The 142,445-nt window shown below is 39.9% G+C and overlaps 7 protein-coding genes and 1 long non-coding RNA gene across 9 annotated transcripts; 4 read left to right on the plus strand and 4 right to left on the minus strand.

The window, feature by feature from the left end:
* The first annotated feature begins 3,557 nt into the window (after positions 1-3,557).
* Positions 3,558-18,261, plus strand: LOC146672175 (cytohesin-3-like). Its single transcript, XM_085404703.1, has 13 exons — positions 3,558-3,616; positions 4,123-4,196; positions 4,462-4,526; positions 6,355-6,421; positions 8,379-8,497; positions 10,083-10,163; positions 10,292-10,404; positions 10,683-10,831; positions 12,389-12,500; positions 12,605-12,681; positions 12,774-12,845; positions 13,076-13,224; positions 15,831-18,261. The coding sequence occupies exons 1-13, from the start codon at positions 3,577-3,579 to the stop codon at positions 15,913-15,915; spliced, it is 1,203 nt and encodes a 400-aa protein (XP_085260829.1). The 5' UTR covers positions 3,558-3,576; the 3' UTR covers positions 15,916-18,261.
* A 5,077-nt stretch (positions 18,262-23,338) lies between these two features.
* sack1fa (scaffolding CK1 anchoring protein Fa) lies at positions 23,339-41,724 on the minus strand. The gene is made up of 5 exons (XM_085405300.1): positions 41,137-41,724; positions 31,929-32,096; positions 30,114-30,235; positions 24,878-25,665; positions 23,339-24,241 (listed from the first exon to the last, which is right to left on the minus strand). The coding sequence occupies exons 1-5, from the start codon at positions 41,608-41,610 to the stop codon at positions 24,192-24,194; spliced, it is 1,602 nt and encodes a 533-aa protein (XP_085261426.1). The 5' UTR covers positions 41,611-41,724; the 3' UTR covers positions 23,339-24,191.
* A 3,919-nt stretch (positions 41,725-45,643) lies between these two features.
* On the minus strand, positions 45,644-66,386 carry grap2a (GRB2 related adaptor protein 2a). Of its 2 annotated transcripts, XM_085404704.1 has the most exons (8): positions 66,120-66,386; positions 58,968-59,102; positions 58,798-58,889; positions 57,680-57,799; positions 52,768-52,963; positions 49,577-49,666; positions 49,198-49,314; positions 45,653-47,656 (listed from the first exon to the last, which is right to left on the minus strand). In XM_085404704.1, exons 2-8 carry the CDS (start codon positions 59,043-59,045, stop codon positions 47,477-47,479), a joined length of 873 nt encoding a protein of 290 aa, XP_085260830.1. In that variant the 5' UTR covers positions 59,046-59,102; positions 66,120-66,386; the 3' UTR covers positions 45,653-47,476. The 2 variants fall into 2 exon arrangements, with proteins under 2 accessions (XP_085260831.1, XP_085260830.1); XM_085404705.1 differs by lacking the exon at positions 49,198-49,314 and having other exon boundaries at positions 45,644-47,656.
* Positions 66,387-72,479: 6,093 nt separating this feature from the next.
* On the minus strand, positions 72,480-73,380 carry LOC146672178 (uncharacterized). The gene is made up of 2 exons (XM_085405365.1): positions 73,302-73,380; positions 72,480-73,084 (listed from the first exon to the last, which is right to left on the minus strand). The coding sequence occupies exons 1-2, from the start codon at positions 73,378-73,380 to the stop codon at positions 72,480-72,482; spliced, it is 684 nt and encodes a 227-aa protein (XP_085261491.1).
* Positions 73,381-80,179: 6,799 nt separating this feature from the next.
* On the plus strand, positions 80,180-109,846 carry radil2a (Ras association and DIL domains 2a). Its single transcript, XM_085404706.1, has 16 exons — positions 80,180-80,701; positions 81,622-81,966; positions 82,271-82,506; positions 84,744-85,072; positions 87,918-88,610; positions 89,512-89,549; positions 90,552-90,721; positions 90,796-90,908; positions 94,919-95,138; positions 95,353-95,525; positions 98,672-98,816; positions 101,691-101,872; positions 101,972-102,329; positions 105,126-105,259; positions 105,982-106,121; positions 106,705-109,846. The coding sequence occupies exons 1-16, from the start codon at positions 80,574-80,576 to the stop codon at positions 106,805-106,807; spliced, it is 3,507 nt and encodes a 1,168-aa protein (XP_085260832.1). The 5' UTR covers positions 80,180-80,573; the 3' UTR covers positions 106,808-109,846.
* A 196-nt stretch (positions 109,847-110,042) lies between these two features.
* LOC146672180 (uncharacterized) lies at positions 110,043-123,943 on the minus strand. The gene is made up of 6 exons (XM_085404707.1): positions 123,899-123,943; positions 118,725-118,848; positions 116,317-116,467; positions 115,340-115,460; positions 115,142-115,255; positions 110,043-112,394 (listed from the first exon to the last, which is right to left on the minus strand). The coding sequence occupies exons 2-6, from the start codon at positions 118,785-118,787 to the stop codon at positions 112,034-112,036; spliced, it is 810 nt and encodes a 269-aa protein (XP_085260833.1). The 5' UTR covers positions 118,788-118,848; positions 123,899-123,943; the 3' UTR covers positions 110,043-112,033.
* Positions 123,944-129,743: 5,800 nt separating this feature from the next.
* Positions 129,744-131,493, plus strand: LOC146672181 (uncharacterized). Its single transcript, XR_014911621.1, has 5 exons — positions 129,744-129,798; positions 130,065-130,210; positions 130,285-130,366; positions 130,455-130,566; positions 130,641-131,493. It is a non-coding gene; the product is annotated as an uncharacterized LOC146672181 (long non-coding RNA).
* Positions 131,494-133,572: 2,079 nt separating this feature from the next.
* Positions 133,573-140,487, plus strand: LOC146672182 (GRB2-related adapter protein 2-like). The gene is made up of 6 exons (XM_085405301.1): positions 133,573-133,745; positions 135,295-135,407; positions 137,894-137,985; positions 138,338-138,457; positions 139,203-139,395; positions 140,082-140,487. The coding sequence occupies exons 2-6, from the start codon at positions 135,330-135,332 to the stop codon at positions 140,259-140,261; spliced, it is 663 nt and encodes a 220-aa protein (XP_085261427.1). The 5' UTR covers positions 133,573-133,745; positions 135,295-135,329; the 3' UTR covers positions 140,262-140,487.
* The last annotated feature ends 1,958 nt before the right edge of the window (positions 140,488-142,445 follow it).

Below are 142,445 nucleotides of genomic sequence, written 5' to 3' on the forward strand. Positions count from 1 at the left end.
TACTTCTGTAGTGTATGACTATGTCGACATCGTTTTTAAGCCTTTTCACTGTATTTTTCCTACAAGTCAGGGAGCTGCACTGAGGTGCTTGGTTTCTGGTTATGACAGAAGCATCTCTTTCGTAATGACAGTAGAGTGGAAAAGTGGAAAAAGTGACACATATTGTTAAAATTACATTTATTTGACCTCAGCTATCTTCTGCTCATGAATCATTGCATGCAAAAGTTCTCAGAAAGTACTTATTTACACTTAAAAAGGGGGAAAATGTTATCATTTATTATTCAGCAGTTTTACAGCCTAGAGCTTCTTGGTTAAATCAGACTGCAGGTGGCCCAGGAACTATAATACGTTTGACACCCCACAACAGTATGTCCGATCCAGGAGGAGAAGCGCAGTGTTTAAAGCAGTCTAAAGCATGAAGGTCATCTTTATTAGTGTTAGTGTGGAGTTTTATTGATAACATCTTTTTATAATTATTTCCCAGGGTCACCCAATTTCTCCTTGTCTGTCTTTGTTTCCTTGTTTCTTTGGTTTAGTTCCCTTGTTTCTTCTCAGTTATTTTGGTAACTTCCCCCTTTCTCAGTTTACTCAGTTTGCAGATTCTTGTAGATCTGTCCTTCCTCTTCTCATGTCTTAATCTCACTCCTCTAATAAAAAAGAATCCTCAGAGAAACAGTTGACGTCCTGAAACAAAATTACTGAAACATTAACTTTTTAGACCTTCCCGTCAGCGGTTGAATGAAAAATTCAACTTATTTACTGTATATCCTCCAAAAGTATTACTTTTCATAATGAAATAGATTAATTAAATTTACTGTGTAGCATATCTTCTGCCTCGTAATATCTTTATCACTGTTTTTTATTTATCCGAAGTGTCCACAGAGCTCCACTGTTGTCCAACAGCTTGAAGACTGTGTAAAATTGTCCTTTATTACCACAGCCATACACTCCATACACCGTATGGTTGAAGGAAATAAAAGAAGCAACATATCAGCTGCTTAAAGTGCCTGTCTCTTTCTGCTTCCTCCTTTTTCTGCTGAATCAGAATTTCTTTTTTGAAGAACTGAACATTTATAAACTTTTTAGGACTTATGTCAGTCTTTCTTTAAAAATAGAAAACTTGTTGCTGTCGAGGCTGAAGGAGTCCAAAAGTACTGACACACTGAAATATAGCAACAATCTCTGGTGTTTAGAAACGTGACATCCCACTAGGTGGGGCCTCATATTTAAAAATGAAAGAAGTCTGCTCTTTTCAAGTGTTGCCTTCATGCAGATGAAAACGTAGCTGATGCTTCATCTCACTGCTGTGATGTGGCGGCAGAGGAAAGTACATTTTCTCTCCCTCTCCTGTAAAAACATTTTCCCTTTTAGGTTCCTGTGACGCAAATATTTTGCACGTGTAGCACCTTATTAGGCATGAAATTAAAATAAATTAACCTTTTTTAAAGGTTTTTGGGGCATTACCAGAAAGGCTCATAGTCAAACAACGTCGGGTTATGGGTTCAGTACAGGTTACCATGGAGATCTAACAAGGTTAGACAGCGTGTTTCACATACGTGGATACCCATTATGCTCACTTTGCAGTACCTCCCTGTGTGTTTTCTCTCCCTGAACAACTTTCCTGACACAGACCTCTTTGATGTAACATCACACCATTTCACTTCACATTGTGCTGAAAATTTCTGATTGTCATTAACAGTTTTTTTTTTAAAAATATCAGTCTTAGATTTTGCATCTTTAACTGCTACAATTTCCAGATACGGTGGGCAGTGGTTAGCACTGCTGCCTAAGAAGGTTCCTGTTTTGAGTCCTGGCTTTGGCCCTTTTTCATGTTCTTCTCATGTCTGCGTGCGTTCTCTCCACTTAACGGATGGGTAATCCTCTTACTTACTTTATATTTTTCTTGAACATAAAGGGTTTGGAAAAACTGAGCAAGTCCTTGCACTGGTGGAGTGGTGCATTGATAACAACTTGGAACAGAATGTCAACTAAACCAAAGAGATCATCGTTGAAATCCGAAGCCAGCATAGCTGCACACTACATGTTGTCAACAACACCACAGTGGAGGCTGTCGTACAGATAACACATATCCTGTCCTTGTCACAGCAGCATCTGCTCTTTTTGTGCTGATAGAGAAGAAATGACCTACCCTGTGCATATCTGTGATGTCGGGACGGTTAACTGGAAGTCCCTGCAGCGCGTGGTGACGACAGTGATGATCATTGGGTCTTCTCTTTCCACAGGATCTGCAGCGAATCACTAAACATGCCCCCAAACCACCAGCGCTACAAATGACTGGACTGCTCCATGTAGTCAAAACGAAGCTTTACAACAGAGAAATCTAACGTGCAATAGTTATTCTTATACTTTTATGTATATGTGCATTCATCTTCTTCTGCTTATCCAATTAAGGGTGGAGGCTGGAGCCTGTCTTAGCACGAGAGGCAGCGTACACCCTCACCAGTCTGTCACAGGGCTAACACAAAGAAACAGGCAACCATTTACACTCATATTCAAACTTACAGCCAACTGAGACTCTCCAATTAGCCCACATGTAACCTCAGTAAGTGCATGTCTGCATGACTCAAACCCAAAACCATCTTACTGTGAGGCTACAGTACGTTATATGTTATGTGTGTGTGTGTGTGTATATATAACCACTTTGCATATACATATAACAGTATAATACACAGAACCTTTGTTGCACTATTATGAACCAGGCAACATATTTTCATTCACATTTACACTGTCTGGCGTTGCTAGTGGCGTGTTGTGCTATTGGTGCACTTCATAACTCATGTGAAGGCTTTAAAGCTTTTCCAGGACACTCGCGCACATCCAAATGAAAACAGAAAAAAACCCTCATGATTAGGACACATTAGTAACGTCCATGTTGCAGCTGGCTTTCATTTTTTTATTTCTAACACAGTGTGCTTCTGTGAAGGCCGTTTCATTTTTCATTTTTTCTTTCTTTTTTGTTAACTTTAGTTGTAAAAGTGTTGCAGTGCAGAATACATATTTACAATATCCTCTGTATGAAGTGTGGGTGTTTTAAGCGAAAGCTTCAGCCTACATCGTTCCTGTCAGCAATTTGAGTTCCTCAGATTTAAGTCATTTATGCGTTTTTATCAGCATTCCTCAGTCATTTTTGAATAAACAAATATTTTAATAGCTTAAGCATTAGCTGCTGATCCAATATTCATAAACTGGAGTGCTTCTGTGAAAGCAGTGCATTTGAATGTCTTCTCCACCACCTCAGAAAAATCGCCGTTGTTTTAAATTAAAAATGCCTGATTTCATCCTGTTGATGTTATGACATTACCTTTAGTGGTCACAGCTGCAGTGTTTGTGTAATAACGTGTAATAGCGATAAGGTCATGAATGAGCTGTCTGTTGCTCAATGGGCATTTTACCATGTTTCACATCATCAGACAAGTTGTAAGCGGTGCTGTTGGCTGAGCTCTGGAGCGCCTCCAGTGTCGCTGCTGTGTCTCCGAATGGCAGCGCCGGCCCTCTTTTCACTCTGACTGAGTTTGTTTCCTGTGCAGCCGTCAGTCGCTCTGCACCATCAACAACATGGCCATACGCAGAAAAGACAGCTTCCTCTGGGGAAAAGGTATGCCTATTAATCTTTTACTTTCAATCGTTGTCATAAGCTGCCGCTTCTTTAAAACTAAAAGTGGTTTTGATGATGTTTGTGTTGACTATTTGTGTGGTTTAGTTTAGAACTCAAACTGCTTACAACTGCTGCTTTGAATATCATGCTATTTTCATATTACTTTCGATGCACAATAATGTCTTTGCCTAGGAAGGAAACTGAACTTTTTTACAATGTTATAAAAAAAATTACTTGGACTTAAATTCTGCTTTAGTGGCTGCACTGCACTCAAAGTAACCCTTCTTGTTCAAAAGAGGAAGAAAAGCAGCTATTTTAAGCGTGTTGATTGACCACTTCTTTAACCTGTGAAGGGTGAAGGTGTGATATATGAATGTGTGTGAAAATGAGCGCGGGGGGGGGGGGGTTGTCAAGACAGTCCACAGAGTTGCATGGCTAATTAATGCATTATCAAGTGTATTTATCCCCATCCTGAAGTGTAACTGATGCTTTCTGTCACCCAACAGCTCCAATCAAACTCCCACCAGAAGCGAGGAGGCAGGGTGAGGCGCATGAGTTTGAGCTGCTGGATGACATTCAGGTACTGCGGTGAATATTTTCCTCTAAGGTCTTTCATTAAAATGCCTCGTTATTCTGCTGTATGCACCCACTCCTAGCAGCCTCGGCAGAGTTTTTCACAGCGCACAAAAGGCCATTCGTACATAACATTTAATTGAGATATGAAGGATTTGAAGGCTGCTTTATAATAGCCGACAAACTGACCATGAATCATTGAGTCTGCGAGTATCTGTGATGTAACACCAAACCTTGGTCTTTCTCTAACGTCACTGCCTTCTTTCTTGCAGAAACTCAGATTGGAGATCAATCACGTCATGCCTAAAATCCACAGCCCTGAACTGAAGGAGCAGAAGTGAGTATGAGGACAAGCATTCTTATAGCAGCTATTCTCTGAGTCAGCATGGCTTCTTCCTCTTGTTTAAGCGACACTTTGATTCAGCTTAGTCTCCTACACCACACGTAATGCTCAGTCGCACAGCCACCTTTACTCAGATTTGCATTTGACCAAGTCAGAAGCAGGGGCATTTCAGTGTGATGATGCACTGCACAAGCCTGATAAACAAATCGGATTAACTGTTTTAGGTTGTTAGTGTTAGGTTTACCACCAATTAGACCAGGATGCCACTTTTCAGACCAACCATTCCCATATTTAGAATCCCAAAGCCCACTATGTAATCTGTAAATATTCTGTGGCCCAAACATTTAGTTGCATCTCTAAGTGATACTTTTGTCACATCAGGGAAACCCTTTGCTTTTAACTAAGAATATAACCACAATACAACTAGCTGGCAACCAGCTGACAACCATTAGTTTTTCAATCTCACACAAGGATTTTCCATTGGAAAACTGCTCTCAGCTCCTTTTCTCCCAGGGAATATTTTCCTGATGAGCTCATTAGTTGATAATTTCAGGTCATCTTGTATTTATTTGTGATTGATGAGTTATTAGCCAAAAAAAAAGCACAGTTTTATCATCAGATTCAGCTCTTGTTTTAGCTAGCTAGTAGTTCAAGAAACCCAAAAGCTTAAATTGCGACTTCATAAAGAGATTTCGCAAACTGTTGGCTGGTGTAGCTACGTCCATCGTTTACACGATATAAAATGGTTTCATTTTTATTTTTGCTTTTTGTTGGAAATATTTAATTAGAATTTTTTTACAGTGATTAAAACAACCTTTCCCGACTCATATGCAGTACCTAAACCACCCTACAGGGGGCTGTGGTCCACACATTGGGACTCACTAATAATACTGGACCAAAATGAACGTGTATATGCCTTTAATATCACAGACGGAGAGGTATTTTATAACCTATATGCTGGTGGTGGCCTTGAGCAGTCAGGAGGGGCAGGGGCCCTCTGTTTAATTTGCTTGTCAAGCCTTTTCACTTGACACTTGCAATCACTTTCTCCATAAATAGTTCCACAAAGAGCAATTTTTACTGCTTTCCTTTTAAAACAAATCCACACAGTTTAATTCAGGTACTTCACATCTGTGCTACCCTTTATTTTAACCTTTTACCCATTATTTTGCTAAATGTTTCAAAAGTTTTTAGTCATCTTTGGAGGCTGGTAATTAGAGACAATGTGTTTTGGAGGAGACACTGTGATCCGGCACGAACTGAAGCACCAGCTGTAATAAAACAAAGTTAATGAGCACGCTTACAGTCACAGAAATTTGGAGAGAAAAATGTCTTTTGACACTATGGGGAGTCCTTATTTGGAGTTTCTGCTTTTTGCTGTTGCACTTATGAGGCGATAATAGTCTAGTGTGACACTACATTTACACATAGCTGCATTACTGGCATCGCAACCTCAGTTTCTGAGTACTGCTGCACGCACGCCACAAAAACACCGACCACTTATCACAAAGCGCTCATTATCGGAAAGTAGTTTGGAGTGTGATAAATGAATTCACAGAAAAAATTATTTATTTTAACTTGAACATTGATCAGTCACAAAGTTAACTTTTCATTGTCTTTTATACCAATATATGTATTATTTATGTTTAGTAAATCAAAAACTGCTGAAGTAAAGGAAACCAAACATTAATCCAGCAATCTGCTCCTCATATTCAACACGAAAAAACAGACAAACACAGCTCTCAGTTCAAAATAAACAACAAAATGAGCTACAAAACTTTATGATTTATAACATTACAACATTTTTTGTCTTCTGTTGCAGTAAAAATGTTGCGAGGAACAGGAAATTCCTACGTGGGAAAAAGAAATTTAACATGGACTCCAAAAAAGTGAGTTGATATCATATTTGTGTGTACACATTTTCATACATTAAGGAAAGATTTTTAATTTAATCTACAAAGTAAGACAATCCTTTGTAAGACTTTTTTAAAAACTCCATATCTTCCAGTGACAGTGACAGGAGCAAACAAAGAAGCTAGGTGTTGCTATAGATGGATTTATGTAGTCGCCTGTAGTTTATATGGGAGATACCAGTCTGAAGCACGCACTAACTACTCACTGAGCAGAAATAAAACTTGAAAAAGTGTGACACGAGTGCGACACGAGCTGAAAATAAACATCTGTGAACATTTAATTAGCAATCCACTAGTCAGACCAAACCAGTTGCAAGGAGGTTTTCACCAACTAACCCTTAACATCACATGGTCAGTGGTCACATGACTGCAAAAAACATCAGAGCAAGAAAGTCTGTTTAGGGTGGAGGTCCAGACAGATGGATGGGTCAACCAAACATCGGTATATGCTATATTTCTGTTTTAAGTCATCCTCAGTGTTTCTTTTACAAACTAAATTGTAGTAAAAGGGTGTCAGTGCTGTTTCTGTTAAAGTAGCCTCAGATATTGATGTCACTTTTATCATGATGTCATGTAAGAATTATAATGAAGGTCCTGCAACTGTAACCAAGTAGTTATTTTAACCTTTGACTCCAATAACTTTACATTAAAACGCCTAATTTATGTCTTAAAATAAAGACAAGTACCAAGGGTATATGAAGGGGAAGCTATCCACACGGACAAACAATCATTTTTCTTGAAAAGGTCAGTATTTTAACACGAGAGTCTGTGGGGACTGATTTGAAGCCACCTTCAAGTGGCCATTAGAGGAACTAAAGGCACATCTTGGGCTTCATGTACAGGTTTGTCTTTGTGCCTAAGCCTTGACTAGGTTTGTTAACATAATAGTTTCTATTTTTCAGCATTTTTAAACTTTAATCTTTAGCAGCATATCAGTGCCTCATCCAGTAACCCAACCATTGTGGGTGGCACAAGCATTATCCAGTAGGATAAGGGGAGGAGCCAACACCTGTAGGGTCACTGCTCATGAGCTGTATACCTGTAGATTATACATAAATGGTGCTATTTCTTAGTGCATACTTTTATATTTACTTCTGACATGCACAGTGTTGTTTATTTCAAGAGATTAAAGGAAACTTTGTTAGTCACAGTAAAAGTTTTAATTCTACTTTCACTCACTTCAACATCTCTGTATCAGAAGGTCAACAGCAACACGGTGACAGATATCTCCACACACAGCGGATGTCGAGTTGAGAGATGTGTATGTGATGCTCAGAAGTGCAACCAGTGCACAGGCACAGACGCACAACACGAGCAAAAGCGAGAAAAACCACATCCTGTTCCCTGAAGTGGGGCAGAGACGCCACTTCACCACTGCGACCTCCATCTTTTTCTTTTTCTTTTTTTTTGCTTCCTTCCTTTCTGGGTCTTCAGCTCAAAGCTGAGTGTCTGCAGGCCTGAGTGCAGAGCGGGCTCAGGCCTGCAGACAAGTGGGTGGATAACACGCTTATAGTCTTCTTGGGGTTAAGGGTGCTAAGTGGAATTGATTTGGTTAGCAGGAGTATGCACTCAGAATTAAGAGTCATATTTTGAAGAACTGTCTCTAAGTACCTTTTTGAGATGCAGCAATAACAACATGCGGTATTCATTCAACCCTTCACATCTTGTGTGCTGGTGCTTGGTGGCGACCGTGACTTAAAAGGAGAAGAAAAAAACTTTTTTAAAGTGTGATACGACTAGGTTAGAATTAGCAGCACTGACAAGAAGAACTAAAAGCTGTGGCCAAAACTTAACACGAAGCTTCCTGTCGCTTAATTTGCCTTCTCGATGAAAACACACCACAGACATTTAATTCACTGATTAAAAATTTGTCCTCCTAGTTTTCAAATTCATTTCTTACATGTCTGACTTTCCATTTCCCCCCTTGCTTCAGGGTGTCCAGTACCTGGTTGAAAATGGCCTTCTCGAATGGCGGGCAGAGTCTGTGGCAGAGTTTCTTTACAAAGAGGAGGGGCTCAATAAGACCGCCATAGGAAACTTCTTGGGAGAAAGGTGGAGTATTAGTATAAGTTTCCCTGCTCCTTCTTTAAAGTTGTGAGATTTAACTAAAAAAACATTAACGTGTGTGCTGAACTTACTAAGCAATTTAATGAGAAACTGCAGCAGGTTACTTTAGACCAATTTATGTAGGTACGTTAAAAAGCCACCAAGATTCACTTTTCACCAGTTTTCCACCCACATACATGATTGGTTTCAGTTTGCACACTAAACATAAAACCATATATCCACCTCTCACAATGGAGTGTTTTTTTGTTTGGGTTTTTTTGTGGGCTGTAGTGTTAGGGGGTTGGAGGGTATCATCAGGGGGGGGGGGGAGCTGTTTTGAAAGCACCATTTGATGGTTTCAATGTTCCATTAAATATTTTCCAGTGATGTGTGAAAACATTTGTTTGCCCAAAATTTGACATTTTTGTATTGTAGTGCACTCTGTAGACAGACAACCTTTTTCCAAAGGTTGGAACCATTTGTCAAAAACTCCTCTTTAAGATTTTACATAACAAGAGATGGTCCTTTGCATATCTTAAAATGAAATAAATACAACCTCAGATGAACAACAGCATGAGACACATTGCACAGTGTCATTGTTTATTTAACAAATACTGAACCAAAATGCAGAAGCAACGTCTGAAAAACTGAAAAAGTGCACAGCATGATTCAGTATTTTGTAAAACCAATTGTTTATCAGATCACTTTCTGTATGAATTTATCGTTCTCTCACATCAGCGTGAGAGAAACGCAGCCCACTCTTCTTTACACAGTTGTTTCAATTCATTGAAATTCGCAGCATTCGTTTACGCAAAGCTCCTTTAAAGTCTCACCACAGCATTTCAGCCAGGTTGAGCTGTGGGCTTTTGCTGGGCCATTGCGACACCTTGATTCTTTTGTTTTTCAGCCATTCTGTCCTGATTTGCTGCTGTGTTTGGTATCATTGTCCTGTTGACCCAGTTTGGGACGAAGCTTAGACGAGGGACTAATAATAGAATAATTTGGTTTACAGAGGATACATTTAAAGACTGCAAGGTCCCCAAATCATCACCCCTCCTCTACTGTGCCGACAGTTGCTATTAGGTGTTTGTGCTAATATGCTAATAATGTGCATTATTCGGTCATGTCTTGTGGTTTATTCCAATCCAACTTTGCAAATCTAAATGACGCTGCCACGTCCTTTTTACAGAGAAGATGCTTTTTCCAGGCACCCCTTCCAAACAAGCCATACTTGTCATGAACTTTAACCTTTAACCTGCCTTTTTGTATTTCTTTGATCATTGTACCTGACCTTACAAGATGTTCCCTGATAGGAGGATTGTAGCATTGTAGGAACACAAACCTGAATGCTCCAGACTAGCATACTGCTTTTATAGTTTATTATCAGCTTATCAAGTGTAATTCATTAGAAATGCCTGGAAAAGGTGTACTTAGTTTGAAAATGTTCTTATTCACATGACTTCGTGACTTTCATGTATGTTGTGAAACCAGTGTGCTCTGACGGTAAATGTGTATTCTATATTTGAGCCTCATTTTGAGGGTTGTGGTTTTCATTATTCAATTATCTTTCATTGTTTTGGTTGTCACACAGGGAGGAAATGCACCTGAAGATACTGAAAGCGTTTGTTGGTCTGCATGAGTTCTCAGACCTGAATCTGGTGCAAGCACTGAGGTTTGTGAAAGGAAGCTTGGAGTGTTGCAGCAGTTTTACCTTTAGTCTTGCTTTCGTCCTTATTATGAAACCCTCCTCCTTCTTACCAGCCCGTGTGTGTTGTTTTTCTTTTTCTTCCACCTTTGCAGGCAGTTTCTGTGGAGCTTTCGTCTCCCAGGAGAAGCTCAAAAGATTGACAGGATGATGGAGGCGTTTGCAGCTCGCTACTGTGGCTGTAACCCCGGGGTCTTCCAATCCACAGGTACAAGCACAAAGAGGCTGATTCATTTTCCCACACACTCCAATTAAAACACACATTTTTGCTTCTGTAATTACAAAATTCTATACAAGACTCATCACCTGCTAAGAAAAATCTGCTTTTCTTTCTGAAAAATAAACCCAAAGCCAGAGAAACATCTCAGGCCTCCCTGATTAAAGTTAACAGATTATCCAATAAAACTTTTTTTGGCCTAAGCAGCTGTCAGCTGCGTACACTCAAGAAGGTGATGAAGAAAGCTAAACTGTGGTTTTCTGTTACAGACACCTGCTACATCCTCTCTTTCGCCATCATCATGCTCAACACAAGTCTCCACAACCCCAACGTGAAAGACAAACCCACTCTGCAACGATTTGTTTCCATGAACAGAGGCATCAACAACGGCGAGGACCTGCCCACTGAGCTGCTCACGGTCAGCTGGCTTCATTATTTCATGGCTTTGTCAGGCCCTGCTTGTACAGTTAGGTGATAGAAAAACCAAGGCGCTGATTGGTGACAGCATTATAGTTTACTCTAATATCCTTTAAATGTATTGCAGAAGTACTGCAATGCTCCTTGGTCAGGGTGGTCAACTGACTGCAGGGCATTTCTTTCATCTCCTTACGCAGCTTACCCTTACTTCTTTAGTGACACCAATAATCTCTGATGGGTTTCCCCAGTAGTACATCATTCTTGCGCAGTGAAATGCAGTTATACCTTAAATCACCCTTCGTGTTACAGTGTTACCTCGGGGTAAAGTTTATGTTATTTTCAGCACTGACTGGAAGCAAGTTTGAACAGAAAATGTAATAGTTGCCTAAAAGTGGCTAGGCAGTAGATAATTTGAAAGTAAAGTAATGACGCAAATTAATGGTTGATATATTGGTTAAAGAGACAGACTAACTGTTTGTTAAAAGAAAATATAGCACTTGAAATAGCTAGCTAAAATTAATAATATACTTCAGAAATCATTTAAAATTAACAGCAGCAATTTGTTTGCTAATTTTGTGTATACTAAGAAGAAACCACACTCAATTAACATACTTTAAATTATGACCAGTTGAAATGCTAAAAGTATAAATAAACTACATTTATGACAGAATAGCAGATAAAAACTTGGAACAGTTATTAGCAGTGTTATTTAGTTAATAACATGATTAAGTATCACCATCAGTTTAACTAATGTGCTAATTTAATGTTAGTTTTGGAAAAACAGCTAAAGTTAAGCTAACACTGGATTTGTTCAAGCATACTGTAATATTTAAGCAGGTAAAATGCTTGGCTAATAACATGACTAAATAAAATTAGCGACAAAATATGGCTAGTAGTTAAATGTTAGCTAACAGTTGAAGTCATTAGCTAACAGAGCAAAGCTGTTAGCTAAACGTTGCAGATTACTGGTTGAAATTAGTTACTTGAATAGTTAATTACAAATAATTAGTATATAATTTTATTAAATAGATAATAAAAGCAGTGAGTGAATGGTTGAAAAACGCAGTACATTATAGGTTGAAGAAAGCTAGTCCTTCCAGAGTACTTGAGTTTTCTTTAAATACTAAGATACTGTTCTTTTTACTTATTTAATAGACCTAACCATGTATCCCAACATGAAGTAATGTTATTTAAAAAAATCACTGTCATGTAAAAATATCTAAAAATGTTGGTATTGATCAGGCTAAAATAACCTGGTGATTTTATATGAGTTTATCTGGATGTTTAGGAATCAGGAAAAGACCCACATTTGGGGTTATTTCTTGATGGTTATCTATAGATTCAGGGATTTTTTTCGTTGTTTCATTGTCTTGTGTTTTTTTCCCTATTGATATGCTGATATACGTTAGGTTCCTTTGATGCTAATCTGTTAACCTTTAGTAAAAATGTCACATCTGTGTTTCAACATGATTTCTTGTGTACACTGCACTAAATTACGCAAATCAGAATTTTAAAAATGCTTATTCGATGTTTCTGTGCACTTTCAAATTATTTTCAGAAACTGTACACAAGCATCCGTAGTGAGCCGTTCAAAATCCCAGAGGATGATGGGAATGACCTCACACTGACGTTTTTTAATCCAGACCGCGAGGGTTGGCTCCTTAAAATAGGTGAGATGCAGAAACTAACACCACACCATAAACCCGGACTCCAAGACAGGACGTCAGAGCTTCTCTTTGCTCGTGTTTCTAATGTCTTGTTTGCTTCATTGCAGGTGGTCGAGTTAAAACCTGGAAGAGAAGGTGGTTCATTTTGACAGACAGCTGCTTGTACTACTTTGAATACACAACAGTACGTTTATTTTTTTTTTCTGCCGCTACATAAGTCAGACATGATGACAATAAAACATGGCCATGTCAAACATCTTCACTCTCATCCTGCAGGATAAAGATCCAATTGGGATTATTCCTCTGGAGAACCTGTGTGTCAGGGCACTACAAGACTCAAGCAAACCGGTAGAGCATCATTCACTTTCTGCATCACATTGTATGACTGCTGAGTTTCCACACACATATTATTTGCCACCCCAGCCCTCAATGAATCATACAGCAGTTGCTAAATGAATTTCTAGCGCAAGTGCTCAAAACAGTGAGTCAGGAGGCTATCAGAAGATTATTAAAATAAACAAAAGGCATATGCACACAGTAACGGTGCTACATGTGGGTCTGCATGTGTGTTTAAACAGTTCTGCCTGGAGTTATATAATCCTAAAGGACAAAAGATCAAGGCCTGCAAGACGGAGAACAAAGGCAGAGTGGTCCAGGGTAAACACCAGTCGTATAAGCTCAGTGCAGCCAGCGCAGAGGAACGGGACGACTGGATAGATGCAATCAGGTGAGAGCAACTGATGTTGCAGAGGACACGTGGGCGGCCACGTGTGTCAGTGACTCATGTTTATCGAGGCTTAATGTGAAGCACATGATCAGGAAGAGTTCAAACAAGCAACAGTGATCAAACTTATATGACCTACATGTCATCTCAAATCTAAACCTGCAGTTTTATAATGCACTCATTGCCTGGTAACCATACAGAGCAAAGAAATCGTGTTATCTGTAGATAACCAATGGTTTAATAAAATAATAAAGTGTTAGCTAATTAATTTAAATTGCGCTGGGAGTTTTAAAGACTCTTGCGTGTTAGAATAAATATAACTAAACTTTCTACCTCACAGGCTGTTTTGTCAAAGCTACAAAGTAACAAATTGTTATTGTTTCTGACAGATATGCACAGAGTGTGCTTTTCATAGACACCTTGAACCACCAGCTATGGCAAAATTAGATGCTTAATGCAAATGGGTTTGAAACAGTGACAAAATCTGCATAGGAAGGAAAGAGTCTGTGTTTTACATCCTCTTTCAGTTTTCTGGTGACTTTAGTTCTCTGCCACCTCCAGATCCCCTGTTATATTCATATGATGCCATATATGATCCCAAGAGGCCTTTCAAGTCTGATGTCATTGTCTCAATTTAAGATTTATGTTGAGGGATGTTAGTCATGAGTGATGCTGCGTGGTTTGAATTACTCACTTTGAAAAAGTGCTGATCCCAAGCTTAATGGCCATACTGAAATCAGGCTTGGTTTCACATGGTGTGCACTATAGCCTACACCATGAGTTTAGTTAGTAAAAATACATTTCTATTATACATTTCTATAGAAATATGACAAAGTGCTCCATAAGAAAATGCAAAAAGACAAAGACAAAAGGTTGCCTAAATGAAAGGTCAAAAAGATGAGTTTAAGGTGCTTTTTGAGGCTCAGTGGGAGAGACTTCAAGAGTCTGGAGGTAACTGATGCAAAAGCTCCATTTTCTTTAATTTTCAGCCTTTGGTGCTATATAGACACCAGACCTAATGGGGCCTGCTAGGGACATATGTATGTAAAAGTTCACTGATGTTGTGATGCTTGTGCTCACCTATTCAGAGCTCTAAAAGTCTAAACCAGAGTCTTAAAGTGGACTATGAAGTTAATGGGGAGCCCATGCAACTGAATTAGCAATGGTGTGAATACTTAGAGTACTTAGATATGTAACATGAGCATCCAAAGTGATGTCTGAATCAAAAGACATCCTACTAAAGATTCAGCAAAAGTGGGAAGGGGACCTAGAGTTTTCTTTATCTTAGACACAAATCTGCCAGAGCACAAGCAAGACAACTTTTGTCCTCATTTAGTTAGAGAAAATTGTCATCCATCTGACTTTTAATAGTCTAAGCACCTATGCATAATCTGTAACTTAGAGGGAGTGACTATAACAGAAATAGTAAGGGCCCCAGAATAGAACCCTGTGGCACTCCACAGGCTAGAGAAGTGGAAGGACCTGAACTTAGAAGCAGGCACAGAAATGAAGAAAGCCACTCCAAAGCAGGCTTTTATACACCCACTTAGCATCTCAACCTGTCAAGCATAATGTCAGGTCATTATTTTAAAAGTGGGTGGGTGACATGCTTCACACAGTAGTGCTAATAATAATGTATAACAAGGATGTCAACCACATACAGCCCACTTTGATCTTAAGTGAAGTGAAACACTGTCAGTGTAAAGACATTTAAGTACACATTTAATCTCTGAGATATCTTAATACAAGATCAATAAATGTTCAATTTCAACAGCACAGCTCAGTTTTTCTACATGATAAAAATGTAAAATTACATAAAAATTTCTGGTAGCTCACTGCTCAGACTGTTCTGTTTTTATAAAATATAAAGTTTTTTGTCGATTAATGAAAAAATTCTGGTTTTTTTGTTTGTTTTTTTAAAAAAAAACATGTGCCCTTTTTCATATTTTGCAAAACCGTCCAGCAGGCCAGATTTTAGTCTTTGCTGGGCTGATTTTGGCCCCCTGGACTTATGTTTGACATCCCTGTTGTTGGCTGGAAACTGCAAGACATTAAAAACACAAAAGCATTCAATGCAGGAGACGCTTGTACCCAGAAATCACTTGACAGCACTGATGCTAAAGGACTCCCAGTGTAAATTTCTCTGGCCTTGACAAAACATCAGTCCCTGTGCTTGTTAGTGGGTAGTCAGTGAGGGACGACGAGGGTATTCATTACATGAGCTACCATTTGGTTAGTTACACGGCCACAACATGGGATCATTATCAAAATGTATCACGCTAACATTTTTATTGAACATTAGAAGTAGAATAGAGGCTGGTGGGAAAGCTGTAAATATTTAGATTCAAGTGATTAAGGGTTAATGCTAAGTTAGAGTGATTACAGTCATCATCAAGATTGAATATCTGAAAATGTCCATCTCAGTGTTCTTAAGATCATGCATTAAGAAAGGCCTACAAAGAGTTCAATAAAGTCATTTTACAGTCATTCTTTAGTGATTTCCACTCACCAAGGTTCTCAAAACTGAAAAAAATGCTTAAAACTGCTACTTCTACTGTTACTCGAAGGTCTTGGTTTTCAAACTAAATCTGTTAAATGTTGTTTCTCAGGGCGAGCATCACCAAGGACCCTTTCTATGACTTGGTGACACTACGCAAAAGAAAGATCATCAGCAACACTTCCTCAAAGGACTGACACAGCACCATCAGGGATCATGGATGAGTTTGACTGATGAATCATGTTTCATTTTAATGACTGCTCACGAAAGATACAACCAAAACGTCATTGCTCTGTATTTCAAAGAACTGCGCAAATTGGGATGTGATAATTGTAGTGTAAAAAGGAGAAAAGTGAACCGTGGTTTTCACATTACTTCTGCAAAATGAATGCACTGCTGCTCCGACTTCAGGGGCGACAAGTCTGACGGACAAACATCTGCTGCAAAGCTATAACAATCATGAAAGTCTAACCCAGAAGACATACAATGACCACAAAAAGACTCAAACGACTCCAGAGAGCCATAAAACAACTACAAAGAGACAGAAAACGAACTCAAAGAGACATAACAAAGACACAAAAGGAGACTTCAGGGACATAAAACGACTTTAGACACAGAAAATGACCACAAAGATTAAACAGCTTCACACAAAAAAACACAGATAGACTTGAGCAAGACATAAAATGACTAGAAAGAGACACAAAACAACTGCAAAGAGACAGAAAACAACTTCAAAAAGAAACAAAATGTTTTTGAAGTGAAACATATTGACTTCACTGAGACACAAAATGCCAACAAAGTATCAAAATATAAATTGATGCACGCCTTTTAGACATGCACACTTTTCTGTTAATATGAAAGCATCTGAACTTGTCAGCTTATTGAATAAATGTTCACTGTGGTCACTTTGTTGTGAAAGCTGAGATGGCATTTGCTCGGTCAGACCTGGTAGCATTTATGTTACAGATTCAATGCATGCATGAATAAGGTTGGAATTACATGTGCCTTTACTTCATCTTCAGTTCCTTTTTAAAAAATACTTACAAAAGACCAACGTCTGGCACCTTTTCACATCTGATGTCAATGTGTCATAAACCAGCATTTGCAGAGACTAGAGGTCTTGTAGGGTCACTGTTTTTAAGACTACAGCTAGATTCCTAAATTGGATACCTAGAGAAAAACAGGTAGTTGTCAAATCTCAGCACAGAAACTTCATGAGTTTGGTTTAGGACCACAGCTGAATCTACTGATGAAGTGAATTCAGAGATTGAATTTGAGATTGAAAACTCGATTTCTTTTGAAAGTATCTCCCATCATGGTGTCCTTGTGCATGCAGCCACTGGCTGAGATAACAGAGAGAGCACAAGTACTGGTTTTCAATAATGTTTGCATGATTGAACTTCAATACTTGCAGGAGGAAAAAAAAACTTTTATTGGAATATAAGAAACAGAAAGATCGGCTTAACACTGGTCTGACTGAGTTTTATGACCACCTAACATCAAAGGACTGAGATAACAGAAGAACGCCACAACTTTTGAAAACTGTCAGAATTTAATTTAGACTTTAGACATTTGTGTGCAGCCAAAAATGATTATAAAAGTAAAATATCCTTTTTATTGTACACTGGAAAAAATCGGAAAACGTATTCAGGATCAGAACAGGTCTATAAACACTGTAGAGAGCCTTTCTTGATTCATTAGTTCCCAGTTTAACTTGGATTAAACCCGATGAATCCAAGGTCCACTACTGACGATGTGTCCCAAATTTTAAAATGATAAACTAGATTAGATCCCTAATCCCTAAACCTCCCTTATCAGGGACTGTAACATCTAGTCCTTTTTACTGAATCAGATTAAATCTAGAAAGGTTTCCAATGAAAACAGCATTGTCCAAACAAATGAGACTCAAGGTCAAGGTTTGACACAGTTATCGGGATCTGAATTAGGTTTGTGGCTTGCAGCTATTTATAGAAGTCTTTCTTTTGCATTAATTACAAATCTGCAGCATCAGACAGCAGCAGGATTCGTCTGTGAGCATCTAAAACGAGAGAATAAATGGAACCAAATAAAAAATGAAAGAATGCTGTCATTTTAACAGAATAATGCGAACTGAAAAGGAAACAGAACTTTTTTTGTGAACCTAAAGAAATTTTTACAAAAATTAACCACAGAAATGAAGCAACAACACAAATACAATGGCACAGATGTTTCTGTATGTGTACTTGTAAACTCTTAGTCTCCCCGTGGCTGCAGACTATTTGAAGTTACATATATTTATTTGTTCATATTAGAATATTTAAAGTAGATGATTTTACAGACCAATGTAGCAAATAAAATGTACAGGTTATTGTAAATGTGTATCAAACAGTTAAAAAGCACTCGTACTTGTTTCTTGACCCTGATGTGCTATAGTCACACTTTAGCTTGTGTAAAAATGCATTTAGCACTTTTGTAAACCTGTTCCAGCTGTTTTGTAAATGAAAATATGATTTTTTTTGTTATTGTATATTCAAATGAATTTTAAGTTATAGATCTTTGTACAGCATGTTTTAGATCATTTTTTGTATAATTTAATGACTTTATACTTGTGTGGTAATCAAACTACTTTTCATGTATTAAAGTATATCGTATATTAAAATTGTGCAGTTCTTTTTCCAGTAGATGGCGCTACTTTACCACTCCACACCCTTTCTTTTGATCAGGAAGCTCATGCTGAATTATTAACCCCAACAGTGACTCGCTGAATATGTTAACCAGATTATTACTGTGATGATTACTGTGCGAGGTACGACATCATATCATCATATGTTATCTTGTTATTTTCGCTCCTGTTATTATCAGATTAACATGATATGTGATGTGTGGAGGCTTTTCCTGTGAAGATGCAGCATGTCTGATGTTGCGATAGAGTTGTGGTTTCCTGGGAGCAAACATGCAAGAGAGAAAAAAAAAATATATATATATCTTCTCACAGCTTTATTCAAACCTACAGCGTATTGGCTCATTTCTTTGTGCCAAAGAAACGTGTTTCTTTATGCAACTTTGCATCATCTAACCTTTGTGTTTAATTGACTTCTCACAGAAAATAATAGCTGAAAAATTTAAACCTATCTCCCCTCAAAAGTATGTGAACCTACACAGCTCAAACTCAAAGAATGAAGTCAAAATAACTCTGTAGTTTTCTTTGTCAATTTCATGAATATTTCTCTCACAGTAGCCTGATATGGTTTATGTTTATACCACCTTATCTGCCACTCATAAAATGACACATACCAAACCCATATTAGTCAGCATAGTAAACAGTCACATGTTGACTCGTGGTTATTGCAAAATGATCACTCCAGCTAAAAGCACGCTCACTGCTCCGCTGTTTGAAGGGGGCGGACAGATGTGTCCCGATTCGGTCAGACGGTGAGATGTGTGCACTATTTGGAAACAGTTACTTTGAAGCAAACTTACTTATTTCCACTTTCAAAGTGCCATGCCTTCTACTTTAGAGTCTTGGTTTGGATTCTTATCTGTAAGAAACTCACTCAATCAAATTACAAAACGGTCTCACAGGCTGATTGGTGAGCCACAGCTGAACCCAGCATCCTTGCACAGCAGGCAGATGTTTTCACTGTTACACCCTTCACACAGTGAGTTTCACTCTCTTTCTTTCTTCAGGATGCAGGTTTACAGTCACAAAGTGCAGAAGAGCACGGCATGAAAGCAGGTTCCTGGAACCATCACTCGCATGAGTAAACAGCTTTCATGTGTTACTATTATTATCACTACGTTGTATTAGGCTTACCTGCTTATGCCATGCATGTGAGGATGGAGGGCTCCTGTGTGGACGATCCAGTCTATCCACAGGTACAAATAAACTAACGTGAACTTGATCTTTTTTGTTTGTTTGCTTGTTTCAGCCGGTTTGGAGGCTGCAGAATTAATTATTAAATCGAGAAACTTTACTGCTAACATCCATATTTCACGTGTGGCTAATTACACTTACAGTATTTAAATATGGGCAATATCAGTCCCCTATGAGACGTGCACGAGCAAGTCAACACTGAGCTCAGTGTTTAGAGCAGAGGTGTCAAATTCTCCTCTGTTCGCCATCTCAAGGGGTCTGGACCATTAAAACCATTGTAATCTACTTGGCTACCAGTACAGACTAGTATAAAAGAATGTCTCCCACTGAGTTGTGGTTGATTTGTGCCATTTTGAAGCTTCGAACTGAATGTTTTCACAGTTACCATCTGTGTTTTAAAACAGGTGTGATGAACGAGGGTGTGAAACTGCACACGCAACTGCTAACAACTTGTGATTAAAAAATAGTTCGCCGAGGAAATACCCAAGATAATTGCACTTTCTGACTCTTAGAGCAACCACAATTTGCAAAAGTAACTTAATGTTTTTTTCAGTATGACTTGAACTTATCAACTGAGCAGTCATGTCCCCTTGGGCTGCATTCAACACCCTGATGTACAGCTTCAATTGATGTGTATGATAAATGGACTCGAAGCACTAAAAGTGCTTTATACAACTTACACAACCGATAAAGATGTTCAACCCAATATCACGGCAAAACCTTGGTGGACTGGTATGGCTGTTACATGTTTTGCTGTGATACTGGGTTTGGGAGGTTTTGCTTTGTAGTGACTATAAAGGAGTTGAAGCCAGGAGCGGTTGTTTTGTTTTTACATAAACGACTTCATCCTAAATATCAGGATGTCAGCGCCTCTTCACTGTTATGGGGAGTGACTCCAGTCAGGTGAGTGACTTAAATACTGCGTGAATTCTGACTGTTTGGACAGTAAAAAAAACACCAACACAGCCACCGCAGCATCTATCGGTTAGTGAAGTTTTTCTGTGAAAGGTTTGAGCTGAGCATTATCACAAGCAACATCTTGGCATTTTCAAAACAGGATGTCACAAATGAGAGGTGAAACTGAGGACAGTGTACATTTATAAGAACTTGCAGCATGATTTTCTTTTCTTGTTGACCTTAAAAGGAACCAAAACTTCTAAAGTAACCTTCATCTGTCATCCAATAAGCCTTTAAACTAGAAGCGGAGCACATGAGGTCATCAGGAAAGTGGTTACTGAGGTTGTAACCTAAGTAGGAAGTAGAATTATTATTTCCCCGAAGGGGGGAAAATCCCAAAGTGCAGACGCAATATTCAATCGACAACTGTATGATCAGTTCTGTTTGTTAGCAGCTTTCAAGATATCATTTTTAAATTTTGTGTGATTGTAGGTAACAATAAGAGCTCTTTTATGTTGCCCACAATTTATTTTTAATCGTGTTCAAACTTCACACCAATATGCTAGGCCGTGGGGTGTGCAAAATGGCTAAGCATTTGACCTTGAGCTTGACTGTTGGCGCCCAAGGTCAAAGTTGACGATGAATTTTTCTTTTTTCAATAAACCGCATCGACTAATATATCAAATGAAAGGGCATGGCAGGAGCTGTACAACACACTTTTTGTTTTTTCAATATGATGCCCTATTATATATGTATTCTAATTTTTGCCTCATAACTTTTGCACTGTCCACTTCCTGCTGTGACAAAACAAATTTCCCACGTGTGGGACTAATAAAGGTTATCTTATCTTATCTTATCTTATAGTATAGTGATGCCATAAAGTTTTAAAAATTACACACTACATAAATATCTTAAAATCTCAAGTTTTTACAGCTTGCAGAAGCCAATTCTGCTCTAATCATACAGGGAAAATTAATAAAATACACCATTTTAATATGTAATGCCTCAAAGTCATGTTGTTGTAAAAGCTGGCTGATGTTAGCATGTTGTAATTAAAACATCATAAAACTTAAAAGTTTTAGTATACCCCTTGCAGTACTGGGGGGCAAGCAGCAAGCAGTCCTCAAAAAGCCATAAATAAGAATGTGTCTAGCTAAAACAGGTCACATGACTCGCAGCACCATCCTGTGGTACAGAAAGGTATTACAGAAAAGTACAACCCAGCCCTAATTTGGCTTCAGTTGATATCTCTTATATACAATACAGACACGTTTGATTTTTGATTTTGTTAGAGCTAGTTAATCGCTTTATTTAAACACAGAAATTTATAATAAGCACCTTTAAATTCACCTAACCCTCCCCAAATAGGTTAGTGACATATATTGTTGATCAATGGTCATGAGACTTTGCATAATTATGATGAAGAAACTGACCTCACAGCCTTTGTTCAAAGGAAGCTTTGTTCCTTCAGTGGGCTGGTTTCAGTCATTATTTAAATGCACTGTTTCTAAGGTTGGGGAAACCTGCAGTCAGCTGAGACTGAAGAAGGCACTTGCATGAGTGACGAAATGTTTCTCCCACTGAAAACGCTACGTCCAGATGAACAGAATCAACTTTTGGGGGTTAGCGAGATACAACGGGTTTTCACTGTGATGAAGGCGACTGCAGTCTTACCCTTACATCATCATGGTAACTAATGCTAAACTCAGAACCTGGTCCTGAGCAAATTATGTTCAGGGCTTTGGTTTAAACTCTTCTGTAGCTCAACATTTTCACTGATTTTCTCCACTACAATCTCTAACTGGAGTAATTAACTACTGGAGAGAAACAAAGCAGTGTGCAGCAAAGTTACACCAGTGCAAAAAGCACCACATATTTAGAAGAATAGACATTCATTCAGTTGGTCCTAGTGTACCCAAATTCCATTTTCCACTGCTGGAATTATGGCTAATAGATCAGACATTAGAAAATTAATCAGTCTGTATGCAGAGTAGATAAAATCTGATTAATTTCTCTGTGATCTGACCACAAACTAATTTGTAGGTCTCTGTCATTGGCCTCTACGACTGTCAGACATGAATGGACTGATACTTAAATGTATCCAGTTTTCTAGACAGTTTAAATCACCTGCAGCATTAAGTGGTGAAACAAATATGTACGTCCACTCATGGAGACAAAAAGTTACAATTTTCTGCAGCATCACCAACTCTTGACTTGTTTTTAACATCAGAGTGGATTACTTTTCTAGCTTACTCTATCTGATAATATCTCTGACCGAAGTAGGCGGTGCGCAATCGACCCAGATTGTATGGAGGAAGAGTCAAATGATGCATTTTAAATGCTCCTTTACTGTCAGAGCCTGATACAGAAAGAGTTCAAGCTGCTAACCAGTGTGATTTCTCTTAAATCTGACTTGAGTTTTATGTTAAGTTGGGCAATTAAATGCAAAAAAGGCCTGACTTTTTATGTTGAACCTGCTTCATAGTCTAAGCCTCAGTTATTGGCTGAGAGTTATTGACTTTTTTTTTTTTTTTTTTTAAATAAGCACCAAACTGAAAATCTATAGGAACTTGCTTAAGGTCAGAAAGAGGCACCCCTCCCCATCTGTACCCCTCACCACGAAGCAGCACTCAGCTATAGTTCACCAGGAGACATCGTGTTCCTTCTAACTTTGTAAGCAGCATAAGACCTGACCCCCACCTCCTGCTGTGCAGTCAGGCAAAGCTTTGAATATTCGCTGTTGATCTTCATCAAATCTCAGGGCTCAAAAAGCGATCTCCCCTGGTTTACATTTCTGAAAATAACAGGCTATCTGTCTGCATGCTGCTCTTTAACTGACACCAAATCACACAAACACTTTTTTTTCCCTTTTGTTTTTATTCCATTTCTGCAACAGTTCAGATGATTTGTGTCTCAAGTGGTTCTCAAGGATTCTGATAGGTTTGTAGCTTGAACCCATCCGCTGGAACGTTGAAGACAATATAATTACACTGCTAAGCAAGACACAAATAGGCAAAGTTCTTCATGTTACTCGTGCACGGGAGAGACCGGACAGAGCGCCGTCCCTTCGCTTGACCCCAGTCGCTCTCGTCCGTCCAGCATAAATGACAATCAACAATACAAACTCTAACAGATTCACATTTTATTCTCCGACCTGTTTCACCTGCGTATCAAAACAAAATCCCAAAGTGCAGACGCACAGTTCCTCATACATTATTCACAGTCTGTACAACACACTCCCATAAACACTGTTGCCAAGGGTCCTCAGTAAGGTTACACTCGGGTACAACACCACGTCTGATCACTTTTCCTGTCCCCATGGAGACCAGAATACCTAAGAGGTGTTATGTAATCCATCTATGTCACCTGGATCAGTCATCGGCTGCTCTCTCAGTCTTTAGGTTCACGAGTGTAAAACATGAAAACACTTTAGTTGTAAAATAACTTAATACCAAAAAAGTGTAGAAAATACATTTAATAGTGGCAATAAAATCTCCCATGAGCACTTTGGCCGAAAACGTCTCGAGGGAGTTCAGCTGCAGCGTGTCTCTAGTGTTGACCTTCAGCTCAGCCTGAAGCAGCATACGTGTCCAGAGGGACAAACTGCACTCATTTTTCGTGAAGAAACGTCAGCTGGTTGCAGTGAGGCGATACAGAGACTCACCCGCTGCAGCAGGTTTAACAACCAGACCCTAAAGTGTCCGAATATCCTCGTGTTTTTTCTCATGATTGGATGCAGTTCCTCTTCTGATGCCGGCGGCGACTTTTGAACCCTGTTGGTAAATAAAAGGGGAAAAAAATCCTTCAATTTAATTCACAATCACAAACTGCGGTCACACAATAACTGATTCTTGACCATGACGAAACGAAAAACATTAATATTATCGACAGACATCACAGGGCTCCTGCAGGTCCCTGGAATGTCTTTAAAAATGCTAAGGATTCAGAAAGGTTCAAATGTTCTCTTCTTCTGACACTGCAATTTTGAATCTCCTAGTAAGATAAAGTGCTTTGCAAACACTCGGCAAAAGATATTTTCCAAAATGTTTCAAACAAACAAAAAAGGTTTGAAATTAAAAGGGTAAAAACTTTTACGATGTTCTAGTGTCATGTACATCTAGATCTAGATTCAAAATCTAAATATTTAACACCACCGGAAATTTAATTTGAAACTAAAGAGCATCGTTTCAGCTACTTGCCATTTAACGTGGACCAGAAATGAGTTGATTTGATGATAGAGGCTTTAATGTGAGTGTATCAGACAGAAAATCCTGGACTTTCAAAAAGTTTACATGTTAGTTTGTAACTCTACTTTTTAAACATTTTATAGACAAAGCATTCAGGAAATATTTGCCTTGTTGCTCACTCGGACCACTGAATTATAAAATAAAAGATCTGTGATGACGCACCGTCTTCGTCTGCCGTGCTGATGGTCTGCATAGACACGCTCCTCTGAATGAACTTCGACGGCTTCTTGATTTTGGTTTTCAGTGGTCCTGGTTTCTCAATGAACTGAAACGAGTCGTCGGATTCATTTCCCGCAACCCTGTTGGCCACTGAGACTTTACAGTCTGCTGTGATAGTGGGGGAGGGGCTCTGAGGAGTGACCACGCCTTCCTCGATAGTGTCTGTACTGTGATTGGCTCCTCTGCCTTTCAAGAAATGCCTGAAGGAGCTGCGCTTTTTGGGTCCGTCTGCCTGGTTCTTCTGACCTCCTTTTCCATCCTCCTCTGTAGGTGAACCCGGACTCTGTGGGGAGGCTCGGTCCAACTTTTCCTTGTTTGCATTGAGAAAGCCGTTCTGCAGACCGTTCCTCTGGTTCAACCCACCTACTAGCGAGTCCCTCTGAGTCGACAAGTCCTGTAGCGAACCCGTCAGACCCAAACTGTTCCCGAAAACCAGCGAGTACTTGGGATTGTGGTACTTATGCGCAGGAACTTTCAGGTCAATCTGCCTGGAGTCCCCAACCGATACCTGAAAGCGAGATGTAGTGACGGGCAGAGGCCGGATGTGCTGCATCTTTGGCTTCATGACTGGTGTAGGAAGAGGCGGCTTAGTGATGTTGAACTCTCTGTACAGGTCCACCTGCTCAGACACTGCGTACAGCTCTCGGAAGTCGTTATCAAAGAAGTCCACAGTGTGTCCCGACATCACCGTGATCATGTTCCTGTCCAGCCGGGACGAACTCCAAGTGAAGCTGCAGAAAAAAAACAGGAGCGTAAACCAAAGCGGTGATTTAAAGTGGACAAAAAATATGAGATAAAACACCGGGAGACACAACTGCTTGAATTTTATTATTTAAGGCCATTTAAAGAATATATACATATACACACACTCTCCTATTTAGCAGGTTTTGGCTAAATCCAACAAACTCAGAGGTCAAACTGGGCTTTTTAGGGCAACAAGAAGTGCTTCCAAGTCTAGTCAGCAGGTTCAGTAACCATTCATCACAAGCTGCTGAGATTCACTTCAATTCAATTTTATTTAAATAGCTCCAAATCACAACAACAGTTGCCTCACAGTGCTTCAGTATGACCTATCCCATGTCCTTGCTTCCTTTGTAACAGCTACATCACCATTTTCGGGTCTTTCAGATGTAAAAATGTAAACTGTGTAAATTTTGGTTAAGACTGGAAGAAATTTGTGACCATTTGATGAAATCCAATATGGCGGTTATGTCAGGGGTGTTTCCATGTGTCGGCCGTAAGTTTTCACACTTCTTTTCACTGATTAGTTTTTTAAGGCTAACATCAGCATCACCAAATGAGACCACAGAACAAATTTCATGCAAATTAAGTTACTTTTTTTTTTATAGCAACAGGGCCACATCTCCACAACAAGGCATCTCATGGAGCTGTAAACTGATGCCTCAAGCTATGGATGCAGTTATCCAACAAACACTAGATACACTTTAGATCTTACCGTTGGTGCCATATTTTGTGAGACTGCAAAATTGGTGGATAGTGGCAGCACAAAGTCAGGTTATAAGACGATCGATGGGAACTTGTTGAGGCAAACCTTGCACATGGTTCCTCCATGAACACAGCGCCAACTTTGACCCTTTGGTGGCGCTACATTGTTTGAGATGCATGCATTAAATTTGGTGAAAATTAAAGATGTATAAAAATGCCGACTCAATACGGCTGCCTCTGTAGAATCACTTTTGAGCCCTCGGTGTTGACCACATAGCTGCAGCCTGTAACTTTTCTATTTAAACTTGCATTCATAATGAGGCATCACGCATGAGTCAGGACATGACTGTGCTCATTTCACCTGCCACAAATCGGTCCCTCCAGTTTTGACTTTAGTCAGTGAAGGAAGATTCGCCTCATCACTGATGTGGTCAGATGACGTGCATTCAGACTCATTTTGTTTGTTTGCAGCTTTCAGAACAGCGATTTAACAACGAGAATACAGCTGTGTGGATCCTGTCAAACTCGGAGCTCAGAGGTGAAATCGAGCTCTTTTGCAATTCTGAACTTTGCACTAATGGTTGCAGCTGTTTTATCAGCATGTATGTAGTTATGGCAACACAACATCTAAAACTGAACAAATGACATTATTTTGCCTTTATGTAGACTAAACTGTATCTAAGAAGTCTTTCTGGGATGTGCAACAACAATAGATTTTTATGTTTCAGTTCATTTAAAGCATATCAGTGCACTGCATGTGTCTGGCTCTTAATGTGATCTCCATTTCCCAGTGCGGCCATCACTAACATTCGATTTAATGTCCTGGATTTAGATTTTTAAAAAGATAAATGTTAGCTTTTGTCATAGCCCAATCTGCACCAGAAACTTGATTTATTCAACACGTGCAAAAATGCGTGTACTTCCTGTCATTGCTGCAGGTTAAAAGGAATCTTTTTCTTTGTAGATTTGCATTAAAATTACTGTTTATATTGATACCTGACATTTATATTCACTGTTCATACTGATATGACTGCTATACGGAAACGTAGGCTCGATGTTTTTTATGCCGTTAACTGTATTTAGACGTGCACTGATTGTTATATGATCTCCCCCCTTCTGGGTTACATATGTTCACCTCTGCAGAATTCTTTTTATCCTCAGCAGCGATAAAATTTATCTATTTGTTTGTTTGTTTCAAATCTTTAATCGTTCATTTACTTGGTTTAATGTTGTTGTGATTTGACACTGTATGAAAAAAACTTAATTGAACTATTAAACTAATAAATAAGGTTTTATTTTGATCCCAGAATGTGCTGTAAAATGCTTCAGCTTACTACAGCAGTCATGCACTGTATATGCCAAGGGCTTTTAATGTGAAGGATAAGGAGAGAAAGCCCTTTTTTGTGTGGATCTGGCAGCGGTACCATTTGCAATACTGGAAAAAGGTTGCAGAATAGAAAGGAACAGAATAAAACAAAGCAATGTATTACTACAATTAAAAATGAGTGAGGAAGATAAGAGAGGTACATTGAGTACAGACAGAGGCTAAATGCCTTTAATTTGTGGATATTGCAACCAAAAAATAAAACAAAAAAAATAAACTTAATCAACTGTAGAAATCTTTAAAAGCTGGATAATTAATTCACCCGCATCACTGCCTGGTGTAGGATTTCATTTAAATGTCATACTTTCACCTAGTGTAAGTTTTTTTATTGTTTTAATGGTTTCTCTGAAACTACTTAATCATTTTAAAGCACTCAGGAGAAAGCGGTACGATTCCCTTATAATAATCTCCCAGGTCATAAACGTCCGGCTCGGTCACCAACGACATTTACCAAAAAGCGGACCTACAACAATACATTTATCTTTTCCCACACTGAACCAACAGCAGATAAGAAGAGAGTGTGTTTAAAAAGCACTTTAGTCATTTTACAAGATTAATAAGCTTCAGAGTGTGTAAGGAGTTATTTGGAGGTTTAATGGAGTTCCTTTTGTGACGGCTGCTTTTAGAGAAAATGTCTCACACCTAACAGTCACAAACAAGCTGCTCTCATTATGTTGGGTTTACACAAAAGATACAAATAGTCAATCAAATGAAGCACAAATAATGGTTATTTAATAACCATATCAGGATCAGTTAATCTGCTTTGGAGTGAAACTGTGTCAGAGGGACACTGTATTATGTGTAAAAGTGAAACTGTCCAAATGAGTCTCAATTGTGACTCTGAACATGTCACCGTAACATGGAGTCGAATATAGGAGGTCAAGCGGTTCAAAGTTTTGACCAAAAACAAGATACAACTGGACTCGGCACGCTAAGCTGGACTTTTATTTTGAAGGATTTTCCATTTCCCAACGAGAGCATACCTTAATTACATGATTTATCTGTTAGTGTGAATATTTAAATTCATCCCATTCCTTACAGCATATAGAGACATCAGAAAACAAACACCTTGCTGTATATAGTATAATTTAATTTTTGTACAACCACAGTTCCTAAAAAGTTGGGACGCTGTGTAAATAGTAAATAACAACAGAATGCAATCTCATAATCCTATATTTTATTCAAAATAAAACACAGAAAGTATCAAATATTTAAACCATTTAAAGAAAAATCTTGGCTCATATTGAATTTGATGGCAGCAACGTGTCTCAAAAGAGTTGGGACAGGGCCGTGTTTCCCACTGTGTAGCGTCCTCTCTGCTTTTAACAACACTCTGTAAACAACTGAGGAGAGCAGCTGCTGGACTTGTAGAAGAGAAATGTTCTCCCATTCTGGTCTGATATAGGACTCGAGCTGTTCAACAGTCCTCTGTCTTCTTTGTCGTATTTTTAGTTTCATGGTGCTCCCGGACTGCTGGCTGGTCAGTTCACATACTGCATCTATTCTGTGCTATTCTAATAGAAACTCTGCAGTTTAGCTGAAAAAGCATTGTCTGGATCGGAGCATATGTTGATCTGTAGACTATATGCACCTTTCAGTAGCAAATGTAGGTGTGCCGGTAGATTTTCCAGATGTGCAAGCTGCCAGTTCAATAGGCACAAAGGCATGAGATATGAAGATAAAGACAGAGAAGACAGGACGTCTTTGCATGATGGAGCTTTAACCTCCATTTGTGGATGGCACAGTTAATTGTGTTCACAGACAGTGATTTCTGAAAGCTTTTAATGCAGTGCTGATTTTCAGCCTTGTCACTTGCACACAGAGATTTCTCCATATTCTCTGAATCTTTGGAAGATTGTGTACTCTAGATGACGAGACATAGGTTTTCTCAATTTTACACAATTTGCAGATGCAGTTTAATGAAAATTAGTGAACCTCTGCCCATTTTTACCTCAAACATCTTCTCTAAGATGTTTTTAGACCCAATCATGTTATTGACCTGCTCCCAATTAACACAAATACTTGCAAAACATTCCTCCAGCTATTTTCTAAGTACCACTTGTCCAGCCTTTTGTTGCTCCATGACCTTTTGAGACATTTTGCTGCCACTGAATTCAAAATAAGTGCATATTTTTCATGAAATGTCTCAGTTTTCTGTGTTGTGTTATGAATAAAATGTGTTTATGGGACTTGCAACTTATTGTATTCTGTTTTTATTTACATTTTTCTTCTTCTGGGTGCTATAAAATCTTACATAAAATAATAAATTGAAACAGGTTGCTTTATCAACCTTTTCTGCTTCCTTTGAATGCACCTGACCACAAAAAGAAACACTGGTTTGATATTTACCTGTAAGACCCAAACATGACCTTCTCTCCATCCACCAGCATGTATTTGGAGCACAGGGAGCCTGGCAGTTTTCCAAAGGACAGGGCCAGCCCTGCACCTTTTAGCATCCGCACACGTAGATTCTGTAAAAGAAACACCTGTTGGATTACACACTGGCTTACCTGTGTCAAAAATGTCACACAGGTAAGCCTGAGTAAACGGACCCCAGCTATCGGGCATCCGTGGCTTTTTCAAGGATGACTGGCTGATTTACAGAGATGCCAAGTCAAATTTCTGCAGGCACACCCAGAAACATAAAGTCAGCTTTCATAATAAGTAAAGGCTAAAACCCAAACACTTCAGCCACCTCTGTTTACTTAGAGGGAAGCAGGAAAAGAAAAGGACGTAAATGCTGAGTAGACAAACTGGGAGGAGGCTCTCCTGTGGTGTCAACCCTGGCGTGGGGTGAGAGCGTCAAGTTACTGTCCTTGGATCTGTTCTCAGGATCTATGAATGTTCCCTTGTCACTAGTAACAGTAACAGAGCCCGGCACTCTGAAAGGGTCTTTCACAGCCTTATAAACTGATACCACAATGGCCAGCCATTCCACCACTCCGGTTAAACCAGACTGGAGCTGAAAAACTCTGTATACAACAGATAAGACTGGGTATTATGACACGGTGAAGATAGGATGACAGATGACTCACTATTTGCGCTTAATCTAAATCAGCACCTAATGTCACTTCTCAGGTTCTGCACCACAAGAAGCAGCAATTACATGTTAGCTCGTGCTAGCGTCTGCTCAGCAGTCGATTTTCCAGTAATTCCTCAAAAATTATTAATTTGACCCTCCCTGTTTTACACTGGAAGGAAAATACTTCTTTTTATTTTCACACATACTTTCACACAAGTGCTCCAACAAGTCCATTTCCTCACATTTTATTGATTTCCTGCTGTTTATCAGTTTCCTAACCACTACGTCTGCTACTTTTAGCTAACTAGTTAAACGGTTCTTGCGAAACCTTTAATGATCTGTTTTAGTTACTTAGATAATACTTTTTCAGCCTCAATCTTTGACTTTTTTTATGACTGAACAATTTAATCAGTTACTTTAATCCTATTTTTAACCTATTTCAATCATTTACTTAAAATTTTAGCTAACCGCTACATCCGCTACTTTTAGCTAACTAGTGTAACAGTTCGTGCAAATCTTTGCAATCTATTTCAGTTACTTATATAAAATGCGTTTTTTCATCCTTAATCATTGACTATTTTGCTGACTTAACTATTTAATTTGTTAATTTTATCCCTTTTTAAAAACTATTTCAACCATTTACTCAAAATTTTAGCTAACCGTCTACTGTTTATGTTTTATGTTAAGCTGTATCAATTCTTTAAAAGTCCCATTAAAAACTACTCCATCCATTCAATGCTGGATACTTTTCTGAGCAGTAAATTGGCAGGTTTCACAAACGAAATTCCTGTAACTTCCAATGCACTGCTGCAAAGGCAGTTATGAGAAATCAAACATAAAACTACCCTTAGGGTTAAGTGGGAAAATGTAAGGTTTTTGTAGTTGGTTCGGTAAGTGTATTGCCAAGTTTTCCTGGTTCATGTTTTAACTAGATCAAACCTTTGAGGTAATTAACTTGTCAGCGATTTCCCAGAAAGCCTGGCCTATGATTCAGAATAAGTTTTAATCTGGGATAATTCCAGCCGTCATCGGCATTGTTCCAGGACTCAGCAGTGACCTACTGAGCTGTTTTCCCATGTTCATTTCCTCTTTGTTTACTGTGTTAGAGAACCTCCTCTCTCTGCAGCGCTCTGTTTGCTCACCCGCAGATGCATCGCGTTAATCTGCAGCCGAGAGCACATATCCAGAAAGTGGGGCACTCCCCTGGCCTCCAGCACAACGTAAACTGCCACGCCACGCCGTGACGAAGCATCCAGCAGGTCCTGGAGAATCTGCAGGTCCGTGAGGAGGTCCATGACGATGGCCACTACCTGCGAGAAACAGACGAGAGAGGAGCCATCTCACGTTACTCGTGCATATCCATTAACACTTGTGCTCTTTTTCAGTTATTTGAGCAGTCATATTTTTTTTTTAATTTGGAAACAACAATTGCTGAACAAAAGAAGAAGACTTTAACAGCAAGCATACACAATACACAAGTATGTGAATATTATTCAAATATAATAAATAATTCACAAAATATTGAGACTCATTGGATTGAGGCTCTCAAAGTTTTAGTGCCATTTAAAGCAGATAGCATGTGACTGAGGGCATCCCCTAATGTTCGCACCATGTGTGCTCACCGCAAGCTGGTTGAAATGTTTATTTCAAAGCTAGTTTAAAGTTGTTTAACAGTTCATAAGGTGGTCCTGACTTCCATTTATACCAGTTCATTTGCTTACTGTTAAACTTAAGTACATTTTGCATGGAGCTACAGAGGCTATGAGGATGGTTGTGAGCAGTCAGGTTGGCAGTTCAACTCCAGGTCCAGCCCCATCAGCAAAACTATTTCTCTTTTACTTTTGCTTTTTCATCCCACACATCTGAAATTAATTTGGTAGCCTTGGTGTGAACTTTAAAGATATTTAAAAAATGTAAACTCATGAAATGAGTCATGTAAAAATGCAGTCTATCTATACACACTTACACCCACTCTAACTGACAGATCAATAAAGAGCAGACGTCACGGTTATGTCACCGCAGTCGTGTACATAATAACAGAAAATATATGAAATAAAACCCGAAAGACGTTGGGACTAAGTAAAAAAACCAAAACCCATCTTTTTGTGCCTTTAGTCATGGGAACAGAAATGTAAGTTTCATTTTTGTTTGTTAAACAGACAAAAGAATTTCATACCAGACACACACATAAAGGCGAAGTCAGCAATAATGAATGATTAGAAAGGAGGGATCCTTATAGAAGACACCTTGTTACCAACTTTAACAGACAAAACAAATCAGTCATTTTCATTGTTTCTTCATTTATGTATCAGTCAATCAGCAGATATATTAGAATGTGTGATATGACACATTTATTTTTCACTATGACTGAAGATAAGCTCAGCTAAGCCTCTGGATTTAATAGTATCATTGCGGTCACAGCATGACCGAGCTAATTTATATTTGGCTTTAAATCTACACAGAATCTAGGCTGTAGGCTGTGCAACAGGCCGAAACCATTGCCAGCATTTATACTTGTGCACATTATGCTTGCGATGCTAAAATACCCGTTGGTGGTTGAGTTTCTCTATCCGAGCTGCTCAGTTCCCTTCCAGTCAGTTTGAAAAATAGCAGCACAAGAAGGAGTAACCAGAAATGAGTTGAAGGAAATGACTGCACTCACTGCAACAATGCAACGAGTATTTTCCTCTCTAGAAAGATGCACGTCAGGTTACAGCACAAGTGTGTGGTTGCAGCATACCTATGATTTAGATATAAGTCTGAGTTCTGAACCCTGAAGTTACAGAGGAAGCATCCACGGATACACCAAGTCTAAACTTTATGTCCTCATTGATCACTTCATCACACAAATTTAAAGTGTCTTGGGCAACAAACTACATTTATGCTGTGGCATTCAGAGGGTAGGGTCACAATTTGGCTTTAATGACATGAAAGCACTTATCCATCCTGCCTTGTACCAGCATTTAGGGTGCTGACGGTGATGTCATGGTGTGGGAGATATTTTCTTGACTGTCTTAGTAACTGTTCAGCACTCAGTTTTATTGCTGACCGTGTCCATCCCTTTATGACCACAGTGTACCCATCTTCATATGACACAAAGCACCAAATCATCTCAGACTGGTTTCTTGAACATGACAGTGAATTCACTGCCCTCCACAGTCACCAGAGTAGAGCAGCTTCGGCACGTGGTGGAACGGGAGATTCATATCATGGGCGTGCAGCAGACAAATCTGCACTAACTCTATGATGCTTCTCGTGATCTCACCATGGACCAAAACCCATGTTTCCAGCACCTTCTTGAATCTAATAAAGTGAATGGCAAGTGCACAGGTAATTCAGTAAGGAAATAAAAGCTGAAACCACTTCTGTTTTTTTCCTGTAAAACACCTCAGACCAGCCTGATGGGGAAAAGTCACGATTCCTGTGTATTTACTTTTAAATCCGGCTGCGGGATGCACCATTTAAACATTAAAACAACATCTGAATGTTTCCACCACTCCCACTGCCAGTCCGAACAAAGGCACCAGGGCGCTAACCTGTCATTAGTCTTGTGATATGAAGTTTAAACACGCAACCTTCCACCACGGCAGCAGTTCACACTTCTGCATAACTTGTTTTTCTAGGCGATTAAAAGTTTTAGCAAAGACAGTTTGGACAAATGCCAGCAACGGCTACGACTCACAGCACCGCTAATCTGAGCAAGAAATCAGCAGCTACATCTCTAACAGATGCATTTATAACACTTTACAGCATACAGTTTAATTATGTACTGGATTTATTAGACCAATAAGACTGCTGTTTGTACTGAGATGTTTTATAGCCTCTCCTGGTTTTTGTACCCTTAAGAGCAGTTTCAAAAGACCATGTGACTCTTTTTTTCCCCATTTCCTTATTACAGTTTGTTTGGGACTCATCCAGCAAACTGAAACTAGTTCTCCAGGAAGACACGAGTTTGAATAACACAGTAAACCAGGCATGACTCAGTGAAGCTCCCGTCATCAAATTCTCATCCAAACTGCTTACGATGCATTTTATGTTGGAAAAAACATCTATCCAGAAAATGCTTAATCTGAACTATTTCAAGGTTTTCTGGAAATTGAAGCGTTATTTTCATACACGCCCATTTGGTATGGCTAACGGTTATTCCACCTGCCAAGACTGTTTTATTACATTGACCTTCCACGAGCTCTGGCTGATAAACCTGATAACATACACTTATTTTAAAGTAATAAAATAAGTGTATGTAGAAGTTCATTTTCAACAGAGGGTGAAACGAGGCCAAGCACAAGAGAAAGAAGGATTATTTTGAAACGTGACTTATGTAAAGCTACTCTTTTAGACTCCAAGAGTAAAAATATGGAGCTGGAAGTGAGCAGATTAGATCCACTTCAGTTGTAGTGGTTTACAAGTTCACCTAAAAGAGGTTTGGGCTGTTTGTCCACAAACAGCAGGTTTACGATGGCGCTGTTGTGAAATTTGAGTTTTTAAATCAACCACTCCTTTTAGGTGGGTACAGAGATTTGCCAATAGCATTGTGCTTTCAATGAGGGCTTTAAAAATTAATTAAAGGCACCTGTCAGCAGCAGAGAAGTATTTACATGACTCACAGTTCAAAATAACTCTTATTTGTCTTATACCAGCCTTTGGTGCAGACCCCGAGTTGCCCCTCTGCCTGACATAAACTGTTTCCGGTTTAGCCCCTCCTCCATTAAGCAAACTTTGTCTTGATTGGCTGGTGCTCATAAACATAAGGTTTGAACAGCAGGTGGGTGGGACTTCTCTGTAACACACAACCATCATCAGTAAGAACAACTGAAACAGTGTTTAGAGGCCTTGGCACTCAGGGTCCACCTGGAGCATAGTACCTGTGTATATTACAGGAAATAAGGAAAAACACAACAGTTCCCCCCATAGAGAAGTGGTTTAACAACCATTAGAACAGTTTCCAGGGTTTTTTTTTTTCAGGTGTAGCTGCATAAGCAGAGACCAGCCTCACTAACTTCTGATGCAAACAGTTATTTTGTTCTGTAAGAAGCCTGAAATACAACAGAAACAGTTCATAGCTCCAACAGTTACTCCTAGTAGGCGTCCCGGCAAATAAACGTCCTTGGACTTTCTATTACTATTATTGTCATTATTATTTTATATTATTGTTCTGTTTATTTTTATCCTGCTGCTAAACTAATTTCCACTTGTGGGACAATAAAGAAATTGAATTGAATTGAGAACTGGGATAAAGTGATGTCCACAGCTGACATATTTATATTTAAGCGAGATCTTTTCAAATGCCCACAGTTAAAAAACACACCTCACAGTCACTCTGATCCGATTTAGCATCAGTTTTTCAGCCCCGAAAGCCATGTTCATGTTTTATCATGTACAGACATCTAAAAAAAAGAATTTACACACAGTTTATTTAGTAGCTGAAGTGACACTTTAGACATGAGCAAAGATCAATGTAATATTTTTATTGTTACTTTTAACGACCTGGAAACACCTGGAGAGCTCTGTGTGTTTGTTGGCGAGTGCTGCTGCCAGTCTTTGTTCATGGCTGGGCTTCAGCTTGTTTTCTCTGGTATCTATCATCACGTGTGATATAATGGAAAACCTTCCACTGTGGCAAATTAGATCAAACACTTGAGCCCTGTGACGTGAATGGACAACACCTTGTGTAAATGACTTCTCCTGATGGGATTCTGGTGAAGAGCACCTTCTTCATGTGCATGAAAATACGCATGACATCACCTGAATCGAAGAACTCGTTGTTTTCTTTCCCTTTCAGGCGACATTTTCTGCTTTTTCTCTTGAATGCAGTTCGACCGGTAACTGTCACCTCGGCTCTTTCATATGTACATCTCAGCTCTTCTCTTGGATTGTGATAATGATCTCCTGTAGAGTAATGTTATGCATCCAGGATTAACGTGTGCGTGCGTGCACCACTTAAACTGCACAAGGACTCTTTCAAGTATCTGTCAGGCTTTTAGGAGGGGATGAGTTATTTTACCTGAAGGGGAGCAATCTGTGCCTGATTCATTAAGCTGACACGGCGCTGAGCAGACTGCTGTAGATGGATAATAAAGTGGATTATTAACTATTCAAATATGATGAGTTCTGCACATCTTTATTCGTCTTTCCACCCAGCAAATACAGCCTCTGGTGCTGCCTGTCAAAACCAATCGCAAGTGAGCGATTCTCCTCATTAGCTATGATTTTCGCACCTGGGATTTGAGCCAATCAGACGGAGCCGTGCAAAACTCCAAGTGGGCGAGGAGAAAAGTTTTTTTTTTTTTTTAAAAAGAGCAGCTTGTTAAATGCCAACCTTAACCTGGTCTGCAGGATCTTGGGGGAGGCTGCCACTCAGCCGCTCAGCTTTTCCCTTCTGCGTTTTAATGACTCAGCTTGTTAAAACTTGCACAGGACTCTCCCATTCATTTAGCTTTTATCATTTTATTTACCCACGCTGGCTTCGTTAACCCTCACCTCCTTCTACCTTACTAGAAAATTCTCTGAACAAGCGTTACAACAACGCTACTGCAGCGCTACAACTTGCAGATGCCCCTCAAACACGCTGTGTGCAGTTTGCTGGTCATTACATTTTGAGAAAAAGGACGTGAGGATACACTGGCGCAGTGAGTGTGCTGGTTAAAATCAAACAGATCTGAGAAAAGTTTCCGTCCGATTCCTTAACTTCAGTAACTTAATGAAACCATTAAAAAAGTGCGGCCTTCAGAATATGGAATTTGTCAGTGTTACAGCCTCTCACAGAAGTAGGCGGAATTTTGCCACTTTTACAGTTCTCATTAGTTTTTCCATTTGAGCATTTTTGAACCTTCATAACTTCAATCAATGAGATTTTCAAGGCTGAAAAAAACATTTAATCTCTGTTAAAACTTCCAACTAAATCAATTTTAGAAACACCAACTGCATCACAATGTTCCAAAAATATTTATTTTATCTTTAATTATTATTTATTTATCTTTATCTTATTTATCCACCTCCATTGTCAAGTTTGCTGACGACACTGCTGTTGTGGGCCTGATCTCCGACAACATCGAGACGGCCTACCTGGAGGAGATTAGGAACCTGGAGACCTGGTGCCAGGAGAATAACCTCCTCCTAAACATCAGCAAGACTAAGGAGCCGATCGTGGACTTCACTACAAAGCAGGCGAGGAATTACAAACCCCTCATCATCAGTGGCACGCCAGTGGAGAGAGTGGACAGTTTCCGATACCTGGGTGTCCACATCACTCAGGACCTGTCATGGTCCTGTCACATCAACACCCTGGTTAAGAAAGCCCGTCAGCGTCTCTTCTTCCTCAGAAGACTTAGAGACTTCCATCTGCCACTGAAGGTGCTCAAGAACTTCTACTCCTGCACCATCGAGAGCGTCCTGACGTCAAACATCTGCACCTGGTTTGGGAACAGCACCAAGCAGGACAGACGAGATCTGCAAAGGGTGGTGCGCTCGGCAGAACGCATCATTCAATCAGAGCTCCCTGACCTGCTGTCCATCTACACCAAGCGGTGCAAGTCCAAAGCTAGGAAGATTATGATGGACCTCTCCCATCCCAACAATGGACTCTTCTCACTGTTGAGGTCTGGGAAGCGCTTCCGCTCCCTTAAGGCCAAAACAGAGAGAATGAAGAGGAGCTTCTTCCCCCAGGCTATTCGGGGCCTGAACCAGGTGTAGGACTGGACTCTCCCAAACACGTCACTATAAGACTGGACTCTCACACACGTCACCACACGCACCACCACACATTTCCTATAATTCTATAATTCCTATAATTTATAATCCTTATCTTTATAATCTCTTCTGCTATTTGCACATTCTTTACTGTAAATTCCTAAGTTAATTTGTAAATTTTTGTAGTAAATTGTAAATATTGTAAAACTTTTCTTCTGTCATTTAATGGTCGGGCATTGTACAGCTACAAGCATTTCACCCCCATGTCATACTGTGTATGGTTGTGTGTGTGTGACAAATAAAATTTGAATTTGAATTTGAATTTTTTATGTTTCCCATAATCAGCTTTTAGCATTAGTATCATGGGATGAATTACATTTTTAACAGAAAACTTTAATAAATCAACCCCTGGTACCCCGATTGTTTGATCTGTTTTCTGATAACTCACGAGAGAAAACTCAAAAGAATCTCATCGACATGTGGAATAGGAACCTAAACACCAGATAAAGCCAGGAAAAACCTTGGAGCACCTCGGGAGTGCATTAATGTCAGTAGTTCTCTTCATAAAGACAGCGATGGGTGATCAGGTGATCATGTTTTAGTCATAACCACCCTGTCTGCAGGGACCCAACGAGATAGAAACACAACGACGTCTCTTTCAGGGCAACATTGACAACAGAACAACCTTTAGCCAAAATCTGAGAACCACTCATTAAAATAACCTCAAACACAGCAGTGGACTTACTCGGGCCTCCAGAACCTTTTCTTCTTATTAGCCTCTCGGTTTATTAAAAAGTATTTAAAAGTGACATACTACACAACATTTCCAGTTCGATGTTTTTATTACTGGTCACTAATTAAGTAGCACAGGTCAAAATGATCCGTTTTTATCTTATGCTAGACCTCAGTACATCCCTTCAGCTCATCCTCTGTCTGAAATAAACCAATTTAAGTCCTATACTTGAAGGCCACAAGACACCTCAAAAGTACAACTACTTTATGTAAAAGTACAGATATCCCACGAGAAGTATCAGAGAATATCAGAGGGAATATATGAAGAAATAAACCCAACTGAGTTTCTGTTTGAAAAGAAAACAGCAGCAGCTTTTCCCACTATGACGTTCCCAAAGAAACCCTGAATAAATCAATCATTCCCTTTTACGCTGCAAGCTGAAACTCGGAGCACTGGAGTAGAGCGCTGCGCCGTGACGATGGAAATTCCAGGTAAAAAGTCAGATGTGTATCTTTTATTTTCACTTTGACTTACAGCTGAAAAATGACAAAAAGCTCTTTGAGTTACGACAAATGTGAAAAACTTGAAACCCGCCTGCAGCTTCTGCTCTGTGGCGACTCATTAAACTGTTAAGACGGTGCAGTTATCAAGATGTAAACCTGCAAAATGTATGTACATGTACAAAGTGTACATATATATGCCACAATGTGAGTTATATGCATACATGACAGTATGGACGACTAAGGTACAGATTGAATTATTGAAGAAATCTTTGAATAATCTTTATTCAAGCAGGCCTGAAACTAAAGATTATTATTGTTAATAGTGAATATTCTCCTGTTTTGTTTTGTTTTGTTTTTCCATAACTCTTATATATTAAAAGTGAGAAAACTTACTCTCATTATCAAATTAATCATCCAATTACTGCGTGACAGGATGAATCTGGAGGAAGGAAGTGCTACACGACTCAGCGGGGTGAAAACAAACTCAGTCCAAAAATTATTCTTGGAACAATTCAGGCAGCGAACCCCTTTTTTATATGGACATTTTAAATTGTTTAAAAGTATTTTTTACCCTAAAAAGATCAATTATCAAAACTTTTGATATTATTGATATTACTTTGTTTTTAACAGGCCGTCCCTGTCACTCTACCTGTCCTTTGCACTCAAAATAAATCCTAAAAAGCTGAAGCTTTAACTCAAACTGACATTTATGATGATGAATTCGGCAAGACAGGAAACATGAGGACTGACTGTAAGGGGGGGGGGGGGGTTCTTTGTCACTTTCGTGGTCAGGTGAGCGTCTGCAGCCAATCGCTGTTAGTATTACAGCGTTATTCTCCTTCTTTGTTAGAAGTAGGTCAGGGACTTCTCCTTTAATTGCTCCATATATAAGAAAGGAGTTTCCTTTGTTTGGTTTAGGTGCAGGAGCTGACTCGTAAACTTTCCTAAATCTGAATCTGCAGGTGTTTTATTCCACCTGTTTTATTGTTTGATGCATGCAGTCACATTTTTGTATCAGCACTTTTAGAGGCAAGTCATGTAAGAAGCAAAGTGCTCGGCAGGAAAGCTCAGAGGTTTCTTCTTATTTAAAGTTTCACTATTTCATGCCTGTAGAATTTGAATCTCTGTGGATTTGAAGTTAAATCAGGACAAAACTGAATACTTCTCACTGTTTTCTGGCTTCATAAGCACTACATCACAGACTAAGCGAACACTCACCTGCAGCCCTGACTGTTTTTATCGCTTCAGGTTAACAAATAAAAGGACTGAAGTTCCTATAAGTCAGGGTGTCCCAAATTTGGTGGGTTATTATAGAAAAATGTGAATAATTAAAGAAAAACTTTAAAACACTTGTGCGTAAATTTGAGTTTGGTTTAGATGCTGTAAACAGGGTGGATATGCAGGGTTTCTCTTCTTTTCTGTTACCTTGTGTGACTCCTGGATGAGCCTCCTCACCACCGCCTTGATGTGCGGTCCCTGCTCTTTGGGGGGGTGGGTGTACACGGACACCCGGGTCACCCCCTTGTAGACGCCGCTGCTGCCGGGCCAACCGATGTCCAGAGTCGGGACCTCTGTGTCGGACATCTGGGGCCAGTAGGTGGAGTGGACCCCGGAGTCCGCGCTGGAGGAGCCCTTGGACTTGTCGTGCTCCCCGGACTCGGAGTCGCTGTCTGTGTCGTACTCGTGGAAAGTTTTGCGGATAACTTTGACCTCCCGGGCGCATAGGAAGTCTTTGGTGTTGTCCTCCTGGAGGCGCATCTTGAAGGCTCCGTCCCCATTCCTCAGCAGCTGCTCCAGGGCCGCACGCTGCTCCTCACTGTAGTAAAACTCTGGCTTGGACTCCGGGACCTTCTCGTTAACGTGCTCATCATCCATGCACACCAGCTGAGACTCCGCCATGGCCCAAAGATTTAAAAATAACTTCCCCCTCAGTGCGCCACCGCTGCTGATTCCGCTGCTGCTGTTGCTGCTTCCCAAGAACCGCAATACCTGTGCTGACAGGTAGCAAGGGGGCGGAGCCAACAGGTACGTTATTAAAGAACATCCGGCCTGTAAACTTTCAGAGTACAACTTTCAAAAGGCAACAACGGAAGTTTGTCAGTGGTGGATCCTTCAGAGTAGAGGAACGTTATTGTAGTTAACCAGAGATGTCAAACTTATTTTATGTTATCGGCCATATACACACTACTTTGCTCTTAAGCATTATTGTAAAGAAGTTTAACTACTCATTTAATCCCTTACTTGACCTAATATGAGAACTAGAAATGCAGTTTCAACAGTGGCTCATTGCCCAGATGGTTCTGTATTTATAAAACATTAAAACAAGTTTTTTTTAATTCACAGAAATATTTTTAACTGTAGACACAGCATAATAAAAACAGAGATTTTAGTTGATAGTGGAAAACAGGAACTTTTATGTCATTTCTGTCATGGTTCTCAAGATCTGGAGAGGTCGTGGTGTGTGTATTGTTTGTCTTAACCTCTCCCACCAGGGCGGAACTGGACCTTGGTTCCCCGCCTCTGAACCCACCCTGAACACACACCTGTGGCTCATTCACACTGATCCTGGCAGACTACTTAAGATGGCAAGAGAGGCTGCTTCCTCGCTGGATCGTCACATTACCAAGTGTCAGTGTAGTGTAACCTATGAAAAATGTTCCTTTGATCCCCTAGAGTTTCCTCCTGACTTTGTTTTTTCCTCTGTGTACAGGCCTTCTAGACTCCCTGCCCGTCTTCCCTGCCGTCTGGATTTCTGTGGATGTGTGTGAGTGAGCGTGAGCTTCTTAGTGTGGACATTTTTGAGTTACGGATCGAGTGGAAGAAGAGCGTGTGTGTACCCCCGTCTTGGACCTTCCCTTCGGACCCCGCCCTACTCCCTGGAGCCCCGTGTTATCTGTTCCACTGTATATATGTATATATTCTCACTTGGTGTCACATTTCAAATAAACCCTCACCCTCTCTCTAAACTTCAGAGTCCTGCGAGTGAGTCCTCTGCCTACTAATCTGTGACAATTTCATTGTTTTATCTATTACTTGACTACTTTGGTGTAGTATAAATGGTAATGCGGGAGGAGTCTTTATCAGTAGGAAAAGCTGCAAAATTTATGACAATGCAGCTAAAAGTTCAAAATCTATGTACGAAGGTTTCCAGCAGGTCTGTTTGGAGTCTTATGTTTTGCATCCCAACTAAAAAATACTTCAAATTAAAACTAAATGCAGAAAAGCATCTTATGTAACTAAAATAAAAATAAAAACTAGAGTTTTGAAAAAAGTTCTCGTTGTCCAGGGCTGTGTGCTCGGGTGTGCACTGGCTCACTCTGGCTCTGCTGCTTGGCGGGGCCTGGCCCCCCTGGCTCTATCGGGCCCCTTGCAGGGTGTGGGGGCTCTCGGGTCTCTGGGTCCAGGGCTCAGTCTGCTCTGGCTTAGCCGGCTGCTTGTGGAGCCTGCAGGCTCGTCGTCACTGCTGCCCACCGTGGCTTCTGGGTGACCATCGTCCGGAGCTCTCCTCCTTTTCCAGGTGGGTGGCGTGATCGCCCCTGCGGTGGTCCTCCTTGGGATTTCGTGCTCTGAGGGGGCCTGTAGATGTCAGGGACCCGGGTCTCCTCCATGCCTGCTTCATGTCCTGGGGGGCAGGGCTGTGGCTCCCTACACCCACTATCAAACACTTACATGGAGAAACCTTATGAATACAAGCGCACTCACACACACAGGTTTGCAAACAAGTACTCACAGACACTCACTATCTTGGTCAGCTGCTGCCTCGAAACATATCATGCATCATTAATACCATGTGCTGCTCAGTAACATTTAATATTTATTATTTACTGTTACTCGTGGTTGTGTTGGTTGTTGCTATGGTTTCCTTGCTGTGTTGTTTTCGTTTTGTTTTTTGTTTTTTTAAGCAGGTGTTGAAGCAGATTTTCAGTCTTTTATTTCTTTCTTTATCCCTCTTCTCTATTTTTCTCTCCCTCTCCTTCTGTTCTCTCCCCAACTTCTCTTTCCTTATTCTGTTCGGTCCTGTGCGTTCTGATAAAAATCTAATAAACTATGACTATGAAGTCGACCTTTCTTGGCCTTCAGACAAGAATTCTGATTGCGGCAGTGCCGGACAGGACAGCAAAACCAAGAATAAAAAGTTTATATATTTTTCAGTTTGGTAAAAATTTCTATTACATTTAACATTTTATTACTGTCTTGTTATTGTACTTTCTGTACTGGTTTTCCTAAATATTGCTAATGACATATTCCCTCCATTCAATAACAATCAAAAAGACTAAAACTAAGAGTGAAAATTTAAAATAAATAAATAAATAAACCTAAACATGTTCAAACAATCTAAACTGAACATAAACAAAAAAAAATCCAATCTGGAAACCAACAGAAACTAAACTGAACTGAAAGCAAAAAGTCAAAATAGAATAAAAATAAAAAGTAATTAGAAAATACAAAACTATAATAACTCCGAAGCAAAGGTTCCCAAATGGTGTGTTTTGGGATTTTGCACAAAAAGTAAGGAATTAAATCTTAAATGTTCTATATCAGAACACATCACCAGGCCCTGATTAGTAGTGATGAGGGGGAAAAAACAAAAACATCTATTCACGTCCACTTATCATTATCAGGTTTGCAGAGGAGCTGGAGTCTATCACAGCTGCCACAGGGTGACAGACATGGTACACCCTGAACAGGTCACCAGTCTAACATAAAGAGACACACAACCATTCACACTTATGGGAAATTCAGAGTTACCACTTAACCTAACCTCACTAACTGCGTGTCTTTGGACTGTGGGAGGAAGCAGGAGCACCCGACGAGAACTGACGCAAACACGACAAACATGGAAACTTCACAGACGGTGGAGTCAAACTCAGGACCTTCTTGTTGTAAGGCAACAGTGCTAACCACGATGCCACCATGCTGGTACACAAAAGCACCTAAAGAAAAAAAAAACTGTCTGGAGATATTACTGCAAAAGCTTCCTGTTTCCACACATGTTATCTTAGTCACCTAGAAACCAAACATCGCTTCTCATCCCTGGCCTAAAGTAAGAGAGCACCGGATCTTAACGAGACGCAGAGCCTGTGTGAAAGTTTCTGATACAGAAATGGATGCATGTTACATTAGCGGTGCTCTCTGCAAACTAAAAAGTGTCGTTGGTACCCTGCTCAAAAATCCCTTCATCTGATGGTTCAGATAAAACTGTCACTGATGTCATTCCACAAGACATGGGGGTTGTTTTCTGCAGCTATAAATAGATGCTGTCCTGCTACTCTTCAGTGAGCTTTCTTTAGAGAAAAAGCTTTGAGTGACTCTGGATAACAAATGGATATCAGACAGTGAACTTTCTCTTACATCAAAGACACAGATGTTTGGATTTATTGAGTATTTTACTTTTTTCTATGTTATGGTCTATGAGCAAATTTTCATTTTTTTTTATTAAGTTATGTTGTCAGAAATGTGATATTGGGTTTATTTGTATTGAGTTGGGCTGTTTTCATCTCCACTTCCAGGTGCCATAGCTGTACAACAAGCTACTGACAGGATCACCTTCAACCACCACAACTACCTGCTTGTTATACACACATGAATTTTTGTAAGAAAAAATAAAGTATATAAGTGTCTTTTTTTTTTAATTCCAGAAGTCTCAAAGTCAGTGGGGAAGTTTTAAATGAGTTCTTTGTTCCTTGCATCAAAAAAGTAAAACGAGTGCAATTTCTTTGTCTTTAATAGGGATTTTATTTTGAAGGGCAACTCTCCTTAACTGCCCATATGGAAAAGAAATAGTAAAAACATATGATTTACTCATGAAAGTGGCCACTTTCTCATTACTTTCATATTTTTTTTTTAGTAAGTATACAAAACATTCAAGTTTCATTATATAATTTTTCAAGGGATCTTATATGTGTTTTCACTCTTGTATGCTTTTCATACAAGTTTCATACAAGACAGATAAAAACTTTATAAGATTTATATATATCTTTTCCATATGAGTGTACTTCTGGAGTTTTGGTTAACGTTAAGCAGGTGGACAATAATTCAAGTACATCTGCCATGATTTCTATTATTTTCTGTCAGGTTTTGTCTTCCATTGGTTCATGTTCACATTAACCTTGTGAATATGAACTTTTTCATCTCTGGCTGTGAGCACCAAAGCCCCACCTGCTTGCAAACCCACTTGTTTGCGAGAGACAACCAATCAGAAGAAAGTTAGCTTAAAGTGAAGCCTTAAAAGCAACTGAATGTAACTTCCTGTGTTTAAAACACATTTAAAGCTTTCGAAATTAATTAAAACAGCCAAAAAAATTTAAAGAAACAACCTCGGTCATGATTTCCATATCGTGTTTGTACTGTGCTGAAGACAAATCGACTAAAGTTAAATATTGTAGGGCTGTCTGCATGTCGAACTGTGTAAATGTGTGAAAAAAGCGCTGGTGTGAATGTGTGCTCAAACTGTAAACAGTGCATTTGCAAATTTGAACCACAAGAGGTACAGTGGGTGATTGTAGCATCCAGTCAGCCATAAGAGGAAGAGGAAATACTGACGGAGAGGAAGACGTTGTAGAACAGCTATTTAAACCACAGCTGAAGGACTCGGGAAGCGACTTTTGTCGCCGCCAGCACAGAGTCTGGGAAATTAACGATAAAAAAATGCAGCAACAGTTTATGTTTGCTATGTTAGCTTTTTGTAGATATGTGATTCACAAGGAATATTGTTCGCTCGATTAGTCTTTTCTTCTTTTTATCGTTAAAGACTCGGTTATACAGCAGGGCCTTATAAATGTAATTATAGGTTTTACTGCATCTTTAATATTCTGAACCTCAGTTTTGTTCTGTTAACTTTCACATTTTTAGTTTTTTTTTATATTATTCTTAACAACGGCATTTTATTTATTTTGTATTGACGTTACACTTGGGTCTTACACGGCCTAGTTTAAATGGATGTGCAAATCATTTTTATAATTTTTACTACGACTCTAAAACGATATGTGACGTTATTAATGTTGGTTAAATGTGATTCATTAAAAACTTTCTAGTAAAACACTGCCCACTAGTGGTGAGAGTTTAATACAATACAAAAAATACAAAAATGTATCTTTAAAGGGGGAGGAGTTAAAATGGCTCATTTCAGGGCTGGTAGCTGCACCAAAGCCCAGTAAGAGATAAAAAATAAAGATTATTTTGATTTGTGAATCATGCAGAGACCAACTCCAAGAATAAAACATTAAATTTTACATAAAATAAATAAAAACTCACCTTTAAAACGATAGAAATACCCAAATGAATATCAGGAATATCACAGGTAAAATGTGATAAGATAAAAACCCCACAGAAAGCCCTCGTTATGAGTGAGCATCATTTAAACATGAAGGTGGTGATAAAAAAAAGTTTATTTAAAAAGTCAATAACATTTTTTGATAAAAATGTGTCAAAAGTGAGCAGACAGTCCATTCATCAGCAGCCTGGCCAGCAAGCATTCAGACAACATGCTTACTGACACGTCATGATACAAACAACATCCTCAGGCATCATTTGCAGCATTTCCTGTGTGCCAGGTGAACATGTGGGAGCTGTAGGAAGTTCCTGCAGGTGTCTCTGCTCCTTTGTAAATAAAGCTGCACTGCCCCAGTCCTCTGGTAGGAGGCTGACACGCAGCACATACAGAAGCCTGCTGGTTCACGTTCAGAAACCCATCAAGAGCTGACGCAGCCGCAGATCGAGTCTGAACGCACGCAGGCGTTTTAAAATCATCGCCTGTGGCGTTTCCTTACAGCTGCTCTGTGTAGTTTGCGGGAAACAGCCCAGTCGATCCTCTCAGCCTGCCTTTCCACCACGACGCATCGGAGTTATCCAGCACGTCGATGATGTCGCCGGCGGAAAATTCGAGCTCGTCGTCTTCCTCTGCGGTGAATTTGTAGAGTGCCCTCACCTGCAGCGTGGATGGTCTCTGCAGATGGAAACCAAACAGTGATCAATACCTGACAGACACAGCTGTAGCTGTGAGAGTCCTTTACTGGACTGCTTTTTGTGACTTCTGCATTTTAACATTAGCTAAAAAGTCATATTCTGTAACTTGTCTTTAGCAGCCACACATCCCATACAGTGACATGAGCCTTTAAAGTTTACCCAAAATGCACTTTTTAAAAACATTTTCCACTGAATTACCAGAAAACAGATCAAACATCCAGACTGCCAAATACTTCTGTTTCTGTTCCTCTACATCTCAGACAGTGCAGTTTATTGAAACTATGATATATCCGGATACCGATACTCAAAGTTTGTTATTCAAAAATAAGCAAAGTGTGGCTTCAGACTGCGACACTTTGAGTGGGTGTAAATTGATTTGACTGCAGTTTTTAATAGAGCTTAAACGTGTTTTTCACTTCTGTGTAAAGGCAGTTCTGAAAAAGAACATTTTCTCAGGACAAAGCAGAGTACATTCACAACGACTGCACAGGATTTAAGGGGGTAAGTGGCTGCCAGGAGCGGCTAATCAAACGCTCCTGATTTACTGATCATTGGCGAAGCACAACACTTCAAAGAAAGCAGAGATTTTGGCTGCTGGTCTGAAATATGCAGGTGTGTGCACGGACTTCCCCCTGAGGTCAGCAGTGCTCAGAGAAACAGCTAAGAGCCCAAGAGGCTACATCTTAGACTTTACATGTATCAATTAGCATATTAAAGGTCAAAGTTCACAACAGCACAATTAGAAAAAGACTGAACAAGTGTGGATTGTTTGGAAGGGATGCCAGAAGAAAGACTTTTCATGGCACCATGGCTTAAGTTTGCAAAGTTATATTTGAACAAACAACAAGACATCCATTGTACAGATAAGGCTAAAGTGGAGATGTTTGACCATGATGCACAAAACCAAACACGTTATCGGCACAAACATCTCCTCTGAAGTATCCTCAAGTCAAATGTGATGCTGCCTGATAGCTAAAGCTTGGCTCAAACTGAGTCACGCAATGACATGGCTGTGTGAATAGCTGAAAGAGAAGAACCGAGGTGCTGCAACCGCCCAGTCAAAGTCAAAGTCCAGACCTCCCCCTGACTGAAATGTGGTGCAACCTTACAGGAGAAGCTGTGCATAAATGAATGCCTGCAAACCTCAATGAACTGAAGCAACTCTGTAAAGACGAGTGGGCTTAATTTTCTCCGCAGCGATGTGAGAGACCGATAAAGTTATACCGAAAACAACAATTCAAGTCGCTGCTGCTAAAGATGGCTCTGCAAGCTCAGTTTTTCACACAACTGTTTATATTTGTCACCATTTATTCCGAGTACTGAGATATGTGTTCCTAGCAGTCATTATTTTTATTAAAATCTTAAAGCTGTGATCTAGTTCGTTTCATGTTGTCTTATTGGAAGTTTAGAATAAACGCTGATGTCACCCGGCTGAACGCAGTGTATCAACATGATGTTAGCTGGTCTACAGTTTCCTGTGTTTACCACAGCCAGTAAGCATCAAAGCGTGGCGGGGCTGACCTGAGGCAGAGGCAAGGTTTCAGAGGTGCGTCTCAGAGGCTGAGCCGAAGTAGAAGGACTGTTTCTTCCTGTGTGGCCGATCGTATGCGCTCGCGCCTCCAGCTCGGGTCTTCTGCCCTTAAAGCAGAGAGCAACACACACGTTACGTTCCTGCTTTTGCTTATTGTACAACACAGAACAATGAGCCGAAACGTTACGACCACCCCCGCCTAAAATAGCTTGGTCTCGACTCTTTAAAGGCAAATTAGATTTTGCTTTTCTGTTTCCTGCACTTGGTTTAAAGTTCTGAACCTATTGTTATCTTTGTGGCTAAAACCTTTGCACATTATTTGCTATCAGAGACTTCAGAGCTGAGAGGAAGAAAAGCTGTAGCTCATACCATCGAGCTGGTACTCTGGTCTGAAGATCGGCGTGGAGCCGTATTGAAAGCTGGTGTTGTACGTTGCTCAGGCAAACTCCCCCTCTTCACCTGCAGGAAGGAAGCCGACAGGAAGAAGATAAGATGCAGTTTTTATTTCTATTTATGTTCAGAAATCTAACTTTTTTCATCTTATGCATGATTGATTTTTACAGTGAAAGAGACTTCAAAACAAGAACAACCGCAGGTAATGTAATATGGGTCTGCGTTTAAGCTCCTAAAATAGACTGAAGCAGAAAAGTGCATCTTTATACCTTCATGGAACATCATAAATACAAATTAACAAGTTCTTACAACCAGAACGCCCAGTTTTACCATGAGCTGCTTTCAAATGTGATTGTTTTCAAAGTAAAACACAAACAAGTGCATTACATTCTCAAAAGTATCCCAAAATTTATTGATCTCATCGGTTTCCTTCATCGTAGGACCCAACATTACTGAGCTTTCAGTGTAGACGTGAGTGGGTGATCAATGAAGAACTTATTACCAAAGGTTAAACTAACATCCAGCTAACATTTTTTGGTTTCCCTTTCAGTTCAACTCAATTCACTTTTATTTATTTGGCACCAAATCACAACAACACTTGCATCAGGGCAACTGTTGTTGTATGTGTAATGCGTAATTTTTGTCCAAAATGTATCATTCTTTATTAGATAAACTTCCTTAACTGCTTTATAACACAAATATCTAATGAGCCAATCACATGGCAACAAGTGCATGTAGACAACCTGCTGAGGTTCAAACAGAGCATCAGAATATAGTTTGTTGATGTCAGAGGTCAGAGAGGAATGACCAGACTGATTCAAGCTGACAGAAAGACAACAGCAATTAAAATCACCACTCATAACAAAAAAGCATCTCTGAATGCAAAACACTGCAAACCTTGAAACAGTTGGGATTTAGCTGCAGAAGACCACATCACTGCACGCCGCTGCTGTCAGCCAAAAACACGAAACTAAGGCTACGATTTACATGGGCTCACCAACATTTGACACTTAAAGAAAAACTGTGCCCGGTCGAATGAGTTCTGATTTCTGCTGCAATATCCTGATGGTAGGGTCAAACCTGAAAGCATGGATCCATCCTGCCTCGTATCAAGGGTTCAGGCTGGTGGTGATGATGATTTTTATGGCACACTTTTGGGCCCCTTGGTACCAACTGAGCATCGTTTAAACACCACAGTCCTCTTGAGTATTTTGCTGACCCTGTCCATCCCTTTGTGACCACAGCCTACCCGTCTTCTGATGGCTGCTTCCTGCAGGGTAACGCGCTAAAGCTCAAATCATCTCAAAGTCTAATCGAGCACCTTTGGGATGTGATGGAACTAAAGATTTGCATCATGGATGCACAGCTGACAAATGTGCAGCAGCTGTGTGATGCTATCATGTCAACATGCAGCGAAATGTTTGACGGCGTCCAACCCAGGACTCGGAAATGTGTATGTCCACATATTTTCGTATTTAAAAAAAAAAACCTCTACCAACAGAAAGACGCAGAATTCAAAGACTCGAATAAGACACGTAGACGTTTGCGTGGCGCTTTTAGTTTCTCAGGATTTTTACAGTTTCCCTCCATCACTTTGATGTGCTCACATTAAACCACCTTCTTAGCTTTCATTTCCTCTTCACACTCTTTTACATGATCAGTCAAGGGGGGCAACTGGTCACAGTTCTGCTTTTTATCAGTTAATCATAAACTAAAAACATACTCTATTATTTTCATGTATTTCCTGCTCGCTCTCTGCCTGAACAGGCTTAAAACATTACAGCTTTCCTACAGCTTAGCTTTAGTGATAAAGTGATCATTCTGCTTTTTTCAGTGGCTTCAGATAATCCTCCTCGCATGTTCGTTCACATTCAGGTGCCTCACTTTTACAGCATCTCTTCAACATTAACAGGCCTCTATTAATAATAGGGAGGGAGGCATTGTGAAACTGAGCACATTTATATCTCTGATTCAGTCTCAGTTTCACACCTAACACAGTGGCTTAAGTGGTTAAGAAAGAGGCTTGAACCAAAGCAGCAAATTCTAGAGCGCAACTATGAAGTCTGTGCATCAAAACTGCAATTCCTCTAATGGCCAGTTAAGGCTGCCCCCAAATGTGGGTCCCCATAGAGTCCCATGTCAACAAGTCCAGCTTTAGAAGAAATAAACATTTTACAGAGTGGTCAATAAAACAGTTTTGGTCTTTGTGGATAGTTTCTCCATGATACCAACTGTGCATTCAAAGGTAGTTAGTGTTTAAAATTAGCTATAGCTGCCGAGCTACAGTATGGTGTCGTTGCCTTTTGGAACATTTCTACAGGAAATAATGTGAGGCTCAGTTAGGACAAGAGAAATTCTCATATTTTATTTGCCTTAGCACAATTAGCTCATATTTTATTAGCCTTAACACAATTAGCAGGTACCTCTGAGTCCAATTTACTAGCATAACAAACTCATATGTCCAAATATAGAAACCTCTGGCTCCAAAAAACGAGCATGACCGCATCCAGCACACTAACGCTGAGATTTCTAAATGTCAGCTCTGTAACCTTCATGTGTCATCATGTTTTATACACAGTCTATGATTTGAAGCCAGTTGGGGACCCATGTGTGTAGAGCTCTGTCTGCACAGTTTCGTTTTTAGGCTTTTCCAACTTATCCTACCATCGAAAAACAAAAGCATGCTAGGTTATCGTTGCCCATCTTGCACCAGGACTTCACCAGGAGTTCTTCTAAAGGTCAAGAGGTTTAATAGAAGAGTTCAAAAGCTTCTCTGCAATCAACATGTAAAAATGTTCTTTTGGAAAATGTCATCGTTGGAGTGTTTGGCATTTAGATCATCATCATGGGTTATCGGTTTTATCAGTTATCAGTCATGTTTTCAGTCTATTAAAGACTAATTTTCCCTGATTTTGCAGAGCTGGCTTCAAATAGTCTTTGTTAAAAATGTTCTCAGTATGACTAGAAAAAAAATTCTCATTACACTGAAATTTAACACGTCATCTTTTTGCCTGACACCTGAAATGTGGTTTGACCTTCTGCAATACCACAGAAACTGTCACATCATTTATCCCATTATCTCTGTGTGACACATTACTGTATGTTTGCTGCAAAATGTAAAATTTATAATCAGGTTTTGATTTCTGTAGATATGCTCGAGGCGTTACCGGCTGGGATGGGGAGGGGAACCCTTTGCTGTCGTTGAGGCTGCCATCGTTGAGGTAAATCACCCTGCTTTTAGAGATGGTGTTGGTTTTGTAGAACTCCACCAGCTTGTTGAGGGAGGTGAACTTCTCCTGCCACAGGAAGTACTGGCCTTTGTTGTCCCTCATCACTCTGAAGTGCTGGACGTCATTCTCATGTCTGAGGAGAAGAGATAAAGATTACATCTTTACTATCCATGGCCCACAGACTAAATAACTACTAAATGACAAAAGGTCATTTTTAATTACACAACACTATGTGGATAACATTTCAGGGTCAGAACTAACCGCTTTGTAAAGCGCTTTGAGTGCCTTGAAAAGCGCTATATAAAGCCAATCCATTAAAACATCAGTTTTTCGCCCCTCATACAGCTTCAGTCTGGCTATACTTTTACACTAATTTGACGAATCGCATCCATCACATCTACTTCTGTCCAGATTTATATGCAGCAAAGACCAAACTGAAGTAAATCAGGTCTTAAAACTGGATTAGAGACAAAGGCTGAAAGGTCTCTCCTTGATCATATCAGACTTCCAAATTGAAACAAATGTGTGATTGTGTAAATGATGTTAACTGAAATAAAATTGAGTAAACAGAGTCTTTCGTGGCCCTTTATTATAGAGAGAAAACCTTGATGTACTAATCCTGGTCAGAAGCTCTTATAAAACAGTGCCCTGAAAGAAGGAGTTGAAATTTGTTTAATTTCTTGAGGTTTTTTTCTGCTTCTCATTCTTTTCTAAAGGGAGTGCGCAAGAACATCTACATAACAGACGACTCCCTGTTTCCTTCATCCCACTGGTTCCTCTGTCCTTATCTGGATTGTCCTCTGCTGGTCGATGCACAAAACTACAACATCAAACAAAAACTCCCTCAGCACATAACTGGGTCAATTTATATAGTGTAAAAAAAGTAAATCTACTCAAGGCACATAACAGGCCTAAGAGCACTTGAAGTGTGGATATTATTTATTTAAAGTGTGACCAGAGTTTTCACCACTATGAATCATACGGTACTGTATGTACAGTGCTTGTGATGTGTTGCTTCGAGCAAATGACAACAAAAATTCAGCCAACACCCAGGAAGCAGCCAATTTATAGTGTAAAACTACCACCCAACTATACAGAGGTCATACAGAGATCTACAGCTGAAGTCCCCTAAACTTCAGTTTCTTTCCAAATTATGTTTGGATGACTAAAGCTGAGGCACGGTGGTGTTAGCATCATGCTCTGGTGCTAATTTAATGCCAATGGTACATTGCACAACATGGATGTAATAATGAACTTAACTACTATACAGTTAAAACGTGGGCAAGATTGAGTGCTCCAAGAGAACAATGATCCCAGACACACATTTAAACTGGTTTTGGAACAAATTTGAAGAAACTCTTTCAATTCTTCGAAGAACAATGGTCAAATATCCAGAAATAATTATGCCAGAAGCTACGAAAAGAGTCTGGTCGAGGTGCAACTTGCTAAATGAGATTAAACCAAACATTAGTGTGGCTGAATGTCCCTGTAAGTATACTTTTGAGTCTGTGTGGATTGGAGAAAATCAACAATAAACTTAAACTTGTGCACCCAAATCACATTTATTACAGTTAATAAAGATGTTTCCGGTACAGTTATTCCAACCTGGAAAACGAACAGTTCAAAGAAATCATTAAAAGCCCCAAATCACCAAGACATTGATGCCCGAGCACGAGTGTACGTAAACCTCTGACCACAACATTAAAAACCCATGGACATACTAAAAGACAGCACCTGTTACTGGTTACTGAAAAATTAAAATACACGAGTCTTGAAACCATTTAGGACTGGAGATATTTTGCACGGGTGTTATAAATAACATACGGCACGACAGTCTTTCAAACTGTCCCGGCGGATCCTGTAATCAGAGCGCTAAAAGGAATCATCTGCGCTGGTGGTCTGACAGACAGCGGACACGAGAGGATAAACTGACTTCACCTCTGCCTCGCTTGTTTATTCTGCAGCTGCCTTTGGTGATAAAAAATAAGAACCTCCAGCGAAGGAGGAAAGAGCTCAGAGGGCGTGACACTGCAACGCCAAAATATTAGGGAACTCTAACTGATCTTTTAGTAGATGTTATCACACTTCCAGTTTAAAAACAACCTAATTATTTTCTTAAGCACAAGCACATTAAAATAATTCAAACAATCTAAATGTCAATTTGATGATTTTCTTGACTGTTTTTTTTGGTCTACGGAGTGCACAGACCAGGGGTGTCCAACTGCAGGCATCAAGTGCCAGTGTCCTGCAGGTTTTAGATCTCACCCTGGGTCAACACACCTTTATCAGATGATTAGTTACTTATCAGGCCTCTGGAGAACTTCAAGACCTGTTGAGGAGGTAGCTTAGCTATTTAAAATTAGCTGTGTTGAATCAAAGATGCGTCTAAAACCTGCAGGACACCGGCCCTCGAGGCCTGGAGTTCCTCACCCCTGACATAAATGAAGTACATAGATTTTTTGTGTCATTTTATGCTGGAAAAACTATACAGCAGCCTCACATGAATAACTGTGCAGCCTCAAAAGTGCCAAAATGAAATAAGTAAATACATCACCAAAATATTATTTCATTAAAACTGTAAATAAAAAATGTTTTAAATACATAATGAATTAATTAAATTAATTAAATTAATTCTTAATCCAAATATCAACTGTGTTTACATTTTCAGAAAACTTCCCCTCTGACCTCTCACCTTGAGGTCGAGGTCACTGAGATTCGAACTCAGGTTTTCAGTAGATACACCGATGGTATCAGTCGCTTTAATCTCCAGTTATCGCATTCACAAACTCTGGTGTCCATGTCGCCTAGCTGGCTACCCGCCCACCCAGCAGGGTGACGACAATACGCCATCAGGCTTTTATGGCTGAGGCGTAAAAAGGCGGTAAAGTACTCAGTGAAGCTGTGCACAAGTGTCGCCAAGTGTCAGATGTTATCAACCTGCCGTCTCACTCTGAGCTGTCCTCCAGTCCTGACTGTACTTGTCACGCAGGAACGAGCAAGTATGAAAACTCAAACTCTTTATACTTAGTATGAAACAAACACTGACCAAAAGCAAAGCAAGGCTTTGACTAGAGCAGCTTTAGTCCCGCCCACTGACTTTGGTGCTGCAGTTAAAGATAAATAAATGCATGCAGCACAGCATGCAGTACCATATTAACCACAGTGAATAGGATTTTGACTAAATAAATCCACAATTAATTAATTACACTTTTAATTAACTGTTTGTTTATGTATTTATTTCATTTTGACACTTGTGGTGCTATGTCTATGTTGGATGCACATAAAGCACAGCTCTAAATGATACTCTGTTTTATTTGTGTGTGTTATTCTGATTTATGAGGTTAAGCTACAAAATTAACCTCATATTGTATTGAAATAAGACTTAAGTATTAAATAAGACCTGAAACTAGCAACTGAGACCATGAACCATGTTCACTGGAGTTACAGTTCAAGTGACAAGTATGGTTATTTTTTTCATTAGCTCGTCTTTTCGCAAACAGACGAGTCTCCCTCTGCTGGCTGGGAGAAATAATGCAGATATAACGTACTTTTATATTAATCCGATTGGCCTGTTTCATGGGAACTGTAGTTGGACCAAAGAGACAGTTTTGAAAGTGTATAGCCGGTTATGGTTCAAACCAAAATGGTTACCAGGAGCAGTGGGGGTTGTGGGATAGGTCGCTGTAACACTTTAAGATCCGAAGTATTTGCAAGTCCCTATATAAATCTTCTTTACACAGTGAATACGCATCTGTTTTTAATGACAGTGTGGTCAAACAAACCCTCGGTGTTGTGGCTGGTGCCATCCATTGCAAAATCTTGGTGTTTATTAGTTACCAAAGTTGGAAAAAGGAAGTTTGGTTTCAACTGAAACCCAAGATTCGGCAGTTTTGAATGAGAGTGAAACTGGTCTCTACCACTGTCCATTCACGTGACACTCAAACAGCACACAGAGCTGGAAGTTTAGCTTGAAACCATAAACTATTAATAAAATAGACAGCATCATCACCCACAGGTTTCTGGACATATTATTTTGAGTTACGGTTTTTACAATGTTAGTTTCTTAGACCATATTTAGAAGGTGTGCTGTTAAGTTATCATTTAACAGTATTGGGAGATTGACTCTCACTTGGAGCCAGCCGCTTGGTAGAAACATAACATAAACGAAACTTTAGCATCTTCCCTTCGTTTACATGACACATAAAACCGGTCAATACGAGACACCAGCAGACTTTCACCGCTGAGCCAAATGAAAAACTTTGTGATTGGTTTTTATAGCACAATTTTTATAACACATTACATGGTGCAACTAGTAATTTTTTCTTGAATTAATCATTAAAAATCAAGTAAATGTCAAAGAAGAGCAGAAAGGTAATCAGAAATCCAAAGTGATGTTTTCGATTGTCTCATTTTATCCAAATTCAAAGACGTTCAGTTTACATTTTTAAAGAAAAAGAAGCTAAAACATCAGGTTATGTGATGAGTTCTTGAAAAACAACACCATTTGGTTCTGGATCTGGATCTAGCCCCGTCTGGTCTATATGCGAAACAAATGTAAAAATATTTCTTTACTGTTTTATGAACTAAAAGAATGGATATCCAGTTTGATGCTGGTTGAAGACGCTGACGTACTAATATGCCTAGCATGCTGTCAAAGAGCTGAACAAACAGAATAAGTGACTCGGTAATATTCTATAATTTACTTCCCCTTTAACTGTCAAACCAGATGTTGACTAAGCATAGTTAAACATGCTGAACATCAGCACGTAGGCACGCTAAAGTACGCATTTAGCTTCAGCATAAATATAGCTGTGAGCCAAACTTTAAGACTTCCCATTGCTTTACTCACTTGACAGAAATGGAGAAATCCCCCAGGGAGGTTTGGCACCCTCGGATCAGAAACTCCCCGACAGTTTTGGACTTGAGTATGTCCTCTGCAGCACTGCGACTGGCGTCCTCCTTAAACCACCTGCACACAGAGGCCACAATGCTGCTGGTTATCTAAATTAAGTCACTCACACTCGTGCACAAAGCGGCCAGGAATCGTTACAAAAGTTTAAAACCAAGAATGAACCAATGTTGCTTTAGTCGTTTTTATTTACCCTTTATTCATACCTGTAATCCCACTGAGGCTCAATGTCTCACTCACAACAATAAAAAAGCTAAAATTGCCTAAATCTTTTGGTTTGTTTATACTGCTGCTTTTTTATGTTTGCCCGAGTTAGAGTTATGCTCTGTTTTAGCCAATCAGCCATTGTTTCACAAACAACAAAACCTTTCAAATGGTAAATGGACTGGTTCTTATATAGCGCTTTTCTACTCATCTGAGCACTCAAAGCGCTTTACACAACTTGTGCATTCACCCATTCGCACAAGCACATTTTTCTAAGTGCTTCATAGCTAACATTCACACACATTCATACTCCGATGGATGCATCGGAGAGCAATTTGGGGTTAGTATCTTGCCCAAGGATATTTGGCATGCAGACTAGGGGAAGCCAGGAATTGAACCACCAACCTTCCGATGACCTGCTCTACCACCTGAGCTACAGCAGTCTTTTACACGCCGTTTGGCCTAAACTATCCTGTAAGAATAAATTTCCCTGGGTTAAGCCAAACATTTCGTACAAGAGTTGATGTGAACCCAAGTCTAACCCTACCACAAGCTCTCACAGCAGTTTGCGCAAAAATTATGAAACTTAACTGAATTAATTTGTGTTTCTCGACACTGATTTTAACCGTATTTTCACTTCTTGTCCACCAGGCCCCTCGCTCCGCCTCTGTTGTTTCGTGTCAGTGCGCACACACTGAAGATTTTCCACTCAAAGGGTAAAAGCATTGGCATCGTGAGTCAATTTGCAGCTCACGCCTCAGTTCAAGACCCCCACAAAGAAATGATTTTTACACATCCATTGGATTTTCAAAAGATATCTGTTTGTAGTTCAAGGCTGTAGGTCCCTCTCTTACCCCGGAATCTGGAAATCGATGTAGTTATGTGGTACAAATCCTTCCCGTCCATTCATCTCCGCCTTACACCAATCACCTTCAACGTTTATAATCTGTTCAAAAGCAAAAACAAAACGTGTCAAGCTGGAGGAAATGGAAAACATGCCTTCATTATCTAATCATATACTGACCTTTAGTAAATCACCCTTTCTGAAGCTGAGCTCCTCGTCCTCTGTTGCGATAAAGTCATACTTTCCTGAGGCTTCCATTGAGAAGTTTCAGGGAGGTTTAGAAGAACGTGAAGGAGAAGTGGCAAAGGGCTTTTTCTGCAGGGATGAAGACAAACACCAACACAAGTTATGATTTACAGGTTGTAAAAATACAGCTGACAGCAGTGAAACTTGAACATGCAAACCAGACAACAGCATTTTATTTAAACTGATAGTGTGGTTTGTGTCTGTCGGAAGCCACAAGAGCTCAAGCTGTTGTAAATGTAAATGTTAGTTATTATGCTTCCATCACCATATACTTATGTTTGGACTACAACAGAAACTCTAATGATACGTATTTTATTTTCTAATAGGTTTCAGTGTGCACCCTCTGCCTGGAACCAACCATTCAGTCTTGTAGTGCTGAGGTATTTTTAGCCTTTTGTGCTAATGAACTCAATATTTCTTATGAGACATTTGAAATCACCATCTTGGGCTCTGGTATACTTATACACAGCTCGTAATTTATAGGACATGGAAAGGAAGGACAAGGGAATGACATGCAAGGAGTAAACAGGAACTGGAAAACTTCATTTGTCGTCCATTTTTACATTATGGAGAGACACAGACGCCACTTCTCCATTCCCTGCAGTTTATTTAAACGTATACAGAAAGGATGAGAAGACAGGGGTCGACGCAGTATTCGAGAAAATGCAATTCTCCAACGAAGGAGCTCTAAAACGTGGATCTAATGTTAAGGATCTGAATCCCATGACAGCAGTTATCATCACAGCTGGTTATTTTATTTTCCCACCAACGTGAATAAAACCTTCACTTGTTTGTGGTTACAAAGTGAAGGATGTGGTAAGCTTTCGTGAAAAAGCTGGCTCTATCGTTGCAGCTGTAGAGCACTTTGCAACCTTACACAGTTCTGACAAGAGACACAGAGCTGCATAACACCCGATGCTGATATTAACCTAGCAAACAAATGCCACCTGTTAAACCACACACAGACTTAAAATTAACTTTAACCCTTATAATGGTTTTTATCTTTAATAATGAACAGATGTCTGAAACCTGACTCAAATTCAGATGTAAAAAACTTTAGTTCCTGTTAATTAGACTAGTTATCCCAGGCCAGCGGTACTTTTGCAGGTGCCAGGGAAGTATGTAAAAGCCAATATATAGGAGCTAGGTAACCTGAAGCAACACACAAAAAGGTGTAGCTAAAACAGTGAATAAACAGTTTAAAGTTTACTAGATTAATCATTGTAAATCCTTGGATTAACAGCTAAAGTAATCCAATGAAAGCCAAAGACTGCCAACTACATTTGGCTGATAAAAAACAGGAATTAACATGTTAAGTAGTCAGCTAAAAGTGACGAAAAAGTGTAGCTAAAGTAAGGAATTTAAAAAAAGTACAATTGTTGGATTAAATGCTGAATTAGTTATTTTGAAGTCAAGGATTAACAGCCAAAATAGTCAGATAACAATCCAGGACTAAAAGCTGAATTATTTACCTAAAAGTTGTGATTAATATATGAATTAGACAAAAACTAAACAGGGCTTAACATCTTAATTAGCCATATCAAAATCCCGGATTAGCAGTTGATTTACTCAACAGAACGTCATGGAACAGCTAAAGCATCCCAGTAAAAATCAGGGATTAACTGCTGAATTAATCAGACAGATTCATCAGTTAATTCAAAACACAGGATGGTAATAAGAAGGATAATAACAGATTCGTATAGCACCTTTCAAAAATCCAAGGACACTATACAAACATTTGGTTAAAGTCATGGATTAACAGTTGAATTGTGTTGCATTAAAAATGACAAATTAACAGCTAAATATAAATCACAGATTAACAGTTAAAATATTGAATATTTAATTAGTCGTATCGCAGAGCACAGCGCACAGCGTCATATTATAATAGTTTTATTACACAACACATAACGGTTAGACATGGAAATTGTGAAACAAGGGAGGCGGGGGTCCTGTACTTGGGTGGTAGCTGAGGAGTCACGTGACACATTTCTCAGTGATGTATGCACGTAACAGAATATGCAAACCGTTACGACGTAACTGAAAAAGTAACAGTAAAACATTTGTTGAGCTACAAAGTGCTGTGATGTCACACAAAGCCGCATTAATTTTTGATTATTTTTCACATGAATCGCATGCGTCACACAGTCTTGATAATGTGGATCAGATAACGACAGTATGAGAAAAGAAACAGCATAATTAATCATAGCAACAGATAAAACGAATGCACTAATAACCCAGATTTTAAAAATGGCAAATGATGATTGAAATCAACAAGAGTGCAGAAAAAAAGAGAACTGGTACCGGTGTATTATTTTATCTGTAGGTTTACTTGATCCGAAAAGAAAACAAGTTTTGTGGAATTAATTTACGTCACAAGTAACATTAAAGGTGTCACTAGCTGAAAGTCAAAGGATTTCTCAGTTGGCAGCTTCGGCTCGTCTGTTCTCGCACTTCTTCCTCTCTCTCATACCCTTGGGAGGAGATAAGAGGAAGAGTTGCAAGTGATGGAAAAGTACCCTAAACTTCTTCTCATGTGTTGTTGTATCAGGTCTGTTAGTTCAGTTAATGCCTTGTTTAGTTTTCATCATTTTAAAGACCCTGTTATTGATTTCTTTTTTATAAAATATCTGAATTGTTTTAGATTAAAAGCCTCAGCTTATTACGTCACAACTCACAAGTCATCTTTGCAAGCCTTGCTGCTTAAATGCCAACTGAAAAAGACAAATAACTGCGAGGATAGCAGTAAAAACTGCAAATCCCATTTTAATGATTGAAATGGTTAACTAAAAGCTATGAAACATAAGCTGAAGTCCTTTAAGGATATGGGTAAACAGCTGACATCCATCAACAAAAAATCACAGATTTAGACCTGAAATGATGAGCTTAAGGTTATGGACCAATCCTTGAAAGATTTGGATAAAAACAACAGATTAAATCTTGCAATGGTAGCTACAACACAATCATTCAAACTATGTAATGAATAAGCAGTAATGTGCAAACAGTAAACTAAAATCTATTCTATCTCATTGTGTATTCAGTATCAGTGCGGGTTTAGATTACACAACAGTAACCAAAGGTTGTCAGCTGAAACTGCTAAAAATTGTGAATTACCAGTTGAAAAACTCTTCTTTCAGTAATAAGTAAAGAGTTGCGATGGGTAAAACTCGCAGACAAATAGTTGAAACCTTTGGATTGACAGCTGATCACAGCCACAGATCAGACGAGCGGTGAAACATCTTCAACTTAAACAAGTCCACTCGCTTTCTTTCCAAGCTCCTTAGACTGAAGTTGAAAGATTTCTCTTTTATTATTGGTATTGGGTAAATATTTAAAGTGGCTAAAAAAACAGCAAAAAGTGGACACATAAATATAAACACTGTACCTCTGCTGCTCTGTAGTTCCTGCTGCAAATACAAGCTTGATACTGCCAACTTAAACAGATTTTTTGTTTTAATGAAATATTCGGAACAACACCGACGGTGTGGCACTGTGGGCTGCTTTAATGAACCTGACGTGCTGATTTTGGACAAAAAAATAAAAAAATCTTTTTAATACGAATGGTTAAAAGGATTTTTAAACAGAATAAACCAGGTGAGTTAAGATTAAAGTTAATGAAGGCTCATTTTAGTTAATCAAACTAACTGTCCATTAAAAATAAATAACAGGTGCAATTCGAGCTGTTTTTAAAGCAGGCTGCGGCTTCAGGAAACCCCCTTGTTATGTGCTGCACAGCTGAAACACTGACCAGTATGCAGCCAGGGCTTTGTGGTTAGAGTTTGCTAGTACAGTTTCAAATATGCCTTAAAAGCATTTCTGTACTCTTTTATTTAGACCATCAAAGTTGTCGTCTCTGCTGTATCCAGTTTGGTCATGGTTTACGAGACTGATTCATCTGGGGATTATTTTCTCAATTAGTCTGAATTTATGTGGCCTAAAAATGTTTCAAATGCCATGTTTTGCCAAAAAATCACATTATTTAGTGCTAAAGAGGGAAAAAATAAGCATTTCAGAGCCTCAAACTCAGTACCTCCAGCTGCCACAAGCATTAAATGTTTCCATATCTGAGGCTTAAACTGGATAAATCCCAGCATGTTGTGCTTAAAAATAACACTCGATTGCTGACCTGAATTAGTTTAGAACTTAATTAGTGTCCTTTTCAGCATATCCACCAAGTACTAAAAGCAAACAGAAGGCTGCACGCATTTGTTCAGTGGTACTAGCAACCAACTGCAACTTTCAGAAGCGTCTTTCTCATGTTGATGCACCTGCATCATAAACTGCCTCTGTGCAGCGACCCTTGCAAATGCAAGAGTTCACACCGGTGCTCTGAAACTTCTTAGATTTCACCAGCAGTGCAGAAGTCACTGACATCTTTCTCTGAATTAAAAGTTTCAAAAAGTAAAGCTTTAACTTTGCTGGGATGGTAAATATATCACTGGCTTTTGATCTGTCAGGTATCCTGATGGGTACTGTCATCACAATCATCTTCAGTGACGAGGAAAACAAACAAAATCATTTTTATAATCTAAAATTTTAGGGCAGAAATTTGCTGCTTTAAGCTTATCAGGCGTAGATGTTGGGTCAACACGACTTTCGGACCTTTAAGGTACGTGGGAGATTGATTCATATTTATAATGGTTTTCCTCAGCATTGCTTGTTGTGTGCCCCGTAAATAAAAACGACTTGGGAGAAATTACATGCTGCTCAGAAATCCTTTTTACTTACAGAAAATGCCACTAAAGTACAATTTACGCATTTTTAAAACTGTCGCACATCATGATCAGTGTTTCAAAGGGGTCAAAATGTAAAACATGAATTTGTTAACCCAACATTTGCACCAGTGGATATTAAGGAGTTCAATATGTAGACATGTAGAGAAAGAGCACACAGCGCACAATCGTTACTGGTAGTTAAAGCAAAGAGGACTGCAGAATGGGAAAATTCCAAGTAAAACCAGACACAACAATATTAAAATTGTTCACTAAATCTAGTGTAGAAGCATTATTAGCTAACCCAGGAATATGATCCCTGTAACAGGATGCATCAGATGTATAAGCAGTTGTTCATTTAAGCTCGCTTTTAGTCTTTTTTTTCATCATTTTTAGGAGCCAAAACTAAAAAAAACATCAAAAAAGCTGTTTTGTGTCACTTTCTTTTGCTTTTTATATTAAATAAATGAATGTTTTACATCAAAATTCATATACGTATTTAGATTAAACTCTTTAGCTGAACCGCTTGAATTTTAGTTTCCACTTGGCGCAGTATCTGTTTATCTGAAGCTCGTGAGTAAAATTCAAAATAAATTAGAAAATAAATAAAATGTAAATGTGAAATTTCCCACTCCAAAGTGGCACCTCGGGCCTGTCTAAATTGGGGATGCAGCTTTGATACTAATCCAGTACTGACTGGGTAAACTGGATCATACGTCATAACAAAGCTCTGAGGAAGCTAACAGGTAACAAGGTGCTTCACGCTCGTGACGCCGCCTTTTTTGTATGTTTGCCAAACACGCAAACGTAACCACAAAAGACCTGAGTCACTATTTTTCGCTTGCTGGGAAACTTTTATTGCACTTCCAGTAAAATAACTAGATTGACATGATTTCACCTTAGTTATCTCTGTCTGCTCCACTCCGTGTGCTCTCGCAGCGGCACTGAGAGCAAGGACAGGCCAAACTAGCATGACCATTTAAAACCATTTAAATTCACTAAGCACTCACACTGAGCTAAAATCGGTTTTATATTAGCCCCGTTTCCAGTGAGGACTACAGCTCATTAATGTAACCCTGCTATCAGATGGTAACTGTCATCAGCAGACACCCAAAGTTGAGGTATGATTGTCAGAATGGGAACAGGATAAGGTTGGATTGGTGGATCAATGATTTGGAAAAAAACATCATCAAGTTTATGGAAGTTTAATTAGCTGTAAACACTGTGATTACATTACAACTTCTCTATAAATGTTCTCATTTGTCAACGCTTCATACGTTTGTTGTTTAACCGTTTTTAACTTTTCAAAGGGCCTCTGTGTTTTCCTTTGATGAATTAGCAACTAATACTTAAAAAATGAGAATTTTAATAGCTTTCTTAAAAGCAGAACATGATGCAAAATTGCCTAATACACCTGACGCCACTTTTATGACCCAATAGTAAAAAGCAGTTCAGTTTCAGTTTTATTTGTCATATGCAAGTTAGCACAGGGTCAACATTGCAATGAAATGTGTTTGACGAGCAGCAGTCACTCAGCAGCATGGTACAGTAGAAGAAAATATAATAAAATATAATAAAATAAAATTATTATATATAGCAGCATATATAACTGAATTAACAACTGTTCCTTTCATTTTTCATCTGGATGTTCTGTTGGATTCACATTCCACAATTGAAGAAACAGAATTTATTCCACTTTTAGTCTATTTGTCAAATAGAAAGTGGCTCCTGATGCTCATTCTTTCAACACAGGCTTCATGCAGTGTTTGCAGAGGAGGATGTGACCACCACAGCTCGATTAGAGGAGATGGAACAGGCCTCTAACATGAGGTCTGACCCAACTGCAGCCACAGAAGCAGCTGTTCACAAGTCTGATGAATTAATGTCAGTTATGAACTAAGTACACGCAGGCCCTCTCTTTTTCTCACCAACAATAGCTTTTATAACCACTTCCCCAAAGCTGGGGGTACTCTAAGCATGCAAAATGGGGAACAAACAATCCGATTCAAATAGATCTGAGAAACAGGCAGAAAATGCGAGAAATTCTTACTTCAGGCGTGAAGATCTGCCATGAGTTTACTGGCACTGACGAATAACCAGAAGATGTCAGAGCCTCAAGTGGAGTTCAGCCTTAATTAATGAATTCAACTGAATTTAAAAGGCTGAAAGAACGAGCTGTTGGGTTTTATTTGCGGGAATCTATCTATCTATATTAAATTAAAAGAGACACATTTTGCTTTTCAGCGACTAACATGAGAGATGGAGAAGTGAGAAACTGAGAAAAAGAGGAAGAGCAGTGAGCAGGAGCTGACCTGAGTCTTTTTAACAAACAGCTTTTTCTTTGAATATTTCTGATATTTATTGTGGTTCGGCTTACCTTTCCTCCCCTCTGGAGTCGACTCAAACTTTAGACGAGTTTATTCTAAGCCTGCCCGCTTCTCCCTGCGCAGTTTGAGCGCAGCAGCATATTTTAAACTTTTATTAAATGCAGGAAAAATCTTATTAAAGTCCTGTTTCTGTGCTGAATGAAGTTTCCCCGACGGGTCAGTAGAGTGAATGAAGTCGACTGAGGACGGAAGATAAACACGCTCAGCGTTCGTCTGCAGTCTGCGGTCTTCGCTCTGCTGCTGCAGCTGCACCAAGAGCGACGCCTTCCCTCCAACTTCAGTCCACCTTATCAAAATAAAAGCCACGGGTTCCGCCGTGTCTTCTCTCTGTGTGGTTTTTTATTATTTATTAGAGCCCAACATTAAACCAATGAGCTATTGTTACTATTATTATTATTATTAGTAGTAGTAGTATTTAGTAGTTATCACAGCAGATCATCTGCCTCCTTCACCACGTCCCCGTTTTCCTTCTCTCACCCCAGCCAGTCGCAGCAGATGGCCCCGCCCTCCCTGAGCCTGGTTCTGCCGGAGGTTTCTTCCTGTTAAAACGGACTTTTTCCTTCCACTTTCGCCAAAGTGCTTGCTAATAGGGGGCTCATATGATTATTGGGGTTTTCTCTGTATGTATTATTGTAGGGTTTAATTTACAATATAAAGAGTCTTGAGGCGACTGCTGTTGTGATTTGGCACTGTATCAATAAAATTGAATTGAATTACATCAGTGAATCTTCTCTGTTGTCTTCTCTTTTCCCTCCTGTCTAACAGCTCCAGCTTAAAAATCCAGGATATCCGCTACCCTCCTGTGTACATGTCCAAACCTCCAAAGTTGCCTCCAAACTGTCCGACCTGAGCTGTCCCTCTGATGTTCTAATTTCTGATCATTCCCACTGAAAATATTAACATCTTCAACTCTTCTAAACCTTCCCTTTCACTCTTGCTGTTATTCTTCTGTCACAAATTCCCAGTGAAAATCTTGGCATCATTAAGATTTGGATCAATTATTTATTTATTTTAAAAGTTTGTATGCATTTATGTTTTTTGAGCACCTACATAAACTACACAAACTTATGAAACATACCACACATTTGCATTTTAAAGAAGGCTCCAGTTGCCAAGGTAACCCTTTAATGTATTTACTACCAGGTTATACGTCAATCACAGGTACTCTTCACTCTCACTGAGAGTCACTTCAGTCACTCAACTGCAAATACAGAAAAATCTATCTCAGGTCAAACCCACTTTGTCTCACCAGCGGTTATTTCGCCAAGTGGCCAAATATCTTGTGATGAATCTCTTCTAATATGCAAGCATCTTAAGTGAACCCTAGTTTTTAGCAACCCAATTAAATTAAATTACTTAACCTGAAATCTGGACATGACTCACTGGTTTGATAATTTCTTCATCATACTTTTTTTTTTTTCAAAGTTTGAAAATTGGATAAAGGGAATGGTCGGGAACAGAAACTAAATATCTATGAGTTTACAATGAGAGTGAAACTTCTCTATAAATGCTGCGCCATCACATGATCCCCAGAAAGATGCTGAGCTGACATTTAGGGTTTAAACCAAAGACCTGTCATCCACTGGCTTCTGGACTTTACATTTTAAAGACTCAGCGTCAATGTCTTGACTGTTGCCATGTTAGTTTTTAAAGGTAGAAGTGAGCATAACTGGAAAAGAAATTGGACTAAGTTATTAGTGCAGTCAACCACTCAGCAGGCAGCATTATTTGTCACTTACACTAAAATATTTAAATTTTTGAACAAACTGGCTGCGCGGCTCTTCTACATAAGCAGACACAGAAAACACTAGAAATCAAAATGGACCTCCAACCTTTGTTTTCTACAGTAACTCTGCATGATTCACAACTCAAAATGATCCTCCCCTCTTTAAGCTGTCTTTCTTCCGATTGGCTGCCAGTCACAAATAACAGCAAGTGGGTGGATAACTGTGCCTGTGGTTACCATGTTAGTGATGTCTTGACTATGTTATTAAGTGATTTTTCACATATTTTGGAATAAAACATTAAAAAAATACAGTTTTAATTTCAGTTCAGCATCACGTTTTGCACTTAAAATACCACATAACAGTCATACAAATGATATATGCTAATATCTTATTCAATGTCCTGCAGGTATAACACACTCAAGAATATTCAGATGATAAATGTACTTTGCAAATCTACCTGCTGAATAAATAAATCTTCAAAGAACTGCACTAATGTACAGTCCTATTTAAATCAACTTGCAGAGACCCAAAAGACTGAAAACCTGCCAGAGCACATGAAGAAATGAAGAAATAAGAAACGCAGATGCGTTCATCAAAGCAGGAGCGACTGTGAGCAGGATGCTGCTGCAACATTTGTGAAGATACCAGAATGGTCATAAGAAATGAAGATGGGGAAAATTTTACATTGCGTTCTGCTTATTTTCAACATGGTAGTAGTTTATCTAAAATCTAAAAATCTAAAAACACAGATAATCTGCAGCTCTTTAAGGACTGATGTGTATTCATTAAAAAACAGGCTCCCTGATCTTTAGGAACCCAGAAATCACAAGATCCTACATCTACACTGAAATGCTACATTAGATAAATTAAATCAACAATATTTAATACCACAAAAAACACATAATCAGGTTTTAATAAAAAAAAAAAATTAGAACAGCGTTATTATGACTATTTTTTTAAAATTGTTATATTATTTACTTTTATTATTACAACAACTCGCATACCAAAATAATTTCTCAAATGTGGGCTAAATTAGCAGTATTATTATTTTTTTTATTAGAAGCGGTACTAGTAGTAGTAGTATTTATTATTATTATTCATTTACAGAATCAACGGTCCACAATTTAAAAACTTGCTTGATGCTTACAGATCATTTTCCTACAAGAAGACTGAGGCTAATGTGTCCACAGCTGGGACCAGTAGCATGTAGTCTGAAATCCTGTGAGCACATATCATTTTCAGAAGGATGAGGAATTGAATTTAAACGAGAATTCTTAATTAGTCGTCAAATGTACTCCAGCAGCTACACATGCACTCCTCTGCAGTAAAAGTCTATTAGCTTTACCATTACTTTCCTTTACTACAAAGCTAATAGTAAGCTCTGGATCAGGCACTCTGAACCAACCCATAATCATGCTGCTCCAGGCTCAGACTGGATTGTGGCTACCTCTCCCTGAGGAGGTCACTTCCTGTTAAAAGTTTTTCCTCCCCGCCATTGCCTGATCTCACAGGAGACCATCTGAACACTGAGACTGGGGTTTCTCTCTAATATTGTGAGGTGTGTACCTTCCAGTTTAAAGTGCTTTAAGGTCACTGTGGTTGTGAATTGGTGCTGTATAAAGTTTTATTAAACTTGCTTTCCTGTATAGTTTGTTCTCAAGCATGCAGCACACACATGGCTGTACAGTCAGTTCTGGAGAGAGAAATCTTACATGCACTCTCGCTTTACATGCATGAAACTTGCATAAAAGGATGTTTGGTTGTGCACACATCACATGCCATCACCTCTAAATATTCTCATCACTCATTTGATCTGTAAAAAAAACTTATAAGACAGTTTAATAGAGTCATTTTTTCAAACATTTTTATCAACATAGTTATTCATATTTTTGAATGACTGCAGATGAACACAGGATGTGATCAATCAATGAAACTACACATTTACATAAGAAACTGAAATATGCTTTAAAAAGCACTAAGCGACACGAGACTCGCTTCTCTTTCATTTTCCTCTGTAGTCTTAAAACAGTCACATTATGTGCATTAGATAAAGATCAAATCCTGTTATCTTGATAACTGCTTGTCTTCTTATTTAGATGCTTTCTAAACAGTAAATGGTGAAGATACATTTTTATTACTCAGAAAAAGCAAAGAGAAAAGTGGATTCTTATGCATTTTACATCCCTGTTCTGTTCTTTTGTTATGTATTAGATTGTTTTTATAATTCATGGCAGCGCTGATGCTTCTCCACCAATCAGTGACTATTACCTCAATGGAGTGTGTGTGTTAATGTTGATACAACAGAAAATAGTGTATTTATTTTAACGTTTTAATTAACTGCATGGAGAAAAGTGTCAAACACAGCAAAGTAGAAATGATGCATGTCATTTTTTATCCTCTTTATGTTTTTATGTTGTGCTTAAAAATCTGGATTTTGTGCTTTTCTAAAATTTGGTATGCACAGAAATTAAAAAGCCTTGAACCTGGTCTGTGTTTAATTTTGCATTATAAGTTTTTGATCTTTTTTTTCTTTCAGATTGTGTCATTTAGTTGATTCGGCACACGTTTGTTTTGTGTTCACTTACTTTCTGTGTGTTTTGCATCATCTGCAAAGTAAAACCAAATCAGACCATTTTATTGTACTTTACACAGTTCAGACAATATTATTGCATTACTCGGGTTATAGATAAATAACACAGAGAAACAGTTATATCATATTACTCAAAGTGCATCATGTGCATTTAGTAAGGAAGGTCCATTCATGTCCAAAAAGAATAGACAAAAGCACGAGTGACTTCTTCTCTATGTCTTGAATGTAATCCGGTTGCAGACCACAAACATGGCGGTCTTCTTCTTGGCCGAACAAGGAAATCCCTAAGTAAAAACAATCTACTAAAGAGTTTGATCTTTTGTGTGAATATTTGTAGGACTCGTTCCAGATTGTTCCAGTTTTCCACCTGGTTTGAACCACTGGTTTACCTGCAGTGTTAAAGCCTCGGTCAGGTTTCCTTCATTTTCCTCATTTCAGGTTTAAAACTGACCCAGAATGAAAGTAAAATGCACTTTATTATTCTGTCATTGTTGCCATGTGAAACATATAACTCTATTTCTATTCTTTTAACTGACATTTCAGTGCCATCTCATTAATAATAATAACTTTATTTCTATAGTGCGACCTTTTTAAAAAAGAAAAACAGAGTTTATCCAGTGCTTTAACAGAGAAGCAAAAACAATCATACAGAATATAAATAAGTATAAAAATAAAGAGATTTTGAGGCAGTAAGATGATTAATCCTATGCTGAGCTACACAGAAGAGTCGCAATTAAAATCTCACTGTAAAGCCAACACTGGCATTAGTCATCTGTCATCACCGACACAAGCAGACATCTCTGTAATATTCAGCCAGAGACGGAGGAAAGGTGGTTAGAAATCAAACAGCTTCTTCCTGTAGCATGACAGGAGTTCCTCACTGAGGGACTCTGTCTGGCCAGCCTCATGCAAAATAAATGAGAAAACAGACTGAATGCATGTGTGCCGAGCTGCTCTTGGCGTGTCAGAGCTCACAGATCGCAGGAAGGTGTAAAAACGCAAGTCTGACCTGAATCTCCAAACCGCTCGCTGTGCACAGCAGCTGCAGGTGGATCACATCCGCCTCTTGCCCTGTTACTCAATACCACAAGATAAATACACAGTTGTGTGTGTGTGTGTGTGTGTGTGTGTGTGTGTAGACACAGAGACAGACATTAAACTTGGGTTTGTTTAGAAATGCCACAGGTGCATGCAGTGGCCGACTGTTATTAACTCTCAGTGTGAACATGTTTAGCATTTACATGTTTTAAAACCGTTTAAACTTGTTGGGAACGCACATTAGTGCAGCTGTGTGCTTTTCTTTTTTCATTTAAAGGTTTTGTAAATTACTTCCAAAATGAACTGAAGCTCTCAAGAACTGCCAGAGCTTTGTGCCCAAAATATCGGTGTACATGGTTGAAAACAGGCCTGGGCTCCGCTTTCATGTATTAACCAATTTGTGCCACAAGATGGTGCAGTGAGTCAACCAGACCTGTCATTAACCTTCTTAATTACAGTCAAAAGCCGAAGCCTCTTGAGGACATGGAAGTACGGCTGAAAATAAAAATCAAAGGTTAAGAAAAAATATTTAGCACTGGTGAAATGCTGCCCCCTGGTGGAGTTTAAGGTAAGACTTGCACAGAGTGATTACAGAAAGTGCCTGCATTAACCCACTGACTGTATATTAAAGAAACAGCCAGTGCAGATTTGCTTTAAATGTGAAATCCTTCAAATGACCAGTTCAAGAAAACAGAAGATGGCAAATCAAAATTGCACATCAGTAATTTTTGCAAGTAAAATGAAGAAGTCACCAGTTTTTTGAATTAGTCCCTATTAGAGTTATTTGTTCCACACTATTGTATTTATACTGTCCCACTGCAATAATAGTAGAAATGTGAAACAGGAAAAAAAGCTTCAGACTTAAATCATTTGTTTTCCTTTTGGTGCTTGATGTCTTTAGATGCTGCCTCCATTTCTGTTTTTCTCTGTTAACTGGCATCTCCAGTTTTGCACATTTTTATCTAATGCTGGTGGCAGTTTGTTCATAGAGTAATTTATATCCTGCCATGAAATAAGAGTGACATTACTAAAAGCACAATATTAAAATTAATGATTAGGATCACCATTAGATAATGATTAACGCGTCTGTTGGTGAAGTATCTAAAGCTGTTGCTCCGCCTATCGCCTCTATTCTCTATGCCCACCTCTAGTGTTATGACACCGCCTTCCTGGCCTCTGAGAGCGTTGTGCCTCACTACAGTGTTACAGTAGAAGATGTGGCAAGCCACACAGCCACACATTCTGGACAGTTGGAGATTGCGCACTAGGTCTGTGGAGGCGGCCAAGTCTGTGTGGACTGTGTGATACTGTCTGTAATCATTACTTGTTGTTTGTTGGGGTCTGCTGTTGAACTGAAGGTGGTTTATGAACCGGACATGATTCGGATCATCTGTGGAGGCACTGCTGCTCTGGACCTGCTGATTGTTGAACTGGCTGTACTCGTAACTTGTTGTCTGTGGAAGTCTGTTGTGGTACAGCCTGTAAGGGTTACTTGTTGTCTCTGATGGTCTGTTGGGGTACAGCCTGTAAGGGTTACTTGTTGGCTGTGGAGGTCTGTTGTTGAAATAGTCTTGGCTATTTGATGGAACCTGATTGGAAGCTCAAAAGAAACAAAAAAAAACCAACACTTACAAATGTTTTCATGAGTTTGTTTGCTGTCATTTCATTTTCTTACGTCACAGAAAAGTTACTTTTGAAGATGAAAATATTTTGCCATTGCAAATTTTGCCAATTTTATGCTCCATAAACATGTTACTTAGCATGCAGTTTCATTTGCATATGAAGGTTTTCACAGTGTTGTATCTTAGCATATTTACCATCATCTGAACTACTGTCAAATGGGGAAGTAGGCATCTTCTTGGACATCTTGGCGTCTTCACGCTCCCCCTTTTCCATCAGGGCTGTAAGTGCAGCTAGAAGAATTGATATCTCCTGTTAGAGAAGGAGTTGGATCCAGATCATTCTTAAGTCAGATTTAAACATATGTAATTAGTACAGCAAAGATATCCCAGCCCAGCATGTGTTTTTCCTTCAACTTGTAGGAAGTCCTCCAAGTTCTCCACAATCTCAAAGTCAGAGAAAGTCACCTACCTAATATTGTGTTGGTCCCTATTTTGCTAACAAAACAGCCCTAACCCATTGAGGAATAGAATAGAATAGACCCCTGAAGGTGTGCTGTGGCATCTGACACCATGATGTTAGCAACAGATTCTTTAAGTCCTGTAAGTCGGGGCCTTTCTGTGTGGAGTTTGCATGTTCTCCACATTTTTGGATAGGTTTTCTCCCAGTATTCCACAGACATGAAATTAGTGGGGTTTGTTTCTCTGTGTTAACCCTGCTTCAGAATGGATGAACTGAATTGAATTAAAATGGTAAATGGACTGGTTCTTATGTAGTTTTGTTCTACTCTGACCACTCAAAGCACTCTGCACACTTCTACCTTTCTATGTAAGTGCTTTCTGTCTAACGTTCACATGCATTCATACTCCGATGGATGAACTGAAGACAAACTTGGGGTTAGTATCATGCCCAAGGAGATTTGGCATGCAGAAAGAAGCAGATGGGGATTGAACTTTCAACATTCTGATTAGAAGGTGACCTGAGCTACAGCCACTCCCATAATTCATAACCTTCGAATGACGTTTCTATAATAAGTATGCCGGAGAGGTGGTGGAGCTCCAAAGTGACCTGTGTTTGAGCACTCTGACATTGATATGAACAGGAAAAATATTCACACATTTTTGCAAAATTCACCAAAGCAAGTCATAACATGCTATTCCCAAACAAGCTGTGTTTCCTGATGTAACTTTTCTTCAGGTTTTTTCAAAGCCACTGGATAACTTAGGCATCACAATTTTGATCCAATAAATATTGGAGCGTTTTAAAGGTGTTTTAAAACACCTGCATATATTTTGAAGGCTCCAGGAAAGAGATTCAGAGTGATTAGTAACACCTAAAGTGCTAACATACCACAATCAACCTGTCAAACAGGGTGTTCTTAGTACTTAGTTTCACCTTTAAAATACAAAAACACATATAAACAACACACACTTCTGTCTTCACAAGGAGAGGCTACTCTCAAAGTATTCAAAGCAGCTCAAATGTCATATTTAATGTTACAGAAACAACAGATTAATAGTGAAAAGCAAACAATGAGCACCAAATCTCTGCCGTTTTTGTTTCAGTGCGCCTCTGTCAGTGCGCCCCAGGGTGGCTGTGGCTACAATGTAGCTTGCCATCACCAGTGTGTGAATGTGTGTGTGAATGGGTGGATGACTGGATATGTAAAGCGCTTTGGGGTCCTTAGGGACTAGTAAAGCGCTATATAAATACAGGCCATTTACCATTTACCATTCACCTCTCAGATTTAACCTTTTTTTTAATATCTGGATATTTGGATATCAGCAATATTACTGCTATGATTTCAACTTTGTATGTGTGTTTGTGTGTGTCTATGTTCCCGCATGTGTTACAGAAACTGTGAAATCTTGTCAGACTTGACTGTCTATGGGCAGATTTTGTCAACATGGTAAGCATCAATATGCAGTCATAAAACACAATAGGCAGCTGAAGTTCAATTTGATAATAAGTGTTGTCTCTGAACTTGTAACTAGTTTTGAATTGCTGTACAATAAAAGAATATTTAGAATTTATTTTCATGAATTGAATTCAACCTAACAACATTTTAGTTTAATATAGTTAACTAAAGTTCACATACTGTCATCACATTGCATTGAAACGACTTCCTCCAAAGCAAACTGTCATGGAGTGAACGTTAGGACCCAAATGCAGTTTTCATAGTTATGCAGAAATAACAAAAAACTAACCTTTTATTAAAGTCGAGGAGTAATCCACAACACACATAAAAAATAAGAAAACTTTCAAAAAGGATCACGAGGAGAACACGAGAGCACACAAACAGATACTGAAACAATGACTGACAGGCAGGGCAGGCCTGTGTAAACACACACAAGGGACTTTCAGATAAAACAGAAAGTAAACAAACCACCAAACAGATATGACAATGACATACAAGGAAACACTAGAGGAGGCTGGTCTTAAATACATAAAAAGACAAGGATATAACTTTAAATAACTCTTAACATTATCTGGATTATAAAATAACAAGAAGTAAACAGAACTGACTAAAGAGTCACAATGAGCCCAAGCAGGGAAGGCCAATTATAAACTCTGCAATGACAATACAATCTGACCACAATCAACTAGAAGTAAAACAGAAATGAGGAACAGTACAGGGGCACAATGTTGAAAACATAAGATTTCTAGATAGAATTAGAAAGAAAACCTAACATAAACTGAAAGGAAAGCCTGAAGTCTCCATGACAGAAACAATCGGTAAGGTGCATACCATGCAGGTGTTTTAGTCATCACATGAGTCAGTGGTGCATACCTATCATTCTCTGATTATGCCAACAAAACTGAACTGAGCGTAAAGTCATTGTAGTGCAGCCATTCCCAAAGAAAAGTGCTGCAGTTCACTTCAAAACCAGAAAGACCATCTCTGATCAGTAAGTCTGCTTTCTGTTGTTGCCTTGAAGCCTGGCGTTTCTGTGTGTGAGACAGTGGAGGAGATTCTGTTCCTGTTCATGTGGGATTGGCACTCTGGATTTGTTACCTTTCTGTTCCAAAGACCTTGTAAATAGTGATGGGCCAAACGAGGCTTCATAAAACACTGAAGAATTCAAACCATTTGTGCCGCAATAATATCGAGGCTTCGAAACAATCTGAACCCCATCTCCACAGTGACACCTGCTGGCCAATTTGGGAATTACCACATCTTGATGGTGCAATTCTGTCAGACAATGACAGAGACGAGCCCTGCACATTTCCAAATAAAGCAACTTATTATATCAGACTGTCAATAATTGTGATCAGCAGGCGTTGGGGAGAAATCTCCGTACAAACTCAAACAATTGAGACTGTAATGATCACTTTGCTTCAGGAAAAACATTCTCAATTTGTTAACCTTCATGCTGCTCAAAATAAACCAATAATATAGTAAAAGATTCTGAGAAATAACTCCTGGGTTTATTGTAATAACCAGCTGTTCTTGGGATCAGTCAGCTTTGTTTTGTTTTTTGTTTTTTTGCTCACACCCCTCAATGCTTGGATGTGTTTGGCTGATGTTTAAGTTTTCTGGGAGTTCATGTCATCAGGTTTGTTCTACACTCTGTTAAGCAAAGCTAGAAGCTGGCATAGCTGAACTATGAAGAAACTTTTCTTAACTTTACACTGCTGTGGATGCTGTATCTTATAACACTGGCATGATGTTTACTGCGAGCCTGGGGTTTTGGTTATATTGAACCTGCCTCGTGTTGTTTATGAGATATTCTCACCAGAAGCATCAGTGACAATAAAAAAAAGAAAAACTCATCTGTCATGAAAAGGTGTTAAAAAATAGATGAACTATAATTAATGATTACTAATAATGTGTTTTTCTAGCTTTTATTATCTACAGTGCAAATATATTCTTTATGGAGGTGCAGTATGTGAATAACAGGTTGAAGTGAGGATGACACGACTTGATGCATGTTTTTATTGGCAGCAGACATGTATATTATGTATGGGTCTCTTGTGGGGCCTCCTCACAGTGGGGCATGTCCAAAATGCATCACCTAGGTGCTGCCCTGGAGAGATCCTGGCCAAATGCCCAAATGACCTCATCCTGTCGCTGTGGAGAATTACCACAGAGAACAAGTAGTTATGGAACAAATGTCCATTCCACTGTACCGCTTACTGCACCATATACAGCATATGCATGATACAGTACTGGTGTGTATTGTTTTTTTGTTTGTTTTTTGTTGGGGTTTTTTTTGCCTGTCCTGTTTGGTTCATTTGCCATCAGAATTATTGTCTAAAGGCAAAGAAAGATGCCCAACGGATTTACTTTATCAAATGGACCATCCCGGCCTTGCCATATTGGTCTATTTGATTCACCTTTGCTTTTATTGTTTATTTTATTTTATTTTCACTTACACGGGACAGACATGACTTGGGGAAAGAAAAGGGAGAAAGAAAGAGAGGTAGGGAAAGAAAAACAGCGGGGAAGAGGAACGGTGATAAAGGGCAAAAAACAAAAACCAACAAAACAAACAGATAAATTATATATATACATATCAATCACCTGGATCACCTGTTGAGAAAGAAAAAAGAGAAAACAAGCAAAACAGAGAGATGATCTATGGGGTGTAGCTCAGGTGGTAGAGCAGGTCATCTACTGATCGGAAGGTTGGTGGTTCAATTTCTGGCTTCCCCTAGTCTGCATGCCAAATATCCTTGGGCAAGATACTAACCCCAAATTGCTCTCCGATGCATCCATCGGAGTATGAATGTGTGTGTTACTTAGAAAGCACTTAGAAAAATGTGCTTGCACAAGTTGTGTAAAGCGCTTTGAGTGCTCAGAAGAGTAGAAAAGCGCTATATAAGAACCAGAAGAATTTACCATTTATGTGAATATAACAGTAAATACTAGAAATTGAATATTATTGTGCAGCACGTAGGATTGACAGCGCACAGTGTGCTTTGAGGTAGGAGCAAAAAAAGGGTGTAGTTTGTGTCTGTGAGCACCCGTGTGTACACCTGTGTGCCTGAGCGCGCTTTTATTTAAAAGGTTCCTTCAGAGCACAAGAGACCAACAGAGGGGCAACCGTGCCACTCTCCCGGAAAGAGCTGAGGAGAGCCCAGATGAGGGGTGACTGGTGTGTATTGTAAAATATTGCTGTACTGGCTAATTACACCATAAAGCACAGAAAAACTAATTGTTGCATAGTTGGCATCAGTGGGTTCACACCCATTTGTATGTATATCCTCCAGCATGTCCCTCCATCATCTCAGCATTTCTGAAAAGGTGCTTGTTTTACACAGTTAAATGTAAAATGAGTAAATATTTGCAGGACTAAATTCAATTCATAAGGAAAATTGATAATGCATTAAAATTTTGGCCTTTGGGTGACAAGATCCATTCAAATGAAAAATGTACTGGAACTCTTATGTAGCTGTATAATGTGAATATATATGCATCCAGTAACATGAAGGACTCTCTGAAAGTCATTTTGACTTGGTGCCTCCTACCTCTGAGTCCCCATGCAGGTTTGTCCTACACATAAGAAGAAATGCTTTTGAGAGGTTTGTTCTCTTTGGATCTACCTTCTTATGTTTAACTAACTCAGATACAGACTGTATCTGTGATTGTCACTTGTCTGCTAACAAATGACCAGCTCAGATTAAGCACACTGCTGATGCATTTTCTTCATAAATCATGACATGCTGCTCTCCCCTACATAAACTGCTATTATGAGTTCATTGCTGTGTATTTACTTGGTATCAGGTCAATACCACATTTTTCAGTCTCATACATCAGTAGTAGGTGCCTCCTCCTGTCTTTAAGGCTGAGCCTGGACAATCGCATTCTCTCAAGTATGTGTATTTACATGGAGGTATTCTGCTGTAACTAATCATCTAAAGTATTTGAAAATACACCCATAAACAAAAACGAATGTAAACATGGATTATCAGCCACCAAAGCAGCTGCTGCACCTTTAATTTATTGATTCATTGATGAACTCTTGCAGAAATTGAACACAGAACCTTTGGTGGCAATCACTGCACTAATATAAATACTCTTAAATCTACTTAAAACAACAATAATGTCTTTACAAACAGTTTAAATGAACCATAGCAGTATTTAATAAAGGTTAAAGATGGGAATGAGATGAAGTGAAGCCTTTTTATTTAGTAAGTCCTGATGTAGCTGCAAGGCAATTTCCTGCCACTAGATGATGCTCTTTGTACATAAATTGGCCACAATTGAAAGAGTGACGCTTCAGATTTAGCAATTTCATAGGTATCATTTTTAAATATTTCTAGGACACACAAACCTATAATTTACATTTAAAAATAACAGCATTTACAATTACAGGTTTAAAAGGCAGGTGAAACTCTATTCTTTCTCACAAATTAGAATTCATAGTGCTTAAATAACCTTATATCCTGTACTCTTTAGAGAATCTTTGCTATATTACTATTGTTCCCTCATTTCAATTAAAACATCTATTTTTCAATAATATTCCTTATTTAATTATTTACTCCTTAACGTTGCCAAAAAGTCTCCAAAGTTAATTTAAGGTTTCTTTTTTAAATGAACTTAGTTATATAACTTAGTTATATCACCTTGTTTCACTAATCTGTTTGTTGGACCCAGTAAAACAAGAAACCAAAAATAATGTTTTGTTTTTTTAAATATTGCTATTACATTTTTAAAAAATATATGAAAGGGCACTCCTATTTGCATATGAGATTCTCATAGATATAAAGTAACTTGTGTTCATGTGTATACCTGTCTCTATACATTTGTGGGGACCGATCCTGATTTAAAACCAAGCTATTGAGGACATTAAAACGTTTCTGTTTTTCACTTTCAGGCGCGTGTTTATTAAAGGTTTAGTCGTGGTTTTAGTGCTTACGTTAATGGCAGGTTAATAGTATTATGCAAGTAGTATGATGAGACTAAAGACTAGCTAACTAATTAGACTAAAAGAAGTGAGACTCCGCTTTACGTGCCCGCAGGTCCTCACAAAGTAGGAAGGACAGTTGTGTATGCCCGTGTTGCTGTGATTAGCTCCGCCCCCTCGCTCCTTACCGTGACGCCGCGGTGACGTGTTGCTGTAGTGGCTCGTGCAGCAGCAGGTAGTTTCATTCAGTCCGCTTCAGAATTCCGGACGGAGTTAACGGCTTTCTTATCATGGACCTGGCTTTGATTTCACTCGTTTTACAGCTCAGAAACGGATAAAAAGCAACGTAAGCGTCTGTTTTTTTGTATTTCCTCCTTAACGTCGACTCCAGTTTGGATTTTACCCTCCAGCTGTCCGATTTTAGCAGCTTGAAGTTGGTTCTCCTTCAGCATATGTGGGAATGTGAACTCTCATGGATGCCGATACACTGTTGGAGTACTTACACACTTTTTCCTGATTTTCTGGGAGTCGAAATAGTAGACTACGCTCGCTGAAAACTAGTTGTGAATAAAGCCATGTTCACCATGTTTATGTAGAAGCTGAAAAAACGTTAAAATAATGATTTCGGAGGAGAGAAGCAGCCACGTAAATAAACAAACCCTGAACTTTCCCGTGGGTTTACTCATCCGCTCTCCCAAAAGGCGCCTGGCCAAACTGGGAAGGAAACCCAGCAATGGATCTGTCCAGTAAGTCTCTACATGCTTTAATCGAATCTATTTTAATTAGTTTTATTTACATATCGCCAATTTACTACAGCAGTAATCTTACAGTGTAGAATACTGGAGAGTAACTCCAACCTATGATAAATGCTATTGGCAACGGTGGGAAACAAGAACTGCCCTGTTTTCTACCTCCAGTAGAAACATAAAGGTTTATAATCGCAGCAGCATTAGTTTTAGAAGATGTAATCGTTTTAAGTATACGCATTAGCCAGCTCCAGTTATAACTTTGCACATTAAGACATAATTTATATTGCTATATCTGCATTTTATACCAGTGCACCAAGAAATTAAGTCATTTGATGTTGAGATGAATATAAAGATGTGCATGATTAATGCTTGTAATGATGATAATATTAGAAATTAAGACTATGGGGGAAATATTGTTAATAAGTTAACATTTAATTTCATTTACGTTGCGTTTAACTTTATTTTGAGCTGTTGTACTAAAGGATAAATGAGTTATATCTGGTCTTACGTAGGAGACCTATAATGAGAAAAAAACGAAGTTATAGCTTTAATTGCAACTATATTAATTAAAGGAGCAATTACACAGCCTTAGTAATGACTTTTTATATGTTAGCAGTATTTTGGCCCATGTTTTCTTTTCAGTTAGATTTTATGACTGTATTTCTGCTTTTTTTTTCAATAGAAATGCTATAAATGAGAATAACATAGTTGTCTATTGATTAAGGTAACATAATGACTTATGTAAAGGTTTAAACAGGTTCACAGAGACCAAACAATTAGCTGATGAGTTTAGATAACTGTAAAAACAAAATCCTGGTTTGTTTCAGTTCTAAATTTGGGTCTGAAGTGGAGAACTTTAGACAGATCATGGTTCGTGTGCAGGATCTTTTAGTGTTCTGTCCTCTCACTCCAATCAGGTCCAACAACTCGAACAGCACTGTCCGCTCTGCTGAGAGCGTTGGCGTCCGGCAGCCAGCCAAGAGCAAAATCCGCCGCCACAACAACAGGTTTTCCACTGTGTTCAACCAAAGCCCCAACCTGAGAGACGGTGGACGGCATGTCCAGGTGGCGAGTGGTAGTGGCGGGAGCTTGTCTGGAGACCTCCAGGTTGTGGACGACCCGGCTGAGCTATCCAGCCAAATGTCCATTCCTGGTATCCTGAAGATCTTTGGCAGTGACATCTGCCAGGGGACCAACTACAAGAGTGTGCTGGCTACCACTCAGTCCAGTGCAAAGGAGCTGGTGAAGCAGGCCTTGGAAAGGCAAGAGGTTTTCTCTTGGTCCTAAAACATGTTGTTGAGTCCTTGCAATAAGATTTATTCCTAAAAGAAACAAAGTAAAAGTGAAGTAGTGCTACTTTTAGGTCAAACTAGATTTTAACATGTGAGAATTTACTGCTTTTGTCTATTTGATCTAATTGTAAATTAAGTATGTCTGGATTCTGAGCCGATGTTGAGGACAAAAAGGGGAAACTTAGAAATCAGAAACATTTACGACTGCTTCAGTGTGAAAAACAACTTCCAGACTTATTGCTAATGCTTCATTTCTCTGTTTTTTTCTCTTCAGGTACTGTCTGGAAAAAGAAGACCCCAACAACTACGTGCTGTGTGACGTTATTGGCCAGACGGGGGCTGATAACCAGTGGAAGAGAGAGTGCTTTAGGGTTGTGGGTGACAGCGAGAGGCCCCTGATGCTGCAGTCGCTGTGGAAGCCGAAGGATGGCTTCTCCAGGCGTTTTGAGATCCAGCTGCGGGCGAGCGTGGAAGAGCAAAGTTTAAAGGACAGGGACACGATCACAGCAGGTATGCATGGTGCCTAACACCTGCACCGTGACCCTAACATCCTCCCACTGGGGTTATTAATCACTGAGCCTTAGCCTTGGGAGCCTTAGATGTTTCTTATTGCTGGGTTTCATTGTGCCTCTTATCACTGGTTCAAACAGTCATGCAGCAGAGGTCAGGAGGAAACAAAAGCTGCCCTGCTCTTTGCTTTAATTCAAGGGTCCATAAGGTCCTCGCAAAGCATCAAGGCACAACGCAGCTCTTCCCACCAGGCCTATAGCTGCTGTGTTTTTCTTTCTGTCAGAACTGACTTCCTGCGCTCTGGGGGCTGAGCGGTCCTGTTGACTTTGGCTCACGTTTGTTGTGGTCCCTTTCAGCTCTGGACCGACACTCTGACGGCTTTTTAATCAGGATTGGTCTGATAGCGCGAAGCTTAAATTACAGATAACCTTAATTATAATTTGATTTCTACTGAAGGTTTTCTTCATTTTTTTAAAATTACGGTTTTTGAGCTGATTGTACATTTTAAAAAAGGTACAGTGTTTAGTCTACAGTGTTTATTAGTTTTTAGCGTTCCAGTTTCATTTTCAGATTGAGTTTTCTCATTTATTAGTTTAAGAATGTTTAGGGGTTTTTTCCTAGTTTGTTTTAGCTGTCAGGAAACTGGTTGGTATTTGTCAGATTTTAAGATTTCAGAAGTTTAGTATAAACACAGGCAGTCACAGGTTTCATTATAGGGTAGACCAAATTAACAAAGACAAAAATTAAAGACAGATATTTTTTCCCTGTATGCAGAGTTTTTGTTAGATTCTGTGTTGTTCTATGAGCCGGTAATTTGTTGGTGATTAATAGACTCCATTTCTAAGCTAGCATTAGTTAGTGTTGCTTTGCTTTCAGTTTTCATGGAAAAATTCATGCAGGGTGATTCACAGAGAAAGCAGTTGAGAAGCTGTTGGTGACACATGAGAGTATTGGGTGACTACAAAAATGGTTTAATACATAAAAGACTTATCTAAGTCACATTCAAATATTGGCGTTTAGAGTTCTATATCTGTGCAGCTCTGCATTGGTTCTCATAGCTCTGTGATCTACCCTCCCCTTCCTCCTCTCTGACCGGGGGAAAGCTGCCTTTTACCTCCGCCGGGTTTTTAGGCATCAAGCCCAGCCTGTCACAGCAGTGCTGAACAATGTGGAAAACACCCATTTCCACAGCTGATAAGGGCAGTGGAGCACCGGGTGTGAAGCCGGACCCTGTGGACATTCCACCTCGCTTAATGGCTCCCAACGAGCTGAATAGTGTTTGTGTTACGTCAGGCCGACAGAGCGGCTGCTGGTATCTGATAGAGGTGGTCACATCTCACCTTCCCTGCACATTTCCCCCCTTTTTCCTGTAGTTATGTTGCATTTGAACTGAAGCCAGAGCAGAAAAGTGTTATGCTGGAGTCAGCTCGGATGACCGGAGTAATTTTGGGAGGATTTCTGTTTATCGTAAAGATAACTTTAAAAACACGAGAGGTAGTTCTTCTGTTTTTCCTGGCGCCGATTCAAAGTTTGTCTAAAGCTGACATTATTAATAGAGGCCACACAAATTTGAGAAGTCCAGTCTTCTGCTGTGTTTGTCCTGATTTAATTTTAAATGGTTTATTTCTGAATTTGAATTAGTTATTTTTTAATTAAGTGACACGAGGCAACTGGAGCATCAAACACTTTATGTATCTCTATTTTAGTATATTTAGTTTGATCTATATGATGTTCTTTATTGTTGTTTATATAATTAAGTAGATGTTATGAACTAAATTATACAAAAACCTAAGTAACATAAGCTGTAGTCGGGCTAGTATTACCTGTGAACTACTACTAATTTGTAATAATCACAAAAGTCATCTTTGACCGTAACCCTGTGCAATTCTGCCTTGAATCTGTCAGTTAGAAATATCACTGCAGCGCACCTGAGATTGATTAATTGAGATTAAGTATACCACAAGAAGAAGAGCTGCCGGATGTTTCTAGGTAATGAAGATCTGATAAACTAAGACGTCCTTGAGCTCTGTGGATTTTATTTTAGATCATTTTTTTCTAAGAGACTAACAAGCGGATAGAGTCTAGCATCATCAGCATAGAGTGAATTAATTACTGCACCAAACTTTGGAAGCTTTTTATAGTAAGAAGATAAAGACTTTTTAAAAGTCCAAAATGAGTCGTGAAACATACTCAGGTGTCAACACACTCGATGACATAGCATCTTCTTGTCCACCCAGGGATCAATGCCCAGGCTCGTAAGCTGCAGAAGACCCGCTCCAGAGTGACCTCCCTGTTTGTGGACAGCAGTGGGGAGGACACAGATGGACTCGGCATCTGGAGGAGCCTCAGCGAGATGGATTTGTCCGCGATGGGCAAGGAGGCTAGCAAGGCCCAACAGAGTGCGCTCAGAGAGGATCCTGAGGCTGAGGCCGACAAGGAAGTGCTGCGTCTTGGCATGGAAAAGGAAGAGACGGAGAGCAGCGATGATAACACAACCCAGTACTCCATCCACCCACCCTTTGACTTCCCTTATTTCCTCCTGCTGCAGGGCTACAGCCACAGACAGGTGAGTGGCAGACCAACTTAAGGTATCTGTATATAACTATAATTACCTTAAGCAGATGAGACCTTTCTGAACTCCAAAGTTTCAGATAATGAGGTCATTGTAGGAAACAGTTATCCCTGTAAGCTCAGACTTCAGCCTGCTCTAAACACTCAGTTTCAGTTACTTTTTTTCCTACCCTGGGCTGTGTATGATGTCACATAGAGGATAAGCCTAATTTGGTCAACTCAGGGAAAGAAGTCCCACCCACTTGCTTATTTGTGAGTGGTAGCAAATCACATGAAAGTTAGTCTAAAGTTGGAGAAGCTAAAACAGCTTGTTTTGGATTGAGGTTGAACTGAGGGGCCTGCACGAAACCCCGTGTGAGAGAAATAAGGATTTTATTTGTTTATTTATTTTACCTGCCACTCATGCAAAACTGCTCTGGTATAGTCAAACAACAAAAATATGGATCTGGAAATGAAGAGAACGATGTGCTGCTGTAATATCAGCTACAGGTGGGTGCTGTTGTTCTCTTTCAGTGCTGTTTTCAGCCTGGTCACATTTAACCAAGTTATTGCCAATAATAGTATCCACAGTTTAAAGCTGACCTACAGATGATTGAAAACTTATAATCAAGCAGATTTGCAGGCAGTTTCTGGACTCCTTCTTTGACATTTGAAAGACTTGAGGTTGATTTTTATTGTAAAGTTTTAGTTAAGTATAATAAACCTGGTTCTGTGAAGACCTGTTATTGCCCTTGAGTGTGTCCTGTGAGCGTGTAAGCAAACAAGCTTAAAAGAGACAAGAGGAAGAGAAACATATAGTGGCGAACTGAGCTTGTTATGTAACGCAAGGAGAAAATCCCTCAGTCAGAGAGTCAGACAGGGCGGAATCACTGCTACACAGGTGTGTTAGGACCAGGTGATCCTGTTCGGGCTCAGGGTGAGCCCTGTGTCATCATGTGTCAATGAAAGGATGAAGAACAGAGTGCTCAACCTTCTGTCAGAAGGAAACCTGCTTAGGATCTTTGGCAGAACAAAGAGGCAGTCCTGATTAGAAGGATAAACTGTAGCATGTAAACACTGCTGTGCTGTAATCAACATACCAGTGTACCTGACCTCTGTTTCAAACTGTCCTTACTTCCAAAATCTGTCCTTGTCAACATCGCCTGTTTAAAAATCTCTTTTGCACAGTAAACCAGAGAGCACGCTGTGGCTTTAGCCCATTCCCAGGAACAGGAAGCTCTTTCTCGCAGTGTTTTTATCCCCGCTGCTGGGGATTGCTGACTGAGCAGGATGCTGGGAGCACGGCAGCACACTGAGAGCTGCAGCCGACCTAATCTTACTCTGCAACAATGGGTCGACCCAAAGCCAAAGCAAAGGAACGAGGCGGGTCTGTGGCGGACCAGCAGTCGTGCAACAGGAACTGAAAGCTGATTTTTGGGTTGTTTTTTGAAACTGTGTTGTTGGAGACCAAAGAAACAAAACTGAATTTGGCTTTCCTTGGCATTTATTTCATTGGAGAGAGAGTTTTGATGCTGAGCCGCAACTTCTGCGGTGGCGCGATGCCCATTAACTTTTTATTGTTATTGAATGAGCTGCGTTTTTAAGCAAGCTTGAGTGTGTTTCAGTCAGGATGGTGGAGTCAGCATATGTTTGACTGGTGGAATATTGGTTGATGGTGGAATATTGTTTGACTGGTGGAATATTGGTTGATGGTGGAATATTGTTTGACTGGTGGAATATTGGTTGATACCATTACCCATTACAGCAATGCATCCCAGTTATTAATCATTTTGTCTATAAATAGCCTTTATATCTTAAAAGTAACAAAGCAATAACACCCTCTCATATGAATGCTGTTGTAGCCCTGCCTTCACGCTGAGGCTGCTTGGCTTTAGGCAGCAGAGATGATAGGCTATCATCGCCTGACTAAGAGTCTTAACGTGGTGACCCTGAGCTCCTGGTCCTCACCGTCTCGCTCATAAGCCCTTCCATTCCTGTCCTGCCTTGCTCTGCCAGTTCAAGTTGTACTTTTACCAGATGATCCTACTGCTGCTTGCACGCACACTCCTGGTTTATTTCCAAAGTGTTACACAAGGAAATCAATCCCAGGCTTCCCGCTGACTGCTACTTTGAATGAATGTTTGCTTGAAGAATAGAATTGCATTAGAGGAAGAATTAAGGCTGCAAAATGAAAGCTTGTGTTGTTGCTGTCATGGAAGACACAGCAGGAAGTCTTCGCTGGTGGTACAGAGTCCAACAGCGAGAGCATTTCACTCGCAAAGAGCTGCGCTCGTTACTGTAATCACAGCCAAAACCTGTGCAGATAAACAGAGAATAAGAGTCTTTTTACTGCTTTCCATCCACCATCAGTTTTCTGTGTACAGGTGTGATTTAAGGAAGAGCTAAAACTGTTGGACTCTTTTTGGCAGTTCCACAAACGAGTTACAAATCACTTCCTGTGCCCAATAGGTGGCATTAGAGAACACCCACTACTCCTATGGCTTGATCGGAACCCACAGTGACAAAGTCATGAATGTTGGATTGTGCTTATCACATTTTAGTCAGTACTGGCAGATTAAATGAAAAGTTTATGCCAGATTGGATAAAGTATATTTGAGTTACAACTTCTTGTGTCATAGAAGTTGTAACCTAACTTATATGGCTTCACAGTTAAATATTGCCAAGGTCTTCAGTTAGAGCTTACCAAAGATCACACCAGGAGGAATTGGGGGCGCGTACCAGCGTAAACGGGGGATATTACAATGGAAACCGAAGCAGTTGATCTGCCAGATTTGCAGCTGAATTTATTGTGCGAAACATTTGATACAAATGTCTTCTTTTTTTTTCTTTTTTTTTTGCAGGATTTTGTCATCTATCTCATGAGTGGGACCACCACCATCTTTGGCTGCTGCAGGGAGCATCACACTGGAGAAGATGAGGAGAGGCTGAAGGTGGACATCCTCCTGTTTGCTCCAGATGTGTTACCACAGCACTGCTGTGTCAGACGACTGGACTCTAACAGCCAAACTTCCACAGGAGGAGAGCACAGAAAGGCGCTGACGATGCTGAAGCCCCTTCATGGAGCTCCCGTGACCCGAAATGGTTTACTCCTTAAAGAGGAGGTTGAACTGAATCCAGGAGATTTGGTTGGCTTGGGGAAACACTACTTGTTCATGTTTAAGGATCCTACAAGCAAACCAGGATCACTCCACACGCCTCCTTGGATGACCAGACTCTGCCCAAACTCTGACTCAAAGACCTCTTGTTTTTCATGCGGCTCCTTGGTGGCTAGGAAAAAGCTCCAGAGGAAGCCTTTACCTCCTCGTTGGAGAGACCTGGAGGGCACTGAGGCTTCGCTGAGCTATGAACTCGACCAGGAGGAAAGAGTCCTACAACAGATCCTGGACATGTTGGACCCCAGTGGGAATGAACCGAAGCTGACACCGGCTTTCCTGCTGAGTCTCTGCATCCAGCACTCAGCCTCCACATTTGAGCTGACGCATTTCAGACAGCTGCTGCTTCAGCTGTCCAATCAGATCCAGCTCATTACATGGGTAAGGACAAAAACTCGGCAGCACGTTAAATCTAATGACCAAAGCATTATTTGGCAGTTGGGTTTCCAGTCAGTTTTTTTCTTTTTTCTTTTTTTGCTTGGGGTTAGGGTTTTCAAATGTGAGAGTGATAATAAGGTTAAAAAGGTTAAGGTTAAAAATCTAACAGCTCTGATACTAGAAAGAAGATTTAGAAGAAGTTTTAAAGTCCATTTTTGATGTCGCAGAGCTCTGTGTATGTGTGCACCGCTGAGAAAAATCACACAGATGCTATTGTGCGCTCTGCAGTTTCCATTATGGAGCAATTTTTGTTTAGAAATTGTCACTAAATACTAGAAAAAGTAATTTGGTTGCCTTTATACTTTGTAAGTAACGCTCTTTATCAGGTTCAGTTGATCTCTGCTCTGTTAGGTTCAGTTTTAAGGACCTGAAATATGTGAGATTTGACTCTAAACATTCACACTGAGGACTGAATGAAGAGCTGCAGGACAGAACCAAATGCCCAGGCACTGCTCACAGCTTTGAGCCTTCCATCTACAATAATTACGCACTCATTCTGATAACAACTTCCCCTGGCTTTCCAAAGAAATCAACATTCCTGTCACAGCTGCATCACGCGGAAAATAAAACATACTTTTTGGGGAATAAAATTTAGTACAATTTACAGTAAATTGTGTGCAACAAACATTATCAAATCACATCTGTATGACTCATTTAAATGGTCATCCACTCCTATTGCATGTGCAATAAGGCCAAAAATGCCTGTATCCATGCTTTTCAGTAGCAAAACTGACACTGCTTTATGTTCGGATATCCTGACAGCAGCTTTCCATCCCATTACATCCCATTAGTAAACTTAAAGCAGCCATGAAATAATGTCTTATCTGTGTTTTGTCCCCCTTAGGAGAAGACAAAGGAACTTGCAGCAATCCAGCCAGAAATGTGAGTACAAGATATATGTCCTCTTATACTTTCTGAATGAAACTAACATGATCCTCTAGAAAAGGGTTAAGTTATTTTAATTGTAGGTTGTGCACAAAAAGCTAAGTTTGTGTTGTGATCACGAATAATCATGAGAATTAAAAACTGTCTGTCTCAGCAAGAGAAAAGCTATCAAAGGTCAACAGATTCTGAGTCAGAGGTCATTGTGTGGGCTTCGATAAAAGGGAGGAATCCAAAGGATCATATGACCTACATGACATGTAGAGCGAACAGCTGTGTAGCAGTAGAAAACACAGCGAGTCATAACAAACCCATAAAAACACCTCCTACATTTGCTTTCAGTCAGTTAACTAATTAGTCCATCACAAATCAGAAACTTTGACTCATTTTATTGGGAAAAGACAAAACGCAGCTTCTTGAAGTGGAGCAGGAACTTGTGTTTAACTGTGCTTAACCACGCACAGTATTTTGCTGATTTGCAGAAATTAAAAAGGAAGTTAACTGTAAATGGTTTGAAGCAAGCAGACATGGAGACCACTTTTTATACTAGATAACCAAAGACTACTGACTAGCATGGCTGTCATGTTGGAGGCAAAACATACGTATAGTAAGTTTAAATATCAGTTAATCTGCAGAATTAATAGTAATTGCTTGATTTTTAAAACATCCCACATTTAATTGTTTAGTAAACTCAAACCTCCCAAAACAACACGTGACTGGTTATCAAAGTACTAATCAGTTAAATGTTAAACCTTAACGGGGAAGTTAAGAGTGAATGGATAGGATAAGATGGAGTTTATTTATCCAGAAAACCAGTAAATTAAAATTTTCATTAAACACAAGAACATAAAAGTTAAAGTAGTTCAATAAAATACAATAAATATCACATTTGTTGAACGGACACTTGGGTCTTTGTAACAACCTTTTTCTGTTTATAGACAGCTCACAGTGTCTTCTCAGGCTTGCTTCAGATCTAATCTCCCACTGGTTGTTTTATATCAGGAGCTCTGGCGACGAGCAGTCGGAGCAGCTGCAGCTGCTCAGTATGAAGGAGCTGATCCCGGGCCTGCAGCCGCTGGTGCTGTGGATGGCTAACTCCATCGAACTGCTGCACTTCATCCAGCATGAAGTCCCACAGCTGCTGCCATGGAGGCTGGACCAGGAGGATGAAGGTGGGCATTCATCCTTCTCACCGCTGTCTGTGTTTGTGTGTGTGCTGTTAAGACTTATTTGTATGTCTCTACAGGTCTGCTTGACTCTGAGATATCATCCACTCGGACAGCCTGCGAGGAAGCCATGACAGTCTTGGAGGAAGTCATCATGTTCACCTTCCAGCAGACCGTCTACTACCTAACAAAGGTTGGCTTGATAACATAAAGAGCTCACATAAAAATTACATCACATCTCCTTTGGCCTCTCTAATCTCAGTGCTGGTCACACATGAACCAGGAAGTCTAGTGCAAACAGCGTATTCTGTTTTCATTGAGCGTTGTCCAGACAGAAAACACAATAACAGAATGGAAACACAAACTCTCAGGCAGGAAAGGCCTGTGAGATACTGAGTGAGTGTCTTTTCCACTGACCACGACATAAACACACACACAGTCCTCTCCCTCGAGGCTACACTGGTTTGTTAAATAACATAAACCAGAACTGCAATGTGAGCATTTTCTTTAATGTTGAAGCTACATTGCAAAACGCTTTAAAGAACAGCAGGTGTGTTTTAGTGTGGTTTATAGAGGATTTAAACACAAACAAAAATGAACAGCGGAATTATTATTTTGCAGACTAAATGAAAACATAATTAGTGTAAATGTGGCTCTTTAGCCAGGACACAGCTGATGGTGGATGGAGAATATCTGACATAAAATTGAACAATTAAAAGCAAACCAGCTTGTCGCTGTTTTTGTCAAAAAGATAATTAGATGGTGTCTGCTGGTCTTTAAAATGTTTTAAATGTCTTAAATACACTGTTTTCCACTGAGTGCAACATAAACACAGTCTTCTCTCTCTGGGTCACTTTGGTTTGTTGATTAACAAAAGCAGACCCACAATGTGAAAATGTTCTCCAGCTTTCGAGTTACATGACAGAATATTTTGAAAAGCAAAATTAAACGTCGAGAAAAATGCAGCAAACAAAATGAAAAACACATTTTCATGTTCATAATCAGCAGGACTGACCAGAACATATCTGGCAATTGCTGTGCAAAGACGCCCAATGATGCAAAGCCAAAAGTGGTAAATCTGCATCCGCCCAAGTTAAAAATATGCAGCTGTAACTGTAAGATTCAACTTCAGATTAAGATGTGATAACCAACAGACTTTAACAACATGTCCACATGCATCTATTACAAACAGTTTTTTTAGGTCTTTATAGTCTCAGGCATGAATTCTATGTTGTTATTTCACGGGGATACGGTGGTTAGCAGTGTGACCTCATAGCTAGAGAGCATGGTTTGAAGCCTTCCTGTGTGGAGTTTGCATGTTCTTCCCATGAGTTCACTCCAGGTACTCTCTTTCTCTCACAGTCCAAAGACTTGCATCTTCGGTTAATTGGCGGCTCTAAATCGCCAGAAGGTGTCAATGTGAGGGTAATGGGCTGACTGTGTCTGTGTCATCCCTGTGACAGCTGGCTCCAGCATCCCCGTGACCATAACCCTTTCATGCATGAATTATGACAACCTCAATCAGGATTTTTTTCTTAAGTATTTTTATTCATCTTCAGGCATGAAAAACAGAGTTTTGAACTCTTTTTTTTTTTTAATATGTACTTTTCAGAGCGTTTTATACATGTACACTTAGGTGGACAACATATGTTTTGACTTATGAATTTGACAAACGCACAAATAATATTCACTCTGTGTTGTGTTTATGTGCAAGTATATCATCAAATACAAGAAAACAGCCTTTGAATAGCTGTACACTGTAGTGACCACTATGCTTGAAAGGGTTAAAAAGAATAAAATGGATGGATAAAAAAAACATGGCCCTTAAATAGAGCCCTGAGGAACACCACAAGATACTGTAAAGGGAAACGTGAGAAACTGACAGATGTTAGGAAGATAATTTATTCTAAACCCTTAAAACCTCTGGGCACACTCTTTGATTTAGACTTGTGAATGTTGGGAATCATCTTGTGTCTGGATTTGGATTTGACAGCAGTCGGGTTTGTAGTTTTACAGCCTGATGAGACACTCCTAGGCTGATTTTATGTGACTTTCCCAGGCTGAAGTGGCACTCTAAGGCTGTCTGGTTTACACCAAATCCAGTCAACATTAAAGCACAAACATTTAAAGCTCTTGTCCACTCCAAAATGATGGTGGATTAAGGTTCATTGGATTGGGTGTTTGAGCTTTATTTTAGAAAACATTAAATGTGAAGAATTTAGCAGTGGAAGACTGACAGAGAAAGATAATCCACCTTAAATCTGAGCATAAGACACTACAACTCATATGTTAATGTTAGAGATTTTAAAAAGGGGGGAGGGGTTGGAATTTCAGTTGTTTTTAACTTTAATAATTGCCTTCTTAGAGATAAAATGCCAGACAGCATATTTTTACAAATCTGAAACCAGTCTGGGATGTTGAGGATTTTTATGAGTAGAAACTGCACCACCGCCACAACCCTGCAACTTCTGAGGAAGGAAGCAGGAACAGCCTGTCCTGTTTTGTTTACTCAAAGATTTTTCGAATGACTTTCTGAAAATATAATTCTCTTATTGTATGTTTTTAGTCTTATAAAGTGTTTTGTTTGTCAGACATTAATTTATCACTTTTGAGGCTCTGTATTCACTCAGCTCCACCTTTACTGAGAATATAATGTACTCTGAATTGTCTTGACATGTATTACTTATACATGTTTCACTTGACTGTTTTTCTGTTGGAGAAAGGGAGGATTAGCGGCTATGAGTCTGTTTCCTGCAGAGGAAGACAAGTTGTCATATGAGAAACACCCAAAAGACAAAAAGGAAGGGAGGAGGAGTCAAAAAGGGTCTTTTTGTTAATTTCCTGTGAAGTATGACTCTTCAGTTCTTCTTTTTCTCCCTGCTAAAGCTATTTGTGACTACACTGTAAATAAAACTGTGGAAAAAATGTGTTAAAGAAGCAGAAAAAAGGCGTCTATGTGCACAGAAAGTAATTTTAAACCATCAGCCCAGCTCAACACCTGCAGGTCTGCTGTGTTTCACTGTAAACTATCAGCTGACCTGTTGCCTCAGGCATGCAGGGTTACGGCCTCTGTCAGCGTGTCTGAGCTCATTATCTTAGTCATGTTGTGTGAGTGTGTTGGTGTGTTTGATGAGGCAGCGGTTGATGTCATGCGTGTGAAACAATGGCAGAATTGTCTAAGCAGAAGCACGAGGAGTGATAAGAGCTGACGGCGAGGTAGTATTCAGTACGAAAAGCTTGCAGGTTTATTTATCTACACTGTAAATCTGTCAGTGTAGAGTCTGCTTCCTTCAAGCTGCAGGTGGATTTTTGAGCTCAAAGTAAATACAAACTTGCTGCCATGCAGCCTCAGATTTTCAGCATCGAGTTCACTTTCTAGGAGATCAGAAAAATGCCCACGTTTTCCACACAAACAGCAGGGAGGGTCATGTTTGGGTTATGAATGCTGCAAATATAGCACTACCATACAGTCATTAAATCTGTGGGAGAATGAAACTGTTATAAACAGATTATGTTGTATGAATCATTTTTGAGTGTTTAGTTAGCTTTTCTGGGCACGGCACAGATTTACAAGTTTAAAAAAAAGAGGCTCCGATCAACAATTCAACAGGTGCTCTTGTTCAGTGAGACATATAGAAGCACCAAGAACAAAATGAGATGCAAGTATAACCGTGAAATTATGCTTTAAGTTTATTCTTTGAGCAAATTAGCAGAAAAAACAGACTTTATTCTAGGAGAGCCAAAAACGGTGTGAAAAAGACTTTAGTTTATCAGGAAAGAAAAGGGCCCTTAAAATACTCGCATGTGTGTCTGAAATAAGTCAAACTGTGGTGTAACTGCAGCATTGGGCTATTCATGTCTCTACAGCTGCCCTTTGTGCCGTGAGCCTCGGGCTTTTCTGCAGGGCTTCCTGTTCACTCTGTGAATGCCTTCCTGTCTTATTATGATGTCCTGCACACCTTACACGTGATTTGTGTTGCACCTCTCTTTGTGTAATTACTTATAAATTAGCCTTTTAGAAAAAAATACACAAGTTTTTCTGCGTATTTAAATTTGCCCTTTTTTGTAAATTCACTATTTTTACTGTTTTTACCTTCAGAGGGCCCTAATGTGCCATTACATGCTTTCAGTTGTTTCTTGAGTCACAGCATAACAAATGGAGTTCATGTCAGTAGTTCATGATGTCTCCTACCCCCTCCACAGAGCATGTATTCAGCCCTGTCTGGCCTGCTGGATGGGAACCCTTTCTCAGAGAGCGGTCAGCTGCGAGTGCCCGATGGTCTTGAGAGCATCCTGGAGGTCCTGAAGGAGGCGCTGAAGCTGCTGACGGCCTTCCAGGTGCATCCAGACATCGCGTTACAGCTCTGCGCCTACCTGTTCTTCTTCATCAATGCATCGCTCTTCAACACCCTCATGGAGAGAGGTAAGATCTGTTATTTCTCATTTAATGCACATAATATAATATTAACTGTGAGTTTCTTTGTAGTCTGTCTTCTTATTGTTTTCTCATATTTTGTCTTATTTTGCTCTTTTATATGTATGAGAATGTTTATGCTTCTCTTTCTTTAACTTCTAATGAAAGCTGACGTGCAAATAAACTTAAATATCATTCATGTCCTCTCTCTGTTGTTGTTCAGGATCTGTCGCTGGGTTCTATCAGTGGTCCCGAGGCGTGCAGATCCGGGCCAACCTGGACCTGCTGATGGACTGGATCCAGAGCATCGGTCTGGGTGATCTGGCCACAGAGTTTTTCCAGAAGCTCTCTGCTGCTGTCAATCTGCTGGCCACACCCAAAGAAACCCTGCTGCAGGTCAGAGGACATCCTCTTTTCCTTTCCTGTTTGTCTTACCGCAGGCGGGTGTAGCCGAGCGGCAGAGTCACGTTTACGCCAGCCCGAGTATTTCCTCTAATGTGTACGAGTTAAATGTTTCTGGCTCATTTAAAACTTTCCATTTTTGGGGAAATCTAAAGCTCAATTACATTTTCCAAACTCTTGGCTCCTTCTGTCAAACATTATGGTGACCAGTAACACCGCAGAGCAGCGTGTCAGTCATTTTAGATTGTGGTCCCCTTACAGACCAGTTTGATCTTAAACTGGACGAGTAAAAACCAGTTATGAGAAGAGAAGGAGGAAAGGGAAGGGGCACACAAAGGAAAGAAGGATAAAAGGGGGAGGAGAAAAACAACGAAAAGCAAGCGAAGGAACAGAGGAAATACAAGAATAAAGGAAAGACACAAAGAAAGGAACAAAAGGAAAATGAAATGAAGGAGAGAAAGAAATGAAAGAACAAAAGAGAGAAGAGTAAAAAAGAAAGAAAATAGATAAATTAGAAAAATAAAGACGGAACGAAAAATGAAGAAAATGAGCATTGAAAGGGAAGAAGCAACAGAAAAAATGAAAGAAGAAGAAAGGATTTCTGTTTTACCACAAAATAACCGACATCATATTAAAAGAAAAAAGAAAACATACAGCGGGCTGAATCAGACGCACTGTCAGGCCTGTTCTGGCCCCCGGGCCACATGTTTGACAGCACTGCCGCAGAGCCGAGGCCAGTGCTGTCTGTGGAAGCACGCTCTTGCTTTGTGGTTATTGTCCCCTTGAGAACAGCTGCAGTATGAGGAAACAGAGTAAACACACTAAAATGTTTTAAACCCTGATGTCACACTGCCAGTGAAGGTGTGGCTGACTTCACTTGGCTGTGATGAGGATATCCTGTTTGCTCGGACTAACACTTCAGAAATTATCAGGTTAAGGCCTCGTTTAAGGAGCTGTTCAAACACAGAGCGGAGAAAAATCATCTTAAAGGCTGACAGACAATCGGAGAACAACCTGCTCATATTTGTGTCTACACTTCAGCCTGTGTGGTGCTGCGGTAGCTCGCCACTTTAGTCCGTCCTTAAGCAGGCTGTTCACATAGTTACCTATTCAGATCCTGTTTACTCTAAGAAGGAAGCTGAGCTCTCACTTAGTATGTTATTAAACACTGAGCCACTGAAGGGAAACGGACCTGCAAAGTTCCCCAGGTACAAAGCACCTAGAAGGTCATTCAGTTAGTTAACGTTACTTAAGGACACGAGGGCAGTTTAAGCTGGCCCTGACTGAGGGGTGGGCGGGTAAGGAGTTTATATTTAGGCCTTCTTGTGTCAGTCTGAGGTCACATGGTTTGTCTTTAAATAACCTCAGTCATATAAAACAACCATTATTTTTACCAGTGCATAACCTCAAGAAGTCTTTCATCTACAGCACACTTATTGATTATTAAAGAACATGATGTACACTCTCTGTGTTTCATATACCCAGTTTAAAAAACGGAAACATTTACTGACTATTGAACCATAACTCTGGTTTCACACTGCGAGGCTGACACCTGTTTTTACTGCATGACGCGCAGCACCACCCATGACTCATCTGACGGGCGCAGCGTTTTGTCTTTTCTGCCTCGGAGTTGCTGCTTCTCGCCGCCCCTCCCCCCTGGCATGAGGTCGCTTGGTGGCTGCCGCTAAACGGCACACCCTCTGAAGATTTCTGCTTTTCCATCTGGAGCTGCTAAGAGCTGAAGTGGCTCGCTGGCACAGCTGTAAATTACCAGATGTGGGAAGTGGTGTCGCTTGTTGTGCCAGAGAACATGGCATCTGGAGGGCCTTATTTTAGGGGGACATTAAATCTCAGACATCTTTAAAAATGAGACATTTTTAAAGTTTGGGTTGTTTGTAAGCGGAACTTAAAGTTCATCTTCTTCTCCTCGGCTCAGCGTGGCGTCTCTGTGGCCGAGCAGCTTCCAGCTTCTGTTGGCCCCAGCAAGTCTGAGCACTGTCTTTACCTTCAGTAGTTCAAGTGGGAGCAGGCCGAATGAAAGGTGTCATGTTTGTAAAGTTTGTCCTGTAACAGATGCATGAATAGTATGCAGTGAATCACCTGTTTCCATATCCTCAAGCTACTTCCAGCAGAAGGAATCCTCTGTGTTTCAGGAACATCAGCAGGCAGAGTGATGTCATAACATGTCATCATACTAACAAAACAAAAAGGATATAATAAAATAAAAAAGGACAAAGATGATTGAGTATGATTTGGTTATGTTTTTGTTAATTTTGCATCATTTTGGACTTCAAACACACTATGACGCAGCCAGGCGACTCGCCTGTTTCCGTGTCCTCGAGCTACCTTCAGCAGACGCTCAGCTCAGATCAGCTGGCAGGATGACATCACCCGATGTTTCGGAAAAACACTCATTATCAGCGTCTGTCTGTCGTTAAGGCCTGTGCAGCTGAACAAGCACATCTCCTTCTGGGATTCTGCTCATCGTACAAAGAAGACAAAGACAAACTAAACTAATGTTTATAAGGATAATGTTTTTTTTAAGTATTTAATTTTGATCCTTTTGGACTCCGTAGGTTCAATAACACAACCAGGTGACTCACCTGTATCCTTATACTGCTGCACTCATCAAAAGATCAAATATCAAATATTGTCTTAAGTGTGCTTGAGTGGCTGCAGCTGTGAGGCGATCACCATGTTTCACGATGTGGACTTTCCCGCTAAGAGTGTGGAGATAAAGGCGAGTTTACAGTTCTCACGCTGCACAGAACACGCAGGACGAGTTGATTAGTGAAACTTAGCGCGCACCTCTCACTGGAGAGTAAACACAAGAAAAACTGAAACTTTAAGTGCTACTGTGGACACATTTTTCCCATGAGGCCGTGTTACCACAGCTTCCTGTTTGCATGTTATCTAGTTAGTTTAGAATACTTTGCATGTAAATGAGAGAGTTGCTCATATGGAAGCATGATGGGAAAAATACAGTCCAATAAGGAGCTTTTATGACTCCTACTTAAAACTAAAGCATCAGGGAAATTCTTTTATGAACCCATATTTTAACCCATGAAGAGCTTCAGAGGAGCTTTGCCTCGTGTTTATTGATGTTTTTGTCTTTTCTTTGTCGTTTTATGTCCTTCCAGGCATCCTGGGTTTCTCTCAGGACCGAGTTCTCTGCTCTGAAACCCGCCCAGCTTCACCACATGTTGAGGGAGTACAACTCTGGGAAGGCCTGCCCCCCCGGATGGAGCCCGTCACTGGGTGATGCAGAGGACGCCTTCAGAACGGGTAAAGAACAGACTTACTGAATGATGACGTAGCAGCCTTGTGTCCCGTCTGTGGTCATTTTTAGCCTGTCCGGCTTTTTACCAGCTCTGTTCGTGTGCAGCACGTTTTTAGTTCTCTGTGTAACTACAGCCCACGGGCTCACAGTGTCCCAAACACCAAATATTTGAATGCTTCAGAAAGAATTGCTGTTGTGGACGGATCATCGCAGATGTTTTCTTAGCTCAAGTTTGGTCCTTCTCAGTGTCTTCTTCCTGCCATATTATGGTGTTTGAGTCTCTACATGCACTTTTCCTGAGAACAAGTTAACCTTCATTCTATCCTCCAATTCTCATAAATCTTCCCTCTGCTAATGTGTTTAAGAGCCTAACCATATTTCTTTAGGAAGCACAGCACTGTAAGTCAACCCGTCTGACCTCAGCGACCCTCCAAACCTCGCTGCTGCTACATCCAAAGTTATATTAATGCTTTCAAAGTCATGTCAAGTTTTTCTTCTTACTACTAACATGAGTCATAGCCCCATAAATTCTCTCTATTTTATTGTAACACCTGAGAGGACAGCCACACTGATCGATTTATTGTAACTGAAAGAATTTGAAGTGTTTTTAAATCTCAGTGCTACTCAGAGATTGTTTGTTTTTTTTTGGAACAGACACTTGGAGCATTTGGGCCCCAGTATAGTTAATAACAGTCGATTTAACGAGCAGTTTCCAGTTAAAATCATTCTAAGGATTAACTTAATGCACAGATTCTAAATGATCAATTTTAGAGGCCTGCAAAGGTCACATTATGAGGTTGGAGGGTTAGCAGTGGCCTAGTCAGACCTTTATGTTTTGGTTTTTTCGGGCCTTAAAAACATCTTAGTCAGGTTTAGGAAAACCTTCTGTTTTAGGGCTAAAGCACGGCCCATCACTAAAGTAACCCTGCAGGCTGAAAAACGATGAGTTTGGACTCATCTCAAACTTCAAAGAGCCAAACCTCGTCTGTAATTGAGAGCGTTTAGCACCTTTGAGAAGAATGTTGTTAATTGACTCGTGGCAGGTATGAACGAGCTGCTGTTCTTCAGCTGCTGCCAATCAGAAAAATAAACCAACATTTTCTGATTAAGCAAATTAGCACAAAAAAATATATTTTTCTAATGCCCCTAATATGTATGCAAATATTTGAATGTTTCATATTTACAAATGTAAAAACATCACATTGGGTTTTGGCTAACTGTGATGCCTTTTTTGTAATAACTTTTATTGGGAATGAATAATAAATGCAACTGCCTAATACATTCTCCTGTCATCAACAGTTCCCGTTACTTTTGCTTGGATTTCATAATTAAAAGGCTGTGACAAAGAGCTGACAAAGTGCATTTTAATGCAGTTTTTGTGAAGTTCTTCATACTGCAAGTGTTGTTTTGTTACTAGAAACATTTTCAGTTTTGTCCTCCCTACAAGACGACCTTGTTTACAGCAAACTGCAGTAATCAGACTCCTCACTCAGGAGGAATCAGAACGACCTGTTGTGCAGCTTTGCATGCTCAAACTTGTTGTCAGACAATTTTGACTGAGGAATATGTCATTATAAATAACAGGGCAGGCAGCAGGTTTAATAATGTGATTAAAAAACAAAAAGAGAAGAAGAGACTCTCCTCAGCAGCTGAGAAGCAATCTTGAAATTCCTGAAACATCAGCTGACGACGCCTGTTTATTGTTATACTCACTATATTGTCAGGTATTTATCCTGTGCAGCTGTGAGCGCGTCTCCTTTCATGGTTTTGTGCATATTTATTTAGAGGTCGAGGTGTAGAGGTGTAACATTTACGGAGGCCCAAAGCTGTCAATCTCAACAAAAATCAAAGTTAAAATATAAATGTAAAAGAAACATGGATTTCAGATGTCAATCAATATAAATCAATATAATAATCAATAATCAATATAAAGATTATTATTTCAAAAAATGAATTGTTAATTATATCTTGTTAGTTTTGCAAATGAACTGATAACAAAACTATTCCAGAAAGTCGAGCAAACTTCAGAGTTAAAAGATTTACACTCTAACTCAGAGCTGCTGGAGTGAAGCTTCTTCATCGGGGGAGCAAGACTCCGCTTAACGAGCTGAAACTGAGAAAAAAAATGAACATTGGCAGGATTAATGTGGGCGTACGGTGGAGAGTAATCCTGGCCTGTCAGCCTGTTTCCACCAATCACAGTTAACTCGCAGCCACCACCACCACCTCACTCTAACCTTTTTCACCTCCAACTTCAGATTAACCAGATTCCATCAAAGTGATTTTGTTGAGAGGTATTCATCATGCAAAGGATACAAAATATTTAACTAAGTGAAGATAAAACAACCCTTTTATCGCTGTAACCATAAAAAAATGTTTCAGCCGGCACGTCTCCTTCTGAGCTACAGCTGTTTGTGAGAACCACCTTTCACCAGTTTGGCTGACGTATTAGAAGTTTGCGCTTTAATGAAGCTGCATTTCTTTTTATTTGTGGTGACTTCAGATTTTCCGTGTAGGCAGCGAACGATGGTGACTAGGGGATCGCCCCTGATTCAGCTCTGATGCCCTCTCTACAGTCACCATTCTGGTTTAGTGCAACATGCTGCCTGCAGAGCTACTGATTGGTTGCACATCACAATTAAAAACATAATTTACTGGTCTCCTTGATTACAAAGAATTGGTATCAATCTGGTGACCCGTGATCAAAGCCTTTCTTAACAGCCTGTAGTGTATGTACTGCTTTTAATCAACGTTAAACCAAACCCAGCAGCTCCACATAAACATGCAGGATCAAATTTTATTAGAGTTGTAATGAAGTTCAGGTTGTTTTTGATGGATGGTGATTGGACTTTCCCTTCTCCTCTTCTTCATTTGCGCAGCCGACATCCTGGAGAGCTTCGACAACCACCCGCCGCTCATCCTGCCCAGCAGCACGTTTCACCTGGAGCTAGGCAAACCCATCGTGGAGCCGGCGCTGTTTGAACAGCTCGCACGTCTGCAGGACTTCATCAGCCAGCTTCCTCGCAGTGAAACCCGAGCCGAACCCGAAGCGGAGGAGCAGGTAACGAGCTCTCTGCGCGCCATAACGAGACAGCATTAAATGAGACACTTTGATGTTTCCGCGTCTTCTGTTGATTAATTTTACTTTGCCCAAACTCAGCCTGTCAATGAGACGACTACAGACAGCCAGTCTGCGACCTCGGCCTCGGTCAGAGTCGCCCAGGATCCCGCCGAACAGGCGGTCTCCGACCCGGTAGACCCAGACTCTCTTACATCTGCGGAACCAGCTCAGGCCCGAGTCCCTCCCGGTGACCTGAGCAGCTGTGAGGCCGTCCTGGCCCAGAAGCTGAAGAGCCTGGAGCTGCAGAACACCCTCCCAGGACAGGCCGACATGGGCTACCACAAGAGCCTGGCGCTGGACCCATCCTGCCTGCTCACGCCACCCAACACCCCACAGGGGATGGAGCTGGCTGAGCTGGAGGCTGACCTGCAGGAGGGCACCCGCCAACTAAAGAAAGGTAAGAGTGTGCTACAAATCAGGAAAGAAGTATCAGTCCGAATCTCAAGTAAATACAAACCCAAACAAAGCTCTAAATATCTATTTATCTACTCTTTGAACCCTGAACATCAGGCTTTAACAAACATTCACCTTCCATAGGTTTGGTATGAAGTTACTGTCATAAAAGTTATTTATATTTTGTTTCTGCTGTAAAGATGTTTCAAGAACACAACAACTTCCATGTGGGATACGAGGGCCTGAAGCCATTGATGAAAATATATGAGCGTTAATCAGTACTGCAAATCATTTTCAGAGCTCAGCTTATGTTTTTCTGGCTTCTCAGATGCTTTAGTGGGTTTTTTGGTTGTCAGTGAGCGTAGAACATGTTCAGCAGTCACTAAAACAAAGATTGAGCCCCCTTAGTTGGTGCACATGCCAACAACCTGACCACATTTTTGTAGTTCTTTCTTGGCTTCATTGGCACGCAGCACGTTTTAATTCAGATGACACACAGGGTGACTCCCACCTTTGTCTCCTTCTCAAACCCCCTTTAAGTCTTTAGGGGAGTATTTAGCAGCCTGACCCTGTGGGCCGGCTGCATATTTGTCCACATAAAGGTGGCTTCGCCCTCCTCCTCTTCTTCTTTTACTGACTCTGGAGGTCAGGAATTTCAAGTGGAAGGCTGCTCAGGGTGGGTTCACTGTGCAGAGGAAAGAGAGCTTCCTCTCCCACCCCTATTGTTTATGGACGCCTCCGTCATGAGGTCATCTGTAGGAGTGAGAGGGAGTCGCTGAGAAAATAATGAGTCAATTCCCAAGTTTCAAACATTTTTCGACCCAACTGTGAAAAATAACGACATCCAGAGACTGTATATAAAGACGGACAACACGGCATGACGCACACTCACACTGTGGTGGAGCCTTCAGGGGAAATTTGGGTTTCTGTTAGTTGGGGACTCGCGCCACCTCTTGAGCCACAGCCACTGGAGCTGCTTGTTGCCTTCAGCTCTAAGATGTGTTTTTAGTCCCAAAGTAGGTAGAAAAATTTCCTCAAGACATTTACCAAATACACACCAAAGACACAACATGCATATAAAACAGAGGCTGTAATGGTTAAAAGTGCTGTAGTGGATTCAGGAAGGAGGATCTGCTCCAACGATCCCTCACATCTGAACCTTCAGGAACGCTTTTCATCACCTGTGCTAAGGCGCTCGCTGACAGATGCCCCGGTGGGCCTCAGCGCTCCAACAGAAGCAGGATTTGGTTGATCTTAATCAGACGTCTTTACTCTCATTGGTCACTTGTTGCTTTGTGTTTTCCCTCTTAACGCTTTTAACAAAAGTAATTTGCTGAGAAGCTTTGAGGATTACACTGGACCTGAGCCATCTGGCACCTTCTCTCTACTTAAGGGCAGGAAATCCCTCAGTTTAATCTGCACCGTTTATACTTTTATATAAAGGTGGATCCATTAAATGTTAAATGTTCATTTCTTCCACTGTTTGAATAATTTCCTGCTTCTCCTTCTTCCATTACAGATAAGCACTTATGTGTGTGTGTGGGGGGGTTGTTGGTATTTTTATTTAGCCTTTATGAACTAACGATAAAATTGTTTCCAAGGAAAATAATTGGCACATTCCTATATGATTTTAAAATCTGCAACGTTTAACTGTAAATTAAACTAAGACCAAAGTAAAGAGGAAAAGCTTTAGTTTTCTTTTCTCTGTACAGTTTTATGATAAAAGCCCATTGTTGTTCAGTCTAATTGCAGGGGAATTTGAACGCTTCAGTATTTTCATCAAGTATTAAATAAATCATTATGAGAAGTGATAAATTTGTCCCTTCCTAGACAGTTAAAGTTAAGGTTACCCAAGTTCATGTGATAACAACCAACGGCTATTTTTTTCAGTTGTTTAGCTTCTAAAACCTCCAAAATCACATGAAAACTTTATGTGGCATGAATATAACTTCATAAGAACTGAGACACATTCTGCAAGGAAAGCTATTTTTAAAAGTTTTCTTTAAGAATATTGGCAAAAAAACAAAAAAAGAACTTTGTTTTCTTCTGTTTTGTCCTTATAATAATAATAATAATAATAATAATAATAATAATAATAATAATGATGTTGTCAGTGTTTTGTTTTTTAAAATGAAGCAAATGAATAAAATGAAGCGTTTGAGCATCATGCTGTAAGTTATGTAAATAGAGTTTTTATATTCGTCCTGCGCTCGCCTGCATCTAGCTCTGAGGTTTCAGGTACGCGTGATGATTGGTGAAGGTTTGATGACAGAGGGGAGGTGATGTCAGGGAAGGAAAGCAGCGGCGGATCCGTCATGGGAATTTACAGCTGGGTTGGTGCGTGGAATCTTAATCGGCAGCGGTATTGTTCGGGGCAGGTCCTGCGTGGGGGGCAGACAGTGGGGGAGGAGGGGGGGGGGGATCAGGGTTTATTTTTGGGGAGGGGGAAGGCTGCTGTCGATGGTGTTTTGACAGGACGACCCCAAGCGGCAACTTCAGGACAAAAATAAAATAAAATGATGTGAAAATCTGCAGTTCCTCTAATGCTCACTTGAGGCCTCAGATTATGTCATGTGAAACGCTTGTTAGCTTCCCTAACAGCTAACGCTCTAGCCACGCATCATTGGCTGACGTCACTGTGGCTACGTCCATCTTTTATAGCAGCGTGAAAAAGACTGAAAATAGATTCAGTCTGTGATGTACATGCAGAAGCTCCACCCACCAGACTTATTGGAGAACAGTGTGGGAATCAACTCCTGGACGCCTCTTTGATCTGATGTGTTTGTCTGTGTTTGTTTAGCCAGTGGAAGTGTTGGGAGGAAGACGGGAAAAGAGGAAGCAGCAGCAGAGGAAGAAGAAGACAGAGAGGAAGTGTTTGCGGTGGAGCTCCACAAAGGGCCTCACGGTCTCGGGCTGGCACTCGTAGATGGGACGGTACGTATTCACAATCACTGTTTGTAAATAAAGTAGTAGGCAGGAGGAAGTGAGTTTAACTGATGAGATCGGACGCTAATTAGTTCAGACTGCAAACTGCTGGAAGGCTGAAAGCTCTCATTTAATCACTAAATGTTCCTGCAGTCCAGACTCTACAGATCAGTGCTTAACACTGTAATGACACTGTGACAAATAAGGTGCTACAACACAATAAAACTCTTACAATGAACTGAATCTGATGTGTTTGCTTCCTTATGCTTATCCCGAAATACGTAGTTAAACAATTGTTTGGCAGAATGATCAGAAAACACCAACATGTAACAAGTTCCACCTACACCGCAATATTTGCTTGATTTTCTTCCATTTTCTTTTTATGTCATTTTTTTAATCTGTTGATTCTGACAGACATCTTTTAAGCTGTGTAATAAAAATACAAATCCTCCTCTTGGGAGCTTAAATATCTTTTTCTGCTTTACTGCAGAGATTCTGCAGTGTGTCACTCCTCTTTTACAGCAAACTTTCAATCAACAAATTTTCTAACCACCTCTCTAATGTGTTTACAGCATCATGGCAAAATTCTACTCCCACCAGGGATGAAAAAATATTTAGCAAATATGAGGGGCATATAGATTTAAATTATAACTTAATTATAAAAATGTTGTAATCCCTTCAATGCTCCAAGTTATCACATTTTTTTGTCATGTTTTTATGTCTTCATGTAGAAAACACCGCTGAGAATGAGCGGCATTTATGTGAAGTCAGTCGTTCCCGAGTCCCCGGCCGCCAAATGTCAGAAACTCAGAACGGGCGATCGAATCCTGGCCGTGAACGGTGTCAGCCTGGTCGGGATGGAATATAGCATGTGAGTGTAAAAGTACAGATGGCATATCAATTGCAATTGTGATGTTTGCAAAAACTCAGTCCAACATAAACACATGAGAGACCGAGCAAAGAAAGCTAGCTAGCAATAGTTAAGGACAGGAGGAGTCGGTGTCTGATGTAAGTCTATTTGGATGTCGTCAACGTACAATTGATTAGCAGTGCAAAGTTTTTAAAGGTTGATCTAAGTAGTAGCACATATCATGGAAGTGGAGCCATATTGAGGTACAGCACAGGTCATGTAGGCCGTTGTTGTTACCAAAGCTTTAACAACAGCAAAACACATGATAAACTGTGCTTAATAAAACATATACCATGTAAGTAAAGTATAAAAAGCACAAAAAAGAAAATCATATAAAGAAAACTTAAGACATCTAAGAAAACAGTTCACAGATTAATGTGAGGTATCATGGAAATCGCAGCACTGTTTGTATTTTTAATCTTTCGACTCTAAATATAAACATTTTAAATAGAAAGTAGCAGAAATCTAAAACACGTCATTATGGTATCATGGTAAAGCGAAAGGCTCAACAACTGACTTCCAACTTATTGTGTGTTCGTTTCAGTGGGCGGGAACTGATTCGCTCATCCGGAGACACACTTAAACTTCTGGTTGCCAACATGGACTCCAAAGCAGGCATCAAAGCCTCCACTTTGGCAACTTGCTGAAGGAAGAGCGTTAGTGGACGATAAAGTGCAATTTGGGAATACCGGAGGGCGTGAGCTTCATCCCAAAGTCAGTATTTCTCACAGGATGGATTCCCCCCCAACCAAAGGAACACGAACTTCCTCCTTTTTGTTTGTGACTCATTGTGGGATGGAGACAATCAAACTGAACTCAGACTGTAGGCGCTTTGCTGGCAGGCAGAGGGGGAAGACAAGTTTTAAAAGCTCTTTTTTTCTTTACCAGCTTCTAAAAACAAACTCAAAAACGGTGAAAGGGGGAGTAAACCAGCCCCCGAAGAGCGCCGCCAAGCCGCTCCGTGATCCCTCACGTCTGGCTTCAACTGGAACTATTTCCAAATTCATTTTTAAATTCTATCTATTTAAAAAAACTGTGAAGCTTTATATGTTACACTCCAAAACCAAAATATGTTACCCAGTTGTTTACTTTGTTAGAGAGAAGTACCTGCCTGTGGGCATGTCTCAGATCCACATAAGTTTCCAAAACAAGGAAAATTGTCTTTGTGTTGCAGCGTTTGTTTCATCGCAGGAACGACTGAACATTAACCCTCAGTTTTCTGCTGTTTCAGGTTCTTCCTTCTATAGATTCATCATCAGTCTGCTGCTGTAACACCAGAAAATATTATCAGTCGTTTAAAAGTAAAATCTAATTAGCACTTGTAGCGTGTTACTCATTTTTCCACACACACAAACACACACATAAAAAAGCAGGTAAAGGTGTGTTTGGTTTCTTTAACTTGCAGGCAGATTTTCCCCCGAGCAGATTATGTTTCCAGGTTAAACACTAACTCGTGCTTTAAAGCAGCGGTTCTCAAACTATGTCAAACACATACGATTCAGGGAGAGTTATTGCGAGGAAGCTTTAATGTTACGGATTATAGGAAAGTGGATCAGCATGATGTGTAGGAAGCATCATGGTTAAGAGAAGACCGACTCTGAAGATGACATTTTTGATTGACCAGCCATTTTCCAACCCTCATTTATGTCTACGAGTTGTGGGTAGTGACCCCTCAGAAGAAGAAATGCACTTCCTCCTTAGGTTGGCTCAGTCTGAAACATGTGGTGAGGGGCTCAAAGTAGAGCCACTACTTTATGTCATAAGTAGCTGTGGTGGTGCAAACATTCGATCAGGCCTCCTTGAGGCCATCCTTTGGAGGTTTTCCAGGTAAACCCAACTGGGAGAAGATTGTGGAGTAGACTAAGAGTTCCTTGAAGAGATGATCTATTTCTTCAGGCCTGATGACGCCTCAGGATCCTCCAGAAGAATGGGAAAATTTTACTGGGGTAAAGGCTTTCTGAAATACCGTGCTGAGTGAGGTTTAGTAAAATTCAAATATCTTGTTGACTCTTCCCGTGTCAGTCCACTGACTTTAAGTGATTTGAGCTGTTTAGAGCTTCGTTAAAGAAAACAAGAAGCCTTGAAAGTAGGTCCAGAGGAAGCGGATGACATGGAGGAGATCCACATCAGGGTAAAATGAGAAACTGCACCAGATATCCTCAAACCAAAGGCAGTTAGGGTCAGACACATAAAACAAGTGGCCAGGGTTAGGAAAAAAAACTGCTGGGTCAGCTTCAAGTTAAATTGCAGGTTAGGTTTAGGCACAAAAACCAAGTGGCTGGAGTTGGGATTAACCATGAGGATCTTTTTTAGGGTATAGTTACGTTGCATCTTTGACCTGTTGGGCATATACGGAGAGATCGGTAACTTCTTCTGGTTTAGACTAAGCCAAAGTGGTTCACCAGGAAGTTAAGAAGTTAAATTAAGACGAAGTCAGAGGATCACAACTAGCACTGCAGGTTATATTTATTAGTTACTCCACAGCTTATTTTCTTTATCTTTTTGCTGTACAAGATGGTACAACCCTTGTTTGTTAAGCTGTGGACAACCAATTAAAAAAACTTGATTAATTTTTAGAGCTACTTTTTTATTTTGTATTAACTGATAAAAATATGTAGGTTGTGAATCTTTGTGAGGCATGTCAAGAGAAAACGTTTGAGAACCGCTGCTTGGACGTTTTGCTGCAATCCAGAGAAACAGAAAAATAAGTTATTGGTAATCATAACCACAGTGAAGCCTCTTTATTATCAATTATTCTACAGGTTATTTGCTTCATTGATCTTTCTATAAAACAATAAAAAAAACTTCATGAGTCCAAACCTAAAGAATATTTTCTTTTGTTTACTTAAATGAAAAGCTGTTTACATGATACAGAGCCATCTGTAGCCTGGCTACACAGAGGTCAGGGTGACGTCGTACACCTATTCCACTTACTGATGCATGACCCACATTTCGATAGGATCAGTTTTTCAGAAGAAAGCTCTGCAGAAGGGGAGGCGTCTGAGGCACCCACACTAAGTCCAGCCTTGAAAATATGAAGGAAATTAGCACAAAGAAAAGAGAAACGCAGCTACTTTAATGTTAAATACCAAACATGGTTCATGTTGTCTTATTTTTTTAGGTCAACACACCATTAACTCATTGAGACCATTTAGCAGATTAGCCTCACACATTTTCCTACACAAACGCCCTGTTTGTCCCAGCTTCTTACTGGGATAGTTTATTGGGATTTTGCCACCATAGATGTCGGATTGTGGCCTAAACCATGCAGAGTATTCCTGGTAGTTTGAAGCAGATTTCTTCCTGCTGTGTTAAACATGGAAAAAAAGTAAAAGCACTAAACTTCATGTGAGAAAGCAACTTAAAAGTTGAAAAGCTTTTGGGAACATGACAGTACACATTTTATGAGGTATTGGGTTAATTGCCTCATTAATGTGGCTCTAATTACAGTTTAGTTTCCCTCCAAACCGCAGAGCTCAAATAAATAAGGCCAAAAATAAAAATGAGACATTTAAATTCCAGAACTTCTCCAAACTCCTCTGGAAGAACTCAGTTTATTATAGGAAACATAAACCCAACTTTGTTCTGCTCAGCATTAACGTGTTCAGCTGGTTTAATAAATGAAAGCATAAAACATCTTCTGATGTATTAAAAAAAACTGCCGCAGAGCTCGATCACCTGACGTCTGTCTGTGTTTTTCATCTGTTTTGTAATATTTATACTGCGCAGTATTTTTGAGCCTGTGGAATAAATATTATTTTGACTTGGAAAACCTGCCTCATTTTACGGTCTGTTTCCTTAAATCGGGCCTGTGTTAGTAAACAGGAGGAGGCGGCTTTGGGGGTGAAGCTGGGATGTAAAAGCTGGGCTGGGTGGAGCAGCAGCAGCAGCAGCAGTAGGAGGAGGAGGGAAGCTGTGGGGTGTGGTAGCTGCATGGCACGCTTTGGTGGCCACTGTTTATAGCGACTCTGCGGTTTCCACCAGCCAGGCACTTTCCACTGATTCCAGCATGGCAGCGTTCAGCCAACGAGGCCCTGCAGGGAAAAGCGCCACTCTGACCTGGTGTGAAGATTTGCACATGCCGGCTTAAACTGCATCCCCGAGGGTGTAATTAAAGCATGAGCTGACCGCGAGGAGCTGAGTGAGGCGCTCCCTGCAGCTTTCTTACATAAATCCTCCTTTAAATGTTGCTGAGGTCTCACTCGAGGCGCTCATTAGCTTTCATTTATGCTTTGTCTTAATTTTTATTTCTTAATTTAGTTTGTGCGGAGTTCAGTTCTTTTCAATAATAAAATGGGAAGACCTGAGTGAGGTCATGAGGCATCTATCGCCATGTTTGTTAACACTAGCAAACAAAAAAGGGATACTGAAGACATACCTGCATATTTTTATATTTTACGAGCAGCAGAAAACATCTTTTAAAACTGGTTGGCCGACTTACCAAATTACTTGATTCATGGTACTAAATTGTGTTTAATAAAACAGTACTGTTGTATCCACCAGTAAAGCTGTAAAGCTAATATTTACATTAGTAACTGCCAACATGGGGGTGGTTATCCAGCTAGCTGTCACTGAGGTCATCAGGGGCATTAATGTTGTGGTAATTTGGGGCTTTTAATGATTTCTTCAAGGTGTTCTTTAAAGGGAGAAATGGCTGCACAGCATACATCTTTAATGACTAAAACAAATACAAGAACTTGGTTAATGAGTTTGAATTAATTTGGGATTTTCTCTAATCCACGCAGGTTCAAATATATATACCCGTTCTGGTTGCCATTAACAACCTGTCACACTTCTGGGTGGATATGTGTCTACGTGGCAGAACTGACAGAGATGATATAAATTGGTTGGTTTGCTGTTGCAGACCTGATTTTTAAACATAGTCCACACAGTTTCAATAGGGATGAGGTCAGGGCTTTGGTTTGGGATCGTTGTCTTCGTGGATTCCAACTGTGTCCAAGTTTAAACTGTCTAGCTGTTGTTGATATCTCTTGTATGATTACAACTGGCAGCGAAACAGCCCCAGAGCGTAACGCTACCACCGCCATGCTTGACAGTTGGGACAGTGTTCTTAGGTTTAAAGGCCTGTCATTGCATTTGCAGCTGCAAATTTCAAGCTTAAAGGGTTTTTCTGGATTTTAGAGCAGGGTCTTCTTTCTTGGTGAGCACACTCTCAGTCCGTGGTGATGTAAAACTTGCTTTCACTATGTAAAGCTGGTTTTACAGCAGTGTCTTGAGTCCTGGTTCCTTGGTTGTTCCTGAACATCCTAACAAGTTTTCTTATTCCAGACCTTGGTAAAGTGATGACTCATTCACAGACCTTGTTCTTAGGTAAATCTACAATTCCCCTTAGATCTTCTCTGAGCTCCTTGACTTTCCCATTGTTCTGAGTATTTGTCAATCCAATGAATGTTGTCAAAGAAATCATTTTTATCCTGGCAAAGAGGAACTACCAGCTGAAGTCAATCATGACCCCAATGAGAAGTTAATAGCCTTTGGACTTGTCAGGATAATATATTATAGAAAACTCAGCACCCACGTATTTAAAGATTTAAGTGAGTGTATGCTGTATATTTGAGCCTGTGTGGATTAGGAAAATCCATATTAAACATGTGCACCAAATTTTTGTTTCATTAAAGTCATTGAAGATGTCTGTTGAGCAATTATTCCATCCAGGAAAAAGAGGATCCCTGAAAGCCCAGAAAGAACACAACATTCATGTGTATGATTAGGGTGTGTTTACTTCTGACCTCAACTATGTGTGACATTGGGTGCTGTTCGAAGTCACCTTTGTTGTTGTTATATTGAAACTCAGGTGTATAACAAAACTGGTGTCTGCAGTAGGTGCAGGTACCTCAAAACAGCTTTGTAATTCACAGACCCCGATTCGATGCAGAGTCCTGATTCGACCTAATGTAGTGGTCGTAGTTGAGGATGGGACAGTCTGTAAATGGCAGTCTGTAGTCATAATACACGGTGGCCTCTGGAGGACTCTCCTCTGGCCCTCCTTTGAAGCCGCACTCCTCCAGCGTGCTCTCCAGGGGCAGGCGGGCCTCTTCTGTTGGCACTCTGCTACTGAAAACCTCCAGGCTCGAGGTCTGGATCCCAGCTCGATCCTCGATCACACTCATCAGACCAAAAACTGTGCGGTTGCTCGATAAAACAACCTCAAAGTTTCCAGGGTGCGCTGTGGCCGAGGTGAAAGGTATCAGTCGGACACTCAGACGGATGAACCTGGCGGTTTAAAGAAAATGAAAATTTAGTTTTGAGTTTAGACTCTATAAAACTATGTGACTACACTATATATTTTTTATTGAATTGAAAAGAAAAAACAAAAACAATTTCCTTCAGGGTCAACCTTCGGGATCAATAAAGTTTTATTGAATTGAATTGAATTGAATTGAATATATACAGAAGATGGCTCAAAGGTTGGTTAAGTGGATTTGAAAGTCCAGATGAGAGTAAAGTATTCAGATTACTTAATATATTATCATGCTTTTTACAACTACATGAATGTACTATTGCTGTGTGATTTATTACTATTACTGAAGGATACTCAGCGTACCAACACCAACTAGATTTTTAAATCTTAATATAAATGAGTAACAGTAGGTGGACATTAGGTAAGGCTGCACTTTTTGCAGGCATCTCGTATAGAAAACTATTCTGCGCTTATATAAAACAGGTCCGCGGCTCCAAATCGTAGTAAAGGGACCTCTGACTAATACGTTGGGTTCTGCGGGCTCATAGCTGAAAACTAGCTTTACTTTGTTGTCTGGGTCAACTTTGCTAGCGAGAGACAGAGAGAGGCGTTGAAAGGCTGCTCCAACGGAACTTATTATTTTGGAGGAAAACACGAACACGGTGTACAGTCGAGTCTTAATATCTTACTTACAACTGGACTACACTGCCCATGAGGCTGCATTCTTTAGGGCTATGCCTGTAACACTCTGCCTATTGCCTTCATATTAAATAATTTTTTGAACAATAATTTTTAAAACTATTTCTTCACGTCATTGCAGGCTGCAGTTAGAGCTGACATGGGCCAAGAGATTGAGACACAGGCATTAGAGGGGACAGCCTAACATATAAAACAGGAAAAGACCGCCGTGTAATCCATTTATTTCAACAAAGTAACTGTATTCGGAATGCCACCTTTTTAAACGGTAACTGTAACGGAATACAGTTACTCATATTTTGTATTTTAAATACATGTATTCCGTTACTCCCCAACACTGTTTCTAATTAACCAGCAGGGGGGGACTGCTGTGGTATTAAGAATAATGTGAGAATCTTGTCATTTGATTTACAGCGTCCTGATGAATTTCTGGTCTGAATCACTAGTTTAATGTCTGAATGGTCGTCATCATTATAATTTAGGGAATAATTTAGAGCACAGCACTTACATTTGCCATTTGTGACCTGTTGCCAGTTAACCTGATTAGGTACAAAATGTTTCTCCCATTCTTTCTTTTTAGCATAACTTAGTTTTCCAGCCTTTATACTGCCCCCATCCCAGTGTTTTTTAAGGTGTGTTTCGAAAAGAGCCAATGTTTTTCATGAAACATTAAAATATGTCATTTTAACCATTCGATGTGTTTTCCGTGTTAAATCAGATAAACAGAAATTATTCATCTCTAGCTTTTGTTAACATCAGACAGATCGCATCAAGGCTAAATGCAAATAATGAAAATACTGCAAAAACATGTTTGTTTCAGCATCTTAACCACACGTCCGAGAAACAAACTCCAGGCCTAAACCCCTGGAGACTTTCCAGACACGGCATGCTGTTTGCTAATGTAATCAAGCAATCAGTGGGTTTAAATAACATCAGCTTGTGAAATGTAATGTTTTTGACTCTAAGTCTAATTTTATCAAACCAGTACAGCAAAAGAGGGGGAAAAAAGTGAATTCAATTCAACTCGGGCTGTGCACATTATGTTATGTGTGTGATTTACTGCTAAAACATCCTTCTGTGGCACAGGAAAACAATCACAGCAGCCAGGTCAGAAAAAGGCAACGGCACCTGTCAGCGGGCCAGCTAAAGGTCGCCCCGAGTCCTTTGTTTTCAGAGCTGTTGAGGCTGCTTGTGTCCCAATGTTGTCATTTTGGGCGTCTGAGTTACAGGAGCGGAGTCACAGTGTGATTTACAGCTGAGGGTCAGGAATAACTCAGCCTGGTTAACCTCACTCATGGAGGTTTGGAATGAATGTCAACACAGCCTGATTGTGTTTCCCAGGAGCTGCCCAGTTTGTCCCAGTGCAGCCACAGAAACTGTCGAAACTGCTTTTCTCCAGGACATGTCTGATGTCTGTCTGGCTTTATGATATTTTAAAACCAGCTGCTGCTCCTCCCACTTACTCTAAAAACAAGTCAGAGGGATTTTGTGGCTTCATGTCTGCACTGTATGCAAATTTTAAAATTGTAAATCTTTTTTTCTAAATCATTTTCTAGGTAATAAAATCAAGTTAAATTTTAATTGATGATTTACAATCAAAATATAATTTTTTCCACATATTCCACTAAATATTTATATTTATTTTGGTAAATATAAGGCAATATGAACAGATAATAAAAAATAAAAACAAATAATAAAATTGTACATAACTTATAAATAGTAAAATTTATGAAAATAATAAAATATTTAACTCTTTAAAAAATATTGAACTTCAAGAAATTACACAAACAGGAAAACAAGGTTACATTAATTAATTTTTTTATTTGAAAATTTTCCAATTGCTAAAATCAGCTAATTTTGCCAAAAAAATACACTTGAGAAAACTTTACAAAAATAAAACTGTGATATTTTTCAAATCATACAAACTCATGAAATACCAGAGCCACATCTGTCACATCTATGTTTGTGTATTTGTAAAACGCGGCACTGATTCTTTTATTTGCAAAACTGCGTTCACCTTTATTTTTATCTTTATAGAATGAATGTTCTGTTCATAAAATATAACACATAATGAGCTCAATACCTCTGGGCTTCAGTGTTTTGCAGTCTCTGCTGATGTTTTACATTTTCTGTCTCCACTGGTTCTTGTCTTTTTATGAAGTGCCCTGGTATCTGAGCGTGGAGCTCTGCACTGTCACTGTGGGAAATAAAATCAAGTAAACTCATAAACCTATAAAAGGAAAGATAATCAAATACTGATAGAGAAATAAGTTTGTTTCACCTCAGAGACTGTATTTGTTTCATCAAATCTTCATAACTAATCGTGTCATTGAAGGTCTTCAGCTGCTGAGTCAGCATGTGGAGCTGAAACTGCTGACAGGGGACACCCAAACTCATCAAACCTGCAGCACAGTAAAAACATAGAGAGCGTGCACGTGTAAGTGGAACGCCCTCCTCTGAAATCCAGTTTAATAATAACAGCACAGCCTTTACTCATCTGCACCGAGATTTAGATGGTTGTTTAGTTTTCCTTTTAGGGCTTCAAAGGCCAGGATCATGTGGTGCGCAAGCCATATTTTGCCCACATGTGAGTAATTATCTTTAGGACATGAAAATGTCTTAATGGTTAAAATGTGATTCCCTCTCTTCTCCTGCAGCTCACGAGTGCCCCTCACAAAGCTTCCAGATGCTGGCCAATAAAAAAAACGCTTTTATGGAGACGTGTTAAAGACGCAGAGACAGTTTTGTTCAGAAGATGAGATAACCTGAGGTCTCTCTGTGAATCGTGTATGATCTATAAACCTGGAAATGAAGCTATAAATGATCACATTGGATGTGCTGTAAAAGTAATTTATTGATTATTAAGACCTACAGCAGTGATTCTGTGCTGTAGGTCTTCCCAGTCAGAGTCATAGCTGCGGTGTTATGCTGCAGGTCTGCGCCGTAATCTCTCTGGAAGTTTACTCAGTGTGTCTGAAGTCAGACTGACAAAAGGAACATTGTCCTGGTTTTGTTTCCCAGAGCCAGCTACTCTTATCTGTGAGGAGGAAATGAGGCTCCGCTGACATTACCAAGAGCCTGATTCACAGTACCCTCCATAAATACTTCAGCACAATGACACTGTGGCATTTAGTACTGACTCACATATCTCCTTCTCTTCTGCGATTATCTTTATGTGTCACTCAAAGAAGCGAGAGAGCCTTCTCCCATCCTGGCAAAGAAAATCTCGGATTATTCAGGTCAGGGGTGATGGATTACCCAGCTCAAAGTCCTTCAGGCTGACTGATTCACTTCTGTCTTCGTCACCGCAGATGAACAGCTGATCGAACTCCTGCTGATGATCAGAAAACCACCCGATCAACTCGTCCGGGAAGCTCTCAGACTCCCGCTTGTTTGCGTTCACGGAAATCTTTAACCACAAGAAATACCACGTTACAGTAAAATCAGTACAACCATAAACTTTAGAGATGAGACACAATGTAAACATAAATAATAAAAAATTAAATGAGAAAAATCTTTGTGAAGAATGCATGTGTGCAACATGTTTATTTGCAGCGCTAAAAGAGGTAGAACTTCCACAATTTCACCCATTTATTTGGGCCTATCAATAAATATGTGAAGATTTCAGCGTGTTTGCAGCTTTTTTCTCTTTAGTGTTTTTTAATCTGAGCTTTTTTGTAAGTCTGACTCTTAAAGACTCAGTTTCCCAGACATGGTTTGCTCCTGGTAGTGTTTGGTTATGTTTGAGGAAGAAGACTGTCCTTTGGTTTAATCGAGAAAAAAAAAATTCACGTGAGAAGCAATTTAATTTACATTCAGCCAAGACCACCTTATTTCCTGAAGTCGATCAAACTGCCCCACATTTAACCAAACAGACCACCATCTCGATTTTAAACTCGCTGTAATGTGACACTTGCAGGCTTTACAGACCCACCATCCACCCCAACAGCCACTTTCTCAAAGTGTTAAGAGTCACAAGCAAATCTGTTTACACCCAACAAACCAGGGGCGGTTAACACCGTACTTCCTAGAGCTTCATCTTTTTCCCAGAAACACACGACTCACGTATCATTCAGAGTAATCGTGCATCTTCAGACACATTTTTCATAGCCTTCTGTTTAGAATAGAATAGAATAGAATTCAACTTTATTGTCATTGCACATGCACAGGTACAGGGCAACGAAATGCAGTTTGCATCCATCCAGAAGTGCTTTAGTGATATAGATATATTACAATATATATTAGCAATAGTATAGATATGTAAGTATATTACAGAAATGGGTCTATTATGGTATGTTATAATGTACACGGTATGAAGTATGTTGTGAATATTCTATAACTAAGTATGTACAGGCTGTAGTGAGTACAAGCTATGAACAGGATATAAATATGAAAAACTATACAGAATATGAAATAAATAACTTTACAGAAATCTGAGATATACAGCTATACAGAAATAGGAACTATGCAAGTTGTAAACAGTTGTAGGATTAAAAATTATCCAATGTACAGAATGATTATTTACACAGAGCTATACAGTAGTGCAGTTAAGATAAGTGAGGGTGTAGATAGTTCCTACAGAGGCTATATAAAGTGCTAGTGGTTGTGAGTGGTGGTTCAGTCCATGTTATTATTGTGTGTTTGAGGGTACAGTTGTCCATTGTGGGGGTGTGTATGTTCAGTCCATGAGTTTAACGTGGGTCAGATGTCAGGAGGCAGAGTTCAGGAGTCTGACAGCTGTGGGGAAGAAGCTGTTCCGGTACCTGGTGGTCTTAGTCCGGAGGCTCCTGTGGCGCCTCCCAGAGGGCAGGAGGGTGAAGAGTCCATGTGATGGGTGACTGGGGTCTTTGATGATTTTCCCAGCCCTTTTCAGACACCGCTTCCTGTAGATGTCTTTTATGGCAGGAAGTGGTGCTCCGGCGATGCGCTGGGCAGTTTTCACGACCCTCTGCAACGCCTTCTGGTCCGAGGCAGAGCAGTTCCCGTACCAGACTGTTATACAGTTGGTCAGGATGCTCTCGATGGTGCAGCGATAGAAGTTCACCAGGATGTCTGAGGACAGGTGGTTCTTCCTCAGAGTCCTCAAGAAGAAGAGGCGCTGGTGAGCCTTCTTGACCAGCTTGGAGCAGTTGGTCGTCCAGGTGAGATCCTCGGAGATGTGGACTCCCAGGAACTTGAAGCTGCTCACACGCTCCACAGCCGTCCCCTTAATGTGGATGGGTGGATGTGGGTCAGCATTCCTCCTGTAGTCCACGATGAGCTCCTTGGTCTTCTCGGTGTTAAGCAGCAGGTTGTTTGTGTCGCACCACTCAGCCAGACGATCCACCTCCTCCCTGTAGGCGGCCTCATCGTTGTCACTGATGAGACCAATCACCGTGGTGTCATCTGCAAACTTAATGATGGTGTTGGAACCATCAGCAGGTCTGCAGTCGTGGGTGAAGAGGGAGTAGAGGAAAGGGCTCATCACACAGCCTTGTGGTACACCGGTGTTCATCGTGATGGTAGATGAGCAGCGGTTATCCAGCCGGACATGTTGGGGGCGGTTGGTCAGGAAGTCCAGTAACCATTTGCAGATGAGGGAACTGATGCCCAGGTCTGTCAGTTTCTTCTTTATCTTGGATGTTCTGTTTGAGAGTGAAACTTTGTGATGTTGGAAGTTTTCTTACATTTTTTAACTTTTTATGCTGATTTTTGGTGCGTCTGACGCGCTGCTGCTTTTTCTTCTTCATGCTGTGGTTATATGAAGAAAGCTGCTCTCTGAGCTCAGCTCGGTGTTTCCTGTCGATGCCACTGTGAAAGAGCAGATGTTGGACAGTTCAAAGTATCAGTATAATAAAGGTCTACGACGTAATTTAAGGTGGACTTGAGAACTTTTAAGAATGCTATGGATTCTATAAGAAACAAAATTGGAAGAACAGTTTGTTTCTAACTGAGGATGATTATGAAAACATAAAGTAACAAATACGGCGTGCAGGGCAACAAACAGGCTGGCAAAACCTGATTCTTTACATTCACAGATGTTACTCTTTCATCATCCCTGAAGTGTGAGCATGAAAGAATCCACTTCTGGTGAATTATTAGTGACGGAAAATCCCGGTGTTCCTGTTAGTTATTTATGACGTTCAGAGAAAAAACTTTACTTCTACGACTTCTTATAAAAACCTGTCAGAAGCTATGAGGATGTTGTGCATTGTTTTTCTACTTACCTTCAGTTCTTTATGCTATTGTACTGTTGTATTCTGTCTCTCTTTGCCAACAGTTTCAGCAGTTTTTTGTTTTTATCTGATCCGAATTCAGGTCAGTTTCTGAATTTATATTTTTAAATTTCCATTCTTTCCAGGGACGACAGCTTACGTCACTGGTATTCTTTCAGCCTTTCCCCGTGACAAACAAACCCAAACATGATGACACAGAGTCCAAATGAGCTCATCAGTGACTGGAAACACGCCCCAAAAAGCTTAATGCTCTGCAGAAAGCCTGATAAATGGTTAATCCTGCTCAACCCCACATCACACATCACAGCAGCAGAGTGACAGAATAAAAAGGATAGCCAAGATGGTTTCGTGATGGCTCATCCTTCCTGCTCATCTCAAACAATGAAGGCAGGAAACAAAGCTACGGTGACCAGTCTGCTGTCTCCAGCTTCCTCACTCCCAGTACCGGTCAGTGCCAGTCACAGGGCTGGGACCTCCTGAATCCAGATATCGAGCCCCTCTTTCAGGTACAGACAGAAAATCCTGTCTGGAGATGAAGGTGTATGACCTGGACAGCCAGGAAGATCTCAGTGTGACCAGTTTGTTATTAAGCTGAAATTACACACTTACTGAAAGTGTTGATATATTCACTCCATGGAGTCAAGTCCTGGTACTCGTTATTTGGAGGAAAAGAGTGTGAGTGTTGTAACATACATCAAAAAGACCACAACAGTACTGAAGTGAACAACGCTCCACATCATGTTAGAAACCAGTCTTCTGCCGTGTTCTAGACCAATCACACCCCCAGTGCCAATGACGCTCCCCAACAGCAGCAGCCTCCCCCTCCATTAGTGCTGCCCTAATCCAATCCACCAGAACAAGCCTGATCCACGACCCACTGCCACCATCCTGGAGCTTCCACTTCTTTTGTAAAAAAGATCCACATTTAAACGTCTTCTAAAGGTTTTGTAAAAGATGTGGTGAAGGACAGATAAAGTTATCTTTCTTCAAATGTTTTGTTTTGTTTGTAGGAGACATAATCCACATGATTTTTATCCAGGAAACTGGGGTTCAACTTTTCTTGTGTACTTTTTAACTTTTAAGTTTAGTTTTCCCTCACAGTTTGCTGAGGTTTAGAACAAAACGATCTCAGTAGTTTCCCGACTCTTTAGTCCTATCTTGAGATTTTGATTAAACATAGTGGACGTGAACTTGTTTCATACTTATAGATGCCCCTGAATCCCCCTGTGAAACAAGTTAACGAGCTCCTCCTCTCCTCTGATAAAAAATAGGTGGTGATACAGTTCGTACGCTGATGATACGACTCTGCCTGATAAGTCTGCACCATCCTTTTTATGTTATGTTAATATACTGAAATCCCTCCGAGGGTCAACATGAAACACTGTGAATGAAGAGCTTATTTTATTTTCTGTTTTTTCACAGCTTCCTTTGAGGAAAATGTGACACATGTTGAGTCTTTGATCTCCCGTCCCATAAAAATCCTGCTGGTCTCATTCATATTTATGCCTTGGATTGCTTCAAAGTGCATTTCAGGTTCAACCAGCGTCTCTGGCGCGCTCTTGGTATGTTAGGGCTGTCATTAAGACAAATTCAGGAACACATTCATTCACTTCTGCACAAAGTTATGTATTAACGCAGCCCCGGGTAGCAGCAGTGATGACGCTATGGGCAAAACGCTCAAAGCGGCTGACATGAAACTATCAAAAATCGAAACGCAGAAGGTTTAATCAGACACAAACCGAGCTTCTGTCTTAATGTTTATTCTTCACTCTTTGAACAAACATTGCATTTTGACTTTAATAGCTTTAAGCTTTAAGAGCTTTATCTGCCCCCAGGTGCAGCCCAGGATTTATGCTCCAAAGCACCACCATCGGGGAGCTCTGGATGTTTGATTTGGCAGAGTTTTAGCTTTACTTCCTGACCCAACCCCAGTGCTGTGTAAACCTGAAATCTGTGAATAACACCTGACCGTTAGGATCTGTATAAGAACAGTTCTATCAGTTAACATCAGGTCATGATTGGTCTGTAGGTCAATGAAGTTATTCCCTGCAAGGCTGCAGCTGTTTACAGTATTAAAGTCAACGGGGAGAATCTGACTCACAGCCACCTGTGAGACAGAAAATCCTGAAGTAAATTTGCACCTGAACAACATATTTTGGTTATGCAACTTTACCAGACATGTTCAGTCCTCCACAGAAAAAAAACAACAACCCACCACTGTGTAACTTCACGGTGACGGAGCTGTGCATAGGTGGGATTTGTTTCTGTTGAAAACTGAAAATGTAAAAGCTGAAAACATTTCTAATGTTCTCGGCATAACAGAACATCTTTATATGGTATGCCCTCTTTTCCCTGATGGTGTTGGCTAACTGACAAACAACAGCACGAGCGGTGTATAGAATAGTTGTTCCACAGTTCGTGACACTTCCCCCTAGTGACAGTAAACAGCTCCAATATGTAGATGACAGTGCAAAGCTGTGTGTCGGCTCTGCTGCACAACCACTTACATATAGCCACATATTTCAGTACGTTATGTCAACAGGTCCTCATCCCAACACGTAACATACCGACGACAGTGACAAATCATCGGTATGTTACACATTCGGAGGCACGAGAGCGGGTTTGCATGAATCTATAAATGCATTAAGATTATGATCAAGGTTAGGGCTGGAATAGAAAGCCACAAAGCCACGTTGGGAATGATAATGCTCTGGTTATGCTAGTATAAAATCGGTCCTGTAATGAATTGCCAATTGAAAATGGATGGATGAAACAGATCCGATACTAAGAATAAACAATATAAAATTATATGACAGTCGAATTGTGATGTTGCAGAGCTCCGTCTGCTGTGCAGGACTCAGAGGATTTTTCATTATGGACTGATACCTGATGAATTTAGTTTCACCAAAGACCACTGTGGGAAATGAGAACCACAGTGGGTCGACCTGTTAGACTGAACCGAAGACGTTTGTCCCCTTTATGCAGTTTGGGCCAAAACCCATCATGTTAAAGAACAAAGCGTATCGTTCATCCTTTATATTGTTTGGCCTCAAAATGTTAAATCACAGTTTGTTCCAGACATAAAATTTATGTAAATACTTTTTCAAAATAAAATCTAAATGAAATGTCTGAACACTGAATATAAATGTGTGCATGTCAACTAACATTAATCACCTGGAGACCTCTCTGGTTTATCTTGTGACCCTTTGGAAGGCACAGTCACAGTGGAAGAGTAACTTTTTACTGCAGTAACTCTAATCATGTAAGTGCTCTTGCAGGATGAATTTGAAGTACTTTTATAGTTTAATTATTTAACTGCTCTCAAAAATAGAGGGAAAAAAACAACCATTGCAAAGGTTTATTTAAAATAAAATCAAAATAATTCCCAGCAGATACAGAACATTTTTATGAAACTCAATTTAATATAAATAACTACAAAGTTTGAGTATTGAGTAAAAAAGCTGCCAGTTAATGATAAAACTGTTTACATGAACATGTCAGAGAGCTGTGACCTGTAAGCGCTGTACGACCTGAGGAGAGAGTAATCCCGCTTATGTCGAACACAAAGATCAAATCTGCAGTTTGGACTCCTGCTGAGATCCTGCGAGCCTCAAAATCCTCTCTCGAAAACTGATTTTACTCACTTTATTTTAGCTTAAACTCACGGTCACTGCTGGAAATACACCGCAGGAGTGTTTGTGTGCAGCCTGTAGTGTTTGGCACCATAAAAAACCTGATGCGCTGAGTGACTATGAAGTATACGTGAGCCTATAGCGCCCTCTGCTGAGCTCAGTAAGACCTGGAACCAGGTTACTTCTGACATTGACAGGTTAAATAACCATTTATTTATATGATAATTATTTGTGTAATTTATTAAAACCCACAAGAACAGTCACTACAAAAACAAGTTTAATTTTACAATAAATACATCACTTTTTAACAGTTGAATAAATACTTTTATATAACCCATAAAGTTAATTAATTTTCAATATTTCTAAGGCACTAAAGAGTTCATGTGTTAAGGTTAAACTGTGTGAATCACCTGACACAGTAAAAAAGAGTTACAGTAACAGTTTCGAAAGGTTTCTGAAGCTTCCCATGCAATCAAATGTACATATTTGTGCTTTTTCTTCTGGATTTCAAGGTTAATTATCATTTTATTTTAGCTAAAACTGTGACGTCTGTCTTACGCATCAGTGTTGTGAAAGGGATGGGTCCAAACTTTTGCGCCTGTGTGGATTAATTTGCATTTTAAGTAATTTTGCCAGAGAGACTGGAAATGAAATACCAGACCTGTGTCACTGTTACTGTCTAAACTCCATGACACAAATTTATGTTCATCTTTCCTTCGGTTATATTAAGGCACTAAACATGTAGGACTGTTCCTTTAAGGTGCAAACTTGTAAAATCACCTGTTGGACGTGGTTTTTAGGCTAACATTTTCTAAATCCGCATGTTTGTGTCTTTATTCTGCCCTATGGTCGTTTTTCTTCTTTGTTTAATGGCTTTTCATCTGTAACCAGCGCTACAAAGACAAATAAATACTGCTTGTTTTTCTCACTCGCTGATAAATATCCCCCCCAATCATTTTTATCAGTTCAGCATCAGAGAGGAAACAGACTTACCCTGAATGTGACTCACAGCTAGTCAGTGATCAGAGCTTCTTCCTGTTTGTCACTTTGTTTACTGGTTTCCATGCTGACCAGTTTCAGGCATGGCTGGCTGCTCCAGTACAAAAGAAAGTCTTTTTGTTCCCTCTCAGAGGATTGACAGCAGGCTGTGGTTGGTTTTGTTCAGTTTAGCTAAAGTGAGAAGTAAAAGCAGTGGATGAAGGTCCTGCTGTCTCTTCTTTGTCCACTAGGTGTCGGTAATAATCTGTGACAGTTTTCATTTCTGTAACGAAAATGTTTAGTTTTCATCTTTTATTCTACTTTTTAAATTTCACCAATGAAACCAGAACTTTTAATGACACATTAAATACAAATTATTTGTTTTAATGCGAATGTAAAGTTATTAAATAAATGCAGAAACATCAGGAGATTTTCAGTAAAGTATCTACGAACCATAATATTTGAGGAGTTTATATAATATACAGATTTTCTTAGACACTATTGAACATTTATTTCCTGTTTAGTGAACAAGTGTTTTGTGATATTTCAGTCAATCTGCATTTTCACTCCTATTAGCAGTGGTGGAAAAGACATAAATACAAATATGAAACACGGTGCTGTGCAAAAGTCTTGAGCTGCCAATGATGTTTTTATAATGAGAAACAGGTGCAAGCATACGTGGAGATACAGCATATAAAGCAAAGAAGAGTTTGTCAATATTTGATATGACCGCCTTTATTCTTTAAACACCGTCTGAACTTTATTTCTGTAAGCAGTCTGCAGGAATACTTCCCCTAGTTGATTTGTAATCACGTTCTCTTGTAATTCAGTTAACCTCAGCCTTCACCCCTCATTCAAAAGGGCTCTTTGACAGCTGCCCTTTCACTGAGAGTATTTGTGATGAAGCTTCAGTGAACAGTAGCTGGACCAGCTGAAGGGTCGGGTGCATCTCTCAGACCCCTTGCAGGAGTTTTCCCAGTCTCTTGTGGACATGACTTTCAGATACTTTCCATCTACTGTAGATAGTTTTTTTTCGGCCTGATACTTTTTCTTCTTTTGTCCTTCACTTGTCCAGTTTGCTCAGACAAATGCTGCGATATGCCAAGTTTTTGGCTGTTGGAGCAGAAATACTATTTTATGTCTGTCAAACTGTGTTATATTTGGCATTTTTCATAGATTCAACTAAGAAATTGGGAACAAAGGATGTGTTTCTGTGACAGGCTGAAACAAAGTGTCTACAGATACAGTTAAGTGGCTTAAACAAAAAAAACAAAACATTCCTCTGAAAATAGTCAGATGGCGTGGACTTACTGGCCCTGTGATTGGCTGGTGGCCCATCCTCACCCTCCAAAACTTTGGAGAATTATTGCTCAAGACCGCTTTAAAGAATTACAAGAATATCTGACAAAAAATTATGGTTGCTGGTGTCAGTATGTCAGTAATTTACTGAAAACTGTACTTTAAAGTTTGTATTTTAAAACTGATCAAACATAAAACTTTACTTGTAAAATTACAGAGTAAAACGTCGTTAAACGCAGTAATAGTATAAGTAGATTGAGAGCGGAGGACTTGAGGTGCTGAATTATTTCTTGTAGACGATGTGATATCTCGGCCGCTCAGACTAGAAGCAGCTCTGTTTTTGTTGTATAAGAAGTTTGATCATGAATATTCAGAACCAGCAGCAGAGAAACATCAGTGGAAATGTTAGAAATGAGTCACAGCTCCTCAGCTTTTTTTAAATGTCCACATCGCTTTGTAAAAGCACTCTCTGCAGGTCTCGTTGGAGAGGTTTGTGTTCTACTTTCTTCTGTGATTCTATCTCTGTCAGGGCGTCATGTTTGACGAGGATGCACAAAACTCTCATCTGAGCTTCCTGATCATTCACTGGAAACTCACTGAGGAAGTTGCACATCATGGATTAATGGGGAAGTTTAAAATAGATGCAAAGATTTAAATTATAAGGCCTCCTCTAACCTCCACCCACTCAGCTTCACATCCTCACTTCTCTGCCCTGATCAGCTGTTACCTCTGAAAGACTCTCCGAAGCACAGCCTCAGTCAGTTTGGCCAGCCAGCCCTAATGCCTTAATAAATAATGTTTTAATACATTTAAAATAAACTTTCTGCATCGGAGGTTTGAGTTTATCCATCGCTGATGTAGTTTTCTTGCATAAAAAAAGTCTCTCCTCATAAAGTACGAAAGAGTAAAAGTAATGATAGAAAGGAGAAAAATATGTATAAAAATGAATAAATAAAATTTACACAGAGTCATTTCAATGTGACAACATAAGCTGTAAACATATCAATAACAATAACTTCACACCGTTACGCTCCCTTAGCTGTAGTCACCTGGCTGTGCCGTATTCTGCGACCTGTAGATCCACCACAGCTGCCATCCATCATCTGGATCTCAGGATCACTGAGATCCAGATGATGGATGGCAGCTCTCCTCCACATGTCTCATCCGGATCTGGCCAAGTGTCTGATTCAGCAAAAGAGCCGAGGTTTGTGCCGGCAGAGAGGTGACGTATTTAGAAAAGAGCTGCGGGGAGTGACGGCAGGTCCACGTGCTGCAAACCGTGCAAGGTGAAGGTGATGGAGGGGCGATGATGTCAGAGGACACAGAGAACAGGTGTGCTCTTACACTGTGTGCTGATCTGCAGACAGTTATCTTTACATATGTGTGCATGTTTATTCATTTTCATGACATCTGACATCATATCATCTGTTTCACATTAACAGTAACACTTTTACGAAACTTCTTCTCCTGCTTTGCTCTTGTTTTTCATCCTAATGACGCTTTAATCTATTAGCCTACTTTTTTTATGTAATACACTCTTACTCAACATATTATGAAATTATTGCTTGCATATTTTTACATAACTCTGCTTCCTTCTTTTCTGCTCATTTTTGCCTGTTATTAATAATAATTTCATGCTGTGACACAGTTTTCTTTTCCTTCTTCTCCTTGATGGATTAATTAAAGATTCAAATGAAGTCATCTCCACGCTGATTAGATGAAACTGAATTTCATGAATTGAAGCCACAAGGGTTTAGATCTTCATACTAGCTGAAACTGTCAGTTTAAATTCTTAAACAATGGTCTGAAAATGGTTTTAACTGGACTACATTTAACATGTGAGCATGAAAACAATCATAACTCATAATCATAACACCAAAAATATCTGAATAAAATCCATCCTTATTGAATGTAAGTGCTGTGTTGTTGTCTCCTCTGAGACTCGTTTGTATTCCCCTTCGGTCTGACGGTGCGGTCGTCTTCCTGTCCGTCCGTGGCTGGACTTTTGAGCTGGCCAATGCTTGCTGATGTCATCCCCCAGACTTCCTGTATCCAACACAACCACGCTCCTTATCCCAAGTCTTCTCTACCACCTCATTTTACAACATGTGGTTTGTTTGCGTGGCTGTTTCTGGGTCTTTTTCATTGTCACGCATGATTCCTCTGTATTGATATCATGTTCTTTTAGTGCTTAAGGACACGTATGTGAATTTTAACTGAATTTAAATGTGGATCCTGAGTTTCCTCATTTGTGCCCTTGTACTAGTGTGCAGAAATAGCTCCACAACTTTTTATGATCATTAGTTTGGCTTAAATAAAAGCCTAAAACGGGCAACACAGGTACCAGTGCAATTTTCCATAAAAGCATCTTATTTGGTTGCACTGCCTTTAGCGAGAAAGACTAAAGAGACTGACCTCATTAATTTGATTTTACTCCTTGTGAAATTCCACATCAGTAAATGCAAGTTTTCATGAGGGAAACACAACATGTGGCTACAAGCTGCTCTTTGCATAGAAATAAAGCTTTAAAATGGGCATTGTTTTTAATGTCTTTATTTAATGTCACTGTAACTCGCGCATCTTTTTTTTTTAATGTCATGTTTGCATCTGTTATGATCTGTTTATTTTGTACACTGTCATTTAAAGAGCTTTATTCTGTATTCAGTACCTCTTTTTATAAAATTAAAGAGTAAAAAAAATAAGGAAATGCATTCGGCTTAGGAGTCTGCCTCCAGTGGCCATTAGAGGAACCGCAGTTTTTGGCTTCATTTTTCAGATTTGGAGGATTCTGCTTGAAAACATCTACAAATCTCCTCTTTTCAGATGCTCATATTTCTTATTTATAATTGTAATTGTTCATTTTTTATACTACACTGTAAATATTGTGTTGATGTATTGTATTGTTCTTGTTTTCATATTTATGTTGTTCCTGATGTGTGTTATTGTTGGTCTTCACCGAGGTTTAAGTGCCGGATGTGCGGCAATCATAATAAAAACCCTTGAATCCTTAGGGGTCACTTCCATCTCACCCTATCCCAGCATCATCCTCTGTCACACCAATCCTCTGCATGTCCTCCTTAACTCCTTCCATAAGTCTTCTCTGAGGTCTTTCTCATTTCCAGCAGCCTGGCAGCTCCTTCTTCTCTTTTTCCCATATATCCACTAAACCATCTCAGCTTTGCCTCTGATAGAGTCTCCTCGAGTCATGTCATCCCCGTTTCTTTTATCTTGTACCCAGAATAATCTGCAGGTAAATTAAAACCTCATGTCAGACCGTCTTTGACCCTTTTTGCCAGTAATGTAAATTGATGGAAATGCGTTCCTGTTGTTTGCTGTCTCTGGAAGCATCCGGTGTATTTCATGAGTCCATTATGCTCGGGCATGAATTAGTGCCAGCAGCAGCTGAGCAGCAGGACCACAATAAAAGGCTGAATTATTCCTGACAGTGAGACTAATGGCAGTATTTTTCTTGCCTCACAAATTCAGTATAACTAAATTTCACTTACAGAGATGGATTAGCTGTTTGTTTACTGAGGCTTGAAGTGCAGCAGCTCCCGCAGAGCGGTGATCAGTCCACTAATCAAGCAGATAAATTAATAAACATCTAAGTTTCTGTTTCTGCTGAACTTCACTGGAGGAAAATATCAAAGCTGGCCTTGGCAAACGCACATGATGGCAGGCTGACGTGGCACAGAGAGGGCGACGTGTGCAGAGTTTCACCTTAAATAACACAAAATCCTCTAGTTTGGTGCCAGAAAACAGCACTCGGCACACTGAGTTAACCAAAAAGGACAAAAAAGGCTGCAGACTGGTCACTGAGAGCAGCTTTTACTAAACAGCCAGATTTGGATATGTAGAAGTGATTCGAAATAGAAGTACAGGTCATACGTCCCATTCTCTACCCAAACATTTCCAAAACCATCAGATATATGCTTACAGCTCATAACCCTGTATCATATTTGATTTGTGAGTTTTTGTGAGTTTTTCACATTGTCAGTGTGATTTATGCACCTGTGCTGAGGAAGGCAGACTCATCCTGAGTACATGATGTCAGTCAACACTATGAGACCCATAGAAAACTGCAGATTTGGGTCCAGTTTGGATCAAACGCCCCTTGCTATCTGGAGCAATGCTCAGTAAATGACTGGTTTCTTTTTTTTTTTCTCCTATCCACTTCACTGGTTAAATTGTAGGAAAAATATATCAAAAGTGGGATATCTGCTCTTGTGAGGTAATTTTATAATACTTTACATCGATATTTATAAGTTTACAAAGTGGACGTAAGAAATTATTTTTGTTGGCGACTGGCAAATAACAAAATGGTGCATTAGCGCCACCAGCTGGTATGGAAAAGGTCGTGTTTGTAATCAGCACACCTGCTTTATAATTGTTTGGCTAGACCAAGTAACACACAAGTGGCAAATACACTAAAATAAAGCTCATGACTAAATAGACAATGACGCCAACCAAACCCCAAATCACCCCCATGACATGCAGCACATGGTTTGACCCAATAAGGTGGCTTCAGGATTTAAGGGGTCTCAGGCAGCTCACAGGTGTTCCCTTTGTGTCATTTGGGAGAGTCTGCACCTCCAGCCACTTCTGCAAACGTGGTGGTAAGTTTTTAAAAAAAAAAAAAAAAAAAAAAAATAAAAAATTGAGTTGTTTGTTTGACTCTGTAAATGTAGTTTTTGGGAGGTGGGCTCACTAAAAGTCAAATTTTCTAACTGCTTAAGTGTCTGATTGCAAATGAAGTGCGTCTGTGTGGGTAGATGACGTGTTGGGCCTAATCTGTTCTCGTGGGCATGTGTGGCTATACCTGTAAAATATAGTTTTCTGGCTAAGTTATGAACAGTCATATCTGACTCTTTTATCCCTGCAGGTGAAGCACTTCATGGAGGATTCCCTCCCTGATGGCACCTCTTCTCGTCGCCGTCTTTAACCTTTCTGATGCTTGATTGGCTCGCAGATAAAATCAGAGGGGGACATGGTTTTACACTGTAAATGATGAGCTCAGCTTCAAAAAGGGTGAGGCACTGAATATCAGTGTATAAATTGGACTCGCTGCTGTTATATCTCTGACTCTTTGTGCTTCTCTGCAGACTCCAAGCCCTGAAGACGGTTGGTGTAAAATGGACGAAGAGACGAGAAAGATTTCTACTACAGTGAAATGCCAACTCCAGCGTAAGAGGCTAAATGCTGATTATCAAGTAGAAATGTACTGGCTGTAAACTGGTTTGTTAAAGGCTGAGGCTTGTGATTATGTGTTCAGGTGGTTCACAGAACAGCAGTTGCAGCGCTGCAGAGGAGCTCCTGAAGACCAAACATGGGAGAGTTTGCTCTGAGGATGCTGGAACTTCACTGGAAACTTCTGCATTTGTCAAGTGAGTTTAAAAACTGAAGCCTCAATGGTTTAACAGATCCTGGTTTGATACATCACACTTGTTTCTTCCCACAGATGGCGTCCATGGTGCAGGCGATGGACTAGCACATCAAGGTGGCTTAAAGCAGGACAAAGCCCCGGTGATGCTTTCACAAGACCTGCGCATACAACTCCAGGTCCACTGGCTCTCAAATGGCTATTGTCTGCACTGCATTTCAGACTTCCCCAGGCAACTGGGTCAGTGCAGCTTCTATCTACAAAGGAGCAGAGATGGACGCTTCCTGAGCCTCCCACACAGGAACCGCATGTTATCATTCAGGGTGCCGTCATGGCGTTCTATCAGATGATCGCGTGTTACATACAAGGTTTTTTTTCTGGTATCGGTAACTTGAGGTACCTTCCTCAGCCAGGAGACGAGGTTTGGAGCTCTACGTTTAGCACTTAATACTCTCCAACTACTCTGTGGTTGGTTTCAGGCACTTACCGAGTCCTCTTAGGTTAGGATTAGGCTCTTATTCCTCTTTGGTTAGGAAATTGTATTTTTTTAGCACTACATATCGCTCTAGGTTGAGTTAGTCTAGACTCTTCCTTTATTGAACAAAGGCACTTACCGAGTCCTCTTTGATTAGGATTAGGCTCTTATTCCTCTTTGGTTAGGATTTAGGCACTTAACCAGATCCTTAGGATTTGGCTCTCCACACCCCTCCTCGGCTGGCATGAGGAACTCCAGATTCCTCCATGGTTGGTTTGTTACTCTGCTGCTACAAGACACTTTGTATGTAACTGAGATACCAGCGGCTTTAAAACTGCTTTGATGGCTCCAGAAAGAGACCATGCTAGAAATGCCAGACCTGTCTCAAAGCTTGTGGAATCATTTGTGGCCATGTTGCTGATGGAATGGACTGTCTATGTTTTGACTAATAAATAATTTTACACCACTAATCTGCTTGAGTCCTGGAGTTTACTAAGGTGGCTGATTTTAAAACAAAGATCGCAAATCAGTCCAGCTCAACTTGTGGCTCAATTACATGTCAGAGTTCGGTCTGTTACCTGTTGAAACTTAAACCTACTTAACTGGTCTCCTCCCACCAGTGTTTGCTTTGTCAGATTTCTGCTGCTCTTCTTTAATAGGGGGATCTTGGGCTCTCTGAGAACCTTCAATGATGGAGAACTGCATTCACTTTAAACAGATAGTTGTAGTGAACTTGGCAAACTAAACTGCCTCAAGCTGCAACTCAAAAGGGTTTTAATATGGTGCATGAGTGCATAAATTTCCACTGTACACAATGAGGCTGGAAGTCAAAGCTGAGTGCACATATGTAAGGCTAATGTGCAGCCCCACCACTAGTGTAGTTTTGCGTTCTTGGTGAGCTGTCGTGACAGTCTAAACCTAAAAGTAATGCTTTGGTAGTTGCTTCCAAGAAGTTTGCCTGTCAGTGCCATTTGCAACACTCGGGTTATCTTTTCCTCTAAAGGAGTCTAAAACACTTAGACGTTAGGTCAATGTGCTACTAAAAAGGAAATCTGAAACTGTAATATTCTACAAGTGAGTAAGCAGAGTAGGGGAGGAACAAAAGCAGTTCAGTTATTTTGGGTTGAAGTTGTAAAACTGAAGTTTTCTCAGATTTGACTGGAGCTTCTAAACTAATGTTGAATTAAACAGTTTCGATTTCAGTCTTTAACTCAAACAACATTTAGTTTCATGGTGGCGATCGTGGCTCAACAGCTGGGAGTTTGCCTTGTAATCGGAAGGTTGCCGGTTCGAGCCCCAGCTTGGACAGTCTCGGTCGTTGTGTCCTTGGGCAAGACGCTTCACCTGTTGCTTCCTGGTGGTGGTCAGAGGGCCCGGTGGCGCCAGTGTCCGGCAGCCTCGCCTCTGTCAGTGCGCCCCAGGGTGGCTGTGGCTGCAATGTAGCTGCCATCACCAATGGGTGGATGACTGAGTGTGTAAAGCGCTTTGGGGTCCTTAGGGACTAGTAAAGCACTATACAAATACAGGCCATTTATTATTTAGTTTCAATCATCTAGACATCGAAATGCTTTTAGATTTCGTCAACTACATCTAAAGGTATTTGTGTATACGTCTGTACTTGGGAGGCTTCCCCTGAAAAAATCTTGCACAACATTAAATGCAAAATATGTCCACGTGTCTATTTATGAGAAACAGGAAGCTAGTTATACAGTTTCTAACCTTACTGCACAAGGAGCTTACTCCTGATTGGATTACTTCCAAATCGCCTTTCTATACCACTTAATTAGCTCTAATTGGATCTCACCCTACAAAATATTTTCATCTCATTCTTATTTGCTGACTGAAGTGTCAGAACATTTTTTTAGTTATCTTCTTGTTTTCGTCAGCAAAAAACAAAAATTTGTTTTAACAAAAATGATTGGTCAACAAAACTTACACTGCTCTGTACTTCCTGTTTTTCTTCATTCGGGTCCTTTCAACATTATTTAAACAGAAGCTTCAGAAAAAACATCTAAATTCAGTCTGAGGCTGCTGAGCTGTGAGACTTGGGCTGTGGGTGAATAGTCCAAATAGTCACTTTACAATAGACAGATGTTATTTATGACTTTTTTTGTTTTTTGCTATGAAATTGTCCATAATGTAATACGAAGCATAATTTTATCACAGCAGCATCTTCAGAGGTCAGATGTGGGTTTACAGCCTGATGTTCAATGAACAATGAACAAAAAATATCCTTTTTTTCATCTGAAGGTTGTGAAATTCTTTCATTACAGCAGCTAAAAATGAAAAGCAAACAAAAAATGAAGTAAATGAATAAAAGGGGGATGTGGTTCAGTTATATGAAACACAATGTTACCAAACAAACATAAGAAACCTACTTAACTGATCCTGAAGCCTTCCTTATACATATACTACAGGTACCTCATCCTTGCACCCGCACTCCCCACAAGCAGGTGGTAGTAATACACCTAACTGCCAAAAGGAAGAGGAGGAGGAGAAGAAGAAGCAGCCACGCCCTTTCATGCCACCTGCAAAGGTCTTTATCCCTACCATGACCTCACAGATCACTGGTAACTCACAGAAACAAAGAATGTAATAATTTCTGTGTAACCCTGCAGGCTGAAAGCGTGTGCGTCATCTAAACAGGTTAAAAGCATGATGGTAAAAGTTTGACTTTGAGTGGCTGCAAATGAAATAAACCTGTGCAGGTAGGTGACCATGTGTGGCTGCCGCCATGACAGTCAGTGACTTTTGTTTGTTTAACTGATTCTTCATGCGGACTGTTTGCGCTATGGTATTTTTCTGTCACCTCTATTTTAAGCTCCCAACTAAGTTTGTCCACTCATGTTCTTGGGTTCAAATCAATCTGCCCACTGGTTTGGGTTAATGGTTTAATCTACAAATATTTAGCCCCCATTTAACCTCTAAACCTTAATGAAAAAGCAGCAACAGCTGGAAAGGTTTAAGACGTGCAGCGATTGACGCAGGAGTATGAAGAGCATTTTACAACTCTGCAAATTACTGAATTTAAATATGTTTTTTAAATTTGTTTGTTTTTTGAGGTTTTCATTGGAGATTTTCCTCTAATAACAAACTTGTCTACCTTGTGCTGACCACCATGCCATCCTCTAATCAGTGATGTTCATTTACATTTTTCCATTCAAATATCTTAATTATTTACAGCAGGTCTCCCAGACATGGATTGATGGGAAATGGGTGGAAACATATGTGAACATACAGTATATAAAACAAAACCGGTTTATACATTTTAATGAGTTTGGAAGTCAATATTTGGTTTGACCACCATTGTTCTTCAGCACGGCCTGAACTCTGTTGGGCCGCCTTCTGGTAATTTCTTTTTCATGTGTAGTTCTCCGGGCTTCTTGAAGGACATTCAAAGCTCTTCTTTGGGTGTTTCTGCCTTTTCTTCTGGTCTCTGTCAATGATGTTGACGTCTGTGGAGGCCGATCCATGACTGAGTTTGTGTTCCTCTATCAGAGTGTGCTTTTACCACATTGGTGGTGTGTTTGGGATCACTGTCATGCTGATCCCAGCTGGTATTATAAAGTGGATCAAAGTGGCCACACTGCACACAATGCTGAGATATGCTTTTAGGAATCGCTTGTTCAATTCAAAGAATTGAGAGACAAAAGCCAACAATTAAATGACTCTAAGCACTATGTGGCAATGAGAAATTAAAACGGGAAGAAACCTCTGGCAGAGCCAGGCTCATGGAAGAGCAGCGATCTGCCTCAACCGGTTGGGGGATGTGTGTGAAAATATTATTTTATGCCTGTCAAACTGTGTTAATAGATCAGCAAAAGAAATGGGAACAAATTGTGCTTTTCAGACGGGTGGCTGGTAACAAAGTTCCTAAAGATGTAATTTAAAATTGGTTCCTTGCTAGGTTTTCTGTTAGTTGTAGACACAACACTGGCTAACCTCTTGAGTTAGGAGGCTTTTTATACTTGAATGATTCATAGGGTTAGCATTAAGTGGCTTAGCAAACAAAACTTTCCTTTGAAACTGGTAAAAGAAAAGACTGGAAGTGAGTGTAAAAGCAGCCAATGTCAAAAGACAAATTTTGAAAAACCTTCAGAAAGCCTGAAGAACCTATTGCTCAAGACCGCTTTAAAAGTTATAAGAAAGTCTGAGTGCTTTGAAGACAATATAAAGAAATGCAGCTGGGTTGAGACTTTTATCGAGGACTGTTTACTGGAGACCTTTCTCTGATTGAGCCGCTTGTTCTGTTCGCAGTCTTCTAAACCTTTCAGACGCTTGAGCCCCTCCCAATGGAAGCCAAAGGAAAGTTTGACTTTAATGCAGTAACAGATGATGAGCTGGGCTTCAAACAGGGCGACATAGTCAAGGTCAGTGCGTAACTTTACTCAGCTGTACACAGTTTTCATTAGTGCTGTTGTGCTTGTCTTCATAGTAAAGGTTGTGCCTCAGCACTACAAGCAACCCATTTAACAGGCGCAGCTTTTACTTTGAAGGCAAACTCTCTCCTTTACCAGTTTGTGTGGCACTCTTCAGTTTCACAGCTGCTTCATGAGTAGTTGGTGAGTATTTGTAGGTAAGTTGCAATCGAGGTGCCAACCTGTGGGTTACTACAACAACCAAAGCAACTCAGTGAAGAGCTCTATACCTCTTTGTGACCAATTCCACCCAGTGACTAAGAACAACCACTGGTCAGTAGGGGAGACCGGGGATAGTTGTAACGTGGGTCAGTTGTAACACTTCCAATTTCTCCAATCAGGGCTAAGTTTCAAATGATGTGACTCATCCTGTGCATGCCCAACTCAGTTCTGCTATCACATGTGAAAAATCAGCACATTTTGTCAAACACAGACAATTTAACACGAAAAAAAGTAATTTGTGTGCCAAAAAGTAAGTTTTTCTACTTTATTTCAATTTGTAATAGCATTATTTGCTTTGCAGTTAAACTCATCAAACTTAAATTGTGTTATTTGTATGTCTATGGGGATATATTCTGTGTAGGTCTTTAGTGCTAATGTTTTAGGCGTTGGCTGTAATGTTAGCTAGTTCATGGCTATAGGAGTCTGGGTCAGTTGTAACAATAATGCAGATGTTACAACTTACCACACTATTACTTTAACTTATATTAAACAAGTTGGGGCAACGACATCAGCACAGAGAGGTTCACTGGTCACATTTGTATATGCGGTTAATGCCATTGGCAACACAATTCCTCCACTGTTTGTGTTCCCACACATACATTATGCAGACCACTGTGTCAGAGATGGACCAGTAGGAAGTACTGGTAGTGGAAATAAATCAGGATGGGTGCAAGAAACAGATTTCCTCATCTTTCTGAAGCACTTTGCAAACCACACCAAGGTAAGCCATGATAAAAAGTAATGGAATTGCGATGCTGGTGAACAACTACATTTTTTCAGCTTCATTGTTATGTTCAAAATTGGTGCAAGAGTTGTAGGTTATAATGCCCACTGAGCCAATGGGACCAAACTCAAGGAAGACCAACCAAAATTAATGAAATATTCAGTTGCAGAAAATTCCATAATTTGTCTTTTTTGGGGGGTTGGTATATGTTCAAAAGTTAGATTTCTGCATTCTGTCACACACACACACAGCTACATAAATGGATGTAAGTGCATTCATGTGTTGAATAAACAAAGATTACATGTTAATGTTTTGTTAGTACCCTTATTTCATTGTTACATTTCACCCCAGGATATGTTACAACTAACCCAGACTATGGGGTTAATTGTAACATTTCACTCTTTGTGTTTGAGGCCATACCATGCAATGGGTAATTGTGCTGCAGAGAAAATAGCTGCACTATTTAATAGCAGAGACATGTAAATACTTTGCATTACATTTTGAATCCACTACCTTAAAAGAGCTCCAATTTACAGACAGAAATGTCAAAAATGTTACAACTATCCCCGGTCTCCCCTATGTACGACTCGTTTTTTAGGGGTTTCCATCAGCTGGTAGTATTCCTTTTTTTTATATTTATTTATTAATAAAATACCTACTCAGCCAGGGTTCCAAGTGAGGTGAGTTGAGCTGAAAATGTGCTGTCAGCAAACTGCATGCCACTGATTGGTCAGAGAGTGACATCACTGGATTAGCCATGAGAGCGCCTCATTCACGACTTTTGAAACCCCATCCATCCATCCTGATATCCATCCATACTTTTGAAACCCGGCAATGAAAATGGCTGCACACAATCAACAGGTACACCATCACATGGTACGCATTCCCTCAGTTACTATGTTGTTCGTGTCACATGATGTCATGGGAATTTTGGGCCGGGTTGCTATAAAAACACCACCAACACAGAGGTGGTAATTTAACTGTAATGGAAAATGACCAAACGCCAAGTTGAGGTGAGTAGGTGCTAGTGGAAAAGAGGCATTAAATTCTAACTCGGCATTCCTCCCATCTTTTATATACAGTCGATGTATGTTGCATGTTTGAAACCATGGCAATCGCCACCTGCTGGCCAATAAAGAGTTCAGGTGACTTTCATTTCTACAGGTTACCTCCAGTCTGTCCCAGCTTCTCAGTTTAAACTGTGGTTTTGTTTCTTTTCCTGTGTTATTTTTCATCATGTTCTGTTCTGCTTAGCTTGTGACTCACAATTTCCCCTTTATTGCAACCGATAATAATAACCGCTTTCCCTGCTTTCATCACAGCAATCGGACGTCACTCCCACAGATGTCCGACTGTGTTAAATTTAAAAACTGTCTGGGATGTTGTCTCAATATGTGGGTTGATGGATGGGAGGTTAAAATGTGATGCAGTCCAATATAAGTAAGAAATCTGATACTCCTGTATGAAGTTTTATCTTTTCGCATCTGGACAGATTATACGTTATGACAACATCTGGTGTAAAGCAGAGATGAATGGACAGGAGGGGCTTGTGCCACGTAACTTCCTTGACATTCATTTTCCAAGGTAAGAAACAGATGAACAATAATCCGCTGCAAAAGCAGAAATCCTTTTCATTCTGTGTGCAAACCATTTAAAATGACTACAAAGCAGGAATGAAGAAGATGCCCTAAAGTCAGCTGCACATTTTCCTTCAGTAACACGAATGTACCTGAAAAGTCTCAACATTTTCACACTTTTGAGCTTAGAAGTTCATTTAAGGTCTTAAAAAGCCCAAATTTAGATGTTAAAATCGTACAGGAAAGGCCCAAAGGCAGGATAGTTTTGCTTTTACAACACTGGCTGGTAGGTGTGTGTACTTGCATGTTTGATGCATGTTTGCATCAGATAGTCATGAGCACAGGACCTGTTTCTGCAGATGGTTTCGGGAGGATGCCACTCGTGGAGATGCAGTGGAATTCCTGATGAACAAACACGTGGGAGAGTTTGTGATCCGAGGGTGTCGGACCAGCCCCGGAAACTTCTGCATTTCTGTCAAGTGAGTCAAGTGTGTCTCCCAACTAAGTATTACACACATTACATTGTACCTGATCATTTAGACCTTTTTATTGCCTCAAAAGGGAGAAATAAATACAGTTCATAAGGCGTTTATGATAAGGTCACACTGGGGAAAATGGTGGTAAAAAAGAAAATGATTCTGTTTGCTATGAACTGCCACTCGCAGTTTCCATCTTCAAATTCATTTCTGATACATCAAGACGGTGTTAAAATGGAAATAAAACTGAGTCAGTCTGCTATTAGTCTGCAATTGAATGGGGTCAAATTGGCCGTTGTGTGCAATCTGGTTCATATAATATGGTGATTAACTTTGATAAACTGGCAAAAATCTCACGTCTGTTGCGCTCTGCACACACAAAAATTGACTTTAACTACTTCCATTCAGTGTCCAGCCAGAACTTTCTAATAAGGATGTATAATTTTGAAATGTGTTTTTAATGTTGTGAGACAGACTTAAAGTTCATAAATTCTCAATTTTTTATTTTCAGTTCAAAGACGTTTGTTTCAGTTGTTCTAAAGAGGTTTATGTAGTCAAATGTCAACCATTCGCCCAAGCCCCAATGAGCCATTCCCTGTGTTCTTTTCCTCTTAGCATTTTACTAGCATCATTTTTATTCGCATTTCTGTTACTTAACTGAAACTAGGTTTGAAATAACGTTAAGTATAATAAACTTGGTGTGAGTGATTTATAATAAAGTTATTCTGACTCTTAAATCTGTTCTCAGGTATGAGCAGGGCATGATGCATTACAGATTGCTGAGGGACAAGAGAGGTCATTACTTCCTGTGGAGCGAAAAATTCACCTCTCTGAACAAACTGGTGGACTTCTACAAAACCAACTCAATCTCCAAAAGCAGGATAATCTACCTCAACGTCAATGGGAGCCTGGACCAAGGCGGCCCCTCCGATGATCAGCCAGTGAGACATGATTGCTTTTATTGAAAACCTCAGATTTAAAGAGCAGTTTATGACAACAAGCAAGTTACGAGGCATGCTGCTTCAGTCAGTTTCAATTAAATAGTCCAAGAACATCAGTTGTCTCAAGGTGCTTTACATTTTAAGGTAAAGACCAGTCGATACCCTATGAGGAGCACTTGCAGGATGGAAGAATTCCCTTTAGATAGGAAGTGACATCCAGCAAATGCACGTTCAGGGAGGGACCACCGTCTAATGTGACCAACCAGCCAGTAACTGAGGGAAGACTCACAGATACAAGTTTCAGGCATCTCTCTCACTCCTTTCACTTAACAGGGTGGTGTCACATGTTGGTTGTTTTGTTTGCGCAGTGAAAAGTTAAAATGGTGCCAGCATATCACATCTCGCTTATTCAAATATTCCAGCGTTGCAGCTGTCAAGTCAATTCACTTTATGGAATTAACCTGAGAGGACGAGAGAGTCCGTGCACTTTCAAACTCTGTTAGCTTGCCTTTTGATAAGGTGATCACACCAGCAAACATTACAACTTTAAACATGTGGAACACCATCGAAGTGTAGATGCAGCACAGGAGGGCTGATCGGGATGACCTCATCCAGCCTAAACTGTGCAAGCCTCATCAAGAAGTTGTCTGTCGGGTATTGATCAGTGTTTGTTTTTCCTCCCACAGACTACGTCTTGTTTTCAAGTGATGGCGATGTGCGACTTCCCTGCTATACAAGACGACGAGCTTGGTTTCAACGCAGGAGACGTCATTGAGGTGCTGGATATGTCTGATCCTTTTTGGTGGAAAGGGAAGCTGAAAGGAATTATTGGACTGTTTCCTGTAAATGCCACGAGACCACTGTGAGGAAATCCACCCCTGATGCTTTTACTACACCTGCTTACACTCGGACTCGGCCTGCAGGTGCACCTGCCCTCGATTAAGAGTTTCTAAACCTTAATGAAAAGCAGGCTTTTAGATAATATGCTGCACATCAGCCTTCAACCAGAGGAGTGAGTCAGTACAGCTTTTTATCTACAAACGAGCAGAATAATGATGAATGTCTGCTCATGTTTTAACACATGGATGTATGCCCTACACACACTTTTTTTTTTTTTAACCTTTTAAATAAAACATTTTATGTCCAAGATTAAATCTGAACTCATTATGAGGGGAGAATTTTTTCACTTTTCTTATTACAAAGTTGATTCCTGTCAAATCTATCCTGTGACATTCCCTGTTACTTATTTCCAGCTGATAGACTGTACATTGAAGATGGAAATGGTTGGTGGTCTGAAAAGTGAATTCCTAAAGCTGCATTCTTTCTAATGGCCACCAGGAGGCAACACCTGCGTTTGGGGGGGAAAAACAAAATCCTCTGGCTGTATTCTGTCTTCTGCCCCATCCATGTTTTCATGGTGGAAACAAAAACACAAAGGTTACAATGTGCTTGTTAAGTGATGATGTGACAGCCCTGTATTTATAGGTCCAAGCATCTCCTTCACTGAACAATGGCCTCGTCTTTTAAACACATCGAGTGGATAAAGAGAGAGTAATTTATCTGCAACCAATCATGTCCCAGGCACCACAGAAAATAATATTCTCTGACTGACTTGGTTAAGGAGCTGAAGTTTACAGATGTAGGTGCAGGAGCAGGGCTTGCTGCTTGTTTCCATTTGGTTTTCTAGCAGATAAGCAATTTAATGTTACTTGATTATTATTATTTATTTATTTTTTGTTAGCAAGATTTAGTATTTATTTATTGTCATTGTCAAGAACAATGAAATTGCGTTTGGGGCTTCCATACAACCCAAAAAAAAAAAAGAAGAAAATAATAAATACCCCTTAAAACCCAAGTGTACATATTTAACCCAGTGTGACTCCAATGCAATAAGACAATCCTTAGCAATAACATGAGAACATGACAAGTAGTGTTCGTAGAAATTCAGACAAAGACCTGAGAAACATGACAAAGTACAACAATGCAACCCATTCAATATTATTGTACTGTGAGATATGATATCAGATATGATAGTTATCTATTTAAGAAAGAGGGGGGGCAGGAGGGGGAAGAGAATAAAGATATGATGCACCAATGCAGACCAGTTCATTGCTATTAAGAAGTTGGATATGGTTACCTTCTCCCTGAGGGCAGCAGATGGAAAAGGTGGCGCGCAGGGTGATGTTGGTCCCGCAGGATACTGTGCACCCTCCTCAGACAGCGAGTGGGGAAGATATTGCTGATCTCTGGCAGACTTGTTCCAATAATTCTGCCAGCTTCTTTCACCACCCGCTGGAGTGCTTGCTGATCGGCCTTGGTGCAGCTGGGGAACCACACTAGATTATACCAAAAACTCAGCAAGATCAATTTTATAAAAGTGTTGTTGAGGTGAAGTGTGGACAAACAAAAGAACCCATCTGACGTACATCAAAGTCACTTTACTTAAAAATCAGCAAAGGAAGGGGGGGGCATTTACATAAGTGGAAGTTCTCTACAGGCTTTTAGTTACTACTGGGCCCAAGAAAACACAACACATGCTGTCAAAATGAATCTGTAGCACTAGTAATGGTACTATCAGCTTATTTTATTGCATTTTGATTGTTTAGTTTTCGGAAACAAAATAAGCCACAAAATACTCAGAATTTCAATTTTAAAAAGTTATGGCACACCTAAGGAAAGCTAAATACTAAATGGAAACATGAAGGTTTTAACATGTTACTGTATTTCATATCTTACTGTAAACTATATGTGCATTTTTTTGCATGGTATTAACCATCCTCACTCCAGTGGAAACATTTTTGAGAGCTGTGCTATTTCTGGTTTCCTCGGACAGAATTGTGCAGATGCACACTTCTCTCTTCCAAAAGCTGTCATCACTTTCTCTGCTTCACCTGGAGGTAAACTCTTTTCTCATATACAGAAATTTGGTGTGCTGAAGATTGCACAAGTCAGTTGGTTCAGAATGCCCTGATATGATATTCACAGTGGTAAGAATAAAACAGACTGGTGTGCGCACCTTATAAATCTAATGGGGAATTTCACGTCCACAC

The sequence above is a fragment of the Rhamphochromis longiceps genome, linkage group LG4, assembly GCF_057381845.1.
Source record: "Rhamphochromis longiceps isolate RC_006_pf linkage group LG4, R_longiceps_female_GT1.1, whole genome shotgun sequence".
Taxonomy (NCBI): domain Eukaryota; kingdom Metazoa; phylum Chordata; class Actinopteri; order Cichliformes; family Cichlidae; genus Rhamphochromis; species Rhamphochromis longiceps.

What these genes read in the sequence shown, in the direction of transcription:
- LOC146672182 (XM_085405301.1), top strand. Translation starts at nt 135,330, where the DNA reads ATGGAAGCCAAAGGAAAGTTTGACTTTAATGCAGTAACAGATGATGAG. An exon ending in AACTTCTGCATTTCTGTCAA is followed by an intron (nt 138,458 to 139,202) that starts GTGAGTCAAGTG and finishes ATCTGTTCTCAG; the next exon opens with GTATGAGCAGGGCATGATGC. An exon ending in GCCCCTCCGATGATCAGCCA is followed by an intron (nt 139,396 to 140,081) that starts GTGAGACATGAT and finishes TTCCTCCCACAG; the next exon opens with ACTACGTCTTGTTTTCAAGT.
- LOC146672178 (XM_085405365.1), bottom strand. Translation starts at nt 73,380, where the DNA reads ATGGAAAAGGGGGAGCGTGAAGACGCCAAGATGTCCAAGAAGATGCCT. An exon ending in TGACAGTAGTTCAGATGATG is followed by an intron (nt 73,085 to 73,301) that starts GTAAATATGCTA and finishes GTTTCTTTTGAG; the next exon opens with CTTCCAATCAGGTTCCATCA.
- radil2a (XM_085404706.1), top strand. Translation starts at nt 80,574, where the DNA reads ATGATTTCGGAGGAGAGAAGCAGCCACGTAAATAAACAAACCCTGAAC. An exon ending in CAGGGACACGATCACAGCAG is followed by an intron (nt 82,507 to 84,743) that starts GTATGCATGGTG and finishes TTGTCCACCCAG; the next exon opens with GGATCAATGCCCAGGCTCGT. An exon ending in CCAAAGAAACCCTGCTGCAG is followed by an intron (nt 95,526 to 98,671) that starts GTCAGAGGACAT and finishes ATGTCCTTCCAG; the next exon opens with GCATCCTGGGTTTCTCTCAG.
- grap2a (XM_085404704.1), bottom strand. Translation starts at nt 59,045, where the DNA reads ATGGAAGCCTCAGGAAAGTATGACTTTATCGCAACAGAGGACGAGGAG. An exon ending in ATCGATTTCCAGATTCCGGG is followed by an intron (nt 57,800 to 58,797) that starts GTAAGAGAGGGA and finishes CTCTGTGTGCAG; the next exon opens with GTGGTTTAAGGAGGACGCCA. An exon ending in TCCCCTCCCCATCCCAGCCG is followed by an intron (nt 49,667 to 52,767) that starts GTAACGCCTCGA and finishes TCCTTCCTGCAG; the next exon opens with GTGAAGAGGGGGAGTTTGCC.
- LOC146672175 (XM_085404703.1), top strand. Translation starts at nt 3,577, where the DNA reads ATGGCCATACGCAGAAAAGACAGCTTCCTCTGGGGAAAAG. An exon ending in TTAACATGGACTCCAAAAAA is followed by an intron (nt 6,422 to 8,378) that starts GTGAGTTGATAT and finishes CCCTTGCTTCAG; the next exon opens with GGTGTCCAGTACCTGGTTGA. An exon ending in ACTACTTTGAATACACAACA is followed by an intron (nt 12,682 to 12,773) that starts GTACGTTTATTT and finishes CTCATCCTGCAG; the next exon opens with GATAAAGATCCAATTGGGAT.
- LOC146672180 (XM_085404707.1), bottom strand. Translation starts at nt 118,787, where the DNA reads ATGAAGAAGAAAAAGCAGCAGCGCGTCAGACGCACCAAAAATCAGCAT. An exon ending in CCTGAAGGACTTTGAGCTGG is followed by an intron (nt 115,461 to 116,316) that starts GTAATCCATCAC and finishes ACTGTGCTGCAG; the next exon opens with GTTTGATGAGTTTGGGTGTC. An exon ending in CAAAACACTGAAGCCCAGAG is followed by an intron (nt 112,395 to 115,141) that starts GTATTGAGCTCA and finishes TTAAACCGCCAG; the next exon opens with GTTCATCCGTCTGAGTGTCC.
- sack1fa (XM_085405300.1), bottom strand. Translation starts at nt 41,610, where the DNA reads ATGGCGGAGTCTCAGCTGGTGTGCATGGATGATGAGCACGTTAACGAG. An exon ending in TCATCCAGGAGTCACACAAG is followed by an intron (nt 32,097 to 41,136) that starts GTAACAGAAAAG and finishes TGTTTCTCGCAG; the next exon opens with GTAGTGGCCATCGTCATGGA. An exon ending in CAGCACGGCAGACGAAGACG is followed by an intron (nt 24,242 to 24,877) that starts GTGCGTCATCAC and finishes ATTTACCAACAG; the next exon opens with GGTTCAAAAGTCGCCGCCGG.